General features: G+C 36.9%; 1 protein-coding gene across 2 annotated transcripts; it reads right to left on the bottom strand.

Moving 5' to 3' along the window:
- Positions 1 to 28,586: 28,586 nt before the first annotated feature.
- Positions 28,587 to 137,573, bottom strand: TENT5D (terminal nucleotidyltransferase 5D). Of its 2 annotated transcripts, XM_054676395.2 has the most exons (6): positions 137,457 to 137,573; positions 137,305 to 137,371; positions 130,783 to 130,847; positions 108,192 to 108,219; positions 36,730 to 36,852; positions 28,587 to 32,937 (listed from the first exon to the last, which is right to left on the bottom strand). In XM_054676395.2, exon 6 carries the CDS (start codon positions 32,917 to 32,919, stop codon positions 31,750 to 31,752), a length of 1,170 nt encoding a protein of 389 aa, XP_054532370.1. In that variant the 5' UTR covers positions 32,920 to 32,937; positions 36,730 to 36,852; positions 108,192 to 108,219; positions 130,783 to 130,847; positions 137,305 to 137,371; positions 137,457 to 137,573; the 3' UTR covers positions 28,587 to 31,749. The 2 variants fall into 2 exon arrangements, with proteins under 2 accessions (XP_054532370.1, XP_001144432.1); XM_001144432.3 differs by lacking the exons at positions 108,192 to 108,219; positions 130,783 to 130,847; positions 137,305 to 137,371; positions 137,457 to 137,573 and adding an exon at positions 54,904 to 55,026.
- Between the last annotated feature and the right edge of the window lie 6,606 nt (positions 137,574 to 144,179).

Below are 144,179 nucleotides of genomic sequence, written 5' to 3'. Positions count from 1 at the left end.
CAAAGTAAGAATTGGTGTTTTAAAAATACAGGGGACTTGGGCAAGACGGCCAAATAGGAACAGCTTCAGTCTGCAGCTCCCAGTGAGATCAATGCAGAAGATGGGTGATTTCTGCATTTCCAACTGAGGTACCCGGCTCATCTCACTGGGACAGGTTAGACGGTGCAGACCACAGAGGGCAAGCAGAAGGAGAGTGTTGTGTCACCTCACCTGGGAAGTGCAAGGGGTCAGAGAATCCCCTCCCCTAGCGGAAGGAAGCCATGAGGGACTGTGCCATGAGGAATGGTCCATTCCAGCCCAGATACTATGTTTTCCCAACAGTCTTCACAACTCACAGACCAGGAGATTCCTTTGGATGCCTACGCTACCAGGGCCCTGGGTTTCAAGCAAAAACTGGGTGGTCATTTGGGCAGGTACTGAGCTAGCTGCAGGAGTTTTTTCATAACTCAGTGATGTCTGGAACACCAGCAAGACAGAAACATTCACTCCTCTGGCAAGGGGGCTAAACCCAGGGAGCCAAGTGGTATAGCTCAGCAAATCCCACCCCCAAGAAGCCCAGCAAGCTAAGATCCACAGGCTTGAAATTCTCGCTGCCAGCACAGCAGTCTGAGTCAACCTGGGACACTCGAGCTTGGTGGGGAAAGGGGTGTCTGCCATTACTGAGGCTTGAGTAGGCGGTTTTCCCCTCACAGTGTAAACAAAGCTGCTGGGAAGTTCAAACCAGGTGGAGCCCACCACAGCTCTGCAAAGCCACTGTAGCCAGACTGCCTATCTAGAATTCTCCTCTCTGGACAGGGCATCTCTGAAAGAAAGGCAGGTGCCCCAGTCAGGGGCTTATAGATAAAACTCCCATCTCCCTGGGACAGAGCACCTGGGGGAAGGGATGGCTGTGGGCGTAGCTTCAGCAGACTGAAACATTCCTGCCTGCCAGCTCTGAAAAGAGGAACAGAACTGCCAGCACAGTGCTTGGGCTCTGCTAAGGGACAGACTGCCTCCTCAAGTGGGATACTGACCCCCATGCCCCCTGACTGGGAGATACCTCCCAACAAAGGTTGACAGACACCTCATACAGCAGAGCTCCAGCTGGCATCTGGTGGGTGTCCCCTGGGGACAAAGCTTCCAGAGTATGGAACAGGCAGCAACTTTTGCTGTTCTGCAGCCTCTGCTGGTGATAAGTCTAGAAAAACAGGGTCTGGAGTGGACCTCCAGCAAATTCCAGCAGACCTGCAGCAGAGGGACCTGATTGCTAGAAAGAAAACTAACAGAAAAAAATAGCATCAACATCAAAAGGACATCCACAAAATAATCCCATCTGATGGTCACAACATCAAAGACCAAAGGTAGATAAATTCATGAAGATGAAAAAAAATAGGCACAAAAAGGCTGAAAATTCCAAAAACCAGAACGCCTCTTCTCCTCCAAATGATGACAACTCCTCACCAGCAAAGGAACAAAACTGGATGGAGAATGAGTTTGATGAATTGACAGAGGTAGGCTTCAGAAGGTGGGTAATAACAAACTCCTTTGAGATAAGGAGCATGTTCTAATCCAATGCAAAAATGCTAAGAACCTTGAAAAAATGTTAGAGGAATTGCTAACTAGAATAACCAGTTTAGAGAAGAACATAAATGACCTGATGGAGCTGAAAAACACAGAAGGAGTACTTTGTGAAGCATACACAAGTATCAATAGCTGAATCTATCAAGTGGAAGAAAAGATATTAGAGATTGAATATCAACTTAATGAAATAAAGCGTGAAGACAAGATTAGAGAAAAAAGAATAAAAAGGGATGACCAAAGCCTCAAAGAACTATGGTACAATGTGAACAGACCAAACCTATGTTTGACTGGTGTACCTGAAAGTGATGGGGAGAATGGAACCGAGTTGGAAAACACACTTCAAGATATTATCCAGGAGAACTTCCCCAACTTAGCAAGACAGGCCAACATGCAAATTCAGGAAATACAAGAACACCACAAAAATACTCTTTGAGAAGAGTAATCTCAATACACATAATTGTCAGATTCACCAAGTTTGAAATGAAGGAAAAAAAACATTAAGCACAGCCAGAAAGAAAGGTTGAGTGACCAACAAAGAGAAGCCCATCAGACTAACAATGGATCTCTCTGAAGAAACCCTACAAGCCAGAAGAGAGTGGGGGGTCAATACTCAACATTCTTAAAGAAAGAATTTTCAACTCAGAATTTCATATCCAGCTATACTAAGCTTCATAAGCAAAAGAGAAATAAAATCCTTTACAGACAAGCAAATGCTGAGAGATTTTGTCACCACCAGGCCTGCCTTACAAGAGCTCCTGCAAAAAGCACTAAATATAGAAAAAAAAAAAAACAGTACCAGACACTGCAAAAACATACCAAATTGTAAAGACCACTGACACTGTGAAGAAACTGCATCAACTAACAGGCAAAATAACCAGCTAGCATCATAATGATAGGATCAAATTCACACATAACAATATGAACCTTAAATGTAAATGGGCTAAATGCCCCAATTAAAAGACACAGACTGGAAAATTGGATAAAGAGTCAACACCCATCAGTGTGCTGTATTCAGGAGACACATCTCAGGTGCAAAGACACACATAGGCTCAAAATAAAGGGATGGAGGAATATTAACCAAACAAATGGAAAGCAATAAAAAAAGGGGTTGCAATCCTAGTCTCTGATAAGGCAGACTTTAAACCAACAAAGATCAAAAAAGACAAACAAGGGCATTACTTAATGGTAAAGGGATCAATGCAACAAGAAGAGCTAACTATCCTAAATATATATGCACCCGATATAGGAGCACCCAGATTCATAAAGCAAGTTTTTAGACACCTACAAAGAGACTTAGACTCCCACACAATAATAGTGGGAAATTTTAATGCCCGACTGTCAATATTAGACAGATCAATGAGAAAGAAAATTAACAAGGATATTCAGGACTTGAACTCAGCTCTGCACCTAGCCGACCTAGTAGACATCTACACAACTCTACCCCAAATCAGCAGAATATACATTCTTCTCAGCACCACATTGTACTTATTCTAAAATTGACCACATAATTGGAAGTAAAACACTCCTCAGCAAATGCAGAAGAATGGAAATCATAACAAACAGTCTCTCAGACCACAGTGCAATCAAATTAGAGTTCAGGATTAAGAAACTCACTGAAAACCACACAACTACATGGAAACTGAACAAGCTTCTCCTGGGTAAATAACAAAATTAAGGAAGAAATAAATACATTCTTTGAAACCAATGAGAACAAAGACACAACGTACAGGAATCTCTGGGACACAGCTAAAGCAGTGCTTAGAGGAAAATTTATAGCACGAAATACCCACAGGAGAGAGCAGGATGTGGGGTTCGTCCTGCAGACCCTGACCCAGCAACCGATGAAAGATGTACACTGATGCAGATATTTTATTTGTCAGTCCGGCTAAGGGGCTCTGCTGCTCGAGTCTGCAGCATCAGCCTTGATAAAGCTGGCCCTGTGGGCATTTATTCAGCACAGATTTAATGACAAAGGCTTTGAGTCAACACACCTGTGGGTAATTAATCTGGTCACCCTCCCCCACCAGAGCCATTCTGCCCATAAACGATCAAAGGTTGGTCTTAGGACCACATGAGTACACAAGCTATTTAGATAAACTTCTTTACATTCCATTGTATCTACTTTAAGCTATTAACTCAAGATAAGAGGATTAGGCTGCCTTCAGCCAAATCTTTTACTGAAGCTATGCAATCCCCCTGGCCTTTCAAGAAGGTTTGTGTCTATTTCCTATAACTATTTTTAAAATTTTTTCACTATACTTTTTCCCACCGCCCTGACTGAACTCCCACATATCCCCCTTTTCTGTTTTTTATTTATTTATTTATTTATTTATTTATTTATTTATTTTGCATCCAGCTTTATTGATTGAAGAGTACAGAGGTGTGCAGCAACAGGTCTGTCAGGCAAGGTGGTCACTGCTGTTATTCTGGCTTTGCAACCTAGAATTAGCAAATAACATAAGACAAACATGAGTATGATCAACAACATTCTTTTCCAATCAAAGAGTGACCCCCAGGAGTGGGGGTCTATCCAGGAGAGAATATCTCGCACACCCTTCCATATTGCTGTTTGTTGGGTGTGTAGATCTATGGTGTGAAGGGATTCTAAAATTTTAGTTTTAAGTGGCCTTATGTCTGCTGTTAAATTGTCATGAAAGGTTCCCCAGAGGTGTTGTTTCCTCTCATCCCCACTATGTATTGATTGATTCCATAGTTGAGAAGTGACACAGATATGTTTATGCTCCCAGTTGCAGTGTAATTGCTGTTAGAATGCCAGTGCATCTTGTCACTCCCCTACATATTCCAAGGCAGCCTCGAGGGCTTGCAGACATGCAAGAATGTTTTGATCTATACCCTGCTGTAAGAGAAGTTCATTAGACACATTTCTGTCCAAATTATCTACAAAAGCAGTTGTTTGTACTGATTCAGTAATAGATGCTACAGCCACACTAGCAGTTGCTAGGATGACTATGGCTGAGACTATAAAGGCTATAAGTGTGCCTATGAATCTTTTGGTTCTGACCTAGGACAGAGCACATTCTAAGGTGGCAAAGGCAGAGGAACCTTGCCAATTGTGTGTCAAATTGACTGGTAGGAATGCCTCAGATTGTCTCCTCAATACCATGACACTAGTAATATTTAAATTAGATATATTGTAATTAGTGATACATGAGGTGAACCAAGCTTGTCCCTGCACCCAGGTCACAAACTCAGGGTTTTGTGGTGTAATAGAAATATTGGTTCCCATAAGGAAAAAATATGGATAGGTAGTGCAAATTAGGCACTAATCAGTGTGATTATCAATAAAGGTTATAGTATAGTTGTGACTGAAATTATGATATGCCCCATGCCAGGTGTCAAGGGAGGTGCTAAGATGTCCCAGGCACCATAAAGTGTCTTGGGGTGGCATGGATTTTCCTTGGAGTCTGGGATATCTCATCCCCTCATTGGTCCAAATCATAGGGGAATGAGATGTGGCTGCGAAACTGTGATTGATGCCATGATGGATGAGGACATCAGTAAGGCTGCCTAAGATATTATAATTACCTAACTGGAGGCTACAGGCTTGCCCCCCATGACAGACCTCCCAGCTACAGTGGAATCCATTACTTCCCCAGCTTTGTTCTTTAGCACAGGAAGGAATGTTTGGGAAAGTGGCATTTATCGCATTGCCCGGTTTGAGGCTACCTGCAGCTAAGACTGTTAAGGCATTTCCTTTGCCATAATGTAGCCTTAATTGTGTTTGGGCAGGTACACAGTAAGAGCTAGGACTTTTATAACTTACACACAGTGGGAGAATAGTAGAGTGATATGTAGTGTTACCTGGCACCTTAGTCCATTGTGTGCCATTAATGAGGAACCCCACTGGGGGTAAATCTATCCCTCCTAGCCAAGCAGTTACGTTATTAATGGCAGGGAAGGGGTGTCTGGCCAGGTGACAGGGTGAAAGAAAGGCGGATCTAAGATACGAGCTCAGTAGAGTGTAGCAGGTACAGGTTGCAGACAAAGTGAGAGCATAAGAAGGATCAATACCCTATGCAAGTTGCAATGTACAACAGAGAGCATAGCAAGGAACACATTATCCGGAGTGAATGGTGTCTGTGTCTGGAGCAGAATTCGTTCAGCCTCCTGAGTTGTCTTCTTCAGCATCCCCCAGGTAATGTCCAGGACTCGTGTCATTCGAGGAAGCTGCATCATCCGGGGCTGCGAGTCCTGTAGGGCAGTTCCTTCATTTCTGGTACCAGGTTGGGTCCTAGCCATGCCATAGTATGGTTTGATGCATCATGCTGGAATCCAAAGAGGACCTGAGGGGGTGTGAACACAAGAATATCCTCTTCCCCACGTTAACAATTCATTTGGACCACACCCTGCGTTACTGTTTACATCTTTCCATAAAACTGCAAACCTGCAAGTGCTTTTCTACAGCTGATTGAGATTTATCATCTAAATTTAAAAAATTAAGGGTAATAAGGCTTGTGCTGGTAGTGTTGCAGGGTCCTTACTCATACTCCCCCTTGTTTTTTGTGCATATTTTTGAAGAGTGAAATGGACACGTTCTACTATAGCTGTCCTCGGGGTTTATATGGAATGCCTGTGGAATACTGGATATTCCACGTGTGACAAAATTGTTGAAATTGTGAGAGGCACAAGCTGGACCATTATCAGTTTTAATTTTTGTGGGCTTCCCCATAAATGCAAAGGTTATAAGAAGATGTTTAATGACATATCGAGTGGACTCTTCAGGAAGTGCATGTGCACTAATTAGATGAGTGGTGGTATCAACGAATACATGCATGTATCTAACTTTTCCAAATTCAGGGATGTGTGTAACATCTGTTTGCCATAAATAATTAGGTCCTAGTCCTCCAGGGTTAACAGCTGTTGAAGGAAGGTACATGCCTGTGAGCTGGCAATCTGGACATCGCAGGATAATTTGTTTAGCTAGTCTTTGGGTAAGTTGAAATTGTTTAGATAATTTTCTCCAGTTTTGGTGGAAGAATTGATGCGATTGGGTGGCTTGGTCAAGCCATTGTTGGTTGGAATGTTTGTTAGTTTAGCCATTGTGGAAAGCAGTTTAGAGATTTCTTAAGGGACTTAACACAGAACTACCATTTGACCCAGCAGTCTCATTACTGGATTTATACCCAAAGGAATATAAATTATTCTACCATAAAGACACATGCATGCTTATGTACACTGCAGCACTAGTCACAATAGTAAAGACATGGAATCAACCTAGATGCCCATCAGTGGTGGACTTGATATAAAAAATATGGTACACATATGTGATGGAATATCACACAGTCATAAAAAAGAATGATATCATGTCCTTTGAGACAAAATAGATGGAGCTGAAGGCTATAATCATTTTTAAATTTTTTTTAAATTATACTTTAAGTCCTGGGATACAAGTGCAGAGTGTGCACGTTTGTTACATAGGTATACACATGCTATGGTGGTTTGCTGCACCCATCGACCTGTCATCTACATTAGGTATTTCTCCTAATGCTATCCCTCCCCTAGCCCCCCACCCCCCAACAGGCCCTGCTGTGTGATGTTCCCCTCCCTGTGAACATGTGTTCTCATTTTTCAGCTCCCACTTATGAGTGAGAACACGTGGTGTTTGGTTTTCTGTTCTTGCGTTAGTTTGCTGAGAATGATGGCTTCCAGCTTCATTCATGTCCCTGCAAAGGACATGAACTCATCCTTTTTTATGGCTGCATAGTATTCCATGGTGTATATGTGCCACATTTTCTTTATCCAGTCTATCATTGATGGGAATTTAGGTTGGTTCCAAGTCTTTGTTATTGTGAACAGTGCTGCAATAAGCATACGTGTGCATGTGTCTTCATAGTAGAATGATTTATAATCTTTTGGCTATATACCCAGTAATGGGATTGCTGGGTCAAATTGTATTTCTGGTTCTAGATCCTTGAGGAATTGCCACACTGTCTTCCACAATGGTTGATCTAATTTACACTTCCACCAACAGCGGAAAAGTGTTGCTATTTCTCCACATCCTCTCCAGCATCTGTTGTTTCCTGACTTTTTAATGATTGCCATTCTAACTGGTGTGAGATGGTATCTCATTGTGGTTTTGATTTGCATTTCTCTAATGACCAGTGATGATGAGCTTTTTTTCATATGTTTCTTGGCTACATAAATGTCTTCTTTTGAGAAGTGTCTGTTCATATACTTCACCCAGTTTTTGATGGAGTGGGTTTTTTTTTTTTTTTTGGAAATTTGTTTAAGTTCTTTGCAGATTCTGGATATTAGCTCTTTGTCAGATGAATAGATTGCAAAAAGTTTCTCCTATTCTGTAGGTTTCCTGTTCATTCTAATAATAGTTTCTTTTGCTGTGCAGAAGCTCTTTAGTTTAATTAGATCCTATTAGTCAATTTTGGCTTTTGTTGCCATTGCTTTTGGTGTTTTAGTAACGAAGTCTTTGCCTATGACTATGTCCTGAATCATATTGCCTCGGTTTTCTTTTGAGTTTTTATGGTTTTAGGTCTTATGTTTAAGTCTTAAATCCATCTAGAGTTAATTTTCATATACCATGTAAGAAAGGGGCCCAGTTTCAATTTTCTGCATATGGCTGTCCAGTTGTCCCAAAAACATCTATTAAATAGGGAATCCTTTCTCTATTGCTGTTTTTTTTTTTCAGGTTTGTCAAATATCAGGTGGTTGTAAATGTGTGGTGTTATTTCTGAGGCCTCTGTTCTGTTCCATTGGTATATATATCTGCTTTGGTACCAGTACCATGCTGGTTTGGATACTGTAGCCTGTAGTATAGTTTGAAGTCAGGTAGCATGATGCTTCCAGCTTTGTTCTTTTTGTTTAGGATTGTCTTGGCTATGTGGGCTCTTTTTTGGTTCCATATGAAATTTAAAGTAGTTTTATATAATTCTGTGAAGAAAGTCAATGGTAGCTTGATGGGGATATCCTTGAATCTATAAATTACTTTGGGCAGTATGGCCATTTTCACGATATTGATTCTTCCTATCCATGAGCATGGAATGTTTTTCCATTTGTTTGTGTCCTCTCTCATTTCCTTGAATAGTGGTTTGTAGTTCTCCTTAAAGAGTCCTTCGCATCCCTTGTAAGTTGTATTCCTAGGTATTTTATTCTCTTGGTAACAATTGTGAATGGGAGTTCACTCATGATTTGACTCTCTGTTTGTCTATTATTGGTGTATAGGAATGCTTATGATTTTTGCACACTGATTTTGTATCCTGAGACTTTGCTGCTCTTGTTTATCAGCTTAAGGAGAGTTTGGGCTGAGATGGTGGAGTTTTCTAAATATACAATCATGTCATCTGAAAACAATTTGTCTTCCTCTTTTTCTATTTGAATACCCCTTATTTCTTTCTCTTGCCTAACTGTCCTGGCAATAACTTCCAATACTATGTTGAATAGGAGTGGTGAGAGAGGGAATCCTTGTCTTGTGCTGGTTTTAAAGGGAATGCTTCCAGTTTTTGCCCATTCAGTATGATATTGGCTGTGGGTTTGTAATAAATAGCTTATTATATGAGATACGTTCCATCAATACCTAATTTATTGAGAGTTTTTAACATGAAGGAGTGTTGAATTTTGTTGAAGGCCTTTTCTGCATCTATTGAGATAATCATGTGGTTTTTGTCACTGGTTCTGTTTATGTGATGGATTATGTTTATTGATTTGCATATGTTGAACCAGCCTTGCATCCCAGGGTTGAAGCTGACTTGATCATGGTGGATAAGCTTTTTGATCTGCTGCTGGATTCTGTTTGCCAGTAGTTTATTGAAAATATTTGCACTGATGTTCATCAGGGATATTGGCCTGAATATTTTTGTTTGTTTGTTTGTGTCTCTGCCAGGTTTTGGTGTCAGGATAATGCTGGCCTCATAAAATGAGTTAGGGAGGATTCCCTCTTTTTCTATTGTTTGGAATATTTTCAGAAGGAATGGTACCAGCTCCTCTCTGTACCTCTGGTAGAACTCAGCTGTGAATCTGTGTGGTCCTGGAAATTTTTTGATTGTTAGGCTATGAATTATTGCCTCAATTTCAGAACTTGTTATTGGTCTATTCAGGGATTCAACTTCTTCCTGGTTTAGACTTGGGACCGTGTATGTATCCAGTTATTTAGACTTGGGACCGTGTATGTGTCCAGGAATTTATTCTTCTAGATTTTCTAGTTTATTTACGTAGAGGTGTTTATAGTATTCTCTGATGGTAGTTTTTATTTCTATGGGATCAGTGGTGATATCCCTTTTATGATTTTTTTATTGTGTCTATTTGATTCTTCTCTCTTTTCTTTTTTATTAGTCTGGCTAGTGGTCTATCTATTTTGTTGATATTTTAAAAAAACACCTCCCAGATTCATTGATTTTTTGAAGGCGTTTTTGTGTCTGTATCTTCTTCAGTTCTGTTCTGATCTTAGTTATTTTTTGTCTTCTGTAGCTTCTGAATTTGTTTGTTCCTGCTTCTCTAGTTCTTTTAATTGTGATATTAGGGTGTCAATTTAGATCTTTCCTGCTTTCTCTTGTGGACATTTAGTGCTATAAATTTCCCTCTAAATACTGCTTTAGCTGTGTACCAGAGATTCTCATACATTGTGTCTTTGTTCTCATTAGTTTCAAAGAACTTATTTATTTCTGCCTTAATTTCGTTATTTTCCCAGTAGTCATTCAGAAGCAGGTTGTTCAGTTTCCATGTAGTTGTGTGGTTTCGAGTGAGTTTCTTAATCCTAAGTTCTAGTTTGATTGCACCATGGTCTGAGAGACTGTTTGTTATGATTTCCATTTTTTGCTTTTGCTGAGGAGTGTTTTACTTCCAATTATGTAGTAAATTTTATAATAACTGTGATGTGGTGCTGAGAAGAATGTATATTCTGTTGATTTGACATGGAACGTTCTGTAGATGTTTATTAGTTCTGCTTGGTCCAGAGCTGGGTTCAAGTCCTGAATATTCTTGTTAATTTTTGTATCGATCTGCCTAATATTGATAGTGAGGTGTTAAAATCTCCCACTATTATTGTGTGGGAGTCTAAGTCTCTTTGTAGGTCTCTAAGAACTTGCTTTATGAATCTGGGTGTTCCTGTATTGGGTACATATATATTTAGGAAAGTTAGCTCTTCTTGCTGAATTGATCCCTTTACCATTATTTAATGGCCTTCTTTGTCTCTTTTGATTTTCGTTGGTTTAAAGTCTGTTTTTTCAGAGACTAGGATTGCAATGCCTACTATTTTTTGCTTTCCATTTGTTTGGTTAATATTCCTCCATCCCTTTATTTTGAGCCTATGTGTGTCTTTGCATGTGAGATGGGTCTCCTGAATACAGCACACTGATGGTTGTTGACTCTTTATCCAATTTTCCAGTCTGTGTCTTTTAATTGGGGCATTTAGCCCATTTACATTTAAGGTTCATATTGTTATGTGTGAATTTGATCCTGTCATTATGATGCTAGCTGTTTATTTTGCCCATTAGTTGATGCAGTTTCTTCATAGTGTCAATGGTCTTTACAATTTGGTATGTTTTTGCAGTGGCTGGTACCAGTTGTTCCTTTCCATGTTTAGTGCTTCCTTCAGGAGCTCTTATAAGGCAGGCCTGGTGGTGACAAAAATTTCTCAGCATTTGCTTGTCTGTAAAGGATTTTATTTCTCCTTCACTTATGAAACTTAGTGTGGCTGGATATGAAATTTTGGGTTGAAAATTCTTCTTTGTAAGAATGTTGAATATTGGCTCTCACTCTTTTCTGGCTTGTTGGGTTTCTGCAGAGAGATTTGCTGTTATTCTGAGGGGCTTCCCTTTATGGATAACCCAACCTTTCTCTCTGGCTGCCCTTAACATTTTTCCCTTCATTTCAACCTCGGTGAATCTGATAATTATGCGTCTTGGTGTTGCTCTTCTCAAGGAGTAGGTGAATCTGATGATTATGTGTCTTGGTGTTGCTCTTTTTGAGGAGTATCTTTGTGGTGTTCTCTGTATTTCCTGAATTTGAATGTTGGGCTTGTCTTGCTAGATTGGGGAAGTTCTCCTGGATAATATCCTGAAGAGTGTTTTCCAACTTGGTTCCATTCTCCCCATCACTTTCAGGTACACCAATCAAATGTAGGTTTGGTGTTTTCACATAGTCCCATATTTCTTTGAGGCTTTGTTTGTTCCTTTTTATTCTTTTTTCTCTAATCTTGTCTTCATGCTTTATTTCATCAAGTTGTTCTTCAATCTCTGATATCCTTTCTTCCACTTGATTGATTTGGCTATTGATACTTGTGTATGCTTCACGAAGTTCTCATGCTGTGTTTTCAGCTCCATCAGATGATTTATATTCTTCTCTAAAGTGGTTATTCTAGTTAGCAATTTCTCTAACCTTTTTTCAATGTTCTTAGCTTCCTTGCATTTCGTTAGAAAATGCTCCTTTAGCGTGAAGGAGTTTGTTATTACCCACTTTCTGAAGCCTACTTCTGTCAAGTCCTTAAACTCATTCTCTGTCCAGTTTTGTTCCCTTGCTGGCGAGGAGTTGTGATCCTTTGGAGGAGAAGAGGTATTCTGGTTTTTGCAATTTTACGCTTTTTTGCACTGGTTTCTCGCCACTTTTGTGGAATTATCTACCTTTGGTCTTTCATGTTGGTGACCTTTGGATGGGGTTTTGGTATGGACATTCTTTTTGTTGATGATCATACTATTCCTTTCTGTTTGTTATTGTCCTACTAACGGTCAGGCCTATCTGCTGCCCGTCTACTGAATTTTGCTGGAGGTCCACTCCAGATCCTCTTTGCCTGGGTATCACCAGCAGAGGCTGTAGAATAGCAAAGATTACTGCCTGTTCCTTCCTCTCAAAGCTTCATCTCAGAGGGGCATCCACCAGATGCCAGCCAGAGCTCTCCTGTATGAGGTGTCTGTCGATCCCTGCTGGGAGGTGTCTCCCAATCAGGAGACACAGAAGTCAGGGACCCACTTGAGCAAGCAGTCTGTCCCTTAGCAGTGTTTGAGCACTGTGCTGGGAGATCCACTGCTCTCTTCAGAGCTGGCAGGCAGGAACATTTAAGTCTGCTGAAGTTGCATCTGCAGCCACCCCTTCTCCCAAGTGCTCGGTCCCAGGGAGATAGGCATTTTATTTATAATCCCCTGACTGGGGCTGATGCCTTTCTTCCAGAGATGCCCTGCCCAGAGAGGAGGAATCTAGAGAGGCAGTCTGGCTACAGTGGCTTGGTCAAGCTGTGGTGGGCTCTGACCAGTTAGAACTTCTGGGCAGCTTTGTTTATGCTGTGAGGGGAAAACTGCCTACTCAAGACTCAGTAATGGCAGACGACCCTCCCTGCACCAAGCTGGAGCATCCCAGGTTGACTTCAGAATGCTGTGCTGGCAGCAAGAATTTCAAGCCAGTGGATCTTAGCTTGCTGGGTTCCATGTGGGTGGGATGCACTGAGCTAGATCACTTGGCTCCCTAGCTTCAGCCCCCTTTCCAGCGGAGTGAACGGTTCTGTCTCGCTGGTGTTCCAGGGACCACTGGGGTATGAAATGAAACTCCTGCAGCTAGCTCGGTGTCTGCCCAAATGTCCACCCAGTTTTGTGCTTGAAACCCAGGGCTGTGGTGGCATAGGCACCAGAGGGAATCTCCTTGTCTGCAGGTTGCAAAGACCATGGGAAAAGCACGTTATCTGGGCCAGAATGCACCATTCCTCATGACACAGTCCCTCACAGCTTCCCTTTGTGAGTGGAGGGAGTTCCCTGACCCCTTGCACTTCCCGGATGAGGTGACTCTCCACCCTGCTTGTGCTCACCCTCCAGGGGCTGCATCCACTGTCTAACCAGTCCCAGTGAGATGAGCCAGGTACCTCAGGTGGAAATGCAGAAATCACCCACCTTCTGTGTTGATCTCGCTGGGAGCTGCAGACCAGAGCTGTTCCTATTTGGCCATCTTGTCAGCTGCAAGGAGGCTATTATATTAAGGGAATTAACATAGGAACAGAAAACCAAATATTGCATGTTCTCACTTATAAGTGGGAGCTAAACATTGAGTATACATGGACATGAAGAAGGAAATGAGACTTCAGGGCCTACTTGAGGGTGGAAAGTGAGAAGAGGGAGAGTATCAAAAAAGTACATATTGGGTGCTCTGCTTGTTACCTAAGTGACAATATAATTTGTGCACCAAGCCCCATGATACGTAATTTACCTATGTAATACACCTGCACATGTACCCAACTCAACCTGAAATAAAAGTTAGAAAAAAAGAAAAACCTGATTTTTATAATTCTGTTTCTCTAGAACCACTCTTGGTACCAAAATCTGTGTGAGGGTTCTCCAGAGAATGAAATCCAGTAGAATATAAAAAAAGTAAGGAAATTTATTATGAGAATTGGCCGATGTGATTATGAAGGCCCATAATACTCATTGGTGATTCTCATAAAAATTAAAGTTTGAAAGCCACTAATACAGATCATTGCTATGATGGTTAGAAGTATAATAGTTAACTTTAAGTAACAACTTGACTGCACCATGGGGTGTCCAGATATTTGGTGAAACGTTATTTATGTGGTCTGTGAGGATGTTTCTGAATGAGATCAGCATTTGAAATCAGTAGACTCAGTAAAGCACATTGTCTTCCCCAATGTGGATGAGCATCATCCAATCCCCTGAAAACCTGAATAGAGCAAAAGCTGGATGAAGGGAGAATCTCTCTCTCTCTTACTCTTTCTCTGCATAGGTCTTCTCCTGCATTCTGACTTGGGCTGGAACTTACACCATTGTCTCTCCTACTTCTCAGACTTTTATATTGCAAATGTTGAGACTCAGCCTCAGTAATCACAAGAACCAATCTCATATATATATTATATAATATATATATTATATATGTATTTATATATGTATATATTTATATATGTATTTATATATAATATATATTTCTCAGCCTCAATAAACATATGAACCAATTTATATCTATAGATATAGATATAAATTGCCTATATATAAAATCTCTCTCATATATATATATATATATATATATGTATGAGATTGGTTCATGTGATTATTGAGGCTGAGAAGTCTCAACATTTGCAATATAAAAGTCTGAGAAGTAGGAGAGACAATGGTGTAAGCTCCAGCCCAAGTCAGAATGCAAGAGAAGACCTATGCAGAGAAAGAGTGAGAGAGAGAGAGAGAAAGAGATTTATATATAGGTGGTAAATATATATATATATATATATATATATATATATATAGAGAGAGAGAGAGAGAGAGAGAGAGAGAGAGATGTAGGAGAGACAATGGTGTAAGTTCCAGCCCAAGTCAGAATGCAGGAGAAGACCTATGCAGAGAAAGAGTAAGAGAGAGAGAGATTCTCCCTTCATCCAGCTTTTGCTCTATTCAGGTTTTCAGGGGATTGGATGATGCTCATCCACATTGGGGAAGGCAATGCGCTTTACTGAGTCTACTGATTTCAAATGCTGATCTCATTCAGAAACATCCTCACAGACCACATAAATAACGTTTCACCAAATATCTGGACACCCCATGGTGCAGTCAAGTTGATACTTAAAGTTAACTATTATACTTCTAACCATCATAGCAATGATCTGTATTAGTGACTTTCAAACTTTAATTTTTATGAGAATCACCAATGAGTATTATGGGCCTTCATAATCACATCGGCCAATTCTCATAATAAATTTCCTTACATTTTTTTATATTCTACTGGATTTCATTCTCTGGAGAACCCTCACACAGATTTTGGTACCAAGAGTGGTTCTGGAGAAACAGAATTATAAAAATCAGGTTTTTCTTTTTTTCTAACTTTTATTTCAGGTTGAGTTGGGTACATGTGCAGGTGTATTACACAGGTAAATTACGTATCACTGGGCTTGGTGCACACATTATATATATATATATAGAGAGAGAGAGAGAGTCTGTGAGATCATTCTGTTTTTTTTTTTTTCTTGAGAATCCTAAATAATACAATTAGATTACCCAATAAAGATTTTTGGTTGCTTACAGAAGCTCCACCACTACTACCTTCACAGACAATACTGCTGGAAGTGGAGTTGACATCATCAAAATGTTAAATGAAAACTTGTTCTTTCTTTGAAGTTAACTAAGTGATTATTTTACATAAATGGTCAAAATTCTGCTTTCAAAACTGTTTTGAATGCAATCCAATGAACACATAATTGACCTCTCATTGTCACTGGCTCTAACATAATCAATTTCTCTCAGAAGTCACATTTATTTTTGGTTTACTTATTACTCTTTTAGTCAGCACTACATCCAAAGCAGAATGTCTAGTAGTTTTTCTAAATTTTGTAATACTTTTTTTAAAAAGAAAAGTGAGTAGTTCTCTCAGAAATGTTCTGGGTTTTTTTTTCTAGTTTTCTCACCATGCCAAAAAGAAGAAAACATTTTGAGAGATTAAATAATGTATCCAAAGACACAGGTATTCAGAGTTTAAGTAAGGTGGATATGAGATTTTAACCCAAGAATGTAATAAAAATTCTATGTTTTTTACAAATCCATCAAGGAATTTGAGTAAGGCCTCTTTAAGACTGAACTATAAAAATAAATGTAATTGAAATAATTGGAAACTTTATTTTTAAAAGGGTTTATGCCATTCACAATTGTGCCATATTTCATGGCATTTGGGCAATGCTATAATTTAATGCTCAGTGTAAAATTTATCCAGTGACATAATATCTACAAATGTAATAAAAATAGAAATAATAGTATTGTTAATGGAACTCACATTCTGTCTGAGGATAATGACAATAAGAGCTAAATTTTTAGAGCATTTACTCTGCTAGACTATTCTGTACACTTTAAAAAGGTAACTTTCAAAATAACCCTATGTTGTAGAAACTAATCATTTCTATTTTATAGATGAGGAAATTATGACACAAATTCATCCAAAGAGCGATGCAATAACCAAGCCACAGCCACCACTACATATATTCTGTGTATGTGCATTTTTGTGCCTGTGCTGCATGTAAGTATATGTGTAGATATATAAGGTGTGGGATAATATAGTGGTCAAAAACAGGACTACTAAAACAGATGCCTGAGTTTACATTTTAAATTTTGACTCTTCTTCCGTACTATCTGTGAGGATTTAGACAGGTTACTTACCTTTCTGTGCCCTAATTTCTTCATCTATAAAATTGCAATAATAGCAGTGTCTATTTCCAGAATTGCTGCAAAAATTAAATGTATCTATGGAATACACAGAACAGTACCTGTAGTAGTAGATGCATAAATATTATCTGTTACTATTGTGTGTGTTCATGTATATGTGTCTTAGGTAGAAAAATATGGTAGTCAAAATAAATTGTTTATAAAAACAAATGCAGCATATGTGAAATTTGGTTAAACTCAGGTATAGAAAAGAATCTCTAAAAATGTTTGTAGGACAATTAGGAAAATTGTTATACAGACTGGATATTAGATTACATAAGAGATTTATTTATTTTGTTTTATGTGATAATATAGTTATGTAGGAGAATATCTTTATTCTTAAAAAATTATGCTGAATTATTTAGAGGTAAATTGTTATAAAGTCTGCAACATAGTTTCAAATGTTGGGGCAAACAATATAAGACAGTGTATGAATGTGTATGAATTGATTAATTTTATGTCAATTTGACTGAGCTAAAAGATATCCAGATAGCTGGTAAAACATTTCTGGGTGTCTGTGAGAGTTATTCAGAAAAAACTTAGTATTTGTATCAGTACACTGAATCAAGAAGATCCTTTTTTTTTTTTAATATTGATGGCCATTATTCAATCCATTGAGGGCCCAATTTGGTTGTTTTGATTTCCTTTTTTTAAACTTCCAGTTCATTGTGTATCAAAAGTTGCTTACAATCTCCAGGCTTCAAAAGTGGATGCTACATTAGGATTAGATGTGGGCATCATGAATCCTTCATGTCTCCTGGAAAGAGACCAACATCAAGATTGGACGTCCTTTGGATGGCATTGCAGACCTCATTGCTTAATAAGCCATTAAGGTTTTAATCCTCATCCCACTATCAGTTGGATTTTCTGGCACTCTTCTTGCACTGAGTCTCCTGATACTGAACAGAGCTCTGTGGTGCAGCCTGCTGAGGAATGGAAGGAAGATGTCCAAGGGAGGACCTGATGTAATCACTGCATACAGGTGCGAAAAGAGACACGTCTTCTGCACCACTCGGCTACCTCACTCCACTACTGTTAGCAGTGCCTATAGCTGGACCTAAGTTCTTAGAAGCGTAGATTTGCTAACAAGCAATTGAGTTGGGCTTTAGGAGGACACATCATAGGAGAGAATCCAGAGTTTCTTAGCTGGTTTTCTTTTCAGGCAAGCATCCGGAGGGGCCTGTATGCAGGGGGTTTCATTTTTCTAGTTTGCCAGTAGAAATGGGAAGACTTGATATTTCAGTCCTTTACAAGACTTTAGAACAAATCTGTGTAATTACACAAGCTGAATCTTTATCTTGCCTAACATTCTGGGAATCTTCACGCCTCCAGGGTAAGTTTCCAGATAGCTCATTTTATTCTAGGTCCTTCAAACTTTTATGTGACATATTCCTCTTTCCCACTGTTACTGATTTCCAAATAGCTGTCAACAAGTTTTCCTTCCCATTTCCCATTCTTCACTTGTTTGGTGGCAAAGTTCATAGAAATTAGGAACTTGTAAGATGCTTTGAAAACACTGTTATAAAGGCACTGCTAAAATAATTTACATGAACAGTGGTCAGTTGGAAGAAAGTCTCTCAAGGATGATACACTGGTTTTAAAAAACATGCTTAGAGAACACTTGAAATGGATTGGGTGTCAACCCAGTGAACACAATGTTTTGATTTATTTTTTAAGTTTATATGGTGACGGTGTGGCTTTCTGAAATGGGCAAATATTCAAGTCAAAAGATGTTTTATGCTTTCTTCTGCCAAGAATCGGGGATGGGGAGTGGGAGTACAATCTAAGAAAGGACATGTGTGCTATTCTCGGCATCTCCATCAAATTCCTGGGAAGGAATTGGCAAGAGTGAGTGGGCTTGCTGGGCATCATCTTGTGGTGCTTAAGACGACCTGGGATGTGCAAGGGAAATGTGGGTGGCATCAGGATTCCAGGCCACAGCCCTCTTTACAACTGTACTGGGTTCCTGCAGCCTGCTATATTTCCCTTGGCAATGTAAATGAAAAAGGAGGGGTCATTTCATAATTTCCTGCTGCCAAGAATGTTAATAACATATATGGAAACAGTTTACTCTTTGGTGCCATGGATCAGTGTTAGGGTGGTTAGCTCTGAACTAAGCCATCCACCTCCAATTTGTACAACAGTATTGACACATAAGGTTACACTCATTACTGATCAAGTGTTCTATGTTAAAAATTGCGTTTAATTTCTAAGGATTAAAAAAGGCAAAACAAATCGGTGATAACATTTCACTCTTGAGCATACTCAGTAAGACTGGTTGTGTAAGCATTTACACTGTCATGCTCCTCAAGCCTATTTTTACTTGTAGAAGTGTTGCTCTATTTGTCTTTCCCAATGTATAGTATTTTAAAAAAAATTTATTTTCTTGAGGGTGGGGTAGAATACCTGCCATTTAAGAAAATGTGTAGAAAATTTAAAAACCCAAGAAATAGAGAAAAATCAATGCACAATAGTTGGACTGGTTAGTCCCAGTACCACACTGAAGTGGGCTCGGTGATCTTCAGAGTGAAGAAGCCTTCCTTATTGCACAGTCCCTCATGCTCCCACAAAAATCCAGCAATGGAAATGCTTGAGTTATTTTTGCCTCATCAAGGGGACTCAGCAGTCAAACAAGGAAAACTGTTGGGTCCTATGAGGAAGGAGCACTGTCGGTATCTGTCCTGAATGGGGCGTAGTGAGGAAGTGGTCTAGAAGCGTATGGTCATTGTCACCTCACGAAAATATGTGGCAGGTGGCTCTCAGGAAAAATACCAAGACTGAATTATCCATGTGGCAGCTTTGCATAGGAAGATGAATGCTTCAAACGAACTGAACTGCCTTCCACACGATTGACACAAGCAATGAGGGTGACCAGTACATGCAGTGTGAGTGGTAGGCTTAAAGATAAGGAAATGTTTTCTGCTGGGTGTTCCCTTTGTAGGGACAAAGGAAATGTTTTCTGCTGGGCTGTAAATTAATACAATAACAAAATATCACTACACACTTATTAGGATGGCAAAAAATCCAAATACTTCAATTTCAGGTGAGGATGTGTAGCAACAGGAACTCTCATTCATTGTTAATGGGAATGCCAAATGGTACAGCCAGTTTGGAAGACAGTTTGGCAGTTTCTTAAAAATTTAAAAATATTCTTATAAGAGGACCCAGGAATCATTATCCTTAGTATTTACTCAAATGAGTTGAAAATTTATGGCTACATCATAACATGCACACAGATGTTTATAGCAGCTTTACTCATAGCTGCCAAAACTTGGAAGCAACCAATAGGTCCTTCAGTAAGTAAATGGATAAATAAACTGTGGTACATCTAGACATATTATTCTTTACTTAAAAGGAACTATAAAATCATGAAAAGACATGGAGAAAACATAAATACATGATTATTAGTGAAATTAATCTGAAGAGGCTACATACTGTATTATTTCAACTGTATGAAATTCTGGAAGGCAAAACTATGGTTACAGTAAGATCATTGGTTGCCAGGGGTTAGGGGGCAGGTAGGGATGAAGAGGCAGAACACACAGCTTAGTTCAGGACACTGCAGCTGTGTAATATTTTAATGATGGATACATGTAATTATACATTTGTTAAAACCCATAGAATGTACAACACCTAGTGTCAACCCTAATATAATCTTTGGATTTTGGGCAATGCTGTGTCAGTGTAGGTTCATTGATTGTAACAAATACATCACTCTGGTGTGGTATGTTGATAGCAGGGGAGGCTGGGTGTGTGAGGGAAAAGGGACATGTGAGAACATACATGTATAGCTGTACTTTCTGCTCGATTTTGCTGTGAACCTCCAACTGCTCTGAAAATGCCACAAAGCTTGCTGTTCTAACTAAAATTCAGTCACATTTTCTCTGTGTGTTCATGCAAGACTTTGGATAATTTTCAGAGTTTGGAAAATATTAATTCTAACATTTTTTTCCATCTGTTCTTTTCAAAAAAATTTTTTTGGAAGTCTTTACTCCACCAGTTTTACTGACTTCACTCTGGATATTTCACATGATCTAAGAAAAGAAAGCCATTAGCAGAATTCACTTTTAATACTTTCATGGAGGGATTTACTCAGTACAGCCCATGGAAGAGAATCACATCAGGATATACACATGTATGAGCTGAATAAAATGATGGGGTTGAAGTGGTAGTGGTGCTAGGATGCACAGTCAAATGCACAGGAGCCTGAGTCCTTGGAAAGGAGTAAACAATGCCACACTTAGCAATTTCTCTAAGGGTTTCCCCTGTGGGGCTGTTCAAAGTTACTTCATTTAGGCATTGGAGTGGGTGAAGAAAATCACCTCTTCAGAGATAGTGGTCACTCAGTGAGTTTTGAAAAAAAGCATTTTTTTTTTTCAGAGGCAAAGATTGTTCACGTGAGGTGAACTAAAGGAGTTTGAGTCTTTTTTAGAATCTACCCAGGCATTAGAAACCCCTAAGAATATGATAATTATCTTCCCAGGACACTACTCTCAGAAGACTCATTTTCTGAAAGTTTTCTATAAAGTTAGTTGAAAATTCCTCTCAATTCAAATTCATGTCCTTGTCTTATTACCATCTTACGTGCCTAGAAAACTAAACAGTTTTACTATTTTAGCTATAACCTAAGACAATTTTCATGTATATCAATTTTTTGTTTCCCTTTGAAATTGTGAAAGTTATTTTCCTTCATTGCATGTATATTAAGTACTTGCCACACCCATGAATGCTTGCACGTGGATGTGGGGGAACACAGTCTCTCTTTACTACAGTGTTGAGAAATTGTGGGGTTCATTTCCTATGTATATGCATATTCTAAAGAAGACTCAATGTGTTGTTTTAATCTTGTTATTTTAATGTTGTAATTATTTCCATGGCAACTGTTGAGTTTAGATATTAAAATTCTGTAATAACATAGGATAAAGAGAGGAATATAGAAGCAGCTGAGAGGGGCAACATTTTATGTAATAGAACTTAATGTGAGTAATGATGGGGAATAGCACGCTACTCTTCATCTTTTATGTCTTTAAACAAAATTTTATTTTAAAACATGTGTAAAGATTGTTCACTTTTTTTTTTCTTTTTTTTTTTTTTGAGACAGAGTCTCGCTCTGTCACCCAGGCTGAAGTGCAGTGGCGCGATCTCGGCTCACTGCAAGCTCCGCCTCCCGGGTTCATGCCATTCTCCTGCCTCAGCCTCCCGAGTAGCTGGGACTACAGGCGCCTGCCACCACGCCTGGCTATTTTTTTTTTTTTTTGTATTTTTAGTAGAGACAGGGTTTCACCGTGTTAGCCAGGACGGTCTCGATCTCCTGACATCGTGATCCGCCCATCTCAGCCTCCCAAAGTGCTGTGATTACAGGTGTGAGCCACCGCACCCCGCCGATTGTTCACATTTTTTTTAAAAAGTGTACCTTTGAAGAAATGGTGCAAGTAGATAATTTTAGATAATCCTAATAGAGACCATATCCACTTTGGACAGAAAAGAGAATATAATTATAGGAATAATGTGTCTCTACTTTGTTTTGACATTGGAAATAATGTGGAGGGAGGGCAAAGTGCAGCAATCACCTAGTCTAATCAGAAATTAGGTAATATACAAGTAACTTAGTGGGATCACTGTCATAGTTTTCAAAGTAAACAAATCTCTTATCTACTAATGCTCAATAACAAAATTATGTTACAGTACTTGATAAAATATACTACATAAGTAAATGGTGGTTAAAAAATATTACCCATGATTTCACTGGCATGTTACAAACAAAACATCATTGGACAAACACAGGGATATTTTTGGCTTGCATTTGTTATTTCCCACAATTTATTACTAAATTTACAGTTGGCTATTTTTATGTAAATGTGGAAAGTATCTATGCTTTCTGGTAAAGTTTGAAGTGCCAGACAAGGCACAACTTATCCTTGCATATTAAAGGATAAACCATCTTGATAGTGTTGGTGGATCACTTGGGCTTTCTATTGTAATCATGTCTTTTACTTCAAGCCTCAGTCATCTGGTAATTTACATTATGTAGAGAAAATGCACCATTTTCAGTTTAAGAGCATTTACACTAAAGACCGGGGCCTGTCAGGGGGTAGGGGCAAGCTGAGGGAGAGCATTAGGACAAATACCTAATGCATGCGGGGCTTAAAACCTAGATGACGGGTTGATAGGTGCAGCAAACCACCATGGCACATGTATACCTATGTAACAAACCTGCAAACCTGCATGTTCTGCACGTGTATCCCAGAACTTAAAGTTAAAAAAAAAAAAGACACATTGATCCATATTTCACACAAGATAATCTTCTGTAGAGTTGCTAGGCTATTGCTGAAGTTGTTTAAATTTCAAGAAAACTATATTGAGCATTGTGCTATCTTCACAATTTCTTTTTCCAATAGTTCTTATTCTTCTAATAAAGCCTCTATTCAAATCTATTTTTTCACTAGAGTGATCACTTATGATAACTGCTTGGATATGTGCTCAGCACATACAGACCTGGCTAGATACACTATCTGGCTCTGCTAAATGTGTGATGCTAATGTGTGTAGGTGGTGGAGTCAATGCTAAATCATAACATTTTGATAAATTCCCCTTAATGATGGTGTTATTTTATTTATTTCATCACCAATTATGTTTTTATCCAACATGCTGTAGGTAACACTTATTTGAGAGGGAGAATAAGATAAGTAAACTTTACCAAAGTAAAATCAAATGAAGTTTGGGAAATGAATGAATGCAAACCATTTGTATGATGAAGCTATTGGTGAAGAAGATCATTTCTTCAGAGATAGTGGTCACTGAGTGAGTTTTGAAAAAATGCATTTTTTTTTAAGAGGCAAGGGTTGTTCACATGAGGTGAACTAAAGGATTTTGGGTCTTTTTTAGAATCTACCCGGGCATTAGAAATCTACAAGAATATGATAATTATCTCAAGCTATGTGGGCGGTGTTATTTTTTGGTACATGGCAAAAGTCAATTATATAGAGCCATAATATACTGAAGATCAGTCTCTTCGCATGCTCCATATTTACAACTTCTAATGAAATCACTGGGGATTCTGTAAAAATTCCAGGGTAAATTTTCTTCTTACGTACTGTTCTGAACACACTGTAAGCAATTTGGTGATGTTTGAAATAATAGGCATTTACCCATTTTGGAGGTGGCACATTGCTGTATGTTTCCCAGTGATTTTATTTTAAAAATCATTTTAATCTAATAACAGAGTTTCTACAGTGTTTTTTCCTTATAGTGTACAAAAGCACAAGACAAAACAGGTATAAAAACTATTAGATAAATAATAAAGAGTACAGTTATACTTATTACAGTTATTATAATCTATTTAAAAATAATTTTCACCAAAAAGAGCCCACACTGCTCATATAACAATAATTTTTTTGTTAACAGTAAAATACATTTTCCAAAATAGTAGCTACACATTTCAGAACTATGTAATGAATAACAACATGGTAAGAAACTGTTCTTATTTAACAAACATATAGTCAACATGAAAGCAAAGATTGACATTTAACTCACCATTGGAAATTTCAGTCATGTCTTAGATGCCCCACTACTGAAATACTGCTCAAAATATTCATTTACAGAAACACAGTAAGTTTTTCAGAACACTTAAATATTTTTGCACTAAAAAACTAGAACTGGTGATATAAACTAGAAGGCTAAAAAGGTGTCCAAAATTTTTATAAATCTATATTTATATTCAAAATTTTCCTAAAAAGTTGAATTACTTAAACTGTACTTCTTCTTAATTTAATAGTGTAGGAAATGGTGTCAGCAATTTCACTGGGTTCTGGGTAAATACATTTAGATGTTTCTGTTTCATTTCCCACTCAGTGACTATAATTCCTTTCACTAATATTTTATTTAATGCTAAACAATTGAATTTGAATTAACTGAAACTTCAGATATATCTTTAAGATAAATACCTACGGATCCAATTTATGTGTTTAGATTTGAAGTCAGATCTTCTTCTCACTTTATTCTTTATCAGATGAATTGTTTTACACATCGTGAAACAGTATTGTAGGACTTGTGCCACATGTAATAGTTATTTTTGGTCTGCTTCATATGGGAGAACACAGTTATTCAATGGTTGGATCATAAATAACAGGTATTTGTTGCATTGTTTATTACACAGTGACATGTTACTGATGTGAATTATCTGGATAAGTGTCTTAATTCTTCTTAATTCTCTGTTTTGTAGGTTGAGACATTAACTCTATGCCCAGAAGAACTTCAAAAAATGTTGTATTAGGGCGCACCAAGAGGATGCAAAAAGATTCAGAACTGCGGAGCTCTACAGAGCAGACGGTCAGTCTCCTCCCAAAACAAATGGCACAACAGAAATGGCGGAGGCAGGGCAACAAAACTACTGACAAGATTGAAAGAAGATTGAAAGACACATAAACCAAAGGCAATGTGTGGCCCTTGCTGGATCTTTATTTGTGCAAACTCAATGGTAAAATTACATTCCTGAGACCTTTTGGGGAAATCCGAACATTAATTGAGGTATAAGGTGATATAAAGGTATTCATAATTTTCTTTGGTGTGATAATGGTAAAGTGCTTATTTTTCTTTTAAACTTTATCAGTTGGAGATACATGGCTGGTAAATTTACAGTGAAATTACATAATGTCTGAAGTTTACTTTAAAATACCTCAGAGGGGAAAAAAAGCATGCAAATGAGTGTGTGTATAAGAGCTGGGATATGTAAAACAGAACTGGCAAATATCAACAACCTGAGCTGAGGCATGGGTACAGGAGAAGGCTCATTCTGTATTTTTGTGCATGTTTAAACATATCCACAATAAAAATTTCCTTAAAAAAAGTTGTAGTTGCTTATTTCAAACTAGAAGGAAAAGTTACTAACACTGATTTCACTCAATCTAAACAGAGACTACTGCCAAGAGAATGATACTTTTCTATTTAGTCTAGTGGTAGTGTATGGATATAAAGTGAATGTGGTTTCCAGAGATATACGGGATTTGTTTTAAAAATACTGGAACATTTTTATTTAAAGATCAAATCAGAGTTTGCCATGTCAACTTATAGTTTTAGCGTCAGCCATCTATAAATTGAACAACTAAACTGTGTCAAAAGAACTTAAAGGCAAATTGAAAACATATTCATATAACAATATCGTCCAATTACAATGAGTTGAGATCTGGAAAATGCAGATAATCCATTGGGTTATTTCCAATCTTTATTAAAAAATATTTAATCTTTTTGAATAAAATACATAAAATATACTGAACTTTATTCAGTAAATATGATACTGCATTATAATTTATGAAGGTGAATCATCTAGGAAAAGTTTTACATCATAATGTACCATTAAGTCTATAGGAATTTAAAATCTATAGGAATTTAAAATGTGTAAGTTTGTATGATTTGACATAATTTTATGTATGAAATCTAAATTGATGTGGCTTTCATTTCTTAAAAGTTTAAATGATTTTACTTATAATTTTTATATATTCCAATCTAAACTGAAATGCAACTTATCTTTTAAAAATTCCCAGGAATTACACAGTATCACGTAATGATGCTTAAAATAATTTTGACACTTCTTACTAAAGAAAGGTATTTTATAATTTATACCAGTCTGAGCTCTAAATGATACAGTAAGCCAATTAAGTCATTTCTTCACATTTAGCTGCCTAGAATTCCTGGGTTTTGCAAGAACTGAGAAGTGAATTTTTATCTCTAGAATCATGGCTTCTGAATTAAAGTCTTGTTATTATATGTACTTAAGGGAAATCTTGAAATATTAGAACTCCTAAAATTGGACTCTCTATAACGCACACATGAAAGCTTTCTATTCTAGAACGGGACCATCCACAAACACAATTCTACCTGACTAATAATCATGACATTTCTAGACTCTCCCTCACTAGTAATTAAACTTGGCATAGTGTCATTTTGTCTTTTGGTAATATAAACAGTAACAAATTGCCCCCAGATGTCATTTTTTGCATCTTATCATTGTGAGCATAAAGAGGTATCATTTCAATAAATGAAGAAAATGAGGAAGCAAAATGGGAGGAATTAAAAACTTGGTCCCCAGGAAAATGGAATACATGCTCCCTTTTTGGAAACTGTCAGGATTACCAGAATTTATATATCTCTTCTATAGAGGTACTTTCCCTAACTTAGTAAATAGTTGCTGAATTTCATAGAAATCTATTCACAGCATATTGAATATAGTCCTCTACATTTTGAAATCAGATAACTTTCCTGGCATGGTTTCTGTTTTGGTACACATATTATTTATCTAGAAGAATATAATGCCTTTCACTTGAAATATGTATTTAGGTGCTTTTAAAGGAAGTCAATTTTTAACCTTAAAACTGCTAAAATTTACACTTTTTACTTGCTGACATTATTAAATGCATTTTACCTGACGGCAAATCTTTTGATAAGACAATAGTTATCTGAAGTTCACTGCCTTAACAACCATTGGTTTTTTAAGGCATTTAACTCTCAATGTCCAAAACTACCTTACAAAACTCCCAAAACCATAAAGAAAATAATTTATGTAGAAATCTTTTGCGTTCAAAAAGGTTACATGTGAAGCTTAGAGAAAATTATTTACAATTCTGTTTGTTCAAATATCTGCAAACATATGTTTGTGTTGAATCTTTAATTTTACTCGGGAGAAGTGAACATTTATAGTAACTTTTAAAACACATACATGTAATGGCTATCTAATATCAATTTTTATTTTAAAAATATTGGAAGTGAGTACTACACATAATAGAAGAATGTGCTTTTTAACTCTGATTTTACAAGTTAAAAATATGACAATGCCTGTATTATTTTTCCTTTTGGGATTAAAGCCACCTGCTATATAGACAAATTTTATTTATGTTGTCCTCCTATAATAAAAGTGAAATTACTGAATAGAATATTAGTGTGAACACTCATACTACTTCTACTGTCATTTTCATGAAGATCAACCTCCCCCACTGATATTGGAGTTATACAAATACTAAAACAAGAATTCAATCCCATGTTTCTGGGTTCTCTAGTTGAGCCAAAGGACCAGGTGTGACTGAACCATGTCTATTCATAACATAAGGTGGACTACTTATTAGCATTTTAGAGAATGGTTCAAATTCTACCATCTAAAATATATAACAAGTGAATTGTCAAAAAAATTACCATGACATTACTTGGGTTGGGTTATTCGACTCATCAATTTTAATTTGGAAATTAAGAAGAAAAATTTTTTTCAAAGAGGGCCCTCTGAAGACATTTCTTTCTTAGAAAGGTCATTTTATGCATTTACAGGGGCTAATTATTTTGCTCTGAGCTACTAAAATGTATATCTATATGATACTATTTTTCTAGGACAGGGAGGTTTGGTTTATTTGATGGGCCATAAAAAACACATGCACATGAAATTCAGCTGTTCATCTATTGTCTATCTTTTGCTCTTTCAAGAGTTACATATAGACAAAAAGTGTGTTTTTGTTGTTGTTTAAAACAAATACATCCATGTAGCACTGCCTTAAACATGAAAATTGTAAAAAAATCACCTTACACTCCCCCATAAAAAAGCAAAAGAAATTATGTGTTACGCTCAAAGATCACGAGTTACATGCTGAATTGGCTTCCAAATAGCATATATGCTAAATAATATGTTTTCTGTTAAAACTTGTAAAATTCAAGAAAAACTGTTTCCTTAATGAAGGATTTAAGAGCAAAACACTGAAATCCCAACAGATTTGCTACTTTCAATATGTGCTGAAGAAATATTCATTAAATGGAGCAGTGGGTCAGCAATAAAATTTCCAAATGCTTATTAAATTTTAACATTATAACTTACAGAATATAACCACCAAATAGAGAGCACAACTAAAAACAAAATGTTAAATGCATTTTATTTTACAATGGTAAAGGAAATAAATCTCAGATTAGGTTAAAATGTTGGGTTTGATGCCTTATCAAAGTGGTCTTCATGAAAATATTTACCAAATTGTAGTTCTACATATCTCCCAATCCTGTTTTAATGTTAATTTACAATGTAAGTTATATTTCTGAAAATCTTCAATGAGTGAGACATATGCACTCTTAAATCAATGTAATTTTGAAAAGTATTGGAAACTTTAAAACTTCAACAATGTTCTCAATTATATGCTTTAACTTCCCATATTTTTAAAGTTGAATGACTACTTCCAGGTAATAGATGCACTGAATAAAAAGGATTTTTAATTGTATCTGAGGCATTTTTCATCTTATTTTTATCAATGCATAACTAAACTGTGACTTTAAAGACAAATGTTAAACTCTCTAATTTGAATGTATTTTAATAGATCTTTGCTGATGTAAGAAGATGGAATTTGGGCACAGAAGCCTTTTCCAGTTTTGAGGGGAGGTTGACATTTCTAGCTCTGATATTTTTGTCTTGAATTTAGCTGGCTTTTCTCTAAATTAAATCAACTAGTTAATCCTTCTCTTTCAATTCTGTTCAACTAAATTGGGCATGAGTCACTATTAGAAGAATATATAAAACTTTAAAAGTTATAAATACCCTACTTGTAGAAGTTTGATAATAATGTGTGGATATTTTTGAAATACAAGAATATTCTGGTTTAAAAAATATGTATCTGTAGCTGACAAAATTTGTCTCACAGATATGAATGTTAGAATTATATTAAAAATTGCTTTCTTTTTTGGTTTTGGTTAGGTTCCTGAAAAAAAAAAAACTTCCTAAACCAAGACTCAGTATTGCGTTTGTACAAAATAAAATGGCTACATATTAAACAGGCAAAGATAATACTGTTTCTCTTTGGTAATGGGAGGTCATATGCTTTAGAGTAGGGTTTTTAAAAAAATAACTTCTATTAACTCCTTTTGGCAAAGAGGCTAGCATTCATTAATTTACAGAAAAATTTTTCCATTTACTACCCTAATCAGCAGAATGAAATAATACTCCTTCTCAAGGGAACTAGCCTAATCCTGGAGAGATATTCATACACTATTGAAGACTGATATTTTTCTGGTTGGTTGGGAGCAAAGTACTAGCTTGGTAACGGTCTCTATAGAAAGCAAGCCATGAGAAATAAAGCTACATCTTTTTCTTCAGTGATACCATCCCCATTCAAGAGGTTTAAATTCTTTCTCTTGAGAAAATCATAGATAGCAGTTCTGAGAGCTTTGCTGTTACAAGGGAAATACATGCTTAAAATGTTAGGAGAACATACCTAGCTTTCAGGCCATTCTTCCATCAGGACTTAAAGCTTTAGGAGAATACCATAAATAATTTGCTTTTTAGGAAAGAAGGAGTTTAAATTCTCAAGGATCAAAGAAAGCTATGGGAGCACATGGGGTATGATATATTTCCAAATAGCTTCAGAATTCTGCTATTCAGTGTCAAATACCACTCTGGAAAATATTGAACCTACTGAATCTATACCCATGACATCACAATCATAGTCCTTTCATTTCTAAATATTTTATTGTAATTACAAATTCTTTGTCAAGAAAGTGGTAAGTCTACAGTGTTTTAAAGCCTCAGGGTTCTGTGATATATAATTCTTTAAAAATATACTGATGGCCACTTGTGCTGTGGTATAAAACATCTCGGAAATATTGGTTATTTGAAAATGCCATATTTGGTGTACTTCTGTCCAATATTGTAATACAGTGAAGATAAGCACAGTCTATAACTGGCAAATTATCAGGATACAACTGTCAGGTCATGTTGTGATAGAAAACGTGATGGTCAATAAAAACTGAAATGGAAACTCACAAAGAATCATAACCAAGTGGAAATACTGAAGTTTTCCAATGGCCTGATCCATATTAATTTAAGACAGCTCCTCTTCTGACACTTCAGGTAATATTGGTCATGAATTATTTTCATTATGGGAAGAAAATACATTTTTAATCCCACTGGTAGATTTTTCTAGCAGTATACTCGATGTGGTAAGTATATATTTAGATATACTGTAAAGGTACACAGTTGTTGAATAAATTATAGTGTTAGGCAAAAATTCACACGAAGAGGCACTTGAGTGGCATGTTAGAAAATGATCTTTGGTAAAGGCAAAGTGAAAAACCTGCTTCATTTAGTTACAATGAAAATATTTTAACTTACTGAAATGGAATGTTTCTCAACATAAAGATGTTTTTCAAATAAGCCATAAAATGGTAAATGCTATGGCTATAAACCTCTGCCTGTTTTTTTCCTGTTTGCCATTTAGAGTCTCTTTGTAGTAGATGATGATAGAAAGCTTTCACATTCAGAGCTGGTCATTTTCATTCGTTTTAACTTATTTTGAGGGGCAAAAAAACCCTGTATCTGATCTCAGTAGTAGTTGCACAGCTGTATGGTATTGTTATTCAAATCCATGTTTTATTATATAGATGACAAATTACTAATGTCCAGGGCTTTCCAGAACCATTTTTTTTCCAGTATTCCTTTAAACTATAGTAGGATTTTTGTATCCAACCCAATTTAATTGTCAAAAAAAATGCTTGAAAAGTCCAGGGTTTTAATGTCTTCTGAATCTGTTGCTTTTGAAATTAGGCATTTCTGTTAAGTACTGAAAATTTATTGATGGTATTGTTCAATAGAAAAAAAGAACTAAATGTAACAAAGGAACTGACTGAATATAAAAAATTTGATACTTCACTGTACATCTTAATTTTAAAACATGAATTTGTCCTTTTATGTTATAGTCAAAGATGCAGGCATCTCTAATATATTTGTCACAGTAAATTTGAAAGTCACAAGTAGTCAAAAGATTTGAAAATCACTTCAAGGGGAACACAACATTTGAAAGTTATTATAGCTAGTCAATAACGTTTGAAAAACATTTAAAGTGGTTGGTTTATAGATATTGTATTTACTATGATGGCTTAATTGATCAAAAATAGTTGGTAACTACTATTCCATCAACTGTAATTGAAAATAATTGGTAACTGTACAAAAATAAAAACAGATCTTGAATTTTACATTTGGAAACTTGCTTTTAAATGGTGTTTAATTAAATCAAAGTTTCTATGGTTGCGTGTGTATTTTTTAACTCATACCATTTGATCCACGAAAGTGCAGTGGGTGGTATGGCTGGAAGCTAACGGGGGGCGGCTCAGGCATTACATAAATAGGGTACCCTGCCTCAGCTGCAAAGTACGGAGCAGGCTGATAAAAGCAAGTTACCTTTCGTGTATTGGGTAGAATATTTAGTTCTCCAAGTACTTTCAAAGCCATCATGGCGATCAGGTGGAGAATCTGTCTTCTTTCATAACTCATGAGGCAAACGGTGCTTTCATTCACAACTCCATGCAAGGTCATAAGGTAGTCATACTTGGTCATTCCTTCACCTATGAAATGGTTGTGGAGGTATGATTCAATTTTCTTTTGCTGTTCTTCTATATGAGGAAAATCAATAAAGAATCTAGAGCACATATAACGTTCTAGGTTTTTGATTTCTGACATACAGGCTGGCTTGAAGCCATGAACCAGCAAGCTGCAGTACTTCAGAAGGCCACCACCTCTAATCTCTTCAGGTTTCCTGGTACATATGAGCTTGTGTTGCAAATGTGTCATTGCTTCCTGGAAGTCTCCATACATGCTTTCAGCTGCCACAACAGGATAGGATTCTTTGGTTAGCTTGGCATTTTTGTCACTGTAGAAGTCTAACATGGGATCCAAAACAATTTGAAAGGAATCTACACTAAATTCAAACTGCCGTCTGAGTGAACTCACAAATTTTAGTTCTAAATTCTTCCCAGTGTTATTTGAAAGGGAGATAAGACTCCAACAATCATGCCCATTGCAAACCTTGACCAATTTCTGTACGTAAGTGTCTTTCATGATATCTGGGGAGAGCTTTTCCTTCTTTACATCTTTTGGTAAAAAGTCAAGTAGACAGCCTAGAACTGCATCCTTAACAACCTGAAATTCTTCGTTACCTGGAAGCTCAACACCAAAAATAACGTCCAGATCCTTATAGCTGATTCCATTATGGCTTGAAAGTATGTAACTTGCTACAGAACCATTCAATCTGGCATCTTTAACAATAATTCCTTGCCCTATGAGTTGATCTTTCACAACATGAATGATGTCTTTTGGTTTTACCTCCATTGTGGGGAAATTCCCCTTTCCATGAATTGGAATTACTTCATCTAACACTTGATCCAGTGTTACAACTTGATCCCAAGTGAGATTGGTGAATCTGATTTCAGACATTGTGAAGTCAGTAGATCACTAGACAGCAAACAAAATATTGGGAAGAAATATGTTAGCACCTTAAAACCAATGCTAAAGCATATGAAAAAGTTAAAAATAGACTTACCCTCAACATAAATCATGATAATACTAGGGAGGAAATTACCAATATATTTAATCATGTTTAAATATAAAAGTGAAATAAAAGCCACAATTATTATATCAAAGATGTTAGATACATTGATGAATGCAAACAGATTTCTCAGGAATTTTCTGGAGTTGTAATGACTGTTGGTATAAAATGGTAGCCTTTTTCAATCTTGCTTCATGTAAATACTATAATGATGGTATTTCTTTGGTGATATAAATTTTGTTCATGGGATAACCATAATGTATCATTGAGATTAATTATCATGATCGTAAAGTGAGACCAGATAACATGTCTCTGTGTTAGAACCAATGGACTCAATGGCATAGTGTTTACAAACAATATATATAATCTTTAATCCCAAAAGCATCAGATCACTCTCTCATATACTTTTCAGTTTCTCATATATAACTGCTCTTACTTAAAAGAATATTACTGAAGTCTTCTGTTAGAGTATGAGCTCCTTTAATTCCTTAATAAGGAAAGTACCTAATTTATCACCTCTTCTATGTGCCCAGTAGCCCTTTAAAAAATGTTAGTTGAAGGAATGTCAATTTAAAATGAAAAACAGATGAGACTACTAAATTTGTACCTGAAATGAGAATAAGAATATATAAACTCATAAGATTCCTAAGCTTTAAAAAATGTTCACTGCAGATTTGCAATATAATATGCTCAGATAATTTTATAGTTTAGGGAATGTTAGGAAGTTAACATTTTATAATATATTGTAACACTATAAATGCAAGTAGATACAATTATGTTGTTACGTACAATCACAGTGATTACATGGATCTTCAAGTACGCTAATAAGTTGTCTAAACAAATAAATCTAGGAAAGTAAATAACATTCAACATGGACATAGTTTTGGGGTTAGGCATTTGTTCCTGACTTCCAGAAATAAAAAACAATATGAAGCCTAAGACAGATTTGTGTGGACAGTATTCATATTTTGCCTATCTAAGGAGCTATCAAAACAGAATATAAATATTTGAAATTTAGTATTATGTATTTCCCTAGTAGAACTAGAGCAAACATAATCATCTTATTTGACATCTACATGGACTACTTTGATAGTCCATGCATTTTGCAAAAGGCCAATTAAGCAACAGCATATCTGTGTTAGTGAGAAGGAAAAATTAAACCTATTCTGTTTCTCTGTATGTAATCCCTAGAAATATGAACTACAGACTGAATATTTATTTTTATTATATGATGAAATGACCTATGAAATAGGATGCTTGTTTTAAGCCACTTTAATGACTAATGTTTATACAGTTTGATCAGCTACGTGAATATCCAAATCGATCCTTAAAGATGGATGGACCAAACTGATTACATATCAGGCTTTCAGAATTTGGTAATTTATCTATCGAATGAAATGATATATATAGCATCTTTAGGACACTGGAAAGAGCAAGATGCTACATGAAGTGATACAACACGCAATGAGAACTGGTAATCTTATTTTCTAATTCCTTCTGAAATTATCACTGAATTATTAGAAGCTAACAGTTTGTTATGCTCAAATTCTCAATCTAGAAAAGGAATAGTTCATAACACTGGCTGGCTTCATGTAAAGGTTTTAGGAAGAAAAACAATTTACCTAATAAATATTTTTTAAATATCACATATAAACTGTAAGATTTTAATTTATGATACAGCAAAAGTTCTAAAATTCCTTCTTCATGTGCAAATTTGTTTTGCAAATATATATTTTCCTTTCCTTAATGGCAAATTTCCATTGTCAATATCAGTAAAAATTTTAAAAAATTCAATGGTCTAATCCTAGGCCTACAGTCTCCATGTAAATCATCTATGATCTGAAAATAAAGGAAAACATTTATCTTGCTATATTGACATTACTGAAATTACGAAATTCTTTCCCAAACAAAAGTTGACAGGACATTTATATACAAATAAAACCATCCAGAGACTTAACTAAAAAAAAATTGCCAAAATGCAGAAGTCCTTGATCAAGAGATATCCTTCAAACCAAGAAATTGGAAGCCCTACTTAATATCTTGGATCTGTTCCTAGATATCAGAGAAGGGAGAAGATAGGATTTTGTTTACCAAACAGAATGGCAGTAAGATCTTGCAAAGATAAGAAAGTGGTCCAAAATTTAACTTCACTTTATACCAGGAAAGTGGTGTAGAAAAACTGTCCATCAGTATGCAACTTTCCAATTGCCACTTAATTATCTATGCTAGTGATTTCCAAACATTCTAGTCTTTTCAATTACCTACAAGCTTTAAACACACACACATAAAATAGTTTAGGCCTAGTATTTCATAATAATTACAGAAACAGTGATGACAACTTGCTAGGATGTGGAGAAACGGTGTCCTTGCGTGAGCAACACATTATTCAATTGTCTAAATCAAGGCTTTAATAACCAGTTAGGTTTTTTTTAACCTTTCTCTAGCCATAACTATGAAAGCTTGTTTTTGGAATCAAGTCTATTTTATTCCATATCATTACTAACTGACAAATTCTGAGTTACCATGTCACTAACTACCTCTACTGTTACATAAGAAAATGAAAATTACAAATTTTTAAAATTAGTCCTAGAAAAAAGCGTTAATTATGATAAAAATTTGTGATACATATACACTCAAACATATATATGTATACATATAGACATATATAAGTACAAAATATAATAAAATACATGTCACAATGGAGTAAATATAAGTGATTTGTACTGATCTGGAATCTATACATGCCTCCAAAAATGCTGACCTCTATTAACATGAATAATCAAGATTTGACAATAATGTTATGCTCCTTTTGGCACAGCTACTGTTCATTTTCACATAATGTACAATATCAATGTAGTGTTATTAGTACAAATTTCAAATATGGCATTAAAGTAATAGGACTTATCTTAATGTGTAGATTATGGCTCCATACTTAACCGCATATAGTAGAGTTAATCACCCATATATCAAAAACAGCACATCAGAAAACTTGTTGGGAAACTTAATTTGAATTTTCTGAAGCAAAAAGTATGGCTAAATAGAAACTTTGGATGAATGTCATGGTAAAGGTGGAAAAACTGCAACAAAGCCACCCACATTGCTTATAATACTGTCTTGGGTACAATCCAACTTTTAGTTACTGAAAGTGTGTTTATTGAGTATGAATTATAAAGCTACATTTTCGTGAGTTAAAATTCCAAATTCAAGGCAGAAACTCTTCAATAATTTTCCACATAAACCTCAATAGAAGCACAAAACATGAAATTTCTAATTATCGTTTTCAAAATGTGGAGATCAGCAGTAGTTCACATTGCAGAACATTTAAATCTTGTTTGGCTCCCTGTCTTCTCCCAATATACTTATCCTTTAAGCTAACATTTTTCCCATCTAGCCTAACCTATTAGTGTGCCTGTAATGTATCTGACTACAGTAAATGCCAAAATCAATGCAAAGTGGTTTCCATTATTCAACTGGTTAAATTCATCTGGGAATGCAAAGCAAAGCAAGCAATTTGTCAAGATATCACAAAAGACTATGAATGGATATTTGTATAATAAAGAAAATGTAATTGTTCTCCCTATTACAACTCTATGTTCCCTTTGACCATGGGAAACATAAGAAGTTAGCCACTCTTTACCTGTCTATATTAATATTAGAACTATATTTTCAAAGACAATGAGAAAAGACATCATACTTACATTGAAAGGATTGCTTTCAAGAATGCAATATAGTTGAGTTAAAATGATTATTCAGTAGATCCTTCAGTGAAGATAGTAATTTTCATATTATCACTGAATAAAGTAATACACCAACCAGAAAAACTGCAAGATAATAAAAGCAAAAATAAAGTTCTTTAATAGATATTATATACAAATAATATAATGATGCCCCATGGCCAACAGTCCTGAAAATTATATACATACATACACACATACATACATACACACACAGACGCATACATACACACAGAAGAAATGATGAAATGATTGCTCTAAAATAGTGGTTCTCAAAGTTTAACATGCATTAGAATTACACAGATGGTTAGTAACTCTAATGCATGTTAAAATTTGACAACCACTATTTTAGAGCAATCATTTTATCTGTGTGTAAACACACAGATTTCTGGGTCCCACCTCCAGAGTTTCTAATTTAGCAGGTCAGATGTGGGGCCAGAATATCTGCATTTCTAATAACTTCCAAGATGATGCTAATGCTGCTGGTCAGGGAATGACACTTTAAGAACTGCTACACTGAAGAAAACTGAGAAGAAATGGTAAAGGAAAAGTAGTCTCAATAGCAGTTCCTAGTCCCTCATATTTTGGCTATTTCCACTTAATTTAAAACATTACATTAAATAATACAGAAAATTCTAATCAAAGTGAATGCCCTTTTAAGCCATAAACTTTTGAAAACATTTCAGCAGTGCAATATTGTTTTCTGAGCTGGACATTAAGGCCAGTAGAAAGTCTTTCTAAAACTTGTATTGTGGTCCTAAATCTAATTAGTTCCCTTACCTATAATAAATGATTGTATATAAAAATGAATTCCTGTACTTTAGAAACTTTCAAGTTATATATCCATATATACCTACCTATAGACAAACAAACAACAAGATTTTGGTCTGAATGTATTATATTTTACCAGTCTAAAGAAGTATTAAACATGATTTGACTATTGGAAAGAGGTATTAGATATTTTATTTGACACATTGCATTTGTTTCCAAGAGAGAATATTAATGTCTGTGAGAAATAACAGTTCAGTATTTAATTAAACAATGATTTACTCATAATCAACCATTATCCCTTTAAAATACAGATACCTATTTCAGAAAAAAATAGTATTTTCTTATATCAAGAAGAAAAGATTATGCTTATCAAATAATATCAATTTGATGTTTCCATACTGTGTTCAATAAGATCGTAGAATACCCTGAATAGTATACTGCAATAAAAAAACTATAAAATAAAGTGTTAATCATCTCACAGAAGTGTCTTGCATTGTTTTCACTCAGTCAAAAGTAAAACCTGTAGTATTACTTTAACCCAAAAGAAAACTACCATTGGTATTTTACTCATTCAATACTGAAAGGAACCACAGTAAATAAAATACTGATTTTGATACTTGTGGACCAATAAGCCAGGCAAGGTCAGAAAGATCCCTCACCCAGTCATTAACTTTGTGTCTGGCTCCATGATGAAAAATGTAAGATGTCTACTGTTTTGTCATTTTGCTCTTCAAAAATAAAGTTGTGATATCAGTTAACTAGTTGGGTGCTCAAATCATATTCTTTTAATAATTGTTGGGAAATATAGAGGGAGCTGTAAAAGGAATAAAGCATTAAAATAGCTATGTAGCAATAAGAGAAACCCTTTTAATCAAATCATCTTAACAGTGAAATTTGCTTTTCTTTTCAACTATCAACACTGCAGATAATTTTTTTGCTTGTTTATTGTGCTAACCCAAAGCAAAAAGATACCAAAGATAGTAAAAGCAGTAAAAAGGAAAGCAAGTGAGTTGTTTTTAATGGGACAAAAGTGATCTCTGTACCAATAGAGAGCCCTAGTGCTTTAGTTGCCTAATTATAGAGAAAGCTAATTAAAAGTAGAAGTGTGTTTCCAGTAGTCCTTATTGTATCAATAAGAATGAGACTGATAAAGAAAATGTGGCACATATACACCATGGAATACTATGCAGCCATAAAAAAGGATGAGTTCATGTCCTTTGCAGGGACATGGATGAAGCTGGAAACCATCATTCTCAGCAAACTAACACAGGAACAGAAAACCAAACACCGCAGGTTCTCACTCATAAGTGGGAGTTGAACAATGAGAACACATGGACACAGGGAGGGGAACATCACACACCGGGACCTATCGGGGTTGGGGGGCTAGGGGAGGGATAGCATTAGGAGAAGTACCTAATGTAGATGACGGGTTGATGGGTGCAGCAAACCACCATGGCACGTGTATACCTATGTAACAAACCTGCACGTCCTGCACATGTATCCCAGAACTTAAAGTATAATAATAATAAAAAAGAATGAGATTGAAAACAAATGCACTTTTGATATACTTTGCCTTGAAAAAGTCATTGATATTTTACAGTTTTCTCTATACATCAAAGAGTTCCCTAATTTTCCCAGATATCTTGAACCTACAATAATTATACATATTTTCTTTTCTGAATGTCTACTATATTTAGTAGACATTCAGATAAGATATTCAGATATTCTATTTAGTAGATACCCATATAACCTTAAAGTAATTCTTAGAATAGCCACCAAATCAGAATATATGCCCCTTTAAAGGGAGATATTATTCCACAGAATAGTTTAGATTATAGGCTATGGAAAACTAGTAGTAGAGTGTAAAAAAATAGAGGTACATATACTGAAAGTTGACCTCATGTTGTCCACCCCATCTTTAAATGAAGATTCCTAGTTGCAACACCTTAAGGCAGATACTTTATCTATGGTTGTAACACTAATTTATTCCTGTAATAGCTAAAGCTTTAAAATGTGTTTGAAATAAAATGGAAATTAAGAAATTGTAAAGAGCCAGTTTTTACTTTCAATTAGATTCACTAGTTTTTTGTTCCACTAACATCTGGATAAGTTTTGCTTACAAAAGAAAGAACTAAATATGTGTTTAGAGTCCAACTGTAGATGCAAAATATTTAAAGGAACTTTGTTCTCAATAGGAAGTAGTATTAACATTAAGCTCTGTAGACAACCTATGAAGGTCCTTTTATAAGTACCATAATCAGAATGTGTTTATCAGTTGTTCTAAATGGGCAGCTATTTTATAATCTGTTCAAAATAGATACCTTGGGTAAAATTTGTTGATTGACTTCAATAATGTGTTAGTCTGTCCCTCTTTGAGGACTTCTGTATTAGTATATTACATTAAAAATAATTACAAAGCAATCTTGAAACATATTTCAGGTTAAAATCTGGCAAAGGATGAAAGTTTTCAATCAAAAAGTGTAACAATTTAAATGAAAACTGTTTTACATGTTTCCAGTGTTTTTATCTAGGTAAAAAGTATAATATTTAGTTTATCTCTGTATTGTTGAATTTGGAATTGTAATCTAGATGTGTGATATTTTAACAGCCAAACACAACAGATTTAAATAAGCATGAGGAAGTCATAGTAAGATTAAGCTGTTTGCATGCATATATTAAACTTTTATTATTGTGTAATTATGATTTTTATATAATTGACCGTAGTGCTTTAATTGCAGAACAATACGTACATCACAAAATTCTGTATCATTTATGCTGTAATACATTGTGGATGTTAACACTGTTGATGTTATGAGTCTATAGCGTTCAAAGTTTCAGAAGGGGGCTGGGCGCGGTGGCTCAAGTCTGTAATCCCAGCACTTTGAGAGGCTGAGGCGGGCGGATCATGAGGTCAGGAGATCGAGACCATCCTGGCTAACACAGTGAAACCCCATCTCTACTAAAAATACAAAAAAATTAGCTGGGCGTGGTGGCGGATGCCTGTAGTCCCAGCTACTCAGGAGGCTGAGGCAGGAGAATGGTATGAACCCGGGAGGCGGAGCTTGCAGTGAGCCGAGATCGTGTCACTGCACTCCAGCCTAGGCGACAAAGAGAGACTCCGTCTCAAAAAAAAAAAAAAAAAAACAAAGAAAAAAACGAAGTTTCAGAAGAGAGTTCTCAATAACTGTTCACTTATAGTATTAGTCATTTTCAAATTTCCTTCCAAAAAATGACTCACATTACTATAGATAATGCTAAAACAGCTCCAATTTGGGTCAATTCACAAACTTATTTTAGTTGCAATAACGTTCATATACCAAAACAACATTTGCAAAAATTCACTTGTCCAGGATTCTACTAATGAATGTGGTCATTTCCAAAATTTATAGCCACTCACAAACGTACCTCAGATAATTGTGAAGCTTGAAAAAGAGATGTTTATTTTTAATTCTTCTTAATTAAAAATGTCTTTAATTATATTTAAAATGAAGTTATTTCACACACTTTTAACTACTATATATTGGGTAATGCTCGGAGATATATGTAGGCAATCCGTTTCAGGGTTGACCCATGCTGGGAGGAGGAGGGCTTCAATTTATCTTGTACCAAAAGATGATGGGAGTGTTAAAGGTTTTAGTTTCTATTCAGACCTACAAGGAGGCAGGCATATACTTTCCATGTTAGTGCTATTTATATCCTGATCTGTCTTTTTTTTTTTTTTTTACTTTATGATCATCTCTTTTAAAATACTATGCTTAGCTCCATTTCCCTTTTTTTTTTGTTTTGTTTTTTTTGAGACAGAGTCTCACTCTGTCACCCAGGCTGGAGTGCAGTGGTGCGATCTTGGCTCACTGTGACCTCCACCTCCCAGGTTCAAGCGATTCTCCTGCCTCAGCCTCCTGGGTAGCTGGGATTACAGGCGCCTGCCACCACGCCTGGCTAATTTTTTTTATTTTTAGTAGAGATGGGGTTTCACCATGTTGGCCAGGCTGATCTCAGACTCCTGACCTCAAGTGATCCATCTGCCTCGGCCTCCAAAAGTGCTGGGATTAGAGGCATGAGCCACCATGCCTGGCCTCCATTTCCCATTTTAAGAGTCAAAGTGTTCTTACTGACTGAGATTTATGCAAATTCCCAGTTTCCTGTCATTTGATGTATAGGGAAATAACTTCTTGAAATTCTTATATGTAGGTGGAACCATACTAAAAGATCCTTGACTTAAGAGGCTTAGGTGAAAGGTTCATTGGAACAATTAAGATAAACATGCTAGGCACCTATAAACACGAAGAGAAAATAGCATACAGGTCCCAAAAAGTTCTCAATTTAAAAGCTTGGTGCTCAGAAGCTTTCCCCAGGCTAAACTTCTGCCCCTAATCCCAGAGAAATCTTACCACATACTTTTCACTCGGCCCTAAACCAGACAAATACAATTCTTGCTGTGTTCACTTGTTTGTGTTGCTATGGCTGTTGTCTATTGCTTCTAAGGATAAAAGTGTACACTGTTCTAAGTAAATCATTGCCTGATTTCTTTCAGGTTTAGCACCATTCCCTTGTAGTGTGGCAGTAAGAGAGAAAAGTTAGGCAGTGAAAAATCAGGCTGCAGGCACAGATAAGAAAACTTGCACAAACCTCTGGCCCACTCAGATGAAGGAACAAGGCCCTCCATAGAAATGCCTTTGTTCTTTGTGCCTAAGATATGCCCACAGCCACTTTAATAAGGGAACAAGGCTCAGCATAGAAATGCTTTTGTCCTTTGTATAACCAGCAGGCTTCAAGGAAATAGTCTCTTCCCCTTTTGTGGGCATGTACATGGTGGGTTCTTGTGGGCACTTCCATTTCCTTTTCTGGACAAGCTTTGGACTGTAAGCCCAGTCTCTATGAATCATCAGTTCAGCTCCTGATGGTCCCAGGGCCAAGCTTTCACTTCAGCTCCTGATAGGTCCAGGCCAAGCTAAGTAGCCCCTATGAATCACCACTTCAGCTCCTGATTGGTCCTGGACCAAGGTCCCAGGCCAAACTTAATCACACTTTCTGTAAGAAAGCCTACAGACTAAGCATAGTCCTTTCCTTCCCAGTCCATAAAAACCCCGGACCCCAACCTCATGGTGGGCAACCAATTTGGGCACCCCTCTCTGCTGCAGAGAGCTTTCTTCTTTCACTTATTAAACTTTTGCTCCAATCTCACCCTTGTTTCTGCGCTCCTTAATTCTCCTGGACATGAGACAAAGAACTCCATGTTCTATCTCAGACAATGAGATACTGCTACATATTTTGGTGCACTGGCAAAAATACAACATATTTTGTTGCATTGGCTGGGAAGAAAGGGATTCATCTAAAGGATGAGTAAGAGCAGAACATTAACTCTTTACTTTCATTTCCAAGGCTTCTTGTCTTAAGTTTCCTTCTCTCAAGAGCAAACAAAAACAGTGGGTTCCTTTTGGCCAGTTAAAAACGAATAGTGTGACTGCCAGACTTAAAGACTCAGGGGAAAGGCTTGCTGGAGAGAACTTTTTCAATCCCCCTTTGCCCTCACGTGTTGAAAATGTTGACTTTGTTCCAATCCAGTTTCCTTTCACAAAGGACCTAGCTGTCATGTGAGGCCGGAAGGAGGTCCTGGGGCAACTGAAGGTATCTGGCTGAGGCTACACTTCAGTGTTACCTGGGGGCCCTTGGACTAACTCCAGTCACCAACAGCCCATTAGAGAATTGGCAAAAGGACTTCCAGTCTTTTTCTATCACATTTTCCTTCTTTTTTTGTTTTTTGCAACTATCATGTTTCCTATCCCTGCTTTGTATGCAATGTTGTGGGTGTTTTTGCAACCTGGGGATATAGTCTTACTGGGCAAAGTCAGCTGGAGCCTTAGGAATGTAATTCAACGAATTATTGTCTCTGTGGTTTCCTTAAAATGGGGGATTCCAAGATCTGAATCTATTCAGAAAACCTATTTATCTGAAAACCTATTTATCTCCCAACAATAGCACTCAATGGAGTTAAACAGGGAGTTATTTCTCCCCAAGCAACTATCCCCTCCTTCATTTAAGCTGTTCCTTTTCCCATATGAGAAGCCAGCACTGCCCAGCAGAACTAAAATACTTTTCTATGAAAAAGTTGATATGGTGTGGCTATGTCCCTACTCAAATCTCATCTTGAATTCCCATGTGTTGTGGGAGGGAACTGGTGGGAGGTAACTGATTCATGGGGGAAGTCTTTCCTGTGCTGGCCTCATGATAATGAGTCTCATGAGATCTGATGGTTTTAAAAAGAGTGTTTCCCTGCACAAGTTTGCCTTCTGCCATCCATGTAAGACATGATTTGCTCCTCCTTGCCTTCCAACATGATTGTCAGGTGTCCCAGCCTCTTCCTTTTGTAAATTGTCCAGTCTCAGGTATGTCTTTATCAGCAGCATGAAAACAGACTAATACACAATTTTCTTCTGCTGGGAGGCATACTTTAAGACAGCCTATCAAGCCCTAAAACTCTCTTTCTAACTTTTGTCTAAAAAGAATTTGGAGTCAGTTTTTACCTAACATTTCAGACCTTACAGCGCCATCTAGTGGGATGGAATTTTTCTCCTTGGGGAGCCTTGTCAGCTCTTTGCCCCAAATTTCTAGTTCCCCCAATTTTTTCTCTCTTACATCCGTCTATCAGTGATCAGGCCCCATACCCTATTTGTAGTCAGAAAAACTCCACTTTCAATGGCCAGGAGGAAGCCATCCTGGTAAGACAGATTCCAGCCTTGGTACTGTCCCCATCAAAGGAAAAACAGCCATTCAATCTTTGTATTCTTTTAAGGCACATGCTCTGAATGTAACTACATTGACATTTAAACAACAATGGGATTTTATATTTGGAAGTCAATTGGTGTCATTCTCTGGAATTCTAATGTTTCACTGGGGCCATAGGAAGGGAAGCCAGAGATAGTATTAAAACACTCCCTCTGTTAAAGAGTCTTGCCCAAATCCAACTACTACATAATCTCTCCCAGGCCCCTAGGGTATCTTGGGAGCCCTATGGGCCAAGTGTGTCTAGGAAACCAGCAAGATGGAGGGCTAGGGTCACTCTGGGTCACTCAGAAAAGAGAAAGGAGACATCTTTCCCCCGCCTCTTTTCTAGTTGGGTAACAAACCATCTGCAGTCTGTATTCCTCTTGAGTGCATTCTAAAACACTGGAACTCCTTTGACCCTAGGACTCAAAAGAAAAAAAAATGGCATATATTCTGTTGTACAAGTGCATGGCCATCTTACCAACTTCAGGAGGGACAGAAGGCCTGGCCTCCTCAGGAAAGTGTTAATTTCAATACTATCCAACAACTAAATCTTTTCTGCAGACTGGAGGGCAAATGGTCTGAGGTTCCCTATGTACAAGCTTTCTTTGCCTTGCAAGATAACCCAGATCTTTATAAGCATTGTAAAATTAATCCTGCCCTTCTTGGCAGTCATATCAGCCAAGCCTACAAAAAATAACTCCCCAAAGTCAGAAAAACAAACCCCTGGGGAACTCTCAAATGCAACTTCTAAATGCCCTACCTTTCCCCAAGGGCTCCCAGCAGTCATATCATCAGCTCCTCTGGCTGTAACATCCAAGAAACCCCTAATTTCGCTGTTGCTTCTGTAGGAAATGACCAATGGACATGGTACTATTAGGGTTCAAATTCCCTTCTCATTGCAGAACCTTAAACAAATAAAGGGTGTCCTAGGCAAGTTTTCTAATGACCCCAATAAATATATAAAGGCTTTCCAAAATCTAACCCAAGTGTTTAATCTTGCATGGGGAAATGTTTTTTTACTCCTAGCCAAATCCTAATGGCTGCCAAAAAGCAGGCAGCCCTACAGGCAGCAGAGAGATTCAGAGACAAACACCATGTCTCCTATAGCCAGTCAACAGAGAAACCCAGTCAAAAAGGGAAAGACGGTGAAGAAAAAAAAAAAGCAGGATCCCCATTCCCAATAGAATGCAAAGAACCAGAACCAAACATCTTAATTACTCTAAACTGTCTTTGTTAAATCAAAAACCAGATGGCCTTTTTAAAAAGGCTGAGAGAAGCTTTAGTGAAACACACCTCCCTATCTCGTAATTCAATTGAGGGACAGATAATCTTAAAAGATGTATTTATTACTCAGGAAGCCCCTGATATCAAAAGGAAACTACAAAAGCAGGCTATGGGACCAAAGGGTACCTTATAAAAATCTCCTGAAGACAGCCTCCTTGGTCTTTTACAAGAGAAACCAGGAGGAGGAGGCCCAGGAAAAAGAGGGGAAGCACAAGAAAAGAACAGAAGCAGTAGTGGCCACTTCACAGGCCTATAAAATCCAGAGTCCTGGCTGGGTGCAGTGGCTCACGCCTGTAATCCCAGCACTTTGGGAGGCCGAGGCAGGAGGATCACTTGAGGTCAGGAGTTTGAGACCAGCCTGGCCAACATGGTGAAACTCCGTCTCTACTAAAAAAAAAAAAAAAAAAAAAAAAAAAAAATTAGCTGGGCGTGGTGGCAGGGACCTGTAATCCCAGCTACTCGGGAGGCTGAGACAGGAGAATTGCTTGAACCCAGGACGTGGAGGTTTCAATGAGCCGAGATTGTGCCACCGCATTTCAGCCTGGGCGACAAAACAAGACTCTGTCTCAAAAAATAAACAAACAACAACAACAACAAAAATCCAGAGTCCCCTGGTGCACCTGCTAATTGCTATCAGTATGGCAAACCAGAACACTTCAAAAGGGAGTGCCCAGGCAATAAAAAAGCCACCTCATCCCTGTCCAGCTTGTGGTGGGGACCACTAAAAGGCAGAATGTCTCCAGAGGTACAAGTCACCAGGTCCAGGGCCTGTCTCACAAATGATCCAGCAGGACTAATGGGTCCTGAGGCTCAACCCCCCGGCTCCATCAACTCAGACTGCCATTATGACTCAGGGGCCCTGGGTAATTCTGGAGGTAAAAGGGAGGAAGGTAAACTTCCTTCTAAACACCGAAGCTGGTCTTTCTGTTCTCCTCCCCAATCCAGGCCTCCCTTCCTCCCACTGCACAATCGTGAAGGGCTTCTCTAGAAGGCACTAAAAGCTCTTCATAATTTCTTAGCTAAAAGGGAATATAGGGTCTCAAAATCTAAAGCTCAGCTCTGTCAGACTTCAGTAAAGTATGTAAGTCAGCCTTATCAAAAGGGATGAGAGCACCAGGTGAGAAAAGGATTAAGCCCATTTACTTTAACAGTTAAGAGGATTCTTAGGCATTAATGAATTTTGCAGACTGTGGGTACCTGGGTACAGTGGAATAGCTCACCCTTTATACCACCTCATAAAAGAAACTCGAGCAGATAAAACTCACTCCCTAACTTAAGAACGTAAAACTCAAAAGCCTTTAAACAATTAAAGCAAGCCTTGCTTGAAAGCAGCAGCTTTCTTCAGTCTTCCCACAAGGAAGGCATTTAATCTCTATGTATCAGAAAGCAAGGGAATAACCCTGGAAGTTTTAACTAAGGCTCGAGGTGCAGCTCAACAATCAGTGGGTTACCTAAGCAAGGAATTTAACTTAATGGCTAAAGGATGGCCAGCCTGCCTCTAAGAAGTTGCAGTGGTGGCTTTGCAGGTGCCAGAAGCCAACAGGTTAACCATGGGGAATAACTTAACTGTTTACACCCCACACAATATAGCAAGACTGCTGTCCTCTAGGGAAAGTCTCTGGCTAACAGACAATCACCTCCTCAAATATCAAGCTTTGCTGCTAGAGTGATCTGCAGTCCACCTAAAAAACTCCCCGTCTGAATGCAGCCACTTTCTTCCAGAGAAAACTAGAAAACCTGAACATTATTGTGAACAGATAGTGGTATAAACTGATAAAAGAAATAGTAAGAATCACTGTTTATACTCTCTGTAGTTTTAATTAATAAAAAATAATTTTCTTAAAAAGTGCTCAGCTTAATTAAAAGTGGATATTTAAGTTATAGGTATATTTTTAAAACCTTTATGTTTTTCTCTTCATAAATTTGTTTTTCTGGAAAACGTTTTTTCTCAGTCAACTAAATTATTTTCCTCCACTCTGTCTTGCCACTCTTGGTGCATGCATAAAAGGCCCTAGGATAACTTCTGGTAACCCAGGACTCCTTGAGAAAACAGAAAAGTCACCACAAATCCCATTTTGGGAAAAATATCTGTTTTCCTCATTAAACCCCTGAAATTAGAGGCAAATAAATACCTCTCAAAATCTATTTTCGCCTTCCAGGTATGCTTGTTTGTCAGGCCACAGAAACTACATACTTTCTGAGCCCTATTCTTAAATGGTTCCACCCTAAGCTGCTGGATTTTCTTCTGCCTGTCTGTGTAGTTATACATGTGTTGTGTGTGTAATGTCTATTTAAGAAGAGCTCTAATTAATTAACTTGAAAAAGGATAAGCCCTTGGATCAAATATTTTTTAAAGGGAAAAATAAAAGCTCTGGTACCTTTCAGTTCGTGTGACTTTAATCTTTAAAAAATAAAAACAGCCTCAAAGATTATTGGTAAAATGCAAATGTCTTCAAAATATAAATAGGTAGTCTAAATCATGCAAGTCACATAGTAGGTTTGCTAAATGTTTTAAGGTTTTAAACTGCTTCTTTGGCCTTTAAAAACTGTTCAACTTGCCTGCTTCACAACGGGTAAGGTCTGGGGACATATGAAAGTAACCATGCCTCTAATTATGCTGAAAAACATCAAACTTTATCTGCACCTAGTATATAATTATAACAACTTACCAAGTTTTACATTAAAGTTAAAGATTGCTGAGTTACCATTATAACATGTAATTAAGTCTACTGTATTAGTCTGTTTTCATGCTTCTGATAAAGGCATACCTGAGATTGAGAAGAAAAAGAGGTTTAATTGGACTTACAGTGCCACATGGCTGGGAAGGCCTCAGGATCATGGTGGGAGGCGAAAGGCACTTCTTACATGGTGGCAGCAAGAGAAAATGAGAAAGAAGCAAAAGTGGAAACCCCTGATAAACCCATCAGATCTCATGAGACTCATTCACTATCATGAGAATAGCACAGGAAAGACCAGCCCCCATGATTCAGTTACCTCTCCCTGGGTCACTTCCACAACATGTGGAAATTCTGGGAGATACAAGTCAAGTTGAAATTTGAGTGGGGACACAGACAAACCATATCAACTACTGAAAATGGATTTACGTGCAAGGCGTGTGAAAACAGTAAAATGTGTTTTTACTAAAAAATTGTAAGAAGGCATGGAAATGTACATTTTGCCTAGGGATAAAGAATTTTCTTAAATAAAATAAAGCAGAAGATTTAAGCAAACTGTGGAAAAACTGTATGAATTAATCTTACCATGAAAACTCTGTATATACATGTTAACTAAATTCAAAGGAGTATTACATAGATTTTTCTTTAAGTTAAGCATTAAAATAAAAGCACAACAAGGTATTCTTTTCAGCAAAATTTGTAAAGGGTTATAAAAGGTTTGTAAAAATCTCACTTCATGATCAAACCAGTGAAAATTAAATATAATTGTCCACAAGGTTTCATTAAAAATTGGGGTTAACATTAATAGTAAACTAATGCAAGGGTAAAATTTGGCTTTCTCTCTTGAACAGGATTTTTGTGTAATACTAAAGGCTAATAAAAGGCTTTTGATTTTTCAAATTTTTAAGCCATCATTTTAGAAAAATAAATAACTTATGGTAATCTAAAATTTCATTTCATAATATCAAGTGTTTTAAACCAATAACATATTTAACAGGCTTCCCAAAATAAATAGACTTTCCTAACACCTAGCTTTCGGATGCTACAGCGGGCCTAGAGCATCCAGAAAACAAGTAAACAGAATTATTAAAGATGTTTAAATACATGGAATTGCCAAAGTAATGTTTAATCTTCTTCAGGTTATATTTCAGTAAATATTATTATTATTATTATTATTATTTTTTGAGATGGAGTCTCACTCTGTCGCACAGGCTGGAGTGCAGTGGCGTGATCTTGGCTCACTGCAACCTCTGCCTCCCGGATTCAAGTGATCCTCCTGCCTCAGCCTCCCGAGTAGCTGGAATTACAGGTGCCCACCACCATGCTCAGCTAATTTTTGTATTTTTAGTAGAGACAGGGTTTCACCATATTGGCCAGGCTGGTCTCGAACTCCTGACCTTGTAATCCGCCTACTTCAGCTTCCCAAAGTGCTGGAATTACAGGCATGAGCCACTGTGCCCAGCCTTCAGTAAATATTATTAACATATGTTCTAAAACCATATGGGATGTCTAAGGTTCTAATGTTTAAATATATGCTATCAATTATAATTGAAATTATCTTAAACTGTTGTAAACCACAAAAATAACCAAATTTCTTTGATAATTGTGTTTCTAACTGTAAACACCCTGATCATTTTGTCATTTAAGACAATTGTCTTGTTTTAATCCTCTTCAAAAAATGTTTTAAACTCAGCTGTAAAACTTTAACAGGTGCTTTCAAATGCAGGTATCTAATAATGGAAAAGCATACAGGATTCATAAAAAGCTGAAATGTTTATAAATATCAAGCAAAACAAGAGTTAACTGAATGGACTGAACTCATAAAAAGCTAAAATAATCTTTTTAACTTTTGCTTAAAATATTGCTAATCCTTGTTTTGTTTTTCAGTCAAGAAAACTTATTTTAAACTAGATACAGCCTTTAACAATTAAGTGAGGTATAGTCCTGAAAGCAAAATGTAAAACATGTTTGTTTCTCTCTGCCTGGTTCCTCTAAAATTCAGACACCAGATGTAAGCATTCTTAACTTCTAACAATATATTGTTTGCATCAGTGCAATAAGAATGCATTTTCTTTTGCAACAGAACAATTTAAAAACTGGTGTTTTGCCAAGGGTTTAACTAAAAGGATGTGTTTCCCTTTAAGAAGTCAAGCTTAACTTGAAAAGCCAAAAAAAGCCCCTTGGAAAAATTGGCCTCACACTTTGTCTACACAGTCCCCGTACAGGGTTCTTAATCTGTGGTGAGTAAAAAAGTCATTTTCTAACAGGCCCAGAACACCATGCTCTTGAAACCTCAGAAAAAAAGGAGTTTACCCAACTCACAGGTATTTAAGGGTGCAAACCCATGGCTGGGCTCAGCTTTAAAAAGTCCTATCTAAGATTCCTTGTAAAACAGAGTTCCATCAAAGCCCATCTAAAAGGCCTATGTAAAGGTAATTATTCTTGCTGCAGTTTCTGTAAATAATCAGGCCAAGTATGAGACTAAAGTCTATTTTGCAAACAACACAGTCTTATCATAATTTGTTTTTAACAAAAATGAGGACTGGAGAAAAAATTATGTTTCAAAAGTTATCATACAGCTGTCATTAATTTCTAGTCTCAGTAGTTGTTTTCAAGTTCTTGCCTACCTACATTTTAAACTAACCCTATTCCTGTAAATCAACCAGCAATCTCCAACTACCACTCAAAGGAAACAAAAGGGAATGGGTAATGTAGAAATTGAAAACAATACTCTAGTTCTGGGCAATTATCCCACAAGTCCTGCCAGGTAATAAAAGTAAATAAAGTGCACATAACCCACAAGTTTCTTTGTTTAAAAAGTAAAACCAAGAAAGCTAACCGAAGCCAAGCCCCATGAACCCAAATCTTAACACGCATAACTAGCCATCACTTAGCCTTGGAATTTTTAAGCTTCTTTACCTCCATCCTTGTTTCATTTTAATACATGTACTCTAATAACCCACATTGTTTCTTCTCATCTAACGGCTATCAAGCTACAAATGGTAATGCAAAAGGAACCATGCATAAACATGCCTTTCTTCCAAGGACCCTTAAGCCAGCCCCAAAAGAAACCCTAGTTGCTGTTCCCCACACAACACCCATCTCCAGCAAAAAGTAGCTAAAAAAAAAAAATCAACGCTTAATCTCCCTAACAGCAGTTAGGGTCTCCACTCCTGAGGGGGAGAATAAGAGAGAAAAGGTGGCAGTTAGGGTGGGCCCTTGGTAAAACTCCTGTAATTGGAGAAACAGCCTGAAAAATCAGGCTGCAGGCACAGATAAGAAAACTTGCACAAACCTCTGGCCCACTCAGATAAAGAAACAAGGCCCAACCTTTGTTCTTTGTGCCTAAGACATGCCTGCAGCCACTGTAATAAGAGAACAAGACTCTGCATAGAAATGTCTTTGTCCTTTGTATAACCAGCAGGCTTCCAGGAAATAGTCTCTTCTCCTTATGTGGGCATGTACATGGGGTGCTCCAGTAGGTTCTGGTGGGCACTTTTTTTTTTTTTCTTTTCTAAACATGCTTTAAACTGTAAGCTCGGCCTAAATAAATCATTGCTTCAGCTCCTAATTGGTCCCAGGGCCAAGGTCTTTGGCCAAGCTTTCACTTCAGCTTCTACTAGGTCCTGGGCCAAGCTAGGTAGCCCCAATAAATCATCACTTCAGCTCCTGATTGGTCCCAGACCAAGCTAAATCACACTTTCCTCAAAACAGCCTGCAAACTATGCACATTCCTTCCCATCCCGGTCCATAAAAACCCTGAACCCCAGCCTCATGGTGGGGAACCCCTTTGGGCCCCACTGTCTGCTGCAGAAAGCGTTCTTCTTTTGCTTATTAAACTTTCACTTGAAATTCACCCTTGTGTCCACGCTCCTTAATTCTCTTAAATATAAAAAAAAAAAACTCTGGATACTATCTCAAACAACAAAATACTGCTACATACTTTGCTTCATTGGGAAAACTACAACAGTAGTACTACTTCCCCTTCCTACTCTTCCTCTGCCCCTTCCAGTGGCTGTAGCTGGTAAAGATTTATAGCTATGTGAATTCAACAGCCACCAAGTGAGCTTCTCTTGCTTCTGATGTAAATGATGCAGAGTTGCTGCCTCTCCAAACTGCCACCAATTTCAGAGAAGCAAGCTGGCCAGAGAAATCTCCAGCCCCTTTTGAAGGGAATCGCTGAGAATACTCTGAAGTACAACAGGCTTTCAAGCAAGCTGGGAGGTAAAGCCACCTAGTGAGACCAAAATGCCATTCTCTCTGCACTGGATGCTGTACAACTCGCCATGACCCTCACAGTAAACCCAGTAACCTAATGAGCTTTTTCCACATCATTCCAAATCACTAACCCCTCTGTGGATAACCCTGTCAACACTCAAGGAATTAAGTATTCTCTGAAGGGGACTCCAGAATTATAGCCAACACCATATACATCTTTCACATCCCTCTTAAACACTATCTGAGGAAGGAGAAAAGTAGAAACTCATCCCAATGTTTCTAGAAAAAGCCTTTTATTAACAAAAAAAACCCAAAAAACTTCTGTTCATAGCTCTCCCCGTCTACTCACCGCACCCTCTCAGACATTAGAACTTACCTCACCAACTGCTGCTCTCCTCAAACCCATCCCATCAAGGAGAAAAACTACAGGGGTGTGGTGTTAGCGTGAGGCTCAGGAGGGAGCCTGCTAGTAGGCAAGCAAGAGAAGGGGCCATTAAAGAAAGATAAAATGAAACGCAATTTTTTTTTTTGAGACATAGTCTAGCTCTGTTGCCAGGCTGGAGTGTAGTGGCGCGATCTCAGCTCACTGCAATGTCTGCCTACCAGGTTCAAGCGATTCTCCTGCCTCAGCCTCCCGAGTAGCTGGGATTACAGGCATGCGCTGCCATGCCCAGCTAATTTTTGTATTTTTAGTAGAGACGGGGTTTCACCATGTTGGTCAGGATGGTCTTGAACTCCTGACCTCGTGATCCACCCACCTCAGCCCCCCAAAGTGCTGGGATTACAGGCATGAGCCACTGCACCCAGCCATGAAATGCATTTTTTTAAAGGGAGAGAAATAAAGAAAGAAGGAATCATATGGATTCTACCTACCCTAGGTGGGGTGATCTCTTATTACTTTCCATTCTCCTTCATTGCTGAACTTTCTCCCATGGGATACTACTACCTTTCTCCTTTCCTACACCAAAAACTATTTTCCCTTTTTTTCTTATAAATAATGACTTGCCCCATGAATTCCCAACCTCCCACTCAGTAACCTCCACTTTTTTTCCCACCCCCCGACACACAAATAACTCCTCCTTCTCCTCACATTTCTTCAAGCATTTCCAACACAAATACAAATTTAAGTTCACGCTCAGAAGGCAGTTTTGCTGAAAGAAGTGGCATTTTTTTCTAGTCACTTTTTTCCTTAAGTCTCCTTATCATGGGGAAGTCCCCTCCCTCATTTCAACACCTTCTACTCTTAGTTTGGCTACAGATATTCAGGTCCTCATATTTTCTCTCACATCTGCAGTTAATTTTCATAGGAGAAAAAGGGTGAATGATAATGGCATTCTTTAAAGAAACAATTTCAAAATGCAGTCTTTGCTATTTTAAAATACAATTGGCTTAATAAAATCCATTAAGTTTATGATTAATTTGATTAATTTTCTAAGCTTTACTACTAGAGGAAAATAAGGTAACTTCACTCTTAAGGTACTTAAAAGCTATACAAGTGAGGCCAGGCACGGTGGCTCACGCCTGTAATCCCAACACTTTGGGAGGCCGAGGTGGGTAGATCACGAGGTGAGGAGATCAAGACCATCCTGGCCAACATGGTGAAACCCCGTCTTTACTAAAATACAAAAAAAAATTAGCTGGGTGTGGTGGTGCATGCCTGTAGTCCCAGCTACTCTGGAGGCTGAGGCAGGAGAATCGCTTGAACCTGGGAGGCAGAGATTGCAGTGAGCCGAGATCATGCCACTGCACTCCAGCCTGGTGACAGAGTGAGACCCCATCTAAAAAACAAATAAACAAACAAAAACTATACAAATGAGATAAGATTTGAGTGCTTTAAAGGAAAAAAAATAATCTGAAAAGGAAGTTCAGGACTATATAAAAAAAATACAGATATGTAAACATGCTTGATTACCTGACAATAACTTTCTTTCACTGGTATGTAGTAATTAAAAACATTTGATATCAAAAAAGGAATTAGGTATAGTCTTTTAATACTTCACTTCAGAAACAAATTAAAGTTTGAAAATAATCCATCATCAGGCTATTTATTGAGATGTCAATGTGTCAGTCAATTAATGTAGGATGTAGGGAGTTTTGTAACTCTCTTACTCTAGAGTTCTGAAAAAACATAATTCTTAATACTATATCAACGTATCAGTTATGTCTTTTATCTCTTACTCTTGAGCTAGTTCAGAAAATAAAATATTAAAACAATTATTGATGCCCTTTTAAACATATTAACTGAGTTCAGTTTTACCACAGCCATGATTTTGGGCACAGTTATTAATGAAAGAGATAATTTTCAAAGATATTTTAGTTGAATCAAATAAGTTTCTGGACAAAATATAAATTAAATGTCAATTTTGATGTGTGCTCAGAGTGACAACTAAAAGAAAAACTCCCTTTCTACAAGATTGCTCACCGTGTCTTCTGAGAGTAGACTTTGCTGAATTTAACAGTCTTACTCTGAAGACTAACATCCTTTACCAGAGTTCTGCATCACCTGATCTCCACACATTCTCTACACCTCACTTGCTGCAATTCCAGGGTTACTGTTGCCAGGAGACAAGGAATATTATTATTGCATCATTAATGCTCTTATAGATGGGGGAATTTTCAAAAAATAAATTTAAATGGGGCAATTCTGAGTCCCAAATCTCAAAAAAGACAATGTTATACTAGATATATTAAAGATTAAAAACAGGTTCCTCAAGATACTTGAACTTAAGTTAAAAAATAGTGAAGAGGGAGGAAGGAGAAAAAAATAGTGAAAATAACCAGTTAAACCATGCAGATTCACACAGATAGGCAAACATTTTTGTTTTGTAAGTATTGTAACTGCCTACATGTAACTTCAAAATTAAGTTGTAATTTCTGAAATACAGAATTTGGGAAAATATTCTCTATTTAATTTTTACCCCCAAGTGAACATATTTTTGTTTAAAAAAAAATTCTTAAACAATTAAAAAGAGGCTGGTCATGGTGGCTCATGCCTGTAATCCCAGCAATTTGGAAGGCTGAGGCTGGAGGATTACTTGAGCCCAGGAGTTCAAGACTAGCCTGGGCAAGATAGAGAGACTTCGACTCTATAAAAAATATAAAAAGAAATTAGCTCGGTGTGGGGATGCATATCTGTCATCCCAGCTACTCAGGAGGCTGAGGTAGGAGAATTGCTTGAGCCCAGAAGGTCAAGGCTGAAGTAAGCCATGATCACACCACTGCACTCCAGCCTGAGAAACAGAGCAAGCCTTTGTCTCAAAAAGAAACAGTTAAAAAAGTATTATGGTTGAAAAGTATAATTGTTTTGAGTGCCAACAACTAATTTTTAAAAAGAACATTTAAAAGACAGAGTTCTTCTCAAAATAATGTTTTGTTACAGTATGTCCAATTTATAGAAACTATCACATAACTGTTTGAATAAGAATATCAAGATTACAAAGATAGGCAAATAGGTAGATATAGGAAGACAATTGTCTGGCTAAGCCAGTGATCCATGTGATATTTTTAAGATAGATAATTTATAGCATTTTCCAGTAAAACACAGAAAAGACTAAATACATTTTGGAGGGGCCAAAGGTAAAACAAGATACCTACTCAATGTTTTCCTGGCAGTATAATATATGACAAAGAAATAAATAATTTTTAGTAACATTTAAGACTATAATCCTAATCCTTGTATATAAAGAATGTTACACTGGAGTTTAATTTTAAAGAAAAATATACGTGTACAGTTTCTTAAAGATATGAAAATTACATTACATGATATATATAATACTGAATATAAGTTTTTAATTTTAAACTTTTGAGTGTAGAATTTTTAAACATAATTAAATGGCAATGATAACTAAAAATTATATGATGCTTATAATGTGTCAGGTATTAAGTGCTTTAATTAACTCAATCCTCATTCAAAAGAATGTAAAGAATAGAGGTAGGGTCTACGATCCCATTGAAAAAAATAAAAAACAAATTATGCAAAGAAATTCATGAAAAGAGTAACAGATAAAATGGACATGATGAACAAAGAGTTAGCTAGCTAGGTAGGGGGTGGAGGAGAGGTTTTAAGTAGAATAAGAAATCAGATATTTTGTAGGGTGCCATTTAATATACAAGCAACGGGTATTGGAAAGAAATCTGAAAATGTCATAAGACAGTTTCATTAATCAGCAATAATGAATTCTGTAAAGTACTACATGTTTAAAATAAAATACATATATCAGATATAGGTCAAATTCTAAAATAAAATACATATATCAGATATAGGTCAAATTCTCAACTATCTTTTTATAAAGATTTAAAAATATGTCTTTTACCAATATAAAAAGTCAAAACAGTATAATAACAAAGATAGTACAAGTATCAGTGAGAAAGAAGATGGGAGGAAGGAGTTTTGGGAGAAGAAAAGACAAAACAGAAGTCAAAAGACAACTACTGCTAAATAGCTGTTTAGCAATCCAAATATTCTGGTTTCATCCCCATTCATTCCAAAGGTCATAATTCCCAATTTGACCAATAGTGTCATTCTCTTTTGACTCATTTTGGATACATATACTTTTTAAATCAACCAGAGTTTTGGGAGGCTGAAGCAAGAGGATCTGTTGAGGCCAGGAGTTTGAGACCAGTGTGGGCAACATAATGAGACCCTGTCTTTGAAAAAAAATTTAAAAAATTAGTTGGGCATGGTGGCATGAACTGGTAATCCTACCAATTTGGGAGGCTGAGGTAGGATTATCACTTGAGCTCAGGAGTTCGAGGCTGCAGTGAACCATGACTGCCCCACTGCACTCCAGCCTGGGCAAAAGAGCGAGAACCTGACTCAAAAAAAAATCATTAAAGATCCCTTTTCAAGTAAGAATGATTTTTATGTTACTGAGTGAATTGTGGCATTTTAGGGCAAAAATGAGGAAATAATCTCAGAGCTCAAAGACTGGTTCGCTGAAATAACTAAGTCGGAAAAAAATTTTAAAAAATATTAAAGAAGTATAAATAAAACCTCCAAGAAATACAGGATTATGTAAAGTGACCAAGTCTACACCTGATTGGCACCCTTGAAAGAGAAGGAGAGAAAGCAAACACCTTGGAAAACCTATTTCAGGATATTGTTCATGAACATTTCCCAAGCTCACTAACAAGGCTAACATCTAAATTCAGGAAATGCAGAGAATCCCTGCAAGATAATATACATGATGACCTTACCCAAGACACAAAGTCATCAGATTTTCCAAGGTTGAAATGAAAGAAAAAATGTTAAAGAAAGCTAGAGAAAATGGAGCAGATCACCTACAAAGGGAACTCCATTAGGCTGACAATAGATCTTTCAACAGAAACCCTAAAAGCCAAAAGGCACTGGAGGCTTGTATTCAGCATACTTAAATAAGAGAAATTCAAAGCAAGAATTTCATAGCCAGTCAAACTAAGCTTCATAAGCGAAGGAAAAATAAGATTCTTTTCAGAAAAGCTAATGCTAAAGGAATTTATTACCACCACACCTGCCTTAGAAGAGGTCCTGAAGATAGGGCTAAAAGTGGAAAAAAAAAACTATTACCAGCCACCACAAATACACACTTAAGCACACAGATGACTCATACAATAAAGCAACCACACAAATAAATCTGCATAATGAATACCTTATAACATGATGATAGAATGAAATCTGCACATATCAATATTAACCTTGAACATAAAGGCTTAAATGCCTCAATTAAAAGGTACAAATTGGAAAGTTGGATAAAGAAACAAGATCCAATGGTATGCTGTCCTCAAGAGACCAATCTCACATATAATGACACCCAGACTCAAAGAAAACAGATGAAGAAAAATCTTTCATACAAATGGAAAATAGAAAAAAAAGCAGGGATTGCTATACTAATTACAGACAGAACAGATTTTAAAGCAACAAAAGTCAAAAAGGAGAAATCAGGAAATGATATAGTGGTAAAGGGTTCAATTCAACAAAAAGACCTAACTATTCTAAAGATATATGCACCCAACACAGGAGCACCCAGATTCATAAGGCAAGTTCTTAAAAACCTATAAAGATACTTAGATAACCACACAATAATAGCAGGAGAGTTCAATGCCCCACTGACAGTATAAGAAAAATCATTGAGGCAGAAAACTAACAAAGGTATTCAGGACCTGAACTCAACACCTGACCAAATTGACCTAATAGACATCTACAGAATTCTCTTCTGAAAAACAAGAGAATATAAATTCACAGCTGCACATGGCACATACTCTAAAATTGACCACACAATCAGCCAAAAAACAATCCTCAGCAAATTCCAGAAAGAAAGAAAGAAAGAAAAATTCATACCAACCACATGTTCAGACCACAGCACCCCCCACCCCAAACAGACATCAATACTAAGAAAATTGCTCAAAACCATACAGTTACATGAAATTCAACCTGTGCCTGGATGACTTCAGGGTAAACGAGGAAATTAAGGCAGAAATCAAGACATTCTTTGAAATTAATAGGAAAAAAGGGACAACATACCAGAATCCCTGGGACACAACTAAAGCAGTGTTAAAGGGAAGTTTATAACACTAAATGATCACATCAAAACGTTAGGAAGATAAAAAAAAAAAAAACCAACTAACATAACGTAAAGAGGAAAAATAAAAACAAAAGCAAATTAACCTCCAAACCAGCAGAAGATAATACCATAATCACAGCCGAACTGAAGGAAATTCAGATGCAAAAAAAAAAAAAATTCAAAATATCAATGAAGCCAGGAGTTGGTTCTTTGAAAGAATAAATAAGATAGACAACTACCTAGATTAGTAAAGACAAAAGAGAGAATATCCAAATAAACAAAATCAGAAATGACTACAGGGACATTACCACTGACACAACAGAAATACAAAAAAAAAAGAAAAAAACCTTGAGTACCTCTACACACGCAAACTAGAAAACCTAGAATAACTGGATAAATTCCTGTAAACATACAACAACTGAGATTGAGCCAGGAATAAACTCAATCCCTGAACAAACCAGTAATGAGTTCTAAAATCAAATCGGTAATAAAAAGCCTAAAAATCAGAAAGTACAAAGACCAGACAGATTCACACTGAATTTTATCAAATGTAAAAGGAAGAGTTGGTGCCATTCCCATTGAAACCAGTCCCAAAAACTGAGGAGGAGGTGCTGTTCCCTAACTCATTCTATGAGGCCAACAAGTCTTGATAACCACAAAATGGCAAAGTCAAAACAAAAAAGAAAACTTCAGGCCAATATCCTTAATAAACATGGATGCAAAAATCCTCATGAAAACATCAGCAAACTGTATCAAGCAACACATTAAAAAGTTAATCCATCATGATCAAGTAGGCTTTATCCCTGGGATGTAAGGTTGGTTCAACATATGCAAATCAATAAATGTTCACATAAACAGAACTAAAAACAACAACATGAAAATCTCAATAGATGCAGAAAAGGCTTTTGATAAAATTTAACATCCATTTATGTTAAAAAATCTTAATAAACTAGGTATTGAAGGAACATATCTCAAAATAATAACAGCTATATATGACAAACCCAAAGCCAAACATCATACTTAATGGGCAAAAGCTGGAAGATTTCCCTTGCAAACCAGAACAGGACAGGTATGCCCATTCTCAAGACTCCTATTCAACACAGTACTGGCAGTCCTAGCTAGAAAAATCAGGCAAAACAAACAAACAACAAAAAAATAAAGGGTATCCAAATAGGAAGACAGGAAGTCAAACTATCACTGATTGTAGATTATATTATTCTATACCTAGAAAACCGTATAGGCTCTGCCCAAAAGATTCTTGATCTGATAAACAACTTCGTCAAATCTTCAGGATACAAAACTAATGTATGAAAATCAGTAGCATTTCTCTACACCAGCAACATCCAAGCTGAGAGCCAAATGAAGAATGCAATACCATTCAAAATAGCCACAAAAGGAATAAAATACCTGGGAATACATCTAAGCAGGGAGGTAAAAGATTGCTACAATGAGAATTACAAAACACTGATAAAAATATCATAAATAATACAAAAAAGGAAAAGCATTTCATGTTCATATATAGGAAAAATCAATATTGTGAGAAAGGAAAATAAATCTTGGGACCCCAAAATCACTAAGTTAAAGGGAAAAGTCAAGCTGGGAACAGCTTAAGGCAAACCTGCTTCCTATTCTATTCAAAGTCATCCCTCTGAGGCTCACTTGAGACAAATCCATATCTCATTGCTTCCTCTCCCCTATTCTTTATGTAAAAATGCAGATTCACTGAGCCAGATTAAATTATGTATTCAGTGGAAGGCTGATCAAGGACTCACAATAATGCAACCTTTTGTCTCTTATCTACTTCTAACCTGGAAACACCTACTTCGAGTTGTCCCACCTTACAAGACTGAACCAATGTAAGTCTTACACATACTGACTGTAAGACCTGTCTTATGTCTCCCTAAAATGTATAAAAACAAACTGTATGCCTGACCACCTTGGGCAGATGTCTCAGGACTTCCTGAGGCTGTTGCGGGCACGTCCTTAACCTTGGCAAAATAAACCTAAATTGACTGAGACCTGTTGCAGATATTTGGGGTTCACATTTTGGTGGCCATGAAGGGATTCTGAGTGGAGGTGCCCCTGATCTAAGACAAATCTATCGGTACCAGCTTGAGCTATCTTTATGGTTCAAACCAATAGGACAATTTTCTGAGGCCTGGAAGCTCCCCCTCCAGAGAATCCCTGACCTCCCAAGCTTTAGTCAAGATCTAAAGTTTATTTTACTGTACAACTCCTTCTTTTTGGAGTTTTACTTGCTGCCAACAACAAAGGCAAGTCTTCCTGCTTTCATGATGGAAGGCAGGTAACTCCTTCCTGGAGTTTGAGTTTGCTTCCAACAGGGAAGGAGAGTTTGAGTTTGTTCCTGCTTCTAGGATGACAGAGAACAGCTTCAGACCCATCCCGAGGTAAATACCTGAATTGGAATTTTGTTTTCACTAAAGTTAAGATTAACAACCAGCTGGTCTTCATTTCTCCTTACCACTGGAGTGCTCAGTAATCACATAAATCGTGCAATTGTTTGCTTTGCTTAACTATTTTTTTGTTGTTTGCTTGTTTCTGTTTTTGTTGTTGTTTTGGTCTTTTTCCCACTGGGTTTGACCAACTCTATCTGACTTGATCAAATCCAAAGGAAAGCTCCAAATTATGTGTGTGTTAGTTCATTTTCATGCTGCTGATACATACCCGAAACTGGGAACAAAATGAGGTTTAATTGGACTTACAGTTCCACATGGCTGAGGAGGCCTCAGAATCATGGTGAGGGTGAAAGGCACTTCTGATGTGGTGGAGGCAAGAGAAAAATGAGGAAGAAGCAAAACCGGAAAACCCTGATAAACCCATCAGATCTTGGGAGACTTATTCAGTGAATATCACAAGAATAGCATGGGAAAGACCAGCCCCCATGATTCAATTACCTCCCCCTGGGTCCATGCCCCAACATGTGGGAATTCTGGGAGATACAATTCAAGTTGATATTTGGGTGGGGACAAAGCCAAACCATATCATTTTGCCCCTGGTCTCTCCAAATCTCATGTCCTCACATTTCAAAACCATGTCTTATGAATCTATAAGGTCTACTCCTAACTACATGTCGAATATGTCTATGTATTTACGCATCAAATATATGATGTTTCACTATTAAAAATGTATAAAAGAACTATAATTGGCTTTTTAAAAAGGTGCTTAAATCAAATACTTAATCAGAAATATAGAGACTTTAAGCCAAATGCTTTTTCAAGTTCACATGGCTTAACTAAATCTTTAATAAATAATCTGATTTTAAAAATTTGGTGAAATAGAATTAGAAATGGCTTCACAATTGTCAGCATACGTTATTTATCTCTGCTAGATGTCAAAATTTGGTATGAGGGTTATAAATCTGTAAATGCGGCTCAAAAGAGAATTATCTTTGTTTACATAAAATTTAATAAATAACACATTTAACATTGGTTGGTTAATGAAAACAAGTAAATCTTGACTTACTGGCAAAAAAAAAATATAGTAACACCAAAACAAAAACCCCACATTTATCTAATCTTAATGTTCTTACTTAGGAAAACCTGGAATCCACAGGTTATAAAAATGTTTAACAAGAAAACTTTAAACTTTAAATAACTATCATATTTTTCATAAGTAATCTGGGTAAACTATTAAAAAATAATAATTAATTATGACAAAAATGCTGATAGTGATATGAACAATAAGGTCCAGGCTGAGGTGGTCTCAGATGGGGATGAGGAACTTGTTAGGAACTAGAGAAAAGGTGACTTATTATGTTTTAGCAAAGTGACTGGCAGCATTTTGCCCCTGCCCTAGAGATTTGTGGAACTTTGAACTTGAGAGAGATGATTTACGGTATCTGGCAGAATAAATTTCTAAGCAGCAAAGCATTCAAAAGGTGACTTGTGTGCTGTTAAAAGCATTCCATTTTAAAAGGAAAACAGAGCAAAAAGTTCAGAAAACTTTCAGCTTGACAATGCAGTGGAAAAGAAAAGCCTGTTTTTTGAGAAGAAATTCAGGCCGTCTGCAGAAATTTTCAGAAGTAGCAAGGAGCCTAGTGTTAATCCCCAAGACTACAGGGAAAATGTCTCCAGGCCACGTCAGAGACCTTCGTGGCAGCCTCTCCTATCACAGGCCCGGGGGCCCAGGAGGAAAATGTGGTTTTGTGGGCCAGGTCCAGGGTCCCCCTGCTGTGTGCAGCCAAGTGACTTGGTGCCCTGTGTCCCAGCTGCTCCCCAGCCATGGCTGAAAGGGGCCAACGTACAGCTCGAGCTGTGACTCCAGAGGGTGGGAGCCCCAAGCCTTGGCAGCTTCCATGTGGCATTGAGCCTGCAGGTGGACAGAAGTTAAGAATTGAGGTTTGGGAACCTCCGCCTAGATTTTAGAAGATGTATGGAAATACCTGGATGCCCAGGCAAAAGTTTGCTGCAGGGGTGGGGCCCCTCTGTTAGGGCAGTGTGGAAGGGAAATGTGGGGTTGGAGCCCCCACACAGAGTCCTTACTGGGGCACTGCCTAGTGGAGCTGTGAGAAGATGGCCACCATCCTCCAAACCCCAGAATGGTAGCTCCACTGGCAGTTTGCACCATGTGCCTCGAAAAGCCGTAGACTCTCAAAGCCAATTAATAATTAATAAGGTAAATGTAATGGAATAAATGCTTGTAGATAATCCTGTCATACAATTTAAAATCTAAAGTTATATTAAGCTAAATAATTGATAGTTATTAAATGTCTGGGTCATTTCCAATTTTTCTTAATTACAAGAGAACATTTTTTCTGAAAAAAAGAAATGTGTTCTTATTAAAAAATACTTTTTGTCTAATTCAAAGGTTATTTAAAAGTTATTTTAAAAATTATGTAAAGGTAATCAGTGAATAAGAACAATGTAAAGAAAGTTATAAACATAAAGAGGAATTTTTGGCAAGAAAGGTTAAAAGAAAAATGATTTTATATGAGAAAAAAATCTTGTACGGTAAATTTTTGTCCTAAAATAAAACAACTGGTTATTTAAGAAAGACGAATGTCTAGGATAAAACAGTAAGTTCAAGCATGTAGTAAATGATTTGTGTCAATTTGTCTATAATTAAAGGGAAATCATTTATAAAAGTCTTTCTAGAGATTGGGTTTTGATGTTAAGAAAACCACTTATACACTAAAGACTTGGTTAGAACACTGAAATTTTCTTTTTTTTTAATATACTTTAAGTTTTAGGGTACATGTGCACATTGTGCAGGTTTGTTACATATGTATACATGTGCCATGCTGGTGCGCTGCACCCATTAACTCGTCATCTAGCATTAGGTATATCTCCCAATGCTATCCCTCGCCCCTCCCCCCACCCCACAACAGTCCCCAGAGTGTGATATTCCCCTTCCTGTGTCCATGTGATCTCATTGTTCAATTCCCACCTATGAGTGAGAATATGCAGTGTTTGGTTTTTTGCTCTTGCGATAGTTTACTGAGAATGATGATTTCCAATTTCATCCATGTCCCTACAAAGGACATGGACTCATCATTTTTTATGGCTGCATAATATTCCATGGTGTATATGTGCCACATTTTCTTAATCCAGTCTATCATTGTTGGACATTTGGGTTGGTTCCAAGTCTTTGCTATTGTGAATAATGCCGCAATAAACATACGTGTGCATGTGTCTTTATAGCAGCAAGATTTATAGCCCTTTGGGTATATACCCAGTAATGGGATGGCTGGGTCAAATGGTATTTCTAGTTCTAGATCCCTGAGGAATTGCCACACTGACTTCCACAATGGTTGAACTAGTTTACAGTCCCACCAACAGTGGAAAAGTGTTCCTATTTCTCCACATCCTCTCCAGCACCTGTTGTTTCCTGACTTTTTAATGATTGCCATTCTAACAGGTGTGAGATGGTATCTCATTGTGGTTTTGATTTGCATTTCTCTGATGGCCAGTGATGATGAGCACTTTTTCAAGGGGTTTTTTGGCTGCATAAATGTCTTCTTTTGAGAAGTGTCTGTTCATGTCCTTCGCCCACTTGTTGATGGGGTTGTTTGTTTTTTTCTTGTAAATTTGTTTGAGTTCATTGTAGATTCTGGATATTAGCCTTTTGTCAGATGAGTAGGTTGCGAAAATTTTCTCCCATTTTGTAGGTTGCCTGTTCACTCTGATGGTAGTTTCTTTTGCTGTGCAGACGCTCTTTAGTTTAATTAGATCCCATTTGTCAATTTTGGCTTTTGTTGCCATTGCTTTTGGTGTTTTGGACATGAAGTCCTTGCCCATGTCTATGTCCTGCATGGTGATGCCTAGGTTTTCTTCTAGGGTTTTTATGGTTTTAGGTCTAACGTTTAAGTCTTTAATCCATCTTGAAGTGATTTTTGTATAAGGTGTAAGGAAGGGATCCAGTTTCACCTTTCTACATATGGCTAGCCTGTTTTCCCAGCACCATTTATTAAATAGGGAATCCTTTCCCCATTGCTTGTTTTTCTCAGGTTTGTCAAAGATCAGATAGTTGTAGATATGCGGTGTTATTTCTGAGGGCTCTGTTCTGTTCCATTGATGTATATCTCTGTTTTGGTACCAGTACCATGCTGTTTCGGTTACTGTAGCCTTGTAGTATAGTTTGAAGTCAGGTAGTGTGATGCCTCCAGCTTTGTTCTTTTGGCTTAGGATTGCCTTGGCGATGCGGGCTCTTTTTTGGTTCCATATGAACTTCAAAGTAGTTTTTTCCAATTCTGTGAAGAAAGTCATTGGTAGCATTATGGGGATGGCATTGAATCTGTAAGTTACCTTGGGCAGTATGGCCATTTTCATGATATTGATTCTTCCTACCCATGAGCATGGAATGTTCTTCCATTTGTTTGTATCCTCTTTTATTTCCTTGAGCAGTGGTTTGTAGTTCTCCTTGAAGAGTTCCTTCACATCCCTTGTAAGTTGGATTCCTAGGTATTTTATTCTCTTTGAAGCAATTGTGAATGGGAGTTCACTCATGATTTGGCTCTCTGTTTGTCTGTTATTGGTGTATAAGAATGCTTGTGATTTTTGTACATTGATTTTGTATCCTGAGACTTTGCTGAAGTTGCTTATCAGCTTAAGGAGATTTGGGGCTGAGACAATGGGGTTTTCTAGATATACAATCATGTCATCTGCAAACAGGGACAATTTGACTTCCTCTTTTCCTAATTGAATACCCTTTATTTCCTTCTCCTGCCTAATTGCCATGGCCAGAACTTCCAACAGTATGTTGAATAGGAGTGGTGAGAGAGGGCATCCCTGTCTTGTGCCAGTTTTCAAAGGGAATGCTTCCAGTTTTTGCCCCTTCAGTATGATATTGGCTGTGGGTTTGTCATAGATAGCTCTTATTATTTTGAAATACGTCCCATCAATACCTAATTTATTGAGAGTTTTTAGCATGAAGGGTTGTTGAATTTTGTCAAAGGCTTTTTCTGCATCTATTGAGATAATCATGTGGTTTTTGTCTTTGGCTCTGTTTATATGCTGGATTACATTTATTGATTTGTGTATATTGAACCAGCCTTGCATCCCAGGGATGAAGCCCACTTGATCATGGTGGATAAGCTTTTTGATGTGCTGCTGGATTCAGTTTGCCAGTATTTTATTGAGGATTTTTGCATCAATGTTCATCAAGGATATTGGTCTAAAATTCTCTTTTTTGGCTGTGTCTCTGCCCGGCTTTGGTATCAGAATGATGCTGGCCTCATAAAATGAGTTAGGGAGGATTCCCTCTTTTTCTATTGATTGGAATAGTTTCAGAAGGAATGGTACCAGCTCCTCCTTGTATCTCTGGTAGAATTCGGCTGTGAATCCATCTGGTCCCGGACTCTTTTTGGTTGGTAAACTATTGATTATTGCCACAGTTTCAGCTCGTGTTATTGGTCTATTCAGAGATTCAACTTCTTCCTGGTTTAGTCTTGGGATGGTGTATGTGTCGAGGAATTTATCCATTTCTTCTAGATTTTCTAGTTTATTTGCGTAGTTCTCTGATGGTAGTTTGTATTTCTGTGGGATCAGTGGTGATATCCCCTTTATCATTTTTTATTGTGTCTATTTGATTCTTCTCTTTTTTTTCTTTATTAGTCTTGCTAGTGGTCTATCAATTTTGTTGATCCTTTCAACAAACCAGCTCCTGGATTCATTAATTTTTTGAAGGGTTTTTTGTGTCTCTATTTCCTTCAGTTCTGCTCTGATTTTAGTTATTTCTTGCCTTCTGCTAGCTTTTGAATGTGTTTGCTCTTGCTTTTCTAGTTCTTTTAATTGTGATGTTAGGGTGTCAATTTTGGATCTTTCCTGCTTTCTCTTGTGGGCATTTAGTGCTATAAATTTCCCTCTACACACTGCTTTGAATGCGTCCCAGAGATTCTGGTATGTTGTGTCTTTGTTCTCGTTGGTTTCAAAGAACATCTTTATTTCTGCCTTCATTTTGTTATGTATCCAGTAGTCATTCAGGAGCAGGTTGTTCAGTTTCCATGTAGTTGAGCAGTTTTGAGTGAGATTCTTAATCCTGAGTTCTAGTTTGATTGCACTGTGGTCTGAGAGATAGTTTGTTATAATTTCTGTTCTTTTACATTTGCTGAGGAGAGCTTTACTTCTAACTATGTGGTCAATTTTGGAATAGGTGTGGTGTGGTGCTGAAAAAAATGTATATTCTGTTGATTTGGGGTGGAGAGTTCTGTAGATGTCTATTAGGTCCGCTTGGTGCAGAGCTGAGTTCAATTCCTGGGTATCCTTGTTGACTTTCTGTCTCATTGATCTGTCTAATGTTGACAGTGGGGTGTTAAAGTCTCCCATTATTATTGTGTGGGAGTCTAAGTCTCTTTGTAGGTCACTCAGGACTTGCTTTATGAATCTGGGTGCTCCTGTATTGGGTGCATATATATTTAGGATAGTTAGCTCTTCTTGTTGAATTGATCCCTTTACCATTATGTAATGGCCTTCTTTGTCTCTTTTGATCTTTGTTGGTTTAAAGTCTGTTTTATCAGAGAGTAGGATTGCAACCCCTGCCTTTTTTTGTTTTCCATTTGCTTGGTAGATCTTCCTCCATCCTTTTATTTTGAGTGTATGTGTGTCTCTGCACATGAGATGGGTTTCCTGAATACAGCACACTGATGGGTCTTGACTCTTTATCCAATTTGCCAGTCTGTGTCTTTTAATTGGAGCATTTAGTCCATTTACATTTAAAGTTAATATTGTTATGTGTGAATTTGATCCTGTCATTACGATGTTAGCTGGTCATTTTGCTCGTTAGTTGATGCAGTTTCTTCCTAGTCTCGATGGTCTTTACATTTTGGCATGATTTTGCAGTGGCTGGTACCGGTTGTTCCTTTCCATGTTTAGCGCTTCCTTCAAGAGCTCTTTTAGGGCAGGCCTGGTGGTGACAAAATCTCTCAGCATTTGCTTGTCTGTAAAGTATTTTATTTCTCCTTCACTTATGAAGCTTAGTTTGGCTGGATATGAAATTCTGGGTTGAAAATTCTTTTCTTTAAGAATGTTGAATATTGGCCCCCACTCTCTTCTGGCTTGTAGGGTTTCTGCCGAGAGATCCGCTGTTAGTCTGATGGGCTTCCCTTTGAGGGTAACCCGACCTTACTCTCTGGCTGCCCTTAACATTTTTTCCTTCATTTCAACTTTGGTGAATCTGACAATTATGTGTCTTGGAGTTGCTCTTCTCGAGGAGTATCTTTGTGGCGTTCTCTGTATTTCCTGAATCTGAACGTTGGCCTGCCTTGCTAGATTGGGGAAGTTCTCGTGGATAATATCCTGCAGAGTGTTTTCCAACTTGGTTCCATTCTCCCCATCACTTTCAGGTACACCAATTAGACGTAGATTTGGTCTTTTCACATAGTCCCATATTTCTTGGAGGCTTTGCTCATTTCTTTTTATTCTTTTTTCTCTAAACTTCCCTTCTCACTTCATTTCATTCATTTCATCTTCCATTGCTGATACCCTTTCTTCCAGTTGATCGCATCGGCTCCTGAGGCTTCTGCATTCTTCACGTAGTTCTTGAGTCTTGGTTTTCAGCTCCATCAGCTCCTTTAAGCACTTCTCTGTATTGGTTATTCTAGTTATACATTCTTCTAAATTTTTTTCAAAGTTTTCAACTTCTTTGCCTTTGGTTTGAATGTCCTCCCGTAGCTCAGGGTAATTTGATCGTCTGAAGCCTTCTTCTCTCAGCTCGTCAAAGTCATTCTCCGTCCAGCTTTGTTCCGTTGCTGGTGAGGAACTGCGTTCCTTTGGAGGAGGAGAGGTGCTCTGCGTTTTAGAGTTTCCAGTTTTTCTGTTCTTTTTTCTCCCCATCTTTGTGGTTTTATCTACTTTTGGTCTTTGATGATGGTGATGTACAGATGGGTTTTTGGTGTGGATGTCCTTTCTGTTTGTTAGTTTTCCTTCTAACAGACAGGACCCTCAGCTGCAGGTCTGTTGGAATACCCTGCCGTGTGAGGTGTCAGTGTGCCCCTGCTGGGGGGTGCCTCCCAGTTAGGCTGCTCGGGGGTCAGGGGTCAGGGACCCACTTGAGGAGGCAGTCTGCCCGTTCTCAGATCTCCAGCTGCGTGCTGGGAGAACCACTGTTCTCTTCAAAGGTGTCAGACAGGGACATTTAAGTCTGCAGAGGTTACTGCTGTCTTTTTGTTTGTCTGTGCCCTGCCCCCAGAGGTGGAGCCTACAGAGGCAGGCAGGCCTCCTTGAGCTGTGGTGGGCTCCTCCCAGTTCGAGCTTCCCGGCTGCTTTGTTTACCTAAGCAAGCCTGGGCAATGGCGGGCGCCCCTCCTCCAGCCTCGCTGCCGCCTTGCAGTTTGATCTCAGACTGCTGTGCTAGCAATCAGCGAGACTCCCTGGGCGTAGGACCCTCTGAGCCAGGTGCGGGATATAATCTCGTGGTGCGCCGTTTTTTAAGCCGGTCCGAAAAGCGCAATATTCGGGTGGGAGTGACCCGATTTTCCAGGTGCATCCGTCACCCCTTTCTTTGACTCGGAAAGGGAACTCCCTGACCCCTTGCGCTTCCCAAGTGAGGCAATGCCTTGCCCTGCTTCAGCTCGCGCATGGTGCGTGCACCCACTGACCTGAGCCCACTGTCTGGCACTCCCTAGTGAGATGAACCTGGTACCTCAGATGGAAATGCAGAAATCACCCGTCTTCTGCGTCGCTCACGCTGGGAGCTGTAGACCGGAGCTGTTCCTATTCGGCCATCTTGGCTCCTCCCCTGAAATTTTCTTAACAGATTGATTTACTCTTAATAAATTATAAGAGATTTTAATTCTTTATAAACTCAAAATTCAACTTTTATTGTGTCTCACTGTTTTCAGATTTCTCTCCCCTTTTAAAGGGTGAAAAATAATAACGCTCTCCTTCAACTCATTTTCAGTTCATATAATTTTTTTCCCCTCGGGTCCTGTTTCTTGTGGCCTGATGCTAAAAATGTTTTCTTAAAGGTCTAAAGGAAGTGTTTCCTTCCAACAATATTCTGTGCACTGCAGAAGGTCTTTTCTTTTGCCTTTTCCTGGCCTAACAGATTTATGTTTTATCGAAATAATTCCTATGTCAGTATTATTAAGTTTTTGTTTGCTTAGAAAAAAACCCTGAGATTATAAAAATTCTTTAAAGTAAGGTTATTACATCCATGTAACTTTCTGTATGTGTTTTTAAAGTCCTTGTGCCATTGAGTTACAGGGCTTTGACTCCTGCATCTAAAAAGGACACCAGATCCTGCTAAATCTTAAACACTGACAGCAATTTAAGCCACATCTTCAGGCCTGGTAGAAGATGCCAGTCAAAATAAACTGCATTTGTGAAACACAGGGCCAGAAATTAAAACAATAGTTTTTATTAACTCCTCAAGGCCCAGAAACTATTGCGGAAGAGGTGAGTGCATGAGATTTAAGGGCCGATTTTAAGAGATAAAATTAGTTCAGTTTCTATAGAAATTAACCATTAATATCAAAGGCACACTGATACAAAACCAGCATGTGGGTCCCTATGTCAGATAAACAAGGTTTTCTCGGAGCATTAACACACTCCTTAATACAAAATTATAAAGGTTACAAGCCGGTTTATGGAAATTATATCTTATGGTCAAGATTATTAAAATTTTATAGATTTTTTACAAGATTTTGAGAGACAGATTTAACTGGTCTTGTGCTATCTTTATTACATCACATTGTTTCAGAAATTAAGTCTCCACTCTCAAAGAATAAAGGTTTCTGTCTTTTTTTGAAATCTCTGAGTTATCACTTTGGCTAAATGAATGACTTATTTTATAATGACCTGTGATCCCATTCTGATATTGTTTTAAACTTTTTATAAATGTTATTATTTTACTAATGTTATTAAACACAGATTCACCGAACTAGACGAAATTGTGTATTCAGTGGAAGGCTGGTCAAGAACTCAAAAGAATGCAATCTTTCTGTCTCTTACCTATTTCTAACCTGGAAGCCCCTACTTTAAGTTGTCCCACCTTACCGGACCAAACCAATGTACATCGTACATATATTGACTGATGTCTCATGTCTTGCTAAAATGTATAAAAGCAAACTGTACCCTGACCACCTTGGGCACATGTCTCAGGACTTCCTCAGGGGTGTGTTCTTAACCTTGGCAAAATAAACTTTCTAAATTGACTGAGACCTGTCTCAGATATTTGGGGCTCACAATTGTTACAAGGGCCAATCCACCCAAAGCAATCTACAAATTCCACTCAAGCAGATATCTGGCAATGTCTGGAGGCATTTGTGGTTGGCACCACTAGGGGCATGAGGACTGCTACTGGCCATCTGGTGGATAGAAGCTAGGGATACTCTAAACATCTTATAAAGCACAGGGAAGCTTGCCACAACAAAGAATTATCCAGCTAGGGATACTCTAAACATCTTATAAAGCACAGCGAAGCTTGCCACAACAAAGAATTATCCAACCTAAATGTCGACAGTGCTGAGGTTGAGAAACCCAGTGTTATTAGAAAGCACTGATATATACTCAGATTCAATGAGGTGTATTGCTAGTAAAAGATGCCAAGGTCTCTAAAACCATCAGATATCATTTTGTAAAAACTGCGAGAAAATGCTGGTTTAAGAAGGGAAAATAATAGCATGTTATCAGGTAAATAACAATGTCTTAAGGGTATTTTACCTTGTCACTGGGCTAATTTTTGTGTAAGATTCATTTTTTTAAACCTTAAGAAAAAACCAGACTATTTTAAATTTTTACTTGAAATGCATTTAATTGATTGTTTATGAGTGTATTTTAATATCATTGATACATGTTCACTTGAAAATATTTGAGCAACAGTAAAAAATACAAATATGAGCAAAACATATTACCTTTAATTCTACCAGCATCAACATTTGAAGAACCACTTTCTGGAGCACTTTGCTCTCACTATGCATGCATCATAGGGACGTTATAAATAAATAATTTTACACCATAGGGAGAGATAGATTGCAATGCAATAATAGTAGGGGGCTTCAGCACCCCACTTTCAATAATGGAAAGATCATCCAGACATAAAATTAATAAGCAAACACTGGACGTGAAAATACTTTAGGCCAAATGGACCTAACAGCCATATACTGAACATTCTATCTAATGGCAACAGAATACACATTTTGTTAAGTACACACATAATATTCTACAGAAAAGATCATGTTAGCCTACGAGACAAGTCTTAGCAAGTTTAAGAACACTGATATCATATCAAGTAACTTTTCCAGCCACAATGGTATGAAACCAAAAATGAATAACAGGAGAAATTATATAAAATTCACAAATACATGAAAATTAAACACCATGCTCCTGAAAAAACAATGGGCCAATTAAGAAAAGGGAGACTTAAATATTTCTGGAGACAAATGAAAATGGAAATATAACATAACAAATTTATGGGCTGCAGCAAAAGCAGTTCTAAAAGGAAAGTCTTTAGCGATAAATACTTATATCAAAAAAGAAGATTGCAAGTAAATAAGTTAATGTGATGTTAATGAAATGGAAAAAATAACAAACTAAGTCCAATGTTAGCAGAAGGAAAAATAATAAATATCAGAGAAGAAATAAATGGAATCACAACTAGAAAAATAATACAAGAAATCTATAAAACTGAGTTAGTTTATTGAAAAGACAAACAAAATTGGCAAACCCTTAACTAGTCTAACCAAGAACAAAAGAGAAGGAACTCAAATAAATAAAATCAGAAATAAAACAAGAGACATTAAAACTGACACCACAGAAATACAATGGATCCTAGCAGACTACTATCAACAATTATATGCCAAAAATTAGATAACCTAGGAAAAAAACAGATAAATTTCTAGACACATACAACCCCTACCAAGATTGAATCCCGAAAAATATAGAATATCTTAACAGATCAATAACAAGTGAGAAGATTGAATCAGTAACAAAAAATTTCCCATCAAAGAAAAGCCCAAGTGCTGATGGTTTCACTGTTGAATTTTACCAAACATTTAAAGAACAGCTAATACCAAGTCTCCACAAACTTTATCAAAAAATTCCAGAGAGAATACTTCCAAACTATATAAGGCCAGAATTATCCTGATACCAATGCCAAACGAAGAATGTCACAAGAAAAGAAACCTACAGGCCAGTATTCTTGATTAATATAGTTTAAAAATCCTCAACAAAATACAAGCAAGCTAAATTCAACAACATATTAGAAGGATCATTCACCATGATCAAGTGGATTTATCCCTAGATGCAAAGATAGTTCAACATTCACACATTAATACATGTGAGATATCACATTAACAGAATGAAAGACATAAATCATATGATCATCTCATTAAATGCAGAAAAAATGACAAAATTCACCATCCTTTTATAGTAAATACACTCAAAAAATTAGGTATAGAAAGAATGTACTTCAACACAAAAAAGTCACATATAATAGGCCCACTGCTAACATTATACTCAAAGGTGAAAAAGTAGAACCTTTTTAAGATCATGAACAAGATAAGGAAACCTACTTTTACCACATCTATTCAACATAGTAGTGGACATCCTTTCCAGAACAATAAGGCAAAAGAAAGAAATAAAAGGCATCTAAACAGGAAAAGAGGTGAAATTTTTGCTGTTTGCTGATGACATGATCTTATACATAGAATACCCTAAGCACCTCAGCAGAAATCTGTTAAAACTGATAAATGAATTCAGTAAAGTTACAAAATGCAAAGTTAATATGCAAAAATTGGTAGCATTTCTCTACATTAACAACACATTTTCCAAAAAAGATATCAAGAATAATCTTGTTTATGATAGCTACAAAAATATATATAGTTTAAAATAAATTTAACCAAACAGGTGAAAGACTTTTATAATGAAAACTATAAAATGTTATCAAAAGAGACTGAAGAAGACACAAATAAATGGAAAGATAGCTTACATTCGTGGATTTAAAAACATAATATTGTTATAATGTCCATACTACTCAAAGTGATCTACAGATTCAATGCAATCACTATCAAAAGTCCAATGTCACTTTTCAAACATATAGAAAAATAATCCAAAAATTAATATGGAGCCACCAAAACATAAAACCCAAACAGCCAAGGCAATCGTGAGCAAAAGGAACAAAGCTGGAGAGATCATACTACCTGATTTCAAACTATACCACAAGGTGCCTATCATAATTCTGAAAGACACAATTCCGAATGCCATAATCCTGAATGTTGAAATCCTGAACTGAAACCATAAAAGATGACAATTCCTAAAGTCTAAATCCTTAGAGTCTAAAAATCCCTAAAACCAAATCCAGAAAATCACAAACACAAAAGATTAAAATCCTGAATGCTGAAATCCTGAAAGCTGAATTCGGGGGAACAGATTAGTGCATTTTCAGTTGCATATAGGGTATTTGCATCATATTCACTGCATCATGTTAGGCAGAACTATAACCCAGTTATTGTCATTATTTGGAAATTAAGTATTATTTAAGGAGATATGTGTGGATGCCAAGTTGTCAAGAGATGAATTTGTGGGCTTCATTTTAGGTGTAAACTTGACTGGATTAAGAAATCCCTGGAAACTCAGTAAAGTGATATTTTGGGTGTGTCCGTGAGGGTGTTTCCATAGGAAATTAGGATGTGAGTCTGTCCTTAGTGAACATCTGTCCTCACTGTTGGTAGGCACAATTCAATAGGCCAGAGACCCATAAAGAACACATTCAGAAGGCAAATGGGTCGCTCTTTGATAGCTGAGACTTTTCATCTGCTGCCTTGGACATCAGAACTCTAGCTTCACTGGCCTTTGGAGTACAGGACTTAATAGCAATATCTCTCTGGGTCCTGAGGTTTTTGGCCCTGGACTGAGAGTTACACCATCAGCTAGCTTCCCTGGTTCTGGAGCCTTCAGACTTGGACTGAGTCATGCTACTTGCATCCCAGGATCTCCAGCTTGCAGAAGGCCTGTAATGGGATGCCTTGGCCACTTTAATCATCTGAGCCAATTCCCCTAATATATTCCCTCCCAAATACCTAGATGCATATCTTATTGCTTCTGTCTCTCTGGAGAGCCCTGACTAATACAGATTTGGTGTTTGGGAAGTCAAATATCATTTCTGCTTACTGTATCCCCTACAACACAATGGAAGAGATCTGTGAAATTGTTTCCCCACAAAAAGGCTGTAGTAAGTGTATAATGCTACCTAATGGTGAAAAAAAAGTTTAAAAGCTAATCATTATTGGTGCTCTGAAAGCAGAGAATCACTTACTTGCAATTTATTGTGTAAAGTGGCCTATACAGTGTTGTGTTGTATTTTTGCTTCTCCAATAATTCCCCTTTAAAAATGTTAATACATGTCTTTTGAATAGTTTTAAAATTCTTTTTTACTGAATTACATTTTCAGGATTTTGATTTTTCAGGATTTCAACATTCAGTATTATGGCATTCAGATTGTGTCTGTCGGGCTTATGTCCAAAACCCACTACAAAGTGATAGTAATTAAAACAGCATGGGCACTAGCCACAGACACATCGACCAATGGGAAAAAAAGAAAGCCTAGAAATAAATCCACATATCTATAGTCAATTTATTTTCTAAAAGAATGCCAAGAATATACAATGCAAAAATGACAGCCCCTCCAATAAGTAGTGTTGGGAAAACCAATATCCACATGCAAAAGAATTAAATTGGACTCTCATCTCACACAATATATAAAATCAATTCAAAATGAATTAAAGACTTAAACATGAGACTTGAAACTATAAGACAACTAGTAGAAAAACATGGGAGAAACTACATGACACTGTTCTGGGAAATGATCTTCTACATTTGATCCCCAAAGCTCAGGTAACAAAAGCAAAAATAGACAAATGGGATTTCATCAAAATAAAAAGCTTCTGCACAACAAAGGACACAATTAACAAAATGAAGAGACATCCTAGAGATTGGGAGAAAATATCTGCAAACAACACATATGAGGGATTATTGTCCAAAATATATAAGGAACTTAACACTATAGAATGAAAACAATCTAATTTAAAAAATGAGTAAGGTCTGGTAGTATGATACATGCAACGTTGTTATTTTTGGTCAGGTTTTCTTTGGCTATTCAGGGTCTTTCATGGTTCCATAGAAATTTTAGTATTTTGTTTCTGACCCCAAAATGTACCACAAAGCTGTAGTAACCAAAACAGCAAGGCACTGGCATTATAAAAAAAAAAGACACATAGATCAATGGAACAAAACAGAAAATCCAGAAATTAATCCACATGTCCATAGCCAATTGATCTTTGACAAAGGTACCAAGAAAATTAATTGGTGAAAGGACACTCTCTTCAATAAAACGGTACTGGGAAAACTAGATATCCATATACACAAGGATGAAACTAGGCTACTGCTCCTTACCCTACATAAAAATCAACTCAAAATAGAAAAAAAAAACATAAATGTAAGTCCTGAAATGATAAAACGACTGAAAGAAAACACAGGTGAAATGTTTCAAAACATGAGTCTGGGAAAAGATTGTATAAATAAAGACCCCAAGATACAGGTAACAAAAGCAAATACAAACAAACAGGATTATATCAAACCAAAAACTTCTGCACAGCAAAGGAAATGTTATATATAACAGAGTAGAAAGACAATGTACAGAATAGTAGAAAATATTTGCAAGCTACTCATCTGACAGGGGATTAACATCCAGAATATATAATGAACTCAAATATCTCAACAGCAAACAAAAAAAATGGACAAATGATCTGAACAAACATTTTTGATAGAAGGCAAACAAATGGCCAACAGATACATGAAAAAATGTTCAACATCACTGATCAACAGGGAGATGAAAATCAAAATCATAATAAGGTATCATCTCACCCCAGCAAGGATGACTATTATCAAAAAGACAAAAAATAACAGACGCTGGTGAGGATGTAGAGAAAAGGGAATGCCTATATGTTGTTGGTAGAAATGTAAACTAGTACAGCCATTATGAAAAACAGTATAAAGTTTCCTCAAAAACTAAAACTATAACTACCATATGATCCAGCAATCTCACTACTTGGAATTAATCCAAAGGAAATGAAATTATTACATCAAAGAGACATCTGCACCCCCATGTTCCCAGTGGTACTATTCACAATAGCCAAGATATGGTATCAACCTAAGTTTCCAATAACTGATGAATAAAGAAAGTGTGGTATATATACTCAATGGAATGCTATTCAGCCATAAAAAGTAAAGAAACTGTCATTTGCAGTAATATGGAAGGACTGGAGGAGGTTATGTTAAGAAAAATAGGCCAGGAACAGAAACATACACTGCAGATTCTCACTCATATGTGGAAGCTAAAAAGAAGTTCATCTCACAGAAGCAAAAAAGTAAAACAGAGGATACTAGATGCTGGGAAGAGCAGGGGGAAGTGAGGAATAGGGAGAGATTTGTTAAAGGATAACACAATTACAGCTGAATAGGAGGGATAAGTTCTAGTTTTCTACGCCACTATAGGATGAATATAGTTAACAATAATATATGGTTTCAAATAGCTAGAAAAAGGATATTTGACATTCCCAACACAAATAAATGATAAATGTTTGAGATGATGGATATGCTAATTATGCTGATTTGATCACTATAAATTATATGTATTGAGATATCACTATCTTACCCCATGAATATGTACAATTATTACTTATCAATTTACAATTGAAAAAAGAATGATTAGCATCAAAGAGACAAAAAATTACAAGTGTTGGGAAGGATGTGGAGAAAAGGAAACACACACTGTTGGTGAGAATATTAATTAGTACAGCTATTATAAAAAACAGTATACAGGCTCTTCCAAGAATTAAAAACAGAAATACCATATTATCCAGCAATCCCACTACTGGGTATATATATCCAAAGGAAATGAAATCAATATGTCAAAGAGGTATCTGCACTCCCATACTTATGGCAGCACTACTAACAATAGCCAAGATAAATAATCAATCTGTTTCCATCAATGAACAAAGGAATAAAAAACATGTAGCATATATACACAATGGAGTATGACTCAACCATAAAAACAAATGAAACTTGTCATTTGCAACAACATGGATGAACCTGAAAAGCTTACATTAAGTAAAATAAGCCAGACATAGAAAGAAAAATACTGCATGATCTCACTCACAAGTGAAATCTAAAAAAGTTGCTCTCATAGAAATAGCAAATACAAGTATTTGCCAGAGACTGGGGAGGGAAGAGAGCAGGAGAGAATGGGGAGAGATCGGTCAACAGGTCCAAAGTTACAATTAGATAGGAGAAATAAGTTCTGGTATCCTATTGCACATTAGGGTGACTATAGTTAACGATAATGTATTGCATATTTCAAAATAGCTAGAAGAGAAAATTTTGAATATTCTCACTACAAAGACATGATAAAATTTGAGATGAGAGATACACTAATCATCCTGATGTGGTCATTACACAATGTATACATGTATCAAAACCTCACACTGTAACCTACAAACATGTACAATTATTATGTGTTAATTAAAATTTGTAATAAAGAATTGATAATAAAAAATAAATAAGCAGGCTGGGCATGGTGGCTCACGCCTGTAATCCCAGCACTTTGGGAGGCTGAAGTGGGTGGATCACTTGAGGTTGGGAGTTCGAGACCGGCCTGACCAACATGGAGAAACCCCTTCTCTACTAAAAAAATTACAAAATTAGCTGGGCGTGGTGGCGCATGCCTGTAATCCCAGCTACTCAGGAGGCTGAGGCAGGAGAATCGCTTGGGAGGAGGAGGTTGCAGTGAGCTGAGATCACAGCATTGCACTCCAGCCTGGGCAACAACAGTGAAACTCTGTCTCAAAAAAAAAAAAAAAAAAAAAGGAAAGGACCTGAATAGACATTTCTCAAAAGAAGACATACAAATGGCCAACGAATACATGAAAAAAACAAAACTGCTCAACATCACTAATCATTTAGGAAATGAAAATCAAAAGCAAAATGAAATATCACATTATGCCTGTTAGAATAACTACTATCAAAAAGATGAAAGATAACAAGTGTTGGTGAGGATATGGAGAAAAGGAAACCCTTGTACACTGTTGGTGGGAATATAAATTAGTATAGCCATCATGGAAAACAGTATTGAGGTTCCTCAAAAACTAAAGATAGGATTACCACATGATCCAGCAAACCCTCTTCTAGGCATTTACCTGAAATATTTGAGATCAATATGTTGTAGAGATGTCTGCATTGTAATGTTCATTGCAGCACTATTCACAATAACCAAGATGTGGAAATAACCTAAGTGTTCATCCATCAATGAGTGGGTAAAAAATATGGTATATATAAATAATGGAATATTATTCATCCTTGAAATGGAAGATATTCTGTCATCTGCAAAAACATGGATAGAATTGCAGAATATTATGCTAAGTGGTATAAGCCAAACACATACAAAAAAACAAATACTGCATGGTTTCACTTATATAGGGACTTCAGAATAATGGAGCTCATAAAAGCAGGGAGTAAAATGGTGGTTACCAGAGGCTGGGAGGTGATGGGAATAAGGAAATGATAGTAAAAGGTTACAAAGTCTCAGTTAGATAAGAGGAATAAATTTGATTTATTCTTAGATGTACTGCATAGCATGGTGAATATAGCTAATAATTGAGTATTCTATATTTCAATATTGCTAGTAAATTTGAAAATTCCTCATCACAAAAAATGTTAAATATTTGAAATAATGAATATGTTAATTCACTTGGTTTAATCATCCCACATTGTATTAAAAAATTATATAATCACATTGTACCCCATAAATATATACAAGTTTGTAATATGTAATAACAAAGGAAATTACTCAAACTTAAACACAATGGGAGGGGAGAGAAACAGGAAAAAAGAAGGAGTGAGGGGAGAAATATGAATGAATGAGAGAACGGTGCATCTAATACCTGTAAGCCAATATTTAATTGTTTAATATGAATGTGATTGGAATCCCAGAATGAAAATAGTGAACAAAGGAATATTTGGAGAGATGATGGACAATAATTTTCAAAAACAAGAAAATACATCAAATCACAGATTCAAGAAGCTCAGAGATCCCAAAACAGAATAAACTTTCACATACACACACCGAGACACGTTATGTTCAACCAACAAGTTGGTTGTCAAATAATTCACAAAGAATATAAAAAAATTTTTCCTGAATGTATGCCTCCTGAGCCATGGGTCAGTTTCACACAGAGGTTGTTGTAGCTTCTTGGACCAGTAATAGGTTTTTATAAAAGCCCTTTAAAGACATATATGTGACTGTGTAAATTGGGTTTTAGAAAGCATAAAGAGAAGGAAAATAAGAGTTTTTATCATGTAAATGATGGGCATCACTGAAATCTTAATCATATTGTAGGGCAAAAAAAAAGTTTAGAGAAGATAAATTTTAAGAATAAAATGAGAATAAAGCTATAAAATATTAAAAATTAGAAACCAAGTAAGATCACAGAAATTGGCCCATTAAGAATGGTCTTCAATAGTGCCTCAAAGTTATTTGTGGAAAAGCATAACGTTTATTTCAAAGAGTTATGGTTAAACCCACAAAGATTTGTAGGTTTCTTTAAGAGATTATTATTAAAAAGAGCTAATTAACCTAAATCCTTCTTTAAGAGATTATTATTAAAAAGAGCTAATTAACCTAAATCCTTCTTAAACACATCACAAAGAGCTGAAAAGTAAAGGACACTAAACTTGCCAAGCTCTTACCAAGCGTTAGGGATTATTAGGCCATTTATATTCTTTCTGCCATTTAATTCTAGCTATCATTTGAGGCAGATATTATTACCTACATTTTAAAGATGAGGAATCTGAGACTTAAATAAATGAAGTAATTCTTTCCAGGTAACATTGCTTTTAAGTAGTAGAAGCATGATAAAAATCCTAGGCCTAACTGGTTCCAAAAACCATGCTCTACTCTTTCTATTATACCAAACTGCCTTTCAGGAGGTTTGCTATACTATCCCATACTTAGAGTAAACAAAGACAGGTTGCTTTAAGAGTGAATGTGTCTAGTGCCTAGTGGCAACTCGACTAAACTTCCCTAAACGGGGTCTACGATTATCCCAAATACGAATATAATAAACACTGCCTATAGAGAATCACATCATAATTTCTCATTATATTTTTAGTCTGCATCTTCACATATACTTTTTACCACCACTTTTAAGTTTCAATAGATGCTTCAGTACAAAATTCTGATATTTTATAAATAATGTGTGTATACTTTATACTTTTCAGGGTTCACTTTTTCAGACATGATATATTTTTATTATCATAGCAGATTCCCATATCATTTATACACAAGGTTAAGGTACATACACCAGAAGGCTTTTCATAGCAAGATGTCCAGAATTTTAAGAAATGAAGAATGCATGATGATTTAGAAAGAAGTTTTTACTTTAAGTTGGAGTAAAAAGCTTTATATTATGCCATAATTCAGAATGAATAATGTTTAAAAAGTAGCAGAATATTATTTAGTTTAAAGTATATAATGTAAGATCATTTAATTCCTCTTTATTTATCTTTTCACAAATACATTTTAGTTAAAAAAGAATAAAATTATATTAACCTCACCTCCCTAGTATATCGCAGCTATGCACTACTTAAAGGACTCTGTGCCCTTTTGTAACTATGTATTTCTGCTTTCTTATGGCAATTTCTCAATTATCACACTGTCACACTGAACGTCCTGTGTAGGCAGAGACCTTGCATGTTTTCTTACCATTATATTCCATAACGCCTAATACATGGCTGGTATATAAAAGGTGCTCAAAATTTTTGATGAATAAATGAGTGAATAAATTTTAGAAAACTAACATTGAGAAAGGTAATTGAATATTAGCTTTCCAAAGATCATGAGGATTATTAGCAAACAGAGCCAGGCTAGAATTCAGTTCTTCTGTTTCATAGTTGTTCTTTCTCTAAGAGATGCAACTCTGATAAAGGAATATTTTTAGTAATTATATTTGTTTCTATATTGATAAACAGCATACACACAAGAACGTTCATTGTTATTGAAGATTTCAACATCCACAATAAAGGTACTTCTTCCAATACCCTTGCATCTCAGTATCTGTCCTTCTTCTCAAATGATCTTGTCTTCCACCTTGTGGAGGACATTTATTCCCATGTTCATATTCTTGACTAAAAACTGCGATTCCTCCATTATCACAATTTCCAGTACTCTACTCTCTGAGCATCTTATCTTTCAAGCTTGTATGTTATAGTACCCTGATTCCAATAGTCCTATGTTCCCATTAGATCTACAAATCATTGATCTTACCACATTTTCACTGTTCCTCAACTTGTTCCTATCCTGCCTTCTCTACATACTGAGCCTAAATTTCATGCTTATTCATTATAATCAGTGCCTTATATATAACGTCAGTTATCATAATTTCTGTCTCACTGCATCATATATACTTGGTATGCCAAGTCTCTGCCTACTCCTTGACAGAAGTCATGCAGGTGAATGTGCCTAGAGAATAACACTACTATGCTTATAGGTCTCACTTTAATATTAATAACCACTAAGTGAATGAAATGATAATGTTGCTAGGCAACATACTAAACTTCTATAGTTTATTCTCTCTTCCACTTTCCTAGACAATTATTATACCTTCTCCTCTCTCCTAATGCTTCAACACCTCCCCAGTCCTCATTCTTATCTGAGCACTTTGTTTCCTACTTCAATAAGAAAATAAAACCAGTCAGAAGGGAATTTCTACAAGCTCCTACAACCTACTTCTACTCACTTATCTTCATTCATGGCTATCTATGCTACCTTCTCTCTTGTTAACTATGAATGAATTTCCTACATTCTTGGCCAAAGCAGATCCCTCCACCTGTGTATAACATCCCATCCTCTCAAATACTCAAAAGTTTTGTTCTGCTGATTCCCTCCTCTCTCCTGAAGTTTCATCCTTTCCCACTCTACTGTATCATTTTCATCAAAACAGAATCTTCCTGCTATTTCTTCCATTCTCAATAAACACTATCCTGATTTAATATCCTCTAGTATCATCCTATTTCTCTTTTCCCTTTACAAAAATACTCTTTGTAAAGTAAGCTATATGTCTTGTCTCCATTTTATTTCTTCACATCACTCCGCTAAAACGTTTCCCAGTGACCTTCAAGTTGCTAAATCCAATAGTTATTTCTCAGTCCTCATATTACTGGACGTATTAGCAGCATTTGCCACACTTGGTCAATCTCGTCTTCTAAACAATTTCTTCTCTTGGTTTCTAGGACCCACACTCATCTGGTTTTCTACTACCTTTTTGGCCACTTCTACTCAATCTTTCATTTGTACTTTTTTGACTTTGTAAATTTGAGGTGTGCTCAGCACTAAGATTTTTATTTTATGTTATGCCTACTGTTGGAGTGATCTCATGAGTTTCATAGTTTTAAATACCATCTATGGGGTGATGGCTCCTCAACTTAAAGCTCTAGGGTGAAACCCTCCGCTGAACTCCAGACTTGTATATCTAATTGCCTACTTAGCAAATCTACGTTAATATTTAATTTGCTTCTCAAATTAATGCTTACAGAACCCAAGGCAGAACAAGGTGGCAGAACAGAAGCCTCCAACATTCATCCTTCCCACAGGAACATCAAATATAGTAAGTATCTACACACAAAAAAGCATCTTTGTAAGAACCAAAAATCAGATGAGTGATCACAGTATCTGGTCTTAATATCACTGAGACAGGCACTGAAGAGGGTAGTAAAGACAGTCTTCAATTGCTGATGCCACCACTTCCCCAGCCCTTAGTAGTGGCCACATGGTGCAGAGAATTTCCGCGCTTGAGAGAAAGAATGCACCAATTGTGGAACTGCACATTGGAACTCAGTGCTGCCCTCTCACAGCAGAAATCAACACCAGGAAGAACTCAGCCAGTGATCATGGAGGGAACATTTGACACAGCCCTAGCCAGATGGAAATTGTCCATCCCAGTGGTTGGAAACTCAGTTCCAGCAAGCCTTGCCACTGTGGGGTAAAGTGCTCTGGAGTCCTACATAAACTTGAAAGGCAGTCTACATCACAAGGACTGCAAATCCTAGGCAGGTCCTGGTGTGCTGACCTCAAAGCCAGTGGATTTGGGGGTTGAGGGGAACATGAAACACTAATTGCAGCAGCCAAGTAAGTAATTGCACCACCTCTCTACCAACCGCAGGCAGTATAACTAGCAATTCTTGGAGAGACTTGTTCCTTCCCCTTGAGGGGAGGAGAGGGGAGAATAAATAGAACTTTGTCTTACAACTTGGACACCAGCTCAGCCACAGTAGGATAGGGGAGCAGGCAGAGTTGTGAGGCTCACATTCCAAGCCCCAGAACCTGGACAACATTTCTAGAAATATACTGGGCCAGAAGGGAACTTTGCTGCCTTGAAGAGAAGGGCCCAGTCCTAGCAGGATTAATCATCTGCTGACTAAAGAGCCCTTGAGCCCTGATTAATCAGCAGTGGTAGCTGGCCAGTACACATCATGGGCCTTGCGTGAGATTCTGTGACACAATGATTTTAGTTGTGACCCAGCATATTCCTAGCTGTGGTGTCTATCCAGAAAGACTCCCTCTGCTTGAGAAAAGGAGAGGGAAAAGCAAAGGGGACTTTGTTTTGCAGCTTAGGTGTGAGCTTGGCCACAGCTTGGTGGGAGAGCACCAAGCAGGCTTTTTGGGTCCCTGATTCTAGGCCTTGGCGCTTGGACAGCATTTATAGACCTTCCCTGGGCCAGAGGGTAGCTCACTGCCCTGAAGGTTGAGTCCCAGGCCTGGAAGCATTCACCAAAAACCGAATGAAGAGCCCTTGGCCCTTGAATGAACATCAGTGTTATCCTGGAAGTATTCCCTGTGGGCCTGGGGAAGTGGTGGCCAGCAGGGGAGACTGCTCTGTCTGTAGAAAGAGGAGAGAACAGTGGGAAGGACTTTGTCTTGTGGTTTGGGTGCCAGATGAGCCATAGTGGAATACAGAATAGAATATATTTCTGTGGTTTTCAACTCCAGACCCTGGTTCTCTGGACCTGCCTGGGGAATATGGGAACTTGCTGCCCTAAAGGGAAGGACAGAAGCCTCGCCAGCTTCGCCACTTGCTTACTGTAGAGACCTAAGGCCTTGAGAAAACACAGGTGGTGGCCAGATGTGGTTATACTCGGCCTTGGGTGAGACCAGTGCTATGCTGGCTTCAGGTCTGACCCAGGGCAGTCTCAGTGGTGGTGACTACAGCGGGGGTTGTGTCACTCCGCCCCCAGCTGCAGACAGCTCAGCACAAGGAGAGACTTTGTTTCGGGGAAAGTAAAGGAAGAGAACAAAAGTCTCTGGCTGGTAATCCAGATAATACTTTGAGATCATATCCAAGACCAGCAAGCTGGTACATAATACAAGTTTTCAAGAACCACAGTGTTACGGGGCTTGGGGTGTTCTCTAGCACAGATAAGGCTTCAGTAACTAAAAACTTAGATCACAACACCTAAGTTCCTTCGAATACCTGGAAAACCTTCCCATGGAGGATAGATACAAATGAGCCCACACGATGAAGACTACAATAAATACCTAACTCTGCAATGCCCAGAAATTGGGGGATATCTACAAGCATCAAGAGCAACCAGTAAAATCTGACCACACTACAAAAGGTATATAAGGCATCAGGAACCAATCCCATGGAGGGAGATGTGCCCCCTAAGAAGACCCTTGGCTGCAATCTTTGACATTGGAACTGTCTGCATTCTTCATCTGGGAACTTCGATACTCAAAGCTGCCACATGATGTAAACTATGCTTAGTTATTTAACAACCAGTTTTATTCACCATGGATCAAGACAGAGTAGCTTTCCATACTTATGAAATTATCCATTTTGATAAGAGTTGTTTACCTTTTTTCTTTCCTTTTAGTTGATAAATGCTTACTGGATCTCTAGAGGACTACAAATGACTGAGGCTGGTTGGTCCGGAATTGTAGATTGAACATTTTAATTTTTCTTAGCATTTTAGCACTTTGGTTTTTTCCCCATTGTCTTCTCACATAAGAATTGAACAGCTAAACTCTAGTTTTTTTCAATATGCAGTTTTTCATGTAGTGCCCTGTTGATTTTGTTTTCATATGAACCAAACACCTAATCTTCTCTAAATTGATTCATTAAGCAGTTCACAAAATTAAAATGATTTAATTTCTGAATCCACACTGGGCAAGGATAGGTAGGAAGAAAAATTCCTCCTTGTATACTGAGTTATCTTTATTAATAACGATCCTACAACTAAAATTTGAAGTGAAATTTACCAAGTTTTGCTATTTTATTTTTTTAGATTTTTTATTTTTATTTTTTTTATTATACTTTAAGTTCTAGGGTACATGTGCACAATGTGCATGTTGGTTACATATGTATACATGTGCCATGTTGGTGTGCTGCACCCATTAACTCGGTATTTACATCAGGTGTATCTCCTAATGCTATCCCTCCCCACTCCTCCCACCCCACAACAGGCCCCAGTGTGTGATGTTCCCCTTCCTGTGTCCAAGTGTTCTCATTGTTCGATTCCCACCTATGAGTGAGAACATGCCATTGTGATAGTTTGCTGAGAATGATGGTTTCCAGCTTCATCCATGTCCCTACAAAGGACATGAACTCATCCTTTTTCATGGCTGCATAGTATTCCATGGTGTATATGTGCCACATTTTCTTAACCCAGTCTATCATTGATGGACATTTGGGTTGGTTCCAAATCTTTGCTACTGTGAATAGTGCCGCAATAAATATATGTGTGCATGTGTCTTTATAGCAGCATGATTTATAATCCTTTGGGTATATACCCAGTAATGGGATGGTTGGGTCAAATGGTATTTCTAGTTCTAGATCCCTGAGGAATTGCCACACTGACTTCCACAATGGTTGAACTAGTTTACAGTCCCACCAACAGTGTAAAAGCGTTCCTATTTTTCCACATCCTCTCCAGCACCTGTTGTTTCCTGACTTTTTAATGATCACCATTCTAACTGGTGTGAAGTGGTATCTCACTGTGGTTTTGATTTGCATTTCTCTGATGGCCAGTGATGATGAGCATTTTTTCATGTGTCTTTTGGTTGCATAAATGTCTTCTTTTGAGAAGTGTCTGTTCATATCCTTCACCCACTTGTTGATGGGGTTGTTTGTTTTTTTCTTGTAAATTTGTTTGAGTGCTTTGTAGATTCTGGATATTAGCCCTTTGTCAGATGGGTAGATTGCAAAAATGTTCTCCCATTCTGTAGGTTGCCTGTTCACTCTGATGGTAGTTTCTTTTGCTGTGCAGAAGCTCTTTAGTTTAATTAGATCCCATTTGTCAATTCTGGCTTTTGCTGCCATTGCTTTTGGTGTTTTAGACATGAAGTCCTTGCCCATGCCTATGTCCTGAATGGCATTGCCTAGGTTTTCTTCTAGGGTTTTTATGGTTTTAGGTCTAACATTTAACTCTTTAATCCATCTTGAATTGATTTTTGTATAAGGTGTAAGGAAGGGATCCAGTTTCACCTTTCTACATATGGCTAGCCAGTTTTCCCTGCACCATTTATTAAATGGGGAATCCTTTCCCCATTTCTTGTTTTTCTCAGGTTTGTCAAGGATCAGATAGTTGTAGATGTGTGATATTATTTCTGAGGGCTCTTTTCTTTTTCATCGGTCTATATCTCTGTTTTGATACCTGTACCATACTGTTTTGGTTACTGTAGCCTTGTAGTATAGTTTGAAGTCAGGTAGTGTGATGCCTCCAGCTTTGTTCTTTTGGCTTAGGATTGTCTTGGCAATGCGGGCTCTTTTTTGGTTCCATATGAACTTTAAAGTAGTTTTTTCCAATTCGGTGAAGAAAGCCATTGGTAGCTTGATGGGGATGGCATTGAATCTATAAATTACCTTGGGCGGTATGGCCATTTTCACAATATTGATTCTTCCTATCCATGAGCATGGAATATTCTTCCATTTGTTTGTGTCCTTCTTTATTTCATTGAGCAGTGGTTTGTAGTTCTCCTTGAAGAGGTCCTTCACATCCCTTGTAAGTTGGATTCCTATTTTATTCTCTTTGAAGCAATTGTGAATGGGAGTTCACTCATGATTTGGCTCTCTGTTTGTCTGTTATTGGTGTATAAGAATGCTTGTGATTTTTGCACATTGACTTTGTATCCTGAGACTTTGCTGAAGTTGCTTATCAGCTTCAGGAGATTTTGGGCTGAGATGATGGGGTTTTCTAGATATACAATCATGTCATCTGCAAACAGGGACAATTTGACTTCCTCTTTTCCTAATTGAATGCCCTTTATTTCTTTCTCCTGCCTGATTGCCCTGGCCAGAACTTCCAACACTATGTTGAATAGGAGTAGTGAGAGAGGGCATCCCTGTCTTGTGCCAGTTTTCAAAGGGAATGCTTCCAGTTTTTGCCCACTCAGTATGATATTGGCTGTGGGTTTGTCATAAATAGCTCTTATTATTTTGAGATATGTCCCATCAATACCTAATTTATTCAGAGTTTTTAGCATGAAGGGCTGTTGAATTTTGTCAAAGGCCTTTTCTGCATCCATTGAGATAATCATGTGGTTTTTGTCTTTGGTTCTGTTTATATGCTGGATTATGTTTATTGATTTGCATATGTTGAACCAGCCTTGCATCCCAGGGATGAAGCCCACTTGATCATGGTGGATAAGCTTTTTGATGTGCTGCTGGATTCGGTTTGCCAGTATTTTATTGAGGATTTTTGCATCAATGTTCATCAGGGATATTGGTCTAAAATTCTCTTTTTTTGTTGTGTCTCTGCCAGGCTTTGGTATCAGGATGATGCTTGCCTCATAAAATGAGTTAGGGAGGATTCCTTCTTTTTCCCTCTTTCTCTATTGATTGGAATAGTTTCAGAAGGAATGGTACCAGCTCCTCCTTGTACCTCTGGTAGAATTCCTCTGTGAATCCATCTGGTCCTGGACTTTTTTTGGTTGGTAAGCTATTAATTATTGCCTCAATTTCAGAGCCTGTTATTGGTCTTTTCAGAGATTCAACTACTTTTTTTTTTTTTGAGATGGAGTCTCGCTCTGTTGCCCGGCTAGAGTGCCGTGGCACAATCTCGGCTCACTGCAAGCTCCACCTCCTGGGTTCATGCCATTCTCCTGCCTCAGCTTCCCGAGTAGCTGGGACTACAGGTGCCCACCACCATGCCCGGCTAATATTTTGTGTTTTTGGTAGAGACTGTGTGTCACTGTATTAGCCAGGATGGTCTTGATCTCCTGACCTTGTGATCTGCCTGCCTCGGCCTCACAAAGTGCTGGGATTACAGGCATGAGCCACTGCGCCCGGCCCAAGTTTTGCTGTTTATTAATGGGAATGATGGCAATGAGAAACAGTTTATTTGGAAGACAAATGATTTTGATTTTTTAAAAATCAGTACTTTTATATATATGAAGATACACTAGTTATTCAGTGACCTGGTGGCTATAAACTGTGTCTTCTTTTCTAGAAGAAAGAAGGCACTCATCAGCCAAGGGCAGTTCTCTGGAGACTGAGTAATTTGTGGGCTGTTAGAGGCCAACATTTATAGTGGCTGAAAGATAGATATGCTCACCTCATAAAGTGAGTCTGCATGAAGCATCACAGAGTTTGCTGCAGTTGGAAAAGGGTATGAGAAATATCTCTAAAATCGTGGAATGTCATATAAAGTAGCTTTTAAAATTATAAATTAATAGGAGGGGCCACTGTTCAAAATTTGAGTAGTTTTAAAGCAAATTTAAAAGTACTACTTTGGATCTGTTCCAAGATGGCCGAATAGGAAAAGCTCCAGTCTGTAGCTCCCAGCGTGATCGATGCAGAAGATGGGTGATTTCTGCATTTCCAACTGAGGTACATGGTTCACCTCATTGGGACTGGTTGGACAGTGGGTGCAGCCCATGGAAGGCGAGCTGAAGCAGGGTGGGGCATCCCCTCACCCAGGAAGCCAAGGGGTCAGGGGATTTCCCTTTCCTGGCCAAGGGAAGCCGTGAAAGACTGTACCAGGAAAATTGCGACACTCCTGCCTTAATACTGCACTTTTCTAATGGTCTTAGCAAATGGCACACCAGGAGATTATATCCCGCGCATGGCTCAGTCAGTCCCACGTCCACGGAGCCTTGCTCACTGCTAGTGCAGCAGTCCCAGATTGAACTGCGAGGCAGCAGCCTGGCAGGGGGAGGGGCATCCGCCATTGCTGAAGTTTGAGTAGGTAAACAAAGTGGCCAGAAGCTCGAACTGGGTGGAGCCCACCACAGCTCAAGGAGGCCTGCCTGCCTCTGCAGACCCCTCCTCTGCAGACCCCTCCTCAGGGCACACCTAAACAAAAGGTAGCAGAAACTTCTGCAGACTTAAACGTACCTGTCTGACAGCAGTGAAGAGAGCAGTGTTCTCCCAGCACAGTGTTTGAGCTCTGAGAACGGACTGCCTCCTCAAGTGGGTCCCTGACCCCATGTAGCCTAACTGGGAGACACCTCCCAGACACACCCCAGTAGGGGCCGACTGACACCTCATACAACCGGGTGGTCCTCTGAGACAAAGCTTCCAGAGGAAGGATCAGGCAGCAATATTTGCTGTTCTGCAATATTTGCTATTCTGCAGCCTCTGTTGGTGATACCCAGGCAAACATGGTCTGGAGTGGACCTCCAGAAAACTCCAATAGACCTGCAGCTGAGGGACCTGACTGTTAGAAGGAAAACTAACAAACAGAAAGGAATAGCATCAACATCAACAAAAAGGACATCCACACCAAAATCCCATGTGTAGGTCACCATCATCAAAGATCAAAGGTAGATAAAACCACAAAGATGGGGAGAAACCAGAGCAGAAAAGCTGAAAATTCTAAAAACCAGAGCACCTCTACTCCTCCAAAGGATTGCAGCTCCTCGCCAGCAACAGAATAAAGCTGGACTGAGAATGACTTTGACAAGTTGACAGAAGTAGGTTTCAGAAGGCTGGTAATAACAAACTTCTCCGAGCTAAAGAAGGATGTTCGAACTCATTGCAAGGAAGCTAAAAACCTTGAAAAAAGATTAGATGAATGGCTAACTAGAATAAAGTGTAGAGAAGACCTTAAATGACCTGATGGAGCTGAAAACCATGACATGAGAACTACATGACGCATGCACAAGCTTCAGTAGCTGATTCAATCAAGTGGAAGAAAGGGTATCAGTGATTGAAGATCAAATGAATGAAATGAAGCAAGAAGAGAAGTTTAGAGAAAAAAAGAGTAAAAAGAAATGAACAAACCCTCCAAGAAATATGCGACTATGTGAAAAGACCAAATCTACATTTGATTGGCATACCTGAAAGTGATGGGGAGAATGGAACCAAGCTGGAAAACACTCACCAGGATATTATCCAGGAGAACTTCCCCAACCTAGCAAGGCAGGTCAACATTCAAATTCAGGAAATACAGAGACCACCACAAAGATACTCCTCGAGAAGAGCAACCCCAAGACACAATTGTCAGATTTATCAAGGTTGAAATGATGGAAAAAATTTTAAGGGCAGCAAGAGAGAAAGGTCAGGTTCCCCACAAAGGGAAGCCTATCAGACTAACAGCGGATCTCTCAGCAGAAACTCTACAAGCCGGAAGAGAGTGGGGGCCAATATTCAACATTCTTAAAGAAAAGAAGTTTCAACCCAGAATTTCATATCCAGCCAAACTAAGCTTCATAAGTGAAGGGGAAATAAAATCCTTTACAGACAAGCAAATGCTGAGAGATTTTGTCACCACCAGGCCTGCCTTACAAGAGCTCCTGAAGGAAGCACTAAACATGGAAAGGAACAACTGGTACCAACTACTCCATAAACATGCCAAATTGTAAAGACCATTGATGGTAGGAAGAAACTGCATCAACTAACGGGCAAAATAAGCAGCTAACATCATGATGACAGGATCCAATTCACATATAACAATATTAACCTTAAACGTAAATGGGCTAAATGCCCCAATTAAAAGACACAGACCGAAAAATTGGATAAAGATTCAAGACCCATCAGTGTGCTGTATTCAGGAGACCCATTTCACATGCAAAGACACACATAGACTCAAAATAAAGGGATGGAGGAAGATCTACCAAGCAAATAGAAAGCAAAAAAAAGCAGGGGTTGCAATCCTAGTCTCTGATAAAACAGAATTTAAACCAACAAAGATCAAAACAGACAAAGAAGGCCATTACATAATGGTAAAGGGATCTATTCAACACGAAGAGCTAACTGTCCTAAATATATATGCGCCCAATACAGGAGCACCCAATTCATAAAGCAAGCTCTTAGAGACCTACAAAGAGACTTACACTCCCACACAATAATAATGGGAGAGTTTAACACCCCACTGTCAATATTAGACAGATCAATGAGACAGAAGGTTAACAAGGATACCCAGGATTTGAACTCAGCTCAGCACCAAGCAGACCTAATAGACATCTACAGAACTCTCCACCAAAAATCAACAGAATATACATTCTTCTCAGCACCACATCACACTTATTCCAAAACTGACCACATAGTTGGAAGTAAAGCACTCCTCAGGAAATGTAAGAGAACAGAAATCAAAACAAACTGTCTCTCACACTACAGTGCAATCAAATTAGAACTCAGGATTAAGAAACCCACTCAAAACCACACAGCTGTATGGAAACTGAACAACCTGCTCCTGAATGACTACTGGATACATAATGAAATGAAAGCAGAAATAAAGATGTTCTTTGAAACCAATGAGAACAAAGGCACAACGTACCAGAATCTCTGGGACACATTTAAAGCACTGTGTAGAGGGAAATTTATAGCACTAAATGCCCACAAGAGAAAGCAGGAAAGATCTAAAATTGACACCCTAACATCACAATTAAAAGAACTAGAGAAGCAAGAGCAAACAAATTCAAAAGCAAGCAGAAGACAAGAAATAACTAAGATCAGAGCAGAACTGAAGGAGAAAGAGATACAAAAAACCCTTCAAAAAAATCAATGAATCCAGGAGCCGGTTTTTTGAAAAGATCAACAAAATACATAGGCCACTAGCAAGAATAATAAAGAAGAAAAGAGAGAAGAATCAAATAGATGCCATAAAAATGATAAAGGGGATATCACCACAGATCCCACAGAAATACAAACTACCATCAGAGAATACTGTAAACACCTCTATGCAAATAAACTAGAAAATCTAGAAGAAATGGATAAATTCCCCGACACATACACCATCCCAAGACTAAACCAGGAAGATGTTGAATCCCTGAATAAACCAATAACAGGCTCTGAAACTGAGGCAATAATTAATAGCGTACCAACCAAAAAAAGTCCAGGACCAGATGGATTCACAGCCGAATTCTACCAGAGGTACAAAGAGGAGCTGGTACCATTCCTTCTGAAACTATTCCAATCAACAGAAAAAGAGGGAAAAAGAGGGAATCCTCCCTAACTCATTTTATGAGGCCAGCATCATCCTGATACCAAAGCCTGGCAGAGACACAACAAAAAAAGAGAATTTCAGACCAATATCCCTGATGAATAGCGATATGAAAATCCTCAATAAAATACTGGCAAACCGAATTCAGCAGCACATCAAAAAGCTTACCCACCAAGATCAAGTTGGCTTAATCCCTGGGATGCAATGCTGGTTCAACATATGCAAATCAATAAACGTAATCCATCATATATACAGAATCAAAGACAAAAACCACATGATTATCTCAATAGAATGCAGAATGGAATGCAGAATAGAATGCAGAAAAGGCCTTTTCTGCAAGAGAATGCAGAAAAGGCCTTCAACAAAATTCAACAGCCCTTCATGCTAAAAACTCTTAATAAACTAAGTATTGATGGAACGTATCTCAAAATAATAAGAGCAATTCATGAGAAACCCACAGCCAATATCATAATGAATGGGCAAAAACTGGAAGCATTCCCTTTGAAAACTGACATAAGACTGGGATGCCTTCTCTCACCACTCCTATTCAACATAGTGTTGGAAGTTCTGGCCAGGCAATCAGGCAAGAGAAAGAAATAAAGGGTAATCAATTAGGAAATGAGGAAGTTAAATTGTCTCTGTTTGCAGATAGGAAAAAACTGCTTTAAAGTTCATATGGAACCAAAAAAGAGCCTGCATTGCCAAGACAATCCTAAGCCAAAAGAACAAAGCTGGAGGCATCACGCTACCTGACTTCAAGCTATACTACAAGGCTACAGTAACCAAAACAGCATGGTACTGGTACCAAAACAGAGATATAGCCTAATGGAACAGAACCAAGGCCTCAGAAATAACACCAGACATCTACAACCATCTGATCTTTGACAAACCTGACCAAAATAAGAAATGGGGAAAGGATGCCCTGTTTAATAATGGTCCTGACAAAAATAAGAAATGGGGAAAGGATGTCCTATTTAAAAAAATGGAAAACTGACTAGCCATATGTAGAAAGCTGAAACTGTATCCCTTCCTTACCCCTTATACAAAAATTAATTTAAGATGGATTAAAGACTTCAATCTTAGACCTAAAACCATAAAAACCCTAGAAGAAAACCTAGGCAATACCATTCAGGACACAGGCATGGGTAAGGACTTCATGTCTAAAATACCAAAAGCAATGGCAACAAAAGCCAAAATTGACAGATTGGATCTAATTAAACTAAAGAGTTTCTGTACAACAAAAGAAACTGCCATCAGAGTGAAGAGGCAACCTACAAAATGGGAGAACATTTTGGCAATCTACCCATCTGACAAAAGGCCAACATCCATAATCTACAAAGAACTTAAACTAATTTACAAGACAAAATCAAACAACCCCATCAAAAAGTGGGCAAAGGATATGAACAGACACTTCTCAAAAGAAGATATTTACGCAGCCAAAGGACACATGAAAAAATGGTCATCATCACTGGTCATCAGAGACATGTAAATCAAAACCACAATGAGATACCATCTCACACCAGTTAGAATGGCAATCATTAAAAAGTCAGGAAACCACAGGTGCTGCTGAGGATGTGGAGAAATAGGAACGCTTTTACACTGTTGGTGGGAGTGTAAACTAGTTCAACCATTGTGGAAGACAGTGTGGCAATTCCTCAAGGATCTAGAATTAGAAATATCATTTGACCCAGGGACCCCATTACTGGGTATATACCCAAAGGATTATAAATCGTGCTACTATAAAGACACATGCACACGTATGTTTATTGTGGCACTATTCACAATAGCAAAGACATGGAACCAACCCAAATGTCCATCAATGATAGACTGGATTAAGAAAATGTGGCACATATACACCATGGAATACTATGCAGCCATAAAAAAGGATGAGTTCATGTCCTTTGTAGGGACATGGATGAAGCTGGAAACCATCATTCTGAGGAAACTATTGCAAGGACAGAAAACCAAACACCACATGTTCTCACTCATAGGTGGGAACTGAACAATGAGTACACTTGGACACAGGGCGGGGAACATCACACACTGGGGCCTGTCGTGGAGTGGGTATATGGGGGAGGGATAGTATTAGGAGAAATACCTAACGTAAATGACGAGTTAATGGGTGCAGCAAACCAACATGGCACATGTATACCTATGTAACAAACCTGCACGTTGTGCACATGTACCCTAGAACTTAAAGTATAATTTTCAAAAAGTACTGTTTTGCATAATGATTAATGATTATCACTAATCTAGCAACATTATAATCAATTAATATAAAAGTTAAGTTTGGGTAAGTATATGAATTAAAATCATTGCCAATTATTTGATAGGAAGTTGTAATAATCCTACCCTTTAAGATTAATATCTGCAAGGATGACTTTCACTGGGAGTGCCTGTTGGCAATAAAGACTAAACATGAAAAAAATAAAAATTGGGGAAATAATCAAAGTGACCCCAGCAGCCCCTATAATAGTCATTATCCCTACTGATAGTGTCCTCTCCCTGACTCAGGTGCTCACTATATTCTTAACATGTCTTGAATTTCCTATTGTAATTAACTATGTATCATGATCTAGGAAGTAAACTGTTAAATATTTATTATGAGCGCTAAAATGGAAGTGAAAATATATAAATAATTCAAAACAATGGATAATACCCCAAAGTGCTATGTTTGACCTTAAAATATACTACAGATCTCTGACAGAAAATTCACTTTTCTATGGGACTTTCTGATTAGAGAATATAAGATTAAATTTTATTCCTTGAATATACATACATCGGCTACTCAGCAAGAGAAACCTACATGGGGAGAGCTAAAATCCAGCAGGGATTTTATGTACAAAATAATCAGCACATGAACAATAGAGATCCAATAACATGATAATATTAGCCAATTTAAAAATAGTTTTTTTAAAACACATATGCTTATTGCACATTCTGTTAAATTTAAAAAGAATGTTTGACCAAAGATGGCCTAGACACGAGAAATTAGGAGAGGATGTTAATATTTACTACAATACATAAAGGAAAGTAACATGCTAAAGAAAAAGATGAATTTCAGCCATCAGTGTTTAAATAAAAGACATAATTATCTGACTATAGCCATCTAGCAGATATATTTTTTATGTATATACTATTAACGAATTATGATAGAAAACAGAAATACTGTAAAGTACAGAAACTTTTCAGTACTTTATTGATTTTATAAATGAAGATTAACAAAAAAAGATTTAAAATTCAGTATTTACTTCTTGTTCTTTAAACAGAGGAAAATTAAAATCAAATGGAATAAACAATTGGGCCATAAACGTTAATTACTACAAGTAGTGAAATATACCAAACTGTCTTAGAGAGCTATCATATACTCCTCAAAGAAAAAAAAAACACTGAAACTTCTTATCCAGCCCAACAGTGTGAACATTTCAGAAAACTGTTGTTATCCAATTTACTATCTAGACACATAAAAACATATTTCAATCAAATAAAAATGAAACAGCATATGGCAAATAGTACTTATTGCCTTACTTATTACAAGCAGGTATTCCATTTCACCAGAATCATCAATAAATACAAAGCTACAATCTTAAGAGAATAAAAATACCAACAGCACTCTACAAAGAGGGCTATGTTTATCAGAACTCTGTAGGCTAGATACTTGAGTTTTCACATTATTTGTCATTAAAGGTTTCCGCTTTTTGTTAAGAAATACTATGAAATAATTATCACATAAGCTTTCACTAAAAATTAACATGAGTTGTATCAACATCATAGAAACAGTGTTTTCCATGGAGAAGTTTCTTGTCCAGAAATGAGTACACAAAGGAGGTAGAAAATAAAGAGAAAAAAAGCAAATGGATGAAAAGGTCACCTGAATTAAACTGACTGAAAATATACATGGACAAATTGTAGAAAATACAATTAGAAACCTGTAAACAATGAGGACTTTTTCAGTGCAGCAAAACTTATAAAGTTATCATGTCTGCAATATTGCAAACCACACGCTTATTGAGCACCTATTACAATAAGACACTTTAGGGACCACAAAAAAATAAGGCATTGTCCTTGCCTACTAAGAATTTACAAGCAAGCTAGGAAAATAAGATATATACACCCGGAAGGTCAACTAGCAACACAAGCAGTGCATACAATTAAATATACAATTAACTGCACAGAAAATGAGTATAACAGCTAAGAGAACAGAGAGAATGAGTATGATCAGAAAAGGTTTCTATGTATGAAATTTAAGTTTTGTTTTGAAAGATAGGTAGAATTCTGATAAATGGATAACAGAGATGAAGTGAATATTCCAGAAAAGAAAAAAATTTAAACTACAAGTGGAAACAGAATGCAAGACAATAGCAATGAAAGAACAGAAATGGAATACACAAAGCATGCATGTGGGAGGAAATGAAAAAATCAGACAGGTTTATATAGACAATAGAATAATTGTAGGACACCAAGTTGAAAATACAGGTTGATCATCCAAAATCCAAAAATCTGAAATCTGAAATGCTCCAGAATCCAAAACTTTCTGAGAGCTGACATGACACCCCCCAAAAATGGTCAATAGAGCATTTCTTATTTTCAGATTTAGGATGCTTAACCAGTAAAATGCAAATATTCCAAAGTCCAAAAAAATCTGTAATCTGAAACCCTTCTTGTCCTAAGTATTTTGGATAAGGAATACTCAACCTCTATATCTATATGTTAGGTTTCATCTTGTAGGTCACAGGGAGACCTAAAGTTTCTGAGTATGAAAGTGAACCATTAAAAATGATGCTTTTAACTGCAACAAAAGAAAAAATTGACAAATGAGATCTAATTAAACTTTTGCATGGCAAAACTATCAACACCTTTACTGATCATGAGAGAAATGTAAATCAAAACCACAATGAAATACCATCTCACAACAGTCAGAATGGATAAAAAGTAAAAAAAAAATCACCAAACAAGTGCTGGGAAAGGTTGTGGAGAAAAAGGAATGCTTATATACTGCTGGTGGGAGAGTAAATTAGTTCAACAATTGTTGAAAACAGTGTGGCAATTCCTCAAAAACCTAAGAACACAACTGCCACTTGAGCCAGCAACAGCAATCCCATTACTGGGTATATATCCAAAGGAATATAAATCTTCTATCATGCGCACGTGTGTTCATTGCAGCACTATTCACAATAGAAAATACATGGAATCAACCTAAATGCCTGCCCATCAATGGTAGACTGGATAAAGAAAATGTGGTGTATATACACCATGGAATACTACGCAGCCAAAAAAAGCACAAGATCATGTCCTTTGCAGGTACATGGTTGGAATTGGAGGTCATTAACCTTAGCAAACCAATGTGGGAACAGAAAACCAAATACCACATGTTCTCACTTATAAGTGGGAGCTAAATGATGAGAACAAATGGACACATAGGGGAAACAACACACAATGAGGCCTTTCAGAGGGTGGAGGGTGGAGGGTAGAAGGAGGGAGAGCAACAGGAAAATAATCAGTACTAGGCTTAATACCTGGGTGACAAAGTAGTCTATAAAACAAACCCAATGACATATGAGTTTACCTACATAACAAACCTGCACATGTACCCCTGAACTTAAAAGTTTAAAAAATGCTTTTGTGAAGATTAATCTAAAAAATATACATGAAATATATTAGATGGGTAACAGACAAAAGCCCAGGAGCATGATAACAGCAAAGAGAAAACAGAAAAATGGGGAGATGCCAAGCATTATAGCTTTAGAATCAATTGCACTTGGTGATGTGACTAAATATATATGGGAGATCAGGAGAGAAGGATTAACCAAGAGGAATAGATATATAGCTTTGGTCAAATTATTTAACCTTCCTGTGCCTCATTTTCCTTATCTATTATAAGAAGATTCTCCAGAGTTCACTCCAAATTCAAATCTAAGTCCAGCCTCATGACTAAAAGAACAATGGAAATGAGGCTAATTAATAACCCTACAATGGCCTCTAAATGGTCAACCAAAAGGAAGAGTCACATGTCTCTCACCTTAAATCACAAGTTAAAAACAATTAAGCTTAGTGAATAAGGCATTTCAAAAGCTACAACAGGTCGAAAATTGGAAGCAGATCATAATCCAAAAAGACACGATCCTGAATGCCAAGATCCCAAATACTGAAATTCTGAGAAATCAAAATCCCTAAACTATAAAGTCCAGAACATCACAATCCTGAATGATCAAAATCCTGGAAATGTAATTCTGAAAAAAATAATTTAAAAAATTATTTTTAAAAATGTATATTTACATTTTAAAAGGGGATCTTATTTGAGAAACATATACACATGACAGGATACTTCAGAGGCCACTTTACACAATGAAATAGGCAATAGCAACATACATATTTTTGCAATACTAGTGACAGTCGTGTAGGTATAACAGTTAAGAGCAGACAAATTGTATTCATTAAGATATAGGCAAAAAGGGAAATGTATAAATACATATCACTATGGTTGATTATTGTGTGCATCTAGCTTTGTAACTTTGGTAATATGAAATACAGTAACAAGCAACCTAATCCTTTTTTTTTTTTTTTTGAGATAGAGTCTTGCTCTGTTGCCCAGGCTAGAGTGCAGTGGTGAGATCTTGGCTCACTGCAACCTCCACCTCCCAGGTTCAAGCGATTCTCCTGCCTCAGCCTCCTGAGTAGCTGGGATTACAGGTGCGTGCCACCATGCTCGGATAGTTTTTGTATTTTTAGTAGAGACGGGGTTTCACCATGTTGGTTAGGCTGTTCTCGAACTCCTGACCTCAAGTGATCTGCACGCCTCAGCCTCCCAAAGTGCTGGGATTACAGGAATGAGCCATCGCACCCGGCTCAACCTAATACTTTTTATGAGATCAATCAAAATCCATGATGGTTCAACATTACATATGCAATCATCCCACGAGACGAGATCTCTAGAAATTTTATCTTTCACAAATACAGATATACAATAAAGACTTCTCTTCATTTATTGAAGAAGTTGCAATGTTTTTACATATACACACAATGCTTACACACAGCCAGTATCATGATAATGCGCTTTTGTGCAGTTAAATTTGCAAAAATAAATACACAAAATGAATTAAAATTCTCTAAAGTCTCTACCCAATTTATACCTATAGTATTGAAAATAATGTGAAGATGAAATACATAGTATAGCAAATTGCTTTACCAGGTTTCTAGGTATTCCTGAATCCAGTCAGGTCTACAAGTCCACCCCTTGTCAACTTGACACCCTTAAACCATCTCCTTAAACCATACTTAATTTACACATAAAGACAACTAAAAGGTTACAGTTCTGCCTAAAATAATGCAAGTATCTTCTGATTGGGATTTTTGGAATTTTAGATGTTAGAAATTGAAGACTTCAGTAATTTAAACTTCAGGGAATTTGCTCTTTCAGGATTTTGATCAACATTTGGTATCATGGCATTCAGGATTTAGTCTTTTGGGACTGTGATGATCCAAATCCTGTAAACTAAGCCTCTTGCCCCAAATAGCCAATTTGTGAATGCAAATACAAAGCTATTAAAGGACATTAAAAGTGATACTCCAGTGAACACACCAGTGATAAGAAATGTGAATGCAATGATAAGAAAGCGTTAAGAGCCTTATTGTTGATATGGAGAAAGTTTTAGTGGTCTGGATAGAAGTTCAAAGAAGCCACAACATTCCCTTGAATGAAAGCCTAATCTAAAGCAAGGCCCCAGCTCTTTTCAATTCAATGAAGGCTGAGAGCAGTGAGGATGCTACAGAAGAAATGTCTGAAGCTAGCAGAGGTTGGTTCATGAGGTTTAAGGAAAGAAGCTATCTCCAAAACACAAACATGCAAAGTGAAGCAAGTGCTGAAGGAGAAGCTGTGGGAAGATCTAAGATAATTGATGAAGGAGGCTACACTAAACAAAATATTTTCAGTGTAGATGAAAAAGCCTTCTATTGGAAGAAGATCTAATCTATGAGTTGCATAGCTGTAGAAGAGAAGTCAGTGCCTAGCTTCAAAGCTTCAAAGGACAGGCTGACTCTCCATTGTTAGGGGATAATGCAGCTGGTGACTTTAAGTTGAGGCCAATGCTCTTTTACCATCCTGAAAATCCTAGAATCCTTACTAATTATGATAAATGTACTCTTTCTATGCCCTATAAATAGAAAAACAAAGCCTGGATGATAGCCTGTATGTCTATAGTATGGTTTAGAGGATATTTGAAGCCCACTGTTAAGACCTCCTGCTCAGAAAAAAAAGATTTCTCTCAAAATAGTACTTCCAAGTTCCCAGGTAATGCTGACACTGCCAGTCTAGGGATCATACTTTGAGAAAGTCTCTCTTAGGAGGTAAGAAGCAGCTCAACAAAATGGAATCATTATACACTTCCATTTGGAATGGTTCTCATGATATTCCCAAATACTCAAGAAAGTATTCTCCTTATCACTGCTGAATAACTAAGTTTTGTGAAATTTTACATGAGCAAGTGAAATCAAAGAATTATATAGTTTCATATAGAGTTATAGTTGTTTCCTCCTCTGGTTTCCTTAGCACATTGACATATACATATTTTTTCATATTGTTAAAAACCTCATATTGTATTGTCATATCATTTGTTTACAAGTTTGTCTCCTTCATTAGACCCTCAAGTCCTAGAAGTAACAACGTATCTTATTTATCTTTTATTGCCAATGTCTATCAATTCTGTAAGTATACTAAAAAAAAACCAATGAGATAGCACATTTGCTTAAAGTAGGAATTAAAAAATAAATATAAACAAAGATTTATGCACAGATATTTACTGAAACTTAAGCCTCTAGTAAAAGTCAGACACATTTTAGATAACAGATTATTAAGCAGCCATTTAAAGTCATGTTAAAATATTACTTAATAGTATTGAAAAACATTCAAGATGTTAAAACTGTATGCAAAATTGCATATAATATGATCCAAATTGTGAAACATATGCTATACATATACACATGAGTAGAAAACTATTGGGAAAAATATAAATTGTATATCTCGTGGTGATTTTTAAAGACTTTTTCTGTATTTTCAACAATTAACATGTATTTTATAATCAGAAAAGTACTTTAAGTCAAAAAAGTATATAATAATTTCATGATCCACTCAAGGTTTAATTGTAGCGTATCACATCAGAGTTGAATGCAAACAATTTGGCTGTTTTTTTATTTGCCTCCTATAATTAATAAAGGTTTGTGGGCCAGGCACGGTGGTTCACATCAGTAATCCCATCACTTTGGAGGTCAAGACAGGAAGAATACTTGAGGCCAGGAGTTCGAGACCAGCATGGGTTACACAGTGAGACTCTATCTCTACCAAAAACAAATTTTAAAAAATTAAAAAAAAAAAACATAGTTGGGTGTGGTGGCACGTACTTGTTACCCCAGCTACTCAGGAGGCTGAGGTGGAAGGATCCCTTGAGCCCAGGAGTTTGAGGCTATAGTGAGCTATGGTCTGATCTTGTCACTGCACTCCAGTCTGAGAGACAGCAAGAGTGTCTCTCTAAAAAATAAAAATAAAAATAAATAAATGCTTATGAAGAAACTACCGTCATCCCTTGGTATCTTTTGGGGACTGATTCAAGGACACTGCCCCCTGAACACCTACAGATATCAAAATCCATAATACTCATGTCCTACAGGCAGCCCTGCCAAACCTGCATATAAGACAAATGGGACCTATGTATCTATGGTTTCACATCTCACTAATACTGTATTTTCCATCCGTATTTAGCTGTAGATGGGGAACCTGTAAGTATGGAGGATTAACTACATTTATTTTTTAAAAAATATAGAAGTGAACAAGTGCAACGCAAACCATGTTGTTAAAGGGTCAACTGTACTCTAGGTAACAATAATATTAGCTGTTGGGGATAAACAGTATTTTGACCTGTTTTCTTTGGAACATACCAATTGACATACAAAGTTTCCTTCTAAATGCTAGCTAACTCATTTCAAATGTTAGGGATCTGGCATTTTTTCTGTCTTCATCTTTCACTGTTGTATTTTTCAAAATTCCCTTTATTTTACACATTCAGAACGGAATGTTTCTTCAGGACAAAGATAAAAATCTAAGTACAATCTAAATACGATTCTCCTTACATTTGGATTTTTATTTTGAATTCCTATTTGAGAACATTTGCATGTGCTATGAAACATCTCTTTCCTTTAAGTCATGATATAGAATAAATAATATTCATGTCCATGAAAAACTTCAAGTTTCTTGATTAAAATGTGTCTAACACAAGTGAAATACCATGCAAAGAAAATAGACACTAATTGAATAATCCAAGCCCTCAAGTCACTTGTACCTGATATCACTGGATAACTGCAGCAAAAATAACCACAATGTGTATACACAAGGGCAAGTCCAGAAATATGTTGTATCTCTGGGTTTTCTTGACAGTATCTAGGGAAAGATCTGGCAAAAAAATAAGAGCTGAAGAAATACTTATTGAAATAACATAGACATAATATTGAACTTTTGCCATTCACAAGTGATAGTAACTGGTGTTTTAAAGAAAAAAAAGGTTGATATAAGCAGCAAGTTCCTGATTTCCATGGTCCCCAAGCTTTCTGAGTATGAGGAGCTATTTTAAACACCAAAAAGATTCACACAACCCCACCTGACAGTTGTCATCTTCAGTGTCACTGACTGAATAACTATATAACAATAACACTAATTCAGTAACAGCTCTAAGTAATTCTGTTTTAAAAATATGTACATTTGTATAAGGCATTTTATTCAAGCTACAGTCAATTCTTGTTGCCAATAAAAACATATCAACCTCTTGCAATGACTCAGATCAGTTGGTGGAAGATAATCATTGCTCAAATGTGTACAGCTTTGGCAAAGATATACATAAAATTTAAATCAATTGACTGCAATAAATAATTCTCAAATACCTACGAGGCACCGGGCACTATGACAGACAAACAAGATAAAAGATGAATAGAATCTCTGCCTTCAAAAAGTTCAATAGAGTTGGAAACAATAACCCAAAAAGTATAAATACAACCTGCCAGTAAAAAGAATAATATACAAGAAGGCAGTGCGGAGTGGCCAATAAAAGGTTCCTACGATTGACATCTGAGCCATCTTAAATGAATAGGAATTACTGGGGTTTGAGAAAAGATGGAACTCCAGGCTGAGTGAAAGTCAAGGAGGCCCTCACTGTTCTAGGAAATATAATTCCAGAGTTTGCTGACTCAAACCAGGGAATATGTACAGAGAATGGATCCTGCAGATAAACTTTTCTTCAACTAGTTTCAGAATTATTTCTTCTGGGTAATTTTAAAATTATTTTTATTTTATGGGTACATAGTGTATATATTTATAGAATACATGAAATATTTTGGTACAGGAATGCAACACATAATAATCACATGATAAATGGGATATCTATCTTGTTAAACATTTATCCCTTGTGTTACAAACAATCCAATTATACTCTTTTAGTTATTTTTAAATGTACAATTATTATTGACTGTAATCACCCTGTTGTGCTAGCAAATATTAGAGTTTACTCATTTTTTCTAACTACTTTTTTACCTATTAACCATCACTACTTCCCCCTCTCCAACTCCCACTACCCTTCCTTGTCTCTGATAAACACTTTCTGCTCTTTATCTCCATGAGTTCAACTGTTTCATGTTTTAGTTCCCACAAATGAGTGAGAACATGTGAAGTTTATCTTTCTGTATCTGGCTTATTTTACTTAATGTAATGACCTCCATTTACATTCATGTTGTTTCAATGACAGGATCTCATTCTTTTTTTGTCTGAATAGTACTATATTGTGTATATGTATCACATATTCTGTATCCATTTGTCTGTTCGTGGACACTTAGGTTGCTTCCAAATTTTGGCTATTGTGAACAGTGCTACAACAAACATGGGAGTATAGATATCCCTTCTGTATACTGATTTCCGTTCTTATTGGCATATACCAAGCAGTGAGATTGCTGGATTGTATGGTAGCTCTATTTTTAGTTTCTTGAAGAACCTCCAAACCATTTCCATAGTGGTTTTACTAATTCACATCCCCACCACAGTGTACGAATGTTCCCTTTTCTCTACACCATCATCAAGCATTTGTTGTTACTGTCTTTTGGATAACGGCCATTTTAACTGGGGTGAGATGATTATCTCACTGTAGTTTTGATTTGTGTTTCTCTGATGATTGCTCAAAATCAGAATTCTAATTGTAATTGAACTGTTAAGACAAATTTTAAAACTCATAGTAAAGGGGATCATGTCACATTATGATTAGTAAGACATGAAGTGTTATTGGATTGGGGTCTTTTCCCATTAACTCTCTGGGTTTAAAAGTGTGATAGATTTTAGGTTCTGGAATTACTAGACTGATAGAGAATCAAATTCCAGCTCTGCCATTTCATATCTATAAAATCATTGGTAAATTACTTACATTCTGAAAGTCCTACATCTTTCATGTATAAAATGCATATATTTTCTATCTCACATGGTTGTTATGAAAATTAAGATGAGATAACATATTATGTAAGTGTACCCAGCATGGTACCTTGAACATTATAGATTCCTCAATAAAGATTAAAAGCAGAATTGTATAGTAGAAAATATGATAGTCTTGGAGTCCTAACATAACTGCTCTTTAATCTGAATATCTGTAATTCATAAACTGTTATCATGAATAAATTATTTAATCTTTGTTACTTTAGTTTTCTCATCTATTAAATGTGGAAAACAATAATATACTTCATATGGCTATTTGATGATTAAGTGGGAAAATGTGTAGTGAGTATTTAATAAAGCATTCATTCTCTTATCCCTTTTCTAAAAATCAAGCAGAATACAATATATGACTTTTTCTTTTAAAAACTGCTTATTTGTTATGCTATTTCAAAAACATTTAGCACTTGTGCATTCTGTGAGAAAAGGGAAAATTGCAAAAAGTTCTTTAATAAGTAAAATGATAAGCAACAGGCAAAAACTTGTTTTTACTTGTTTGGGAAAGTATTACTACTTTAAGTGCATGGCAATAAAAAGGCAAAATTCTAAAGGTAGTTTATAGAGTAAATGATATTAAGATCTACATTAAACCCAAAGTACTAGGTAAATAAGACATTTTACTATTTTCTCAATAAGAATGCTTACTTCATTAAATAATTTGTATAATTAAGGCTTCATAATACATTTGTGGAATAAGTCCATATGGAACACACACACACACACACACACACACTCCCTGTCTTCTCTCTTTCTCTCTCTCAAACTCACCACTAGAGAGATCTATTTAATATTATAAATAATGACACTGTCAATACTGTCAACTTTTCTTAACATACCATGAAATACTAATGAACAGTACAAGTGAGACCTTTGAATTAATCAGTTAGTTAAAAGTCTCCTGGGAGAGAGTTCACATTTGCTATGACACAATAAAATATGGTGACAAGAACAACTACTATTACTATTACAATTATTCTATTACTGCTCCTTTTAATAAAATAATGACTCCTACCTTTCATTGAACATTGTCTGTCTTGTAGTTTGCTAAATACTTTAAGTATATTATCTCATTTAATCTCTTTTAAGTCATTTTTTTTTTTGAGGCAGAGTCTTGCTCTATCCCCCAGGCTGGAGTGCAGTGGTACAATCTCGGCTCACTGCAACCTCTGCTTCCCGGGTTCAAGTAATTCTCCTGCCTCAGTCTCCCGAGTAGCTGGGACTGCAGGTGGCTGCCACCGCGCCTGGATAATTTTTGTATTTTTAGTAGAGACAGGGTTTCTCCATGTCGGCCAGGCTGGTCTCGAACTCCTGACCTCAAGTGATCCACCCGCCTCGGCCTCCTAAAGTGCTGGGATTACAGGCATAAGCCACCGAGCTTGGCCTAAAACTACTCTTTATGGACTCCTATATTTCTGGGAGCTTTAGTTTTAGATGGATCTAAATATACAAAAATTTCAGAAATTTTATATTTCACACATTTAAAAAGTAAACACCAAGCCATGAAAACATATGCAGTGGATGATTCTGATGTTTCTTACATAGAAAATAAGCAGAATACTTACTCTGTATCAGGCGACTTTCCATAAACAATAAGCTTCTTAACATTAGGAACACTACTAACTATATCATTAAAAATAAAAAAAGTACTTTGAAAACTTGGAAATATAATTCCTTACAATTTTTTCCTGATCTCACAAAATTTTAAGTATAAAGTATAATCTACAATGTCTTGGTAACACCAAAATTTGAATACCAGCATCTAAGTTCCATAACTCACAATTTCCCACGAAAATGGCCAATGGAATCTGTAAAGAAGAAAAAACAACCCTTGTCATTACTAGAGACTCTGGAGTGGTATCTCCATACCAGAAAGAAACTTTGAGAGATTTCTGTTCTACATAGGTGAAGCTAGGCTGAAGGAAGGCACCAAGGACTTACTTTATGCTCTCCATCCTGATAAAGAAAAGTGGCATCAACAAATGAGGGAGGACCTTGCTATGGATTTTTTATGCAGGATTTCCCATATTAAAAAAAAGAAAAAGAATCTCTCTTGGAGATAAAATATCACTATATATTTATATTTGCAAACAGAAGCTCTAGAATAATGTTTTTAAAGTAATAAAAGTAAAAAGTTACCTAATTGTGGGTAGGGTAGATCAGCCAGTGAGAAATACAAATAAAGAGGAAACTTCTAACTAATATATAGTAATATATTTTATATATCTACATATTATATATAGATATAAATATACATTTTAAGTCAAGACTTCGAAGTTACATATTCAAACAAAATATTAATAAAAACAAAGAAAAGTGACCCCTGATCTCTCCTCATCCTCTTCAAAGAGCCTTTTCACTCACTTTTAACCCTATGCAATCTTACCTTCCCTATCCTAACTGTACTAAAACTCTTAAGTTTATATATAGAGTACATATTGAGAAACCCAATGAGTAGTTTTCAGTATCATTTCATTTTAAATAGAGATAAATTAACAGATCTAGAAATGTTTTTGAGGTAGAGTCCATAGGAACTAATAATGGATCAAATGTGAAATGTGAGAAAGAGGAGTAAAGAATTAATCTCTGCCTTCTGGTTTGACAAAGTGGGCAAATACCAGTGTCATTTACTGCACGTGGAGTAAAGAGAGTAACAAAAAGTGTGTGTGTGTATGGGTGTATATGCACCTGTCCTGAATTAGGGGTAATCATTAGTTCATTTATAGACACGTTAAATTTGAGATGCCTGAGAGACATCAGCTTGTAAAGTAGGCAGTGGGGTTTTTGAGGCTAGAGTTCAGGGTTTTGGAGATCTAAATTTGGGAGTAATTTGTATATAGATGTTGCTAAAAGTTATGAAAATGGTCAAATGGCACAAGCTTTCAGCTATAAGATGAATAAGCTCTAGAGACCTAATAATGTACAGGATGGTGACTATAGTTAATAATATTGTATTGTTTACTTGAAATTTGCTAAGACAGTAGATCTCAAGTGTTCTCACCACACATGCACAAAGGTAATTATGTGAGGTAATGGATATGTTAATTAGCTTGATTGTGGTTAAACATTTCACAATGTCTACATGTATCAAAACATCACACCGCATATCTTAAATAAATACAATTTTTACTTGTCAAAAATATTACAGAAATGGAAGAACCAATCTAGGAAGAAAACATAGAGACAGAAGAGGAACCAGGACAAATGCTTTATGAACTACAACTTTGGAGAACAGATAGAGGAGAAGGCAGAAAAGGAGACTGAGAAGGCATGGGCAGAGTCAGGAGTAAAACAAGAACAGTATGTTATGGAAACTAAGACAGGAAATGGTTTCATAAAGAACAGTGTTTCAAACTTTACGGCACATTGCAATTAATGAACACTGGATGATATAGTTAATCAAATAAAATATTAAATAAAGCCATTAAATAGTTTTGTATAAAAGACATAAAAGTATGCACTTTTAAAGTCACTGTTGGTAGTAGGGTTTAGAACAAAATGTTAACTTTGTAAAGTTTATGGGACTAACAGTAAAATTTTAGCATTGGTCAAAATATCCTCTAACCTGGATATACTCATAAAATGACTTCTATGCCACATCTTGCATTAAGTAAGTTAATTTAACAGGAAAATTTGGTTTTTATATTCAATGTGTTCTAAGTTAATGCTATAAATTAGGAAATGCAGTAATTGGTTTATTATCAGTTCAATAATAATATATCAAAATGTCATGGTATTTTAAAATATTCAGTTAACAAGCTTGCCAATGACACAGAAAAGCAGTGTAATAGCTGGTTAAAATAAATGTTGAATAAGAATCTTAAAGACATTTTAAGTACTTTTTAACACTCCCCAAATTCCTCATTATAATTACATGGCTTTTATTAAACTAGTAACAGCTTAGAAAAAATAAAAATCTTACTGCATTAGTAGATTTTTTTGTATAGCAATATACAATGTTTTCCACATGTTAATTTATCTTAAACAGGTTTGAGATTTTTATTCAGTCTTGATTATCCTTTTATATTTACCTTAACCTAGAAACACCTTTTTTTCTGACAATGAAAATAATAGATGAAGATATTGACACTGATTAATTACATCTAAGAATTGTCTAAGGCATTTGGCTGATTTCTGGTTTTATTTCACAATCTTTAAAAAGAGCAGTGGCAAATTCTGGATTAAATGGAATAGAGTCCCATTAGAGGGAAGAGGCTCTGGGACCACAGTGAGCTGTATTATTATGCTAAGTCTTTAGGGTAGGAATTTTAGGAAAAATTGGATCAGTTGACAGGGAACTAATTAGGCGGGAAAAAAATGGACACAAAGGAGATATAGCAAGGAAAATAAAAAAGCAAAGGGCAAAACTCCAAAATGCTGGCAGCCAGCTACTATATAGGGAGTAGAAGAGAATTAAGTATTTACTTTAAAAATTGGGCTGAGATGAAATACCATAAAGTCATAAAAAATGAAAATCAGCCGGGCACGGTGGCTCATGCCTATAATCCCAGCACTTTGGGAGGCCGAGGCAGGCAGATCACGAGGTCAGGAGATTGAGGCCATCCTGGTTAACATGGTGAAACCCCGTCTCTATTAAACATACAAAAAATTAGCTGGGTGTGGTGGCACATGCCTGTAGTCCCAGCTACTCGGGAGGCTGAAGCAGGAGAATGGTGTGAACCCAGGAAGTGGAGCTTGGAGTGGGCTGAGATGGCGCCACTGCACTCCATCCTGGGCAACAGAGCAAGACTCCGTCTCAAGAAAAAAAAAAAAAGATAAAATCATGTTTTTTGCAGCAACATGGATGCAGCTGGAGGCCATTATCCTAAGTGAATTAATGCAGGAACAGAAAATCAAATAGCACATATTCTCATATTTAAGTGGGAGCTAAACACCTGGTACATATGGCTACAAAGATGGGAACAATAGACACTGAGAACTCCAAAAAAGGGGGAATGGAGAAAGAGGAGAAAGGGATAAAAAACTTCCTATTGGGTACTATGCTCACTACCTCAGCATCACATATCCCAAACCTCAGCATCATGCAATATACCAATGTAACCAACCTGCACATGCAGCACCTGAATCTAAAATAAAAGTTGAAATTTAAATGAATAAATAATGACATTTTAAAAATAGTGCTAAGTAAATTTTATCAATGCTGTAGACACATGTCCAAGAACTGTGTCTATATTAGGTGGCACTGCAATATTAAAAGCATCTGATGCAACTCAGGCTACTTATAACACTATAAACTGAAGTCTTTTGAGATAATTTGTATTTAATTACAAAATAAAGATATACTAAAGTTATCATCAAAAAATTTCAACATGATAAATAAAATATAAAGAGAGATAATTCCACATATGTACTAAAGTTTGAGAGCAGCTATACACCATTAATTGGACTGAAAGAAATGATAAAAACATATCAAAAAAAGACATTTCCTATCAGACTAGGAAGCACTAAAAACACAGTAAGAATACATGTACAGTTGATTCTCATTATTTGCAGTAATTATGTTTTACAAAGTCACAATAAACACTGAATTAGCAAATACTGAACCATTGCTCCTAGGGGAAATATTGGGTTAAGTCTCCTTGAACCTCTGGTCATAACATTTTCTGGACCTTTCCTTTTCCATTTCTGTATCAAAACTTACCTGTGCCCATCTCCTCTAGATTTTGAAACTTTTAACTACTGATAAACTAATTCATACTGAAACGTTGCTGGCCATATTGAGTTATCTCCTTTGGGAATATCAAAACAGGATAACATAAGAATCATGAATACTGAGGTGTATGAGAGGATGGTGATGAAGTGTATTTGGGTTAGTATCTTTTAAACAACAAACTTTAAATCACATAGGAAATACAGTAAAAACAAAAAGACTAGATTGGAAGGAAGGAGATCTTGATTCTAACATTGACTCAAATATTGTATATGGCACTTGGCAAGTCACCTGACCACTATGAACCTCAGTTTGCTTCTCTGCAAAATGGAAGTGTTAAACTAGATCTTTAAGAGTTACCATGTCCAGCTTTTTAAGATTCTCATCTAAAAAACCTTAAGGTCAGCTATACTGAGAATAATGCATAAAACTAATTTGCTTGACTTGGAACTACCTTTTTAATACTTTTCAATTTTACTTCAATATGGACAGTTATCAGTAAAGAGTCTCCTTGGTTCTTCCAATATATGTGCCTTTATCCCAAATATCCAGAGAATCTGAGCTACTCTTCTGTAACCTCTCTGGAGACAGACTATCATAAAACACATACCATTATTCTCTCATATCATGTGTAGCCAACAATAATCTGCAACCCTCCTATTAACCTCTTAAGACCAAAAACTTTAAGAAAAATAATTATCATAATTTAACAAAAACGATTTCATAGTTCGAGTTTAGACTAAATGCAAAATTATTTTATTCCAAAATTCTGACTTAAATAACATTTTGCCAGTTTGAGTATGGCTAGCACCAACAATTTCTAAAATAAATGATCCAAACTATCAAAATATTAACCAATTTATACTTGAACCAAAATGTCACTTATTTTTGTTTAAATGCCTAAATTGGGTTATATGTTATTCCTCTATTAGAACTGTAGACATCTCATCCAAAAAAAGTTAGTTATTTAAAATTTCTTCAAAGGAGAAAAAAGAACATGGCTTTCAATATCGATAACCAGAATTTTATTCACAAATTATAAATTGTCTAGTTCTCTGGCCATTGAGTTAGTACTAATGAGATCTTATTGTGGCATCATTACTTTTGTATCATATTAAGTGCAATGGGGAAAGATGATTTTGTAATTAGGTAGTACAGGAAAAGCTATAAACTGATTTCTCAATCTCGCTCATCTGATTCAGAAACGTATAAAACTCTTTTAATATCACATAGCCCTGAACCAACTGCAATCTTTAATATGGATTTACTACTTAGGGGAAAGTTGATTAAGATTATCCTTAATATGCTTATTTGATTTGTAGTGGTTTTACCCGTGAACATATGCTATAAAATAAACAAGAAATACATCATTTAATTATATAAAAACCAGAGTTCTATAATCTCCCAGTTAGGATTTAACGTAGAGTTCCTGACTCAGCCAACGCAGCCATATCTCTAGAGTGGAAACAGGTATTAATTTTTAAAATATAGTTTAAGTTCTGGGATACACGTGCAGAACGTGCAGGTTTGTTACATAGGTATACATGTGCCACGGTGGTTTGCTTCACCCATCAACCTGCCATCTACATTAGGTATTTCTCCTAATGCTATACCTCCCCTAGCCCCCTACCCCCCAATAGGCCCTGGTGTGTGATGTTCCCCTCCCTGTATCCATGTGTTCTCATTGTACAACTCCCACTTATGAGTGAGAACAAGCGATGTTTAGTTTTCTGTTCTTGTGTTAGTTTGCTGAGGATTATGGTTTCCAGCTTCATCCACGATGAACTCATCCTTTTTTATGGTTGCATTGTATTCCATGGTGTGTATGTGCCACATTTTCTTTATCCAGTCTATCATTGATGGACATTTGGGTCGGTTCCAAGTCTTTACTATTGTAAACAGTGCTGCAATAAACATATGTGTGCATGTGTCTTTACAGTAGAATGATTTATAATTCTTTGGGTATATACCTAGTAATGGGATTGCTGGGTCAAATGGTATTTCTGGCTCTAGATCCCCGAGGAATCACCACACTGTCTTCCACAATGGTTGAACTAATTTACACTCCCACCAACAGTGTAAAAGCGTTCCTATTTCTCCACATCCTCTCCAGCATCTGTTATTTCCTGACTTTTTAATGATTGCCATTCTAACTGCTGTGAGATGGTATCTCATTCTGGTTTTGATTTGCATTTCTCTAATGACCAGTGATGATGAGCTTTTTTTCATATGTTTGTTGGCAGCATAAATGTTTACTTTTGAGAAGTGTTAGAAACAGGTATTAATCTTTACTTCTGTGTATTTGATCTAGTTGTTCTACCTATCTGGCAATACTTTCCTTCATCCCTTGACCTATCCAAATCTTTTAAGTCTTATCTCTTTCATGAAACCTTAAACATTCTAGTCAACACTATTTTCTTCTACTTAGAGCCAGTGCTGCAAAGTTAACACAATGTTTTCCATGTGTTTAATGTACGTCAGTTTGATTTCTACAACTGAATAGTAACTTCCTTGAGGACAGAATTCACGTCTTACATTTCCTTCTTATATTGAGCTGTGAAATAATAGAATGTATCCAAAAATGTGCACTAATTGACTGGTTAGATTCAACAAAGGTAAGGCCTGACTATTATGACATTTGTACAATGATATTATATAAGAAACTATTCTCCAAAGAATATTTCCAAAAAAATAAAAAATAAACAAAACCATAGACAGCTTCACGCAAAAGGTAAACTCTTGGTTATAATAAAATATGTGTATTCTTTGTGAAGTGTCTGATCACAATTTTTCTATGATTACAAGCTTCACTATAGTTCCTATTTATTCCATTTTAGAGAGGGTATTTTAAAACTTCTTTCTACATTTCCAAAAATTTTCTCCCATTCTGTAGGTTGCCTGTTCACTCTGATGGTAGTTTCTTTTGCTGTGCAGAAGCTCTTTAGTTTAATTAGATCCCATTTGTCAATTTTGTCTTTTGTTGCCATTGCTTTTGGTGTTTTAGACATGAAGTCCTTGCCCATGCCTATGTCCTGAATGGTACTGCCTAGGTTTTCTTCTAGGGTTTTTATGGTTTTAGGTCTAATATTGAAGTCTTTAATCCATCTTGAATTAATTTTTGTATAAGGTGTAAGGAAGGGATCCAGTTTCAGCTTTCTACATATGGCTAACCAGTTTTCCCAGCACCATTTATTAAATAGGGAATCCTTTCCCCATTTCCTGTTTTTGTCAGGTTTGTCAAAGATCAGATAGTTGTAGATATGTGACATTATTTCTGAGGGCTCTGTCCTGTTCCATTGGTCTATATCTCTGTTTTGGTACCAGTACCATGCTGTTTTAATTACTGTAGCCTTGTAGTATAGTTTGAAGTCAGGTAGCATGATGCCTCCAGTGTTGTTCGTTTTGCTTAGGATTGACTTGGCAATGCAGGCTCTTTTTTGGTTCCATATGAACTTTAAAGTAGTTTTTTTCCAATTCTGTGAAGAAAGTCATTGGTAGCTTGATGGGGATGGCACTGAATCTATAAATTACCTTGGGCAGTATGGCCATTTTCACAATATTGATTCTTCCTACCCATGAGCATGGATTTGCAATCTACTCATCTGACAAAGGGCTAATATCCAGGATCTACAATGAACTCAAACAAATTTACAAGAAAAAAACACAACCCCATCAACAAGTGGGCAAAGGATATGAACAGATACTTCTCAAAAGAAGACATTTATGCAGCCAAAAAACACATGAAAAAATGCACATCATCACTGGTCATCAGAGAAATGCAAATCAAAACCACAATGAGATACCATCTCACACCAGTTAGAATGGTGATCATTAAAAAGTCAGGAAACAACAGGTGCTGGAGAGGATGTGGAGAAATAGGAACACTTTTACACTGTTGGTGGGACTGTAAACTAGTTCAACCATTGTGGAAGTCAGTGTAGCAATTCCTCAGGGATCTAGAACTAGAAATACCATTTGACCCAGCCATCCCATTACTGGGTATATACCCAAAGGATTATAAAACATGCTGCTATAATGACACATGCACATGTATGTTTATTGCGGTGCTATTCACAATAGCAAAGACTTGGAACCAACCCAAATGTCCAACAATGATAGACTGGATTAAGAAAATGTGGCACATATACACCACGGAATGCTATGCAGCCAGAAAAAATGATGAGTTCATGTCCTTTGTAGGGACATGGATGAAGCTGGAAACCATCATTCTCAGCAAACTATCGCAAGGACAAAAAACCAAACACCACATGTTCTCACTCCAAGGTGGGAATTGAACAACAAGAACACATGGACACAGGAAGGGGAACATCACACACCGGGGCCTGTTGTGGGGTGGGAGGAGCGGGGAGGGATAGCATTAGGAGATATACCTAATGTTAAATGAAGAGTTAATGGGTGCAGCACACCAACATGGCACATGTATACATGTGTAACAAACCTGCACGTTGTGCACATGTACCCTAAAACTTAAAGTATACTAAAAAATAAAAAAATAAAAAACTTCTTTCTACATTTCTATACTAAAATTCTTAATATATAATTTAAAATATTAATAAAACAGAACTTGCTTCCTTTAATACTTAACTATATTGGTATCGTAAGTTCTTTTCAAGATATTCACAATAAGAATCTTTTGCGTTAGGATAATACATTTATCTTAAAAAGTAATCTAACAAGAAGGGTGTTCTAACTAATATATATTTAATAACTGTAAAATTATAAGATCAGTCAATTAACTTGTAATTACACCATTCATAAAGAGATCAGATTCATAAAATCAGGAACAATTTTACTAGCACCAAAATTGATCAGTTTTTCTCATTATTTGCCCAAAGACACCTATGGCTCATAAGAGACTATTTTACACTCGTCATTTTGTTTGGAGCTGATTCATGCTGTTACTGATACCAAAAGTAGCCAAAAGACTCTGTTATTTATAGTGAATAGGCTACTCTCAACTTTAGATATATTCACTTAAGGAGAAAGATGATTTTAACAGACATTTTTGTCTGTTGTAAATAAACTAGGAGTTTCTCTTCTAAGCCATTTATCTTTTCCAAATTTCTTACCCCTCAAACATTTGCATATTTCTTCAAATTACATATATGTAACTGAATATGAAGACAGTTCTATCTCTGAATAAAAGGAATAGCTCTAATATAAGAAAGTAATAACAAAACCTCAAAATATTTAAAGTGGGACTGCCTTCCTAGATGGGGTCTCATCTCCATGGCTGCATCTTCTTGGCTTTGGCACTCACCAGGTGGCTCTGCCTTGGCCTCTGTGGCCCCATGAACTGCAGGTACTGGGAGTTCCACAGATAGGATACCGGGACACCCTAGAAGTTGGTAAATAAACAAGAGCCAAGAAGATCAACTAGACCAGCTGGGAAGAGCTTCTCCTACCAAGAGAGACCACAGCATCAAGTAGACTGGCCCACTGCTAACAGATCTTTGGAAAGAATGTACTGAAAGTAGACAGAAAGAGGTTGCAGACCCCAGGCTGAAAAGGGAGGAAGCTGGGAACCCTACACAGGGTTGTGGAGCAACAGGAATCATTCCTGGCCCCCAGCAGCTCTAGAAAAGAGGTAAGTGAAAAGGGAGTAGAATGGCTCACTATGGTCACAAACCTGCAGAATTCAAGCTGTAGGAGACCCAACGACCCCCACAGACATTTGAGCTGCCAGAGAAAATTGCCTGGAGAGTTGGCAGAGACATAATTCCAGCCTGTGCAGAGCCCAGAAGGTTTGGCCCAGGAACAGCTGCAGTGGAGCATGGCCATAGGCAACCATCTCCCAAGGCTTGCCATATTCCTTTAGGTGGCTTTATCCCTTGTTAGCTGCTGGACCTGGACAGAGTAGGGCTATCTTGGCCATGGGACAGGGCCAGTCTAATCTCAGCACCCCTGTGGTCTGCTGGCCTCTCCCAGAGCCTCTGCCTGGCCATACCCACTTGCAAAACAGTCTCAGCTGCCCAGTCAAAGTGCGTGTCAGCAGTCACCATTACAGCTCTTTTGCCAGCAAAGCCCAGCTACCCATCAAAGTGCTTTTGCAGGCGGAACCCCACTAGAGCTCACTCACCCATGACTAGCTACTGCTCTGCCAGTGGAATTTGCCAGCAGCCCCTTTTGGAGTGTTATTGCCAGCTGACTGAAAACACCTCTGACACTCGAGTGTAGCAGGTGCTTAACTTCAAGGGGCCAGAGAACAAAGCTGTGGTTCTGGTCAAAGCCCTCGGGGTTAGAACAAATGGCCCAGGTGTGCTGTGCTGAGCTGAGCACTTGCCCCCCGAAAGCATCCGGGAACAAAACTAATTGACTAAATGCAACTCATGTCACAATCAAACCCTCAAGGGCATCATGGAATAAAAGTAAAACGCCCCATCGAAAAGACAGCAACTTCAAACATTAAAAGAACATCTGCCCACACAGATGATTAAAAACAACAACAAACTAAAACAAAAACAAAAAACAGCGCAAGAACTCTGTCCACTCTAAAAGCCAGAGTGTTTTCCTTCCTCCAAACGAATGCAGTAGCTCCCCAGCAGTGGCTCTTAACCAGACTGAAATGGATGAAATGACAGGCATAGAATTCAGAATCTGGATAGCAAGGAAGCTCAATGACATACAGAAGGTTGAAACCCAATCCAAAAAATACAGTAAAACAGTCCAAGAATTGAAAGATAACATTGCCATTTTAAGAAAGAACCAAACTGAACTTCTGGAAAAGAAAAAATCACTATAGGAATTTCAGAAAGCATTGGAAACATTAATAACAGAATAGACTGAGCTGAGGAAAGAATTTCACAGCTTGAAGACCCCTCCTGTGAATCAATGCAGGTAGATAAAAATTTTAAAAAGTAGGAAATTGAACAAAATCCCCAAGAAATATGGGGTAAAGAGACCAAACCTATGATTCACTGGCCGTCCTGAAAGACATGGAGAGAGAGCAAACAACTTGGAAAACGTATCTGAGGATATTGTCCACAAAAATTTCTTCAACCTCACTAGAGAGATCAACATGCAAATTTAAAGAACCCCTGTGAGATACCATACAAGACGACTGTCCCCAAGACACATAGTCATTAGATTCTCCAAAGTCAATACAAAAGAAAAATTCTTGAAGGCAGGTAGGAAAAACTGACGGGTCACAGACACTTTTGTAAAGAAGACATACATGTGGCCAACAAGCATATGAAAAAATGCTCAACATCACTAATCATAAGGAAAATGCAAATCAAAGCCACAATGAGATACCATTTCATACCAGACAGAATGGTAACTGTTCAAAAGTAAAAAAAAAAAATAATAATAACACATTCTGCCAAAGCTGTGGAAACAAGGGAATGCTTGCACACTCCAGGTGGGAATGTAAATTAGTTCAGCCACTGTGAAAAGCAGTTTGGCAATGTCTCTAAGAATTTAAAGCAGATCTACCATTCAACCCAGCAATTCCAGTGTTGGGTGTATACCCAAAGGAATATACAATGTTCTACCATAAAGACACATGCATGCATATGTTCATTTTAGCACTATTCACAATAGCAAAGACATGGAATCAAACTCAATGACCATCAATGGTAGATTGGATTAAAAAATGGGGTACACACACACCATGGAATACTATGCAGCCATAAAAAGAATGAGATCATCTCCTTTGCAGCAACATGGATGGAGCTAGAGGTAAGTATCCTAAGTAAGCTAACACAGGAAAATAAAAGCAAACACCACATGCTCTCACTTATAAGTGGGAGCTAAACATTGAGTACACATAGACACAAAGAAGGGCACAATAGACACCAGGGCCTAGATGAAGGTGGAGGATAGGAGGAGGGCGAAAATTTAAAAAAAAACTACCTATAGGGTACTATGCTTATTGCCTGAGTGACAAAATAATATGTAAACCAAACTCCCATGAAACACAATTTATCTATTGAACAAACCTGCATATGTATCCCTGAAAGTAAAAGTTAAAAAATAAGATAATGAAAGAACAAGCCATAAACTGGGAGATAATATTTGCAAGTCACATATCCTACAAAGAACTTACAGCCAGAATATGCAAAGATATCTCAAAACTTAAGAATAAGACAAACCAATTAAAAAGTAAACAAGGGCTGCTGGCAAGATGGCCGAATAGGAACAGCTCCAGTCTGCAGCTTCCAGGGAGACCAATGCAGAAGACAGGTGATTTCTGCATTTCCAACTGAGGTAGCCTGTTCATCTCATTGGGACTGGTTAGGCAGTGGGTGCAGCCCACGGAGGGTAAGCAGAAGCAGGGTGGGCTGTTGACTCACCCAGGAAGTGCAATGAGTTGGGGGCCTCCCTCCCCCAGCCAAGGGAAGCCATGAGAGACTGCGCTATCCGGCCCAGATACTACACTTTTCCTATGGTTTTTCCAGTCCACAGACCAGGAGATTCCTTCGTGTGCCTCTATCATCAGAGCCCTGGGTTTCAAGGACAAAACTGGGCAGCTGTTCAGGCAGACACTAAGCTAGCTGCAGGAGTTTGTTTTTTTTTTTGCTTCGTACTCCAGCGGCACCTGGAACCCCAGAGAGACAGAAGCATTCATTCCCCTGGAAAGGGGGCTGAAGCCAGGGAGCCAAGTGGTCTCGTTCAACAGGTCCCACTCCCAAAGAGCCCAGCAAGCTAAGAACCACTGGCTTGAAATTCTTGCTGCCAGCAAAGCAGTCTGAAGTCCACCTGGAACAATGGAGCTTGGTGGGGGGAAGGCCATCCACCATTACTGAGGCTTGAGTAGGTGGTTTTCCCCCGACAGCGCTAAAAAGGCCTGCAAGTTCGCGCTGGGCAGAACTCAACAAAGCGTGGCAAAGCGGCTATGGCCAGATTGCCTCTCTAGATTCCTCTTCACTGGGCAGGGCATCTCTGAAAGAAAGGCAGCAGCCTGTCAGTGGCTTATAGATAAAATTCCCATCTCACTGGGACAGAGCACCTGGAGGAAGCGGGGGCTGTGGGCGTAACTTCAGCAGACTTAAACATTCCTGCCTGCCAGCTCTGAAGAAAGCAGCAGATCCTGAAAAGGAGGATTCTACCATTATAGCACTCCAGCTCTGCTAAGGGGCAGACTGCCTCCTCAAGTGGGTCCCTGACCCCCATGCCTCCTGACTGGGAGAATACCTCCCAACAAGGGTTGATAGATACCTCATACAGGAGAGCTCTGGCTGGTATCAGGCTGGTGCCCCTCTGGGACGAAGCTTCCAGAGAAAGGAACAGGCCACAGTCTTTGCTGTTCTGCAGCCTCCACTAGTGATACCCAAGAAAATAGGGTCTAGAGTAGACCTCCAGCAAACTGCAGCAGAGCTGCAGAAGAGGGGCCTGTCAGAAGAAAAACTAACAAACAGAAAGCAATAACATCAACATCAACAAAAAGAACCCCCACACAGAAACCTCATCCAAGGTCATCAACCTCAAAGATCAAAGGTAGATAAATCCACGAACACGAGGAAACACCAGCACAAAAAGACTGAAAATTCCAAAAACCGGAACGCCTCCTCTCCTCCAAATGATCATAACTCCTCTCCAGCAAGGGCGCAAAACTGGACAGAGAATGAGTTTGATGAGTCGACAGAAGTAGGCTTCAGAAGTTGGGTAATAACAAACCCCTTTGAGCTAAAGGAGCATGTTCTAACTGAATGCAAGGAAGCTAAGAACCCTGACAAAGGTGACAGGAACTGCTAACTAGAATAACCAGTTTAGAGAAGAAAATAAATGACCTGATGGAGCTGAAAAACACAGCACAAGAACTTCGTGAAGCATACACAAGTATCAACAGCCGAATCAATCAAGCAGAAAAAAGAATATCAGAGACTGAAGATCAACTTACTGAAATGAGGAGTGAAGACAAGATTTGAGAAAAAAAAAACATTGAAACGGAATGAACAAAGCCTCCAAGAAATATGGGACTATGTAAAAAGATCAAACCTACGATTGATTGGGGTCCCTGAAAATGATGGGGAGAATTGAACCAAGTTGAAAAACACACTTCAGGATATTAACCAGGAGGACTTCCCCAACCTAGCAAGACAGGCCGACATTCAAATTCAGGAAATATAGAGTACACCACTAAGATACTCCTTGAGAAGAGCAACCCCAAGACACATAATCGTCAGATTCTCCAAGGTTGAAATGAAGGAAAAAATGTTAACGGCAGCCAGAAAGAAAGGTCAGGTTACCTACAAAGATACGCCCATCAGACTAACAGCGTATCTCTCTGCAGAAACCCTACAAACTAGAAGAGAATGGAGGCCAATATTCAACATTCTTAAAGAATTTTCAACCCAGAATTTAATATCCAGCCAAACTAAGCTTCATAACTGAAGGAGAAATAAAATCCTTTGCAGACAGCAAATGCTGAGGGATTTTGTCACCACCAGACTTGACATACAAGAGCTCCTGAAGGAAGCACTAAATACGGAAAGGAAAAACCAGTACCAGCAACTGCAAAAACAAGCCAAAATATAAAGACCAATGACACTATGAAGAAACTGCATCAACTAATGTGCAAAATAATCAGCTAGCATCATGATGACAGGATCAAATTCACAAATAACAATATTAACCTTAAATGTAAATGGACTAAATGACCCAATTAAAAGACACAAACTGCCAAATTGGATAAAGAGACAAGACCCATCGGTGTGCTATATTCAGGAGACCCATCTCACGTGCAAAGACACAGATAGGCTCAAAATAAGGGGATGGGGGAATATTTATCAAGCAAATGGAAAGCAAAAAAAAAGCAGTGGTGGCAATACTAGCCTGTGATAAAACAGACTTTAAACCAACAAAGATAAAAAAAAGACAAAGAAGGGCATTATGTAATGGTAAAGGGATCAATGCAACAAGAAAAACTAACTAACCTAAATAAATATGCACCCAATACAGGAACAACTGGATTCATAAAACAAGTTCTTAGAGAACTACAAAGAGACTTAGACTCCCACACAATAATAGTGGGAGACTTTAACGCCCCACTGTCAATATTAGGCAGATCAACAAGACAGAAAATTAACAAGGATATTCAAGACTTGAACTCAGCTCTGGACCAAGCAGACCTAGTAGACATCTACAGAACTCTCCACCCCAAATCAACAGAATATACATTCTTCTCAGAAGCACATAGCACTTATTCTAAAATCGTCCACATAATTGGAAGTAAAACACTCCTCAGCAAATGCATAAGAAAAGAAATCATAACAGCCTCTCAGACCACAGTGCAATCAAATTAGAACTCAGGATTAAGAAACTCACTCAAAACTGCACAACTACATGGAAACTGAACAACTGACTATAGGGTAAATAATGAAATTAAGGCAAAAATAATGAAGTTCTTTGAAACCAACGAGAACAAAGAGACAATGTACCTGAATCTCTGGGACACAGGTAAAGCAGTGTTTAGAGGGAAATTTAAAGTACTAAATGCCCACATCAGAAAGCAGGAAAGATCTAATATCGACACCCTAACATCACAATTAAAAGAACTAGAGAAGCAAGAGCAAACAAATTTAAAAGCTAGCAGAAGACAAGAAATAGCTAAGATCAGAGCAGAACTGAAGGAGATAGAGACACGAGAAACCCTTCAAAAAAATCAATGATTCCAGGAACTTGTTTTTTTTTAAAAGATTAACAAAATAGACCACTAGCCAGACTAGAAGAAAAGAGAGAAGAATCAAACAGACACAATAGAAAATTATAAAGGGGAAACACCACTGATACCACAGTAATACAAACTACCATCAGATAATACTATACACACCTCTATGCAAATAAACTAGAAAATCTAGAAGCAATGGATAAATTCTTGAACACATACACCATCCCAAGACTAAACCAGGAAGAAGTCAAATCCCTGAATAGACCAATAACAAGTTCTGTAATTGAGGCAGTAATTAATAGACTACCAACCAAAAAAAGCCCAGGACCAGACAGAATAACAGCCGAATTCTACCAGAGGTACAAAGAGGAGCTGGTACCATTCCTTCTGAAACTATTCCAAACAATAGAAAAAGAGGGACTCCCCACTAACTCATTTTATGAGGCCAGCATCATCCTGATTCCAAAATCTGGTAGAGACAAAACAACAAAAAAATTTCAAGACAGTATCGTTCATGAACATAGATGTGAAAATCCTCAATAAAATATTGGCAAACTGAATCCAGCCACACATCAAAAAGCTTATCCATCACAATCAAGATGGCTTCATCCCTGGGATTCAAGGCTGATTCAACATACATAAATCAATAAAAGTAATCTAACACATAAACAGAACCAATGACAAAAACCACATGATTATCTCAATAGATGCAGAAAAGGACTTCAATAAAATTCAACACTCCTTCATGTTAAAAACTCTAAGTAAACTTGGTATTGATGGAACATATCTCAAAATAATAAGAGCTATTTCTAACGAACCCACAGCCAATATCATACTGAATGGGCAAAAGCTGGAAGCATTCACTTTGAAAACCGGCACAAGACAAGGATGCCCTCTCTCACCACTCCCATTCAACATAGCATTGGAAGTTCTGGCCAGAGCAATCATGCAAGAGAAAGAAATAAAGGGCATTCAAATAGGAAGAGGGGAAGTCAAATTGTCTTGGTTTGCAGATGACATGATTTTATATTTAGAAAACCCCACCGTCTCAGCCCAAAATATCCTTAAGCTGATAAACAACTGCAGCAAAGTCTCAGGATACAAAATCAATGCGCAAAAATCACAAGCATTCCTATACACCACAAACAGAGAGCCAAATCATGAGTGAACTCCCATTCACAATTGCTACCAAGAGAATAAAATACCTAGGAATCCAACTTACAAGGGATGTGAAAGACCTCTTCAAGGAGAACTATAAACCACTGCTCAAGGAAATAAGAGAGGACACAAACAAATGGAAAAAACATTCCATGCTCATGGATAGGAAGAATCAATATCGTGAAAATGGCCATACTGACCAAAGTAATTTACAGATTCAAGGGTATCCCCATCAAGCTACGATTGACTTTCTTCACAGAATTAGAAAAAACTACTTTAAATTTCATATGGAACCAAAAAAGAGCCAAGACCATCTTAAGCAAAAAGAGCAACGCTATAGGCATCACGCTACCTGACTTCAAACTATACAAGGCTACAGTAACCAAAACAAAAACAGCATGATACTGGTGCCAAAACAGATATATAGACCAATAGAATAGAACAGAGGCCTCAGAAATAACACCACACATCTACAACCATGTTATCTTCAACAAATCTGAGAAAAACAAGCAATGGGGAAAGGATTCCCTATTTAATAAATGGTGCTGGGAAAACTGGCTAGCCACATGCAGAAAACAGAAACCAGACCCCTTCCTTACACACTACACAAATATTAACTCAAGATGTATTAAAGACTTAAATGTAAAACCTGAAACTATAAAAACCATAGAAGAAAACCTAGGAGATACCATTCAGGACGTAGGCATGGGCAAAGACTTCATGACTAAAACACCTAAAGCAATTGCAACAAAAGCCAAAACTGACAAATGAGATCTAATTAAACTAAAGAGCTTCTGCTCAGCAAAAGAAACTATCATCTGTGTGAACAGGCAACCTACAGAATGGGAGAAAATTTTTGCAATCTATCCATCTGACAAAGGTTTAATATCCAGAGTCTACAAGGAACTTAAACAAATTTACAAGAAAAAAACCAAACAACCCCATCAAAAAGTGGGCAAAGGATATGAACAGACACTTCTCAAGACATTTATGTGGCTAACAAACATATGAAAAAAAGCTCATCGTCACTGGTTATTAGAGAAATACAAATCAAAACCACAATGAGATAACATCTCACACCAGTTAGAATGGCCATCATTAAAAAGTCTGGAAACAACAGATGCTGGTTAAGGATGTGGAGAAATAGGAATGCTTTTACACTGTTGGTGGGAGTGTAAATTAGTTCAACCATTGTGGAAGAAAGTGTGGCAATTCCTCAAGGATCTAGAACCAGGAATACCATTTGACCCAGCAATACCATTACTGGGTATATACCCACAGGATTATAAATCATTCTACTATAAAGAAACATGCACACATATGTTTATTGCAGAAATATTTACAATAGCAAAGACTTGGAACCAACCCAAATGCCCATCAATGATATACTGGATAAAGAAAATGTGGCCCATATACACTATGGAATACTATGCAGCCATAAAAAAGAATGAGTTCATTTCCTTTGCAAGGCCATGGATGAAGCTGGAAACCATCATCCTCGCAAACTAACACAGGAAGAGAAAACCAAACACCTCATGTCCTCACTCATAAGTGGGAGCCAAACAATGAGAACACATAGACACAGGGAGGGGAACATCACGCACCAGGGCCTGTCCAGGGCTGGGGGGAAAGGGGAGGGAGAGCATTAGGACAAATACCTAATGCATGCGGGGCTGAAAACCGAGATGACGAGTTGATAGGTGCAGGAAACCACCATGGCACATGTATACCTATGTAACAAACCTGTACATTCAGCACATGTATCCCAGAACTTAAAGTAAAAAACAAAAAAATAAACAAAATAATCAACAGACACTTGACTAAACATGATATAAATATGACAAGCACATTAAAGCTGTGCACTATCATGAGCCTTTAGATAAATGCAAATGAAAAACATGATGAGATACAAGCACATACCTATAAGAATATCTAAAATAAAAGATAATGACAATACTCAGTGCCAGTGAAGGTATGTGACAACTAGAACTCTTGTATAGTGCTGGTAAGAATGCAAGATGGTACCAGAACTCCAGAAAACAGTTTTGAAGTTTCTTATAAAGTTAAGCACGCTTATCACATGCCCCAGCAATCTCACACCTGGCTGTTGGTATATCAATATACACAGCAGTTATATTTGTAAATATCCCAAAGATATTTGGGAATAACCGAAATATCTTTCAGCAGGTGTATGGACAAACAAACTTGGTACATTCATATAATGGGATACTACTCAGTAATAAAAAAGAATACACTTTTTATACAGTGAACCACTTATAGATGAATCCCAAAGGCATTATGCTGAGTTAAAGAAGCCAGTCACATAACATTACATGCTGTATGATTCCATTTAAATGACAATTCTTGAAGGGTTATAACTGTTCAGTGATTGCCAGGGTCAGTCAAATGAAGAATATGACTATAACAGATCTATACACAGGGTTATTAAATAGACAAGAATAGGAATGAAAAATGTAGGAGTTACTTCTCAATAACTGGGGAGGGAGGACGTAAAAAGGCAAGGAAGACACTGGATTAGGACAAAATGGTCTTTCTTCAGAGTTTGGTCATGGTGAAAGCCAGAGTGACAAGAGAATTAGAGCAAGGACAAAAGGGACCCTTATGGAAACCCTGCAGATTACCATTGTAAGCTCTAACCAGGCAACTCTGGCAATAGAAAGAAAAGAGGAGAAGCTAAGCTGGCTAAAGAGAGAGCCAAGATTTGCTACAGAGAGGGCTTGAAGACAAAATGATAAATGGATATCCTAGTTTCTATTGCTCCAGATAATATGCAGGAAAAACGGAATTCTTCTATCAACAATCACTCATATGTTTGGAAAATTAAAGTGGGACAAGTAAGGCAGGGATGCTAATAGGGTAATCCCTGGGAGCACCTTTCCCACTTTATCACAGTGATGATATGCTAGGTAGACTCCTCATCATTATGTTGCAACTTCTCACCTCCAATATGCACCTGGATTGTGACCCCAGGTGATGAAGAAAGATGTCTCAGGTCAAATAGTCTGCACTCCAAAAGGAATTTGCCAGTTACAAGACCTACTGGAATGTTTGGTGGATCTTTCAAGATCCCCTTAGGAATTAAGTTCTAAGGAAGATGAAGAGGTGAGGACAAAGGGGAAATGGTCTGGCATTTTACAAAGGGACTCTCAAGCGAAACTGGAAGGAATCTCTGGAATCTCTGATGATACACGGATATAGGGATATAGGATATATAGGGATATAGGATATAGCAAGAAAAACTAGACATATGACAAAGAACTATATAAAGGTGTAAGGGGAGGTAACAAGAATAAAAAACATTCCAACTTTTCTGACCATTCTTTGAGGAAGCAGCTAGTTTCTTAAACTGTCACTATTTCTGAGTACTAGTACTCATTATAAATAAACATTATTTTATTGAGAGTAATTCTGTTTTTAAAAGTGAGTGTTCTTTATTCTTTCTATGTTTATAGGTAAAGACCTAGATCTTCTAAGTATAAGAGCACATATAAGAGGTACTGACATTGAGTGAGTTTGTGCTATGAATGAAAAGCACTGGAAACTAACTTGGGTTAAAATTAGTGTTCACAGGCTTCAAAGTATCTAAATTAATCTTTTGCTTGGGAAGGGGTCTCTTAAGCAAACAGGTAATAATATTTAATTGAGAATATAACATTTCTATTCTTAATATTATTTAAGAAATTGTTTATTGAAACTTCTTTTTGAAATGTGTGCTTAACCTAGAAGAGTGCTACTCATGGAACATTACTAAGCACTACCACTTCTGCTATGATCCATGAATATCAAAGTTATTGAAGTTCAATAACCTTGTGACAATTCAACTAAAGTATTATCAGGAAAAAAGAAGACACATATATGATCAACAAGCATAAGAAAAAATGCTCATCTTCATTAATCATCAGAGAAATGCAAATCAAAACCATAAGATATACCATCTCACGCCAGTCAGTATGGCTATTATTAAAAAAAAACAAAAAATAACAGATGTTGGTGAGTTTGCAGAGAAAAGGGAATGTTTATATACTGCTGGTGGGAATGTAAATTAGTTCAGCCACTATGGAAAGCAGTTTAGAGATTTCTCAAAAAATTTTAAGACAGAACTACCATTTGACCCAGCAATCTTATCACTGGGTATACACCCAAAGAAATATAAATTGTTCTACCAAAATGACCCATGCACTCATATGTTAACTACAACACTATTCACAATAGCAAAGAGATGGAATCAACTCAGGTACCCATCAACGGCGGACTAGATAAAGAAAATGTGGTACATATACACCATGGAATGTTACACAGCCATAAGAAAGAATAAAATCATGTCATTTGCAGCAACATAGATGCATCTTGAGGCCATTATCCTAAGGGAATTAATTCAGGAAAAGAAAACCAAATACCACATGTTCTCACTCATAAGTGGGAACTAAACCTTGAGTACCCATTGATTCAGAGGGGAAAAACAGACACCAGGGCCTACTTGAGGGAGGAGGGTGGAAGGAGACTGAGATTCAAAAAAGTACCTATTGGGTACTATGTTCACTCTACCAGGTAACAAAATAATTTGTATACCAAACCCCAGCAACTTGCTATTTACCCATGTAACAAATCTGCACATGTACCCCCTGAACCTAAAATAAAAGGTGACTAATTAAAAAAATAAACCATTAAAAGTATACAAAGTTTAAACTATTTGCAAGGAGTTCTGTTGGTTCCAGGTGTCCAAAGTCATATAAGAAATAAAATGGGCCAGGCGCGGTGGCTCATGCCTGTAATCCCAGCACTTTGGGAAGCCGAGGTGGGCAGTTCACCTGAGGTCGGGAGTTCAAGACCAGCGTGACCAACATGGAGAAACCCCGTCTCTACTAAAAATACAAAAAAATCAGCTGGGTGTGGTGGTGCATGCCTGTAATCCCAGCTACTCGGGAGGCTGAGGCAGGAGAATCGCTTAAACCCAGGAGGCGGAGGTTGCGGTGAGCCGAGATCGTGCCATTGCACTCCAGCCAGGGTGACAAGAGTGAAATTCCATCTCAGACAAAAAAAAAAAAAAAAAAAAAAAAAAAAAAGAAATAAAATGACCTGGTCCTAAAGAAAGTTATAAACTAATTAAAGAAATAAGGCACACATATTAAAATATAATAACAATTTATGTTTTAACCAAAGTTGTTTACTAGGGGATGCCACAGTGACTGCACCACTCTGAATGTTCAATACCAAATTTGTAGATGGCACCTTGTCAGAAGTTAATAGGCTTCTAGCAAATATCAAGAAACATGTAATATCTGAGCATTAATGCACTCCTGTACCCGGTATGAGCTGCATTTGTATAATATGAGACTATTAACTAAATCTTCATCTTAATTGTACTGCAGTCTGTGAATTCCTGTAGATCCTATTCTGGGTGTAAAGTATAGAAAATAGGTTGAACTAGAGTTTCCTTTATAAAGTTGACTTAAAAGTATCCAGAGAGTTGTAATGAGGATGAATATGGTAATTTGTAAAAAAAAAATAAAGATAGACTAATAAGAAAGGAGAAACTAACAGAAAAAAATGCTAGTGGTTTAAACAAAAGACAGACAAAAGCAGAAATCATATAATAGAGAATATGCTTGCCAAACACATGTACATAATATTTTCTCTCTCTCCAAATTTGAACAACTGCTTATTGAAATCATACATTATTTATTAACATAATTGTCAAAGAGAATTTTCAAGATACTCTTTTCTACCTTGTTCATAAATACATCTTGAATTATGGGTTGTCTAAAAGCTAAAATAAAAAATGAAAGGGTTAATTCACACTAATCTGACGTATGGTCTTTAACAAGTTAAATAATCCCTCATTATTCCTCCAATTTAAAAATTTATTTCTCTCTAACCTTTTTATCTTACCTCCAGCTAGTGAAACTCCAGTTAGATAGATGAGAAGTGTTAGATAATTTCTTTTCACAAATAATCTGAATAAAAAAGAAATAGAAAGTTATTAATTTCTATATAGTCTGGATCATTGCCTCATTCTCATTAAGCCTCAGTTTAGGACCTGACTTAGAAATGGGACAGTTGAGCTCAGTTACCATAGACTCTCACTGTTTTATTTTCAGGCAGCTTAGACACACAATCATTTATGAAACAAAATTGTATGGTTTTTGGACCAAATATGGAATTTGAGACATGTTGTAGTGAAAGTGAACATCTTAATGTAAAGTTCTATGAAAAGTCTGATAAGTATCATTTGAGTAAGTTGCTGTCATCTAAGGCCAAGGGTACCCATGAGATTGACTTATAGTTCTTATAGTTCCTTTTTTTAAAATAAATTCTTATTTTGAATTTACCTTTTAATTGAATGTCTCTTTTATTCTAGTTACATGGTAGGTTAAATGATATGTATTTTTTCTCTATATATCTTCATATGCCTTACCCAATACACATTTTAAGAAAAGAATTATTTTCAGTATACCTCAGCTACAACTGACAAACAATGGTTTTTACAATTCTGAGGTTCAGAGAGGATAAAAGCATACTACCAACCTAGATCAGAGCTAGCTATGCAAATCAGATAGGAATTTAACCTGATATGCTTTATGGACTTTTGCCTTATACACTGATCTTGTCCTGTAAATAATATTTCCTTTTGACTGAACAAGAACATAATAAAAGCCATTTTGGATCAGACCCATAGTCTATCCAGCTCAGTATTCTGTTTCTGATATGTCAGATGAGCAATGCTGAGCACACAGTAGGCAATCAATATTTCATTGAACTGTTTTTGAAATAAGCAGTCATGTCTGACTTTTAAGGCACAAATCCCATATAAAAGCCAGCTTTTCTGTAAGATGTATGCTAATTTAACTCCTTTCTGAATCATCATTTGCAATATATAAAATCTTTTAACATATAAAATAGTATTTCTTTTATTTACAGTAAAATAGCTATTTCTACCCTGTGTCTCAGTAATCCCACTTCTGGTAAATACTTCAGAGAATTTTTGCAAATGTGCATAGTCACAAATGAATGATTCCAAATGCCCTGTTCTTTCCACTGCCTCCAAAGTGAAAATTTTTACAATGACTTCAAAGTATTGGATTCATATTTTACCAACTTTAGAAAACTGGTTCAAAAGCTAGGAATGATGTTGTTGTTTTGCTCTTGCTGTGGCTAATCCTGAAAAAGAGTGGGTGTTTTGCTCTTGCTGTGGCTAATCCTGAAAAAGAGTGGGCTGAAAGATATTTCTGTTGCTATTGTCGTCATTTGTCTGTTGGTTTAATGTAAAGGCAGCATTAGATAATTCTATAGCTAGATAAATGGTTATCTGGGGGTGATTCTGTCCTTCAAAGGATATTTGGCAATGTCTGGAGACATTTTGGGCTGTCAAAACTTGGGAAAGAAGATGCTATTGGCATTTGGGCAGTAGAGGTCAGAGATGCTGCTAAGTATTACACTGCACAGGACAGTCTCCTCAAAACATTGTACAGACCGAAATGTCTACAGTTCTGCTTGAGAAACTATGATCTAGAGGTGAGAATTTTGGTACATACTATTGCAAATTTTAGAAAAAATATTCAAAAATCATAGAATGTGGGTAATAAAACATAGAGAAATTGAGAAATTTACAAAGCATGCTACACTCTGTTCTAACCAATTACCAGGTAAAGTAGTAACAACCATGACTTTGACAGATTTTGTATTAGAGACTCGAGAATCAATCTAGAATGAAGAGTAGTAAGAAAGTAACAGTAAATAAAAGTCATATCTAGAATTAAATGTGTAGGTTCTATGGTCAGTAAAATGGGATACAGGAGTCCAGAGTAGTATAGTCCTTTAAGAGAGCTTTTTTTGTTTTGCTTTGTTTTTAACCTTGCCCTCACCTGCCCTTCTGATAAGTCTGTTCTTTTTGCTTTTTCTTCCCTTAAGAGTTTTTTTTCAAACAGCTCTTGGATAGTAAAATCATAGAGATAAGGAAAATGTTTATTAAAAATGAGTTTTCTGAGCACTATGCTTACATTAAAGAATTTTTGAATCCTACAATTCTCAAACCTAATTTGGAATTATCCCTAAAGTATCTGTAATAATAGCAAATGTTTTATTATTTCCTACCATATCATCTTTTAATAATCAATCAACTCAAGTAATAATAAAACTTCATTTTTATTATTCAAGTTTTGAAAAGGTTTCCTGTCAAAGAGAAATTATATGTCTTGGATATTCTGTTAAAATCAAAGATTTTTAGAGAAACAATCTTTTTGATAACTCTCTCCCTCTCTCTCTCTCTCTCTATATATATATATATTTCCGATAACAATCTATTATAATCACCAAACGTGACATTTGTTATTAAAATAAAGATCAAATATTAGCACTTTGAGAAATAGTAAACATGTAGATTTATTTTTTCTAATTTTCCAAGACTTTTTTTTTCATTTTATTCTATTCATTTAAATCCTACATTCAGCTTCTCATCTTGTCTCCTTATGTTTATTTGTCACTTCCAAATTATGAATTAGATAGTTTTTCAGGTCACCTGTGACCACCACTAAAACCCACTTCTCTTGTCTTTAAGCTTCTGTTCCCTACAATATCATCTATTTGCTTCTCTTAATAGTGCTTTACCTCTTCTGTAGCTCTAATCTTTTTACTTGTCACTTGAAGAGTTCTAGGCTAGGCTAATGTTCAAATTAAACCTAAAACACCAGAACTATGAAACCAGCAAAGTGTACTCTGCTTGCCCAGGGGGAAAAAACAGTTTTTCTATTATAAGTAGGAAAGACCCTCAGTTTCGACCTCTCTCAAATTTTTAGGAAACTGAGTCTATTTCTTCATATACAAACTAGAAAGATTTCCAGTCAGCTAGAATAAGTCCTCATTTTACTCTTATACTAAATGGGCACCTGAGCTATAGAAACCAAGCAACAGAAGTGGTCTTATTTGTGATTCTGCTTTGCCTATCTGCTACACACATTCAAAAGTACTGCATTGGGAATCAAGAAGACCTAGGTTGAATACCTAGGCAAACCAAATAATCTCTCTGAGCTTCTGTTTTTGTTGTTGTTGCTGTGTTTGTTTTGGGATTTTTTTGTTGTTTTTCTAATTGGTTAAAAATAAAGGATAATACCTGGCCAGATTACCTCAGATTACCTTAGGTATCAAATGAAATGATGTATATGAGACATTCTGTAAACTATTAAGTTTCAGCCCAGTTAAGCTATTTTATGCAATAAATGATTTGTATAATTCTATAGTACTTATTTCCATTATGCAAACAGAAGCAAAACACAGATTCCTGGATCTCACTGCAAATTTACTCTATCAGAATCTGCAGAAGTGAGGCCCAGTCATCTGCATTTTTAACAAGGACATCAAAGTTTGAGAAATATGACACTATGCTCTCTTCATTTCTAGTGAACTCTTTTTACTTCAATGGGAGTTTGTCAAGTACCATTTAATTTTCTGATCATCTTAAAATCATTTGTTAGAAGACAACAAAAAATGTGTTAACACAAAACAATCATAATATTAAAAATTAAGTGGCTTAGAATCTTGACTGGAATTGTTTCATAAATGTTTTTAACTTAAACAAAGTTTGTTCTCTGTAATACACTGGGTTCAAAACATTTAGAGAACTAAGCATAATTAATCATAAAAAATTACTCAATTTACTGAGGAATTACAATTTTCCACATTAGTTTTGCTCATGTCAAATTTTAACATGTTCAATAGCTGCTGAGTTAAGATACTGTATTGGTTCTTTACATCTCAATTATCCCAGTCAAATTCACACCTTCTAAGTATCCGCCATATCTGATTTATCAATATGTGACTGATGTTACTTTAGCTAAGCTTTCATAAGTAGAGTTAATTAGGTCCCCAAAGAACAATTTGGAAGATCCTACATCTATTGTCTCTACTATTGTAGCCCTGTTCTAACGGTGAAAGGAGAAAAAGGTAGCAACCTATTTAGGTGAAACAGGGTAGAAGGTATTACTAAATCTGGTAGACAGGAAGAAGCAAAGCCAAGATGTAAGATAATCCAAAACAAAAAATCTGAATAAATATAATAAAGAATGAATAATTGTGCCTACAGTGAAAGAGGAAAATTATCACGCCTGTAATCCTAGCACTTTGGGAGGCCGAGGCAGGTGGATTGCCTGAGCTCAGGAGTTTGAGACTAGCCTGGGCAACACGGTGAAACCCCGTCTCTACTAAAATACAAAAAATTAGCCGGGTGTGGCGGCGTGGGCCTGTAGTCCCAGCTACTCGGGAGGCTGAGGCAGGAGAATCTCTTGAACCCAGGAAGCAGAAGTTGCAGCGAGCCAAGATTGCACTGCACTCCAGCCTGGGCGACAGAGTGAGACTCCAACTCCAAAAAAAAAGGAAAATTATATTTTTAAAGATAACATTTGGATTTTTAAAAGTTAACCTTAATCATTACTATGATAAAATAAGCATATCCAGATTTCATCCTAACATATTTACTGGAAACGACCCAAATGTCCATCACCAGAACAGATAAATTACAATATATTCATATGGTGGAAAACTCTAGAACAGTGAAAATGAATAAGCGAGCCATACCTATGCACAATAACCTGGTTGAGGAACATTATGAGTTACAAAAATCACAGAAGAAGAAAAGCAGTATCATTTCATGTATACAAAATTAAAAAATAGGCAGCACTAAAGGATATGTTGGTTAAAGATGCAAATACTATAGTACAACTATAAAACAGAAAAATTATACATAAATTCAAGACAGCAGCTGCCTCTAAAAATGAAGAAAATAAATGTGATTAGAAAGGAGTATACAAGGGAACTTAAAGGGTATAATATCCTTTTGCTTAAATTGGGTGATAGTTCACAAGTATGTATTTGTAATATTGCTTTTATTTTGCACACACATTTTATAAATATTTTATAGGTATTCAATATTTAATATACAACTAAAATGTTATATTTTCTTTCCTTTTTATATTTTCTCTATAATAAAAAGTTTTACTTTAACAGATTTGTTCGTTGCTTTTAACAACACCAGTTATAAATGAATACGCATGTACTTTAAATAAATAATGCTATTTCTGTGCCTAAGTATTAAGAAAAATATAAACCTCGCTTTAAGAAATCAGATATCTAAGAAAAAACAAGAGGGAAATTTTTGGAGTCAAATTTAGTTTGGAACTCACAAAAACCACTTCTTAATTTTCTAAGTGGTCAGCACAGGCTACTATTCGTCTTCTACTTAAGGCGGACATCAACAACAAATACCCTAACAACAAATATCTTCAGATTTTAATTTTACTAAAAAACTGATCCTATCCTAAAGACCTTTTCCTTAAGAAATTCCACAAAACATTTTCAAAACACTTTTTAAAAAAGGCTTATTCTTATAGCTTAGCTACATATAAGTCTAGGAACTTTATATGAAACTTGAAAATGCTTTAGCTTTAGTGGATTGTTCTGGTCTATATATGGATTTTTTTGAAATAGCTGTGTTAAAAAAATACTAAGAGTCCAGGGAAAATCTTTTTTTTAATGTTTTTTATCTTTATACCAAAAGAAGTTCTCCAACAGCGAAATACAACTGTTTATCTAGTATAGAAACTGATCAAACAGTGATGAAATCTACTAAGTTTTACCTGTTTCTGTAAAGTCTTAATTCTCAAATATATAGGGACATCAAAAATAAAGCAATCTTTATACAGTTTCACCTACTGAAGTGGTTTCCAGGCTGTACTTTCCTAGAACCTTGTATTTTAAAAGGTTTGTTTTTCCAGCATCGAAGGTTTGTAGTTAGGGTAACAGTCCGAAGCCTACCACCAATTACATTAACACTAAAGAGTAAAACAGTAGTTTTTAGATCCATGTTTGTTTCAAAAAGAAACAAAGATAAAAAGAAACTTATCCAATTAGATGCTTATTTCCCCTATATATTGAAACACTAAAGATGGGAAAAAAAATTCGTCAAACTTGTTAAATTCCTTAGTAAGAGAATATACTAATTGTTTTCCCCAAAGCAAAATCTCAGTTCTTCCTTGGAATTTCCAAGGGTTTTGAATTGAAACGAATCGACAATTCCCAGGATGCCCTTCCTTTCCATAAATCCATAGTGTCTAATAACTTTGGAACATTTTCATGTCACATATAAAACGCCAACTACTATCTAGTATTTCACTTAACCTCCTTGCACATTATAGACTTTGTAGTAATTTTCGTATCTTATATATCTATTGAAAAAAAAAGTTAGTGCGAATACATATTTCACATAAACTTTACCTATTAAGTCTAGCCTACAACTTTAAGGATCACGAAGCTTTTTAACGCCATAAGTGAACTTCACACCTCAAATTTACCAGCCGCGCTATCCCTTAGGCCCTTATTTTATACGACTATAATTTTTTGAAAAATACGTTAAAAGCCCTATACCTTTTTCCTTCATCCGTTAAGGCTTAAACTCTGAGACAATGGTGAGGGGCCAAGGACAGAGTGAAATCTGAGGAAAGAGGTGGGGCGGAAGGTTAAGAAGACTTTGGAGTAGGACAAAAGAAAGAACTAGAAGGTTGGCTGGGTGACGAAACCTTTAGGTGCCAGGTTAGACTGGGTGCAGGCGAACGACCCAAGGTGGGAGCTGAGGCGCGTAACCTCTTGCCCTCCAGCCCCCCAACGCCCCCAAGCGACTGGAACCCGTTCTAATCGCCGCTCCCCGCGGCAGCCATTTTGGAGTTGCACCAGCCCCGCCCCTCGGAGGCACCCGGCCCCGCCCCCTCGGTCCAGGAGCAGAAACAGGAAATGGGATTGCAAACCTAGTAGCTGCGCGTGCCGGCTATTCAGGACTAGCGCAGGACTCTGGGCGACCTCACATCCCACTCGTGCTGCTGCCCCGGGCACTCGCCTCCCGCGAAAAGTCGTGGGACCATGTCGAATATGGGGAGTATCCTTTCCTGTTTGAAAAGCTGCTCTTAGGGCATAGGGAAAGGTGGGGAGGGCAGAGGTTGGGACCCTGGGAGGTGCCTGGTAGTGACCTTTTTGGTCTCCTGTGGAGGGCTGAGAGCGCTGGCACCGATTGGTGGGCTCCAGCAGCTTGGTTTTAGTTTTTCTGTTTTTTTTTTTTTTTTTTTTCCTGGGACTCGCTGCCATCCTAGAATCAGGGGAGGTGGGACTGCTTTAAAGAATGGTCAGGGGAGTCGCCGCACTGGTTTGAGATTTAGAGCGCGAGCCCTCCCACTCTGAGAGCTTCTGTCACCTGTCCTTTAGTGAATTCGTCCTCTTTGAAATTGTTGGGAAACTGTGCGAGAACAGAGGCAAGGCAACAGGAGTTTGCCAGAGGTTTAGGGTGTAGGTGTAGGTTTTGAGTGCAGTACTAGGGCAGATAGCTTTTGTTGAACTTCACTTCTTTTCCTGGGTAGAGGTGACCGGTAAGGAGGTAAAGTGCTTAACACCAAGCCTCCAAACTAAGATGATTGCTTGCTTAATAATAGGATTTAACACATGAGAAAACTCATATAGTTCCCTAAAGCTATAAAATTCATCAGTTGCACCTGTGTTCCCACTTAAGAAATGAGGTCAGAGTTTAGAAGCAAGCTGTCTAAAGCCCTGAATTAAAGGATGAAATTGTTTTTCACAACGGAAATGTTGTAATTCCTCTTCAAGGAGTTGGTATTATGGAAAATAGAATAGCTTGGTATACTGCCACTGAATGAAACTTGGCAAAATAATAAAATGTGAGTAATAGTAGTTGTTTGATAGCTCATGTTAAAGCTCTTTTAGCTTCATTCGTTTGTAAGCCTACAACATAGACATTTGGTGAAAGAATTATGTAAGCCATACTGAGAATATTGTTAACATTATATCATGTGCCGGACTGGCCGAGAATAAAATATGAACCCTTGATGGGCACCGATAGGTCATTTCATCAACATAGTAGATGACTAAAAGGCCTACTTATCACTACTGTTTAAAGGATAATAAAGAAAGTGTAGTTGTATTAGCATAATAAAGGGAAGAGCACTGGAATATGAGTCAAATCAATTTCTAATCCCAGTTTATCTTAAGCCTGTGAGTTAGGACAGGTCATATAGCCTCCTGCAAAGCTTGCTCATCTGTAATGCATAACTGACCTGCCAACCTTATAAAGCTGTTGTGAAGATGAAATGGAAGTGCTTATTAAATTGTAAAGTTTTCCTCATGTAAAGTGTGAGGAAATAAATTACAAATCGTATCCCTTTTCCCAGAACCTTTAGAAGTATTTGAGGTAATAGCTCTAAATGAGTTTTTGTTTCCTACTCTAATCAAGTTATTTTTGGTCTAAATCTACCTCATGTAATTTCTGGTAACAAGATAACTATTATACTGACCAATTTTCTTTAACTGAAAGGAATGCCTGACTGTAATCAAAGTTAATGGTACTGTTATCAATAGTTTAATACCCAACAAAAGTGAACGATTAACTTCCCTTCAGTCTACCAAAAAAAAAAAAAAAAAAAAAAAAAGGAGCTTTAACTTGACTCACACCATCTGGCTGTGATTAAGTCTCTTGGTTCATTTATGTGGAATATGTTCAGTCCAGACCTTTTTCTTGGAGTATAGAACAGGAGAATGACATATGGACTCAGAGCCCTCTTCCATAAATAAGTTGAGCTCTATCTTGAGTAACACTTGTCACCTTTATAAATGCAAAAATCCCTTTGTTATAGTATATAAGAAGACTGTGCTGACACAATTCGATTAGCATGATCATTTTGACTTCTGTCTTTGGAGCAATATTTACACAAGGTGTTTAGGGACTAGGGTTAGATTAACTATAGGGATGAAACAATAGTAAAAAAATAAGGGATACTTTTCTGGTCCAAGCTTTCTCTCTCTGACACGCACGCGGTCGCTCTCTCTTGCTCGCTTTCTCTCTTTTTGCTTCTCTACAGTTTTACCTCTCTTCTGGGTAACTCATAACTCATTTTGTTGTTGTTGGACTTAGCTCAAGCGTGCTTCATTTACAGGAGGTTTTCCATCTTCCTAATCTTCTAACCTACCATCCCCTCCAAAACTAGGAATATGAGAGTATCAGTTCCCACCAGTTTCTATGCTGTCCTCTTTTCCCCATGTTTTACCATCTGTAGCCTCCCCAAGCCTCCCATTGTAATCATATGTTTACTTATTTATCTCTTTCATTAGACTGTGAGTTGTTGAAGGATGGCTTTTATATTTATAATCTTTGAATCCTCATTTCCTTAAACAGCACTGGGCCATAGTGGGCACAAAATAAGTTACCTTCTATTAAGATTTAATTATTAGCATATATTTGAATCTCTACCATGGGCTAAACAATGCACCTAGGCTATGGATACATAGAGGGTTATAAGATCCATCCCCAACTTTGAGCAGCTTTTGATCTAGTGAAGCCAGGACACACATGGGTGGGAATAAATAACAATACAAGGAAGCATATATTAACTGAGATGAATGATAGAACAGCATTTTTTTTTAAAATTATCTTTTAAATTCTGGGATACATGTGCAGAACGTGCAGGTTTGTTACATAGGTATACATGTGCCATCAACCCATCATCTACATTAGGTATTTCTCCTAATGCTATCCCTCCTCTTGCCCCCCACCCCCTGACAGGCCCCAGTGTGTGATGTTCCTCTCCCTGTGCCCATATGTTCTCATTGTAGAACAGCAATTCTTGATCCCACTGTGGACTTGCTAAACTCTTTGAAATTGTGTGCAAAATTTTGTATGGTAGCATATGCATTTTCTTGGGAAGACTGTCTACAGCTGTCATCTTTCTCTAAGAGATTCTAACCTGAAAAAGGTTAAGAACCAACAAAGTAGGTAATAAGTACTGTACATATTCTGAAAGTAGAGAGATGGATGTTCTAGATTGGTATTGTCTCCTTCCATAGTCACCCAGACAGCTCAGACTGTGTTATAGGCAAAGATTGCCAGCTACCTTAAAAATGTTACCCATTTTGAATCTTCTGAATCTCTCTAAATCCTAAAGCAGAACTAATTACTCTTAGTCTCTGAGGCTTTGATAGTGCTGAAAAATGGTATTTTGACTAAGATATTAATATTTCAAATTTGCTTTTAAAATTTACTTGACAGTAGCCCTATAATTTATGGCCTGACTAGTCAGTAAAATGTTTTATAATGAGTATTAAATATAATGATTATTTATGGTTCATCATTTGACTCCATTTGAGGGCCAATTCTGAGCAATTCTCTATGAAAGTTAAAATGCAAAGAGGGAAATAAGAGTTGAGCTGGACTCGAATTCCTCCTTGTTCTTATATTCAGCAATTTTTTCTCAGTTATTCATCTCTGGACTTCAGTTTTCACATCAGTAAAATGAGGAGGTTGACAAATTATCTGTAAAGTTCCTTTCAATTCTGATAATCCTCCTGTGATTCTCTGATCCCAAACTCTACTTCCCCTAAATATACAAAGAATGCTTAAGATTCTGTGAGCTGAAAAGGAGGAAAGTTGGATGCAAAATGCCACTTGTTGTCAAATGCATGAATAAACAATCTATAGTATTGGTACCGCTGCCTTATTCTAGGGCAGCTGCTAGTGGAACATTTTTATTTTCTTTCTCTTACCTGCTTTTTATCCAACTTCTGTGTACCCAGGAGATTGCATCATCCTGCTTTTGACACTTGGAATAAAATAGCTTCTGCCATACTGTGTTTGGATAACTTATTTTCACTTGGTGTTTTTCCATCCATTTCAGAGAGGCAGAGGGGACATATTTCTACTATGAATTTCTATGGTAAACTGAGTATAACAATTTTTATTCAGGAAAATAGTTGCATTCAATCCTAAAAGCAAGGCTTCCTTCTATATGTACAATAAATATGTTGAAACCTAATGATTCTTATTTAGATTTCAAAGCAATGATCTAAGACATAGCTGATTTCCACACTTTCTCTATCAACAGTGTAACTACAAATAAAAGAAATTATATTAATGTTTTAAAGAGACATTCAGACTTTTTATTATTATCCAATTAATGTAGGTGACTTAGCAAAGTCACAAGGAGGTAATTACAATAGCTCTCATTTATTTAACTACTATGTGCCAAATTTTGTGCTGAGGATTTTGTGTACATTATCTATGATCCTCAAAGCAGCACTGGGAGACAAATGATATTATCTCCATTTTATAGAAGAGGAAATTAAAGCTATGAAAGCCACAGGGCTTGTAAGCATAGAGTAAACGACCTAGGCTGGGCTCTGAAGTCTCTTCATTTTCTGCAGTGCCTCTAGAACTTACAGCACAATTAAGTCATGTTTGATGCAGTCCTATGGGTTATGCAGAGCTACTTTTTCTATATATTGATAGTCTACTTGGGGTTTTGCTTTAAAAGGAGTTTGAAAAAGATGTGAATCTACACAATCACTTTATGGGAAAGGCTAGCCTAGATTCTCTTGAAGACAAGTCTGTTTCATACATATTCCCATTTAAAAGGTACATTTGTATGACGTAATATTTTAAATTTTGATTTTGTAAAATTGGAAGGAAGGGAATTAATACTTTTTGAAAATTTGAAATCTAAATGTTCAGCTATTTATTGATTTCCTTATTTATCAATCTCAAGGTCCAAGTGAGGTAGTTTTTTGCTTTTGCATGGATATTGGGACGAGGAAAGAAACCTGATGCCATTAGTGGAGACCTTTGAAATCAGTTTCTCAGAGTCAGGGTTATGTTTTATATTAACTGAAAAGCAAGCATAATGGTATGTGCTAAACCTCACAGGGGCTGAATAAATCTAACCCAAGGAAGTGAATACCTCCAGTTAAGAATCCTACTACCTAGATCAGGTATTGAAAATATAGTGACTGTGAACGAGAGGACTGGGTTACTGCCCTAGTTCTGTCTCTAGCTATGTGAGCTCTCTGGCCCACCTGTCATTATAAATCAGAACTTACTGACTTATTTTTTTCCAAAATCTACCATCTTTAATTATTTCTTAGACCTTCACATTAACAACAGAGAGAGAGAGAGAGAGAGAGAGAGAGAGAGAAAGAGAGAGGGCTACAAGACATAGGTATACAAACAGTAGAAGTGACAATTGACAGCCTGACATCAAAGGAGGAAACAGAAAACTATCAATTACATCAAATAACAGTTATTAACAACTATCAGATGGATTCTGAGTGATTAGGAAAATATGTACCATTTTGTATATTACTCAAAGGATGCATAAATCATTTTTAAGGTATTCCCAGTTTTTAAAAAAAGAAGTTTAGGCATTTAAAATTGAACCTGAACCACAGCTTAAAATGTCTTTATGTGAAACACCATAATACTTGAGAATATTGGTTAAGTAAGGTATTAAAGCATTAACGTTGGCAGCAGTGGCAGAAATAGGAATAATAATCCACTGAGTCATGGGGAAAATTACTTTTGAGATAGAGGAATTCATTTTGCAACAAAGGATGCCCAAAGCACCACTGCCAAATACATTCATATATGCATATGTAGCCCAGTTGGCTTATGACACCAGCATTTCTCTGATGATGAATGTTCTGTGGTAAGCCAGAAATGAGAACATCCCTAGGTCTAAATCCTGCTTCTAACTATTGGGTAGTTTCTAAAACCAGGATATGAGATTCCCTTAAATTCAAGTGTCTGCTGTTCAAATAACTATCCTCTATGTATACTACAATAAGTGAGGATTCTCTATGTTGCAGTGGAGAAAATAGACTGCTGATGTGGAAAATAATAGCATCAATTCAGCTATTGAATTGAGTTATGAACCAGATTTGAAATACTGTGCAATATTTTGGCCTGTGATGAGGTTTCATGATCAAGTCAAAATGGGAAAAATTAAAAAGGGTAATCTATTTTGCAAAGCTAAATGTACTCAGTTTTAAGAGCTACCCTTTCTTCTGAGACTCTCCTTCCTACATTTTTGGTGCTGATATATTTGTACTTTTAATTATATCAGTTCATGAAGTAAAAATGTTGCAGAACATCTATGACATTAGTTTTCTAACTCTTTCAGCAGCAGAGCCCTTTTATTCCGAATGAAATTGTATGTGGAATCCTAATATGTAACACAAATAAACAACATTCTTTTGGTATAAATTTGTTTTGTAAATTTAAATGTATAACTGAGTCTTCTTCCCCAGCATCAGTGGTGCTTTTTTCTCCACAACTCATATAACACTGCAAGAACACTTTTCTACTATTCCTTTACTTAAAGATATCGAATACTTCACTTCTGTTAAGCATTATACTAGGCTGATGATACAATGATGATTAGGACTCATCCTTATTACCAGGATACCCATAGTCTAGT

This window comes from Pan troglodytes, chromosome X (genome assembly GCF_028858775.2).
Source record: "Pan troglodytes isolate AG18354 chromosome X, NHGRI_mPanTro3-v2.0_pri, whole genome shotgun sequence".
In the NCBI taxonomy this organism is placed as follows: Eukaryota; Metazoa; Chordata; class Mammalia; order Primates; family Hominidae; genus Pan; species Pan troglodytes.
This window is presented reverse-complemented; position numbering and strand designations above follow the sequence as displayed.

Excerpts from the sequence above, each read along its gene's own strand:
- TENT5D (XM_054676395.2), bottom strand. The coding sequence starts at position 32,919 with ATGTCTGAAATCAGATTCACCAATCTCACTTGGGATCAAGTTGTAACA.